Source organism: Trichomycterus rosablanca, chromosome 15 (genome assembly GCF_030014385.1).
Source record: "Trichomycterus rosablanca isolate fTriRos1 chromosome 15, fTriRos1.hap1, whole genome shotgun sequence".
Classification (NCBI taxonomy): Eukaryota; Metazoa; Chordata; class Actinopteri; order Siluriformes; family Trichomycteridae; genus Trichomycterus; species Trichomycterus rosablanca.
This window is the reverse complement of record NC_086002.1, coordinates 14,890,081-15,034,259: the sequence shown is the minus strand read 5'-3', so window position 1 is coordinate 15,034,259 and position 144,179 is coordinate 14,890,081. Positions and strand designations below refer to the sequence as shown.

At 41.3% G+C, this 144,179-nt stretch overlaps 1 protein-coding gene across 1 annotated transcript; it reads right to left on the bottom strand.

Annotated features, from left to right (window-relative positions):
• Positions 1 to 57,494: 57,494 nt before the first annotated feature.
• Positions 57,495 to 143,510, bottom strand: mad1l1 (mitotic arrest deficient 1 like 1). Its single transcript, XM_063009818.1, has 18 exons — positions 143,478 to 143,510; positions 141,639 to 141,811; positions 139,946 to 140,086; positions 137,295 to 137,474; positions 136,504 to 136,628; positions 136,332 to 136,413; positions 132,443 to 132,573; positions 129,603 to 129,717; positions 128,131 to 128,192; positions 121,315 to 121,401; positions 117,257 to 117,401; positions 107,422 to 107,562; positions 104,947 to 105,003; positions 103,886 to 103,980; positions 93,458 to 93,548; positions 90,855 to 91,059; positions 87,023 to 87,213; positions 57,495 to 58,020 (listed from the first exon to the last, which is right to left on the bottom strand). The coding sequence occupies exons 2-18, from the start codon at positions 141,783 to 141,785 to the stop codon at positions 57,859 to 57,861; spliced, it is 2,157 nt and encodes a 718-aa protein (XP_062865888.1). The 5' UTR covers positions 141,786 to 141,811; positions 143,478 to 143,510; the 3' UTR covers positions 57,495 to 57,858.
• Positions 143,511 to 144,179: the final 669 nt, after the last annotated feature.

Sequence of the window (144,179 nt, the reverse complement as noted above, 5' to 3'; positions counted from 1 at the left end):
GGTGGGTCATTCTCAGCACTGCAGTGACACTTACATGGTGGTGGTGTTTTAGTGTGTGTTGTGCTGGTATGAGTGGATAAGACACAGCAATGCTGCTGGAGTTTTTAAACACCTCACTGTCCCTGCTGGACTGAGAATAGTCAACCAACCAAAAATATATTCATCCAACAGCTCCCCGTGGGGAGTGTCCTGTGACCATCGATGAAGGTCTAGAAGATGACCAACTCAAACAGCACCAATACGAGGTGGACCAACTAGGTAGGAGTGTCTAATAGAGTGGACAGTGAGTGGGCATGGTATTTAAAAACTCCAGGAGCGCTGCTGTGTCTGATCCACTCATACCAGCACAACACACACTAACACACCACCACCATGTCAGTGTCACTGCAGTGCTGAGAATGATCCACCACCTAAATAATACCTGTTCTGTGGTGGTCCTGTGGGGCTCCTGACCATTGAAGAACAGGGTGAAAGCAAGTTAAAAAAGTATGTAGAAAAACAGATGGACTACAGTCAGTAATTGTAGAACTACAAAGTGCTTCTATATGGTAAGTGGAGCTGATAAAATGGATAGTGAGTGTACATTTTTAAGTTTTGAGCTATTAGCTATGTAAATGCATTTTTTAGCAAAATAACATTGATCAGTATCATATTAAGAACCAAACTAGGTTTGCAAACAAACAGCTATATTAGCAGCATAGGCAGGTAATAGATTAACAGCTATTAGCCATCTAGCCAGCAGCATTAGCTACAAATTTGCCAACAGAGTAAAGTTAGTTTCCTCATTTTAAGTCCCTTTAAATTCCGGAGCATAATCACCTCTGATGCTCCAAGCCGGTTTTTATTTTTGCATATCTTTCTGTCTTTTTGGCCTTTTACCTCCTTATGCCAAGGTGGATTAATGTGCTAGTGCTTTGTGCTTTTTATCACTTTTAACCTCCTCTTATAATGTTTCCGAGTTAGCAATGGCTTCTCAAATGCCATTAGCTGTAGCTTGCTGTGCAGATCCATTAAGAATTAATAAAAAATAAAAAAACTGAGCCAAAGTTGTGCTAAAATTTGACAACACAACATAACCTTTTATTTTCTTACTGAGTATGGTGGAATAGTTACATACTGCAGCTTTAGATAAAAGTCATTTCAGAATTAGCTTAGATATATTTCTCATATCTAGCTATGAACTAGCTATTTTTGCTACTTGACGATAAAAGATGATATATCAAACCTTGCAGTGAGGTACGTGCCAAACATTATTAGGTCACTTTTAACAGTATTAACCTCAAATGAAGACACTTTTATATAGTATAAAAGTAATAATAGAACATGATTGTCGACTTCACATTATTATTATTATTATCATTATTGTTTCTTACCAGTATTGATTATTATTACTGATAACTATAATTAATCTTTGGTTATCGCATGGCCGTGTCCTGTGACAGTATATTGACTGTTGTGCACTTGGAGCAAAGAACTTGCTCGAAACATCTGCCGAATACTGTTCTCCACAATTCAAACAAACTGTTACTTTGGAAACCTTGGGGGGTTTTGTTGGTTTTTTTTCTCAGAAAAGGACTACTGCAGAGTTTCTATTCATCCAGAGGGATCTGTATATGTTCCTAATGTTCTTCAAGGCAGAAGACAATGACTCTTGGAACAAAAATCTGGTATCTGTGATCTGATGAATGTCCCAAGACTTTGGATTGCACTGTTTAATTGCACAAATTACCTTCAAAGGAAAACCTAAACTTTGACTTCTTGTCCACATCAGGTTTGAAAAGAGATTTCAAACTTGTAGCCGTGACACAGAGGAAAAAGACTTCCCAAGCAGAAGCAGATCCTCAGAAGAATGTATAATCATTTTTTTCCAACTCAGTACTATATTATTTTTGTATCCGCCATCTTTTTGTCCAGTTTTTTTTTCTAAACCCCAAGAGTAATGGAGCCAAAAGTGCCCGTGCTGTGCTAGGCTGTATCTTCCACACTAACACTCTAAACCATTATGACCTCCAGACAAAGTTCATGTCCGATCAGATCCGAAAGATTAAAACCATGTTTCTTTTGCTTCAGCTGCTGAGCCGTGCTTCAGCTGCTGAGCCGGTTCTGAACTGCTGACCACGCTGGGTCTAACAGAGTCATCTTTCTTGTAGACACTTACGCTGATAGAACATTTAGATCCCAGCTCTGGCAGTGTGCTTTCAATTGTGGATCACTACTTGGTACAAAAAGGCAAATGTAGACTGAAGTTCATACAAGGTATTGGTTAATGAAAAAAGGGCTCTAGTTTCAGGACTGAAAGTGATACAATGACAACAGAAATTATTCCAATTATTTAAATACAATGACATATTCTTAGCACTAAGTTAAACAAAAGATATTTGATGTTTTTTTTTTTCTATTTTTCTCTGATTTTCCCCCCCAATTTTCTCCCCTAATCTAGTCATATCCATTTACCCTGGTTGCATTATGCTTCACCTCTATCGATACAACCCTCCCTTCACAACTGACACACACCCCCTCCGACACATGCTTAGTACTGACTGCCTCTTTTCACTTGCATGAGGCGAATTCATATGCAGATCAGCCTTGTGCATGGAGAGTTGTTCATGTGGCCACCCAGCCCAGGCGGATGGCAGAGCTGAGATTCGATACGATTTATTCGAAATCCTAGCTCTGGTGTGCTAGCGTATTTTACCGCTGTGCCACCAGAACTGCCTAACATATTTGATGTTTAATAAAGCCATCAACAACAACCATCTACAAAAAAAAGGCCATCTAGTACATCAAAACCAGAAAAGATTTGCATTGGACATCTTGCTGGACATCCCATTCCAAAACTATGACCACTGCTATGGAGTTGCCCCCTTTCCATTTTTGCAAATTTCTGCCCAGAGGTCTAATGTTATTGCTGTTTGTAGGCCAATATGGTCTATTTACAGCAAACTCTTCAAACCACATCCCTATAGACCTTATTTACCTTTAGAGCCCTGGGTGTTTATGCATACAGGTCTGTGTAATGACCCTGATTGGCAAAAGAAATGCCCGTGCAGGAAGCGCGGACTAGAAGAGGAGGGTTGTACACGTGTAAAGAAGGCGTGGGCAGCGGCGTGCTCTCCTTGGATGCAAATCTGGAGTCTGTCAGCAGCAGAAAACAAATTGGATGTGTTAAATCGGGAGAAAAAATGGGGAGAAAAATGTATAAAAAAACCATAACATACAGTATATTACACGTCCATCATTAAACTAGAGCCCTACCTAATTGAAACTGTTGTAATAGAATTTTTATGACAAAGTTGATACATGATACTGTAAATAATGTTTGGTGTGTCTGTAGGTTCATGATGGTTTAGTGCAGTGGTTCTCAAACTGATACCTAAACCTTCTTCAGGCGGTACTTCAGGCGATGTGTGCACTGATATACAGATCATTGTTTTACATTTTCAACTGACATTTACACATTTACAACCTCAATTTCACAAACATTAGGACGGAATGATTTTAAAAGTCAGTTTACTAAAGTTTACTCGTTGAATTAATATATAAATATCTTGTTGTTGTAATGCTCTACTGAATAGCAAATCGTTGCTGCCTGTTATCTTTTGGATTTTTCTGTCCCACCCTTTTTAAAATGGGTTTTTAAAAAATTGCACTAATCTTCTGCATTAATCATAATTTTATTTAAATCTTGGGGGATTGGCGCCCAGGTGGCACACCAGCGCCAAGATTCTGAACTCCTCCATGTGTATTTTAAAAATCAAGACCTGAAATCTCTCATTCACAAAAATATCCAGAGAATAAAATCCTTTTTGGCTGTAATTAGAGAAGAAAATACGGCTCTCCATGCTTGTTTTCATGGCACGCCTCTTTTTTTACTGACCAACCACAGATCCGTGGTTGTTCACTTTCTCCGCAATTACGTCACATTGGTCACCGAAGCCAGGAGAACGTCGTCTCCGCATGAAGTATGCTGAGGCCTTAATGGTAAATCCACAACACAAAGTGTGCAAGGAGTCAAGAGGTCTGAATACTTTTTAAATCATCTGTGCAGACATAAACATCACTCTTAGTGGTAGAAAAATTTTAACATTTGAGATTTACCCATCCAGGAAATGAAGGGAGGACTAAAAACAAAATGAGAAAATAGGTGGCACATGGTCCAAAAAGTTTGGGAACCACTGGTTTAGAGCATTTAGATAAAGACTCAAATGTAAACTGAATGCCATTGTTCAATTTCTCTCCACCACATGCTATCTGCAGCTCGTTACTCTTAACATAACATTTCTGATTGTGAACGATGACGAGTGCTGGCAGGTCAATCAGGTTCATTTCTCCTCGAGCATTTCTCTGAAAATGTTGTACTATGTTGAATGGCAAGCCTTATAACTGTGATGCTTTTTTATCTATAGTTCTGCAATTCCAAGTAATTTCTATATTGTTCAGGCCTTGGTTTCTGTTTCATGGGCCTTAATATTACTACAGTACAAATGTTTTTTAACTTTAGAGCTACACTTTGGTTATTAAAACATGCTAACCTTTCCACTGCATCATGAAATGAGGTCTCGAGGGAAAGACTACAGCATGAAGGAACATACGTTTCCACTTTTGTGGATGATGTTTGCACGTGGAATCCAAGATTTTCTTCCTACAGCCTTAAAAATGTAACCTTTCCATTTTTCTTCATTTGATTATTAATGTAAACTTATTATGGTAAACTTTGTACCTGGAAACCAGTGTCTTCTAATGTTGCCTCATCTTCACACTTCTTGTGTAAAAAAAAGTAGTTGTTAATGTCATGCTTTGTAACTCTCTAACTGCAAACTGTAGCACTAATGAGTTTTAATGGACATTTAAAGGATGTTAAGATGTTTTGCCCTGGATGTGGATTTCATAAAGCCTGTGAAGACTGTGGAGAAAATCAGAGGATCCCAAAGGGCTTTTTGGTCTGATGATACATTTAAATGAGCACAATAAAAACTTTAGTTAATAAAAGCTATTTTTTATGTAAACAGTACCAACTTTAGTAGTCCCATGAACTTAAACATGGTGTAATATGGATCCTAGAAGTGTTTCTTAGTATTAAACGAAGTGGTTGTCTTTGAAAGCTTCAATGGATATTTTGGGCTATTAGAAGAACTAGATTCTTTTTTTAGCCTTGTGTTTTGCTGACATTGTCTTTATTAGATGTGGCATCCGACATCTAGAAGAACATCCAGAAGAATATTTATTTAAACTGTTTATCACAGGGGTGTCTAAACTTTTCTTGTTGGGGGCCAGATGGAGTAAAAAATGCAAACACATAACATTAAAACCACCTCCTTACCATATAGAAGCACTTTGTAGTTCTACAATTACTGACAGTAGTCCATTTGTTTCTCTGCATGCTTTGTTAGCCCCCTTTCTTGCTGTTCTTCAATGGTCAGGACTCTTCCAGGACCACTACAGAGCAGGTATTATTTGGGTGGTGGATCATTCTCAGCACTTCAGTGACACTGACATGGTGGTGGTGTTTTAGTGTGTGTTGTGCTGGTATGAGTGGATAAGACATTGCAATGCTGCTGGAGTTTTTAAACACCTCACTGTCACTGCTAGACTGAGAATAGTCCACCAACCAAAAGTATCCAGCCAACAGCACCCCATGGGTAGCGTCCTGTGACAACTGATAAAGGTCTAGCAGCAATAGATGAGCGATCGTCTCTGACTTTACATCTACAAGGTGGACCAACTAGGTAGGAGTGTCTAATAGAGTGGACAGTGAGTGGACACGGTATTTAAAAACTCCAGCAGCGCTGCTGTGTCTGATCCACTCATACCAGCACAACACACACTAACACACCACCACCATGTCAGTGTCACTGCAGTGCTAAGAATGATCCACCACCTAAATAAAACCTGCTTTGTGGTGGTTCTGTGGGGGTCCTGACCATTGAAGAACAGGGTGAAAGCAGGCTAAAAAAACATGCAGAGAAACAGATGGACTACATTCAGTAATTGTAGAACTACAAAGTGCTCCTATATGGTAGGTGGAGCTGATAAAATGGACAGTGAGGGTAGAAACAAGGAGGTGGTTTTAATGTTATGGCTGATCAGTGTATATAATCCTAATAGAAAGATTATTATACTTGTTTAAATTAAACGTACACACTTCCCTTTAAACTTAGTGATTGATATTGGTGTAACGTTAATGTTTTGAGTTGGGGAAAGAAGATAGGGAGCGTTTTACATTTGTTTTATGCAACAACACCCAGAGTTCAAACAGGTTAAGCAGTTTTGTTTAAAACCTGCTTAATAGTCAAGTCAAATTTAATTGTACAGGGCTGCTCAGGTCTGAGCGACCACATGAACAATGATTGGCCTGTTGTTCAGAATAGGGGTGGGATATTAAGCCGGATAGGGTCTGTCTCATAACTAATGCAATTACGACCTCTGCTGGCTGATTGGTGGTGCCTGCACAGAGATGGGAAAAGTGTGCTGTCAGGGTGTGTCTCTCCGTACACAGTGCTGATCCGCCTTGCACTTGTCAAATAGTAGATGACAAAATGCATACAGCTGCTGCCCATGTGTCAGAGGGGACGTGTGTTAGCTTCGTTCTCCTCAATTAGAGCGGGGATCGGCATTGGTGGAGAGGAAGCATGACGCAACCAGGCAATTGGACACGCTAAAAAGGGAGAAAAAGAGAAGAAAATGCATAAAGAAAATATATATTTTTAATTATTTGTATAGTGCTTTCTACAATGGACATTGTCTCAAATCAACTTTACAGAATTCAGGACCGACAGACCAAAACCCCTGTTGAGCAAGCCGAGGGCGACAATGGCAAGGAAAAACTCCCTTAAAAATACAGGAAGAAACCTTGAGAGGAACCAGACTCAACAGGGACCTCATCCTTCTTGGGTGGCCTGGAGGATCATTTGAATAAATAGGATTTACACAAATCATACAAATACAAAATTAATTAAAATAAAGTTATAACTAGCAAAAAATAATAATGTAACGAATTGGAGTTCATTATTCAATCCAGTCTGTGATAAAGTTCTTGACATTCTTGGTGCAAACACACCAGGTTCCCATCACATCTAGCAGGAACAGCATTGTCGGCACAACAGTCTCGACTTGCAAGATTCAACCTTGGGTAGGTAAACAGGTTTCCGTCAGAACCACCTTAGTGTAAACAACAGAATGGCAGGTTAACTTTAATTTTATTTCTAAAATACTTCGTTTCAAAAGTGGTAACAGGTCACAAATGGCCCGCTGGCCGTAGTTTGGACATCTCCGATTTATATAATATATATTTTTTACCATTTTCTTGCAACTGGGGTTGGAACTACAATTATATAAATACACATTGACTCAATACTCAGAAGAAGTGTCCACATATTTATAGCCATACGCTTGTGTTATTTGAGAACAAACTGGCGTTTAGGTGATTTAAAAAAAAAATCTCTATAATATTTTATTATATATTTGTTAAGACTTATTCTTGTATAAGTCATGATTTGTTTATCCAAGTACAGGTGTACAATTTAAAGATCAAGCAACTATTTTACGGGTTCAGTTGTTTGCCTTATAACTTTAATATCTTTGGAAGTATATGCTTATTCTAAAATAAATGCCTGCCAAACTTTACAACCCCAAATCAGAAAAAGTTGGGACAGTATGGAAAATGCAAATAAAATAGAAATGCAGTGTTCCTTACATTTACTTTGACTTATTTAATTGCAGACAGTTTGAACCCAAGATATTTCATGATTTGTCTGCTCAACTTCATTTCATTTCTTAATATACTTCCATTACTGTATTTCAGGCCTGCATATAAGAAACTGTATTTTTGCATTATTTGCATTTTCTGATTTGGGGTTGTACAAAAATGTTGGGATGAGTGGGACTATTTTAGACTAAACGAGTTCTATCTATTATCTATCTACGTATCTATATCTATCTATCTATCTATCTATCTATCTATCTACCTACCCACCTATCTATCTACCTACCTACCTACCTACACACCTACCTATCTATCTATCTACCTACCTACCTACCTACCTAGAAGAGTAATGAGCAAGAACAGGTTTTAATATCATCAGCTAATTCAAGAAATACAGAAAAATCTCTGTGTGCAAAATTTGTGGAGCTCTATGAGGCCAACATACAAAAATAAAGGCTGTGCAGTTTTACAGCTAAAGACTTGTTTACTGAAAAAAATAACAATTAACTTTTAAAACTTCAGTCTTCAGTCCCCAAGCAACCAAAAGGTGCTGTTAAAAGGGAGAAGTAATGTGGTAGACATGTCTCTGTTCCAACGTTTTCAGAATGTGCTGTGGACAGCAAGTATGGAATAAATAAGCTGATATTGACAAAAAGTTAAAAGAATATCATGTTTTTGTACTGTTTTCAGTTTCACACATTAAACAGAACCTATCACTTTGTTTTTATTAGGAACTGGGAAGTATCTGACCTCAGACTGGGACAAATCAATTTCAGCTTGTTTTATCACTCAACTTTTCAAGGGTACAACATCATAACACAAGCTTTTTAAGACATGATTTTCCATGACGAGAGGACACATTCCCATAATCCTAGGGTGACCATATGTCATCTTTTTCCTGAACAGGTCCTCTTTTTGGGACATAAAAATGCATCGTCAGGATTAGGTTTTTGTAGTCTGCACTCGCTAGTCTTTTTGTGTGTTTTTGCATTGATTTCACCTTTCTTTCACCGATTAGGCATAACATTATCCTTGTTCCTACACTCACTGTCCATTTTATCAGCTCCACTTACCATATAGAAGCACTTTGCTGTTCTACAATTACTGACTGGAGTCCATCTGTTTCTCTACAATGATCAGGACCACTACATAGTAGGTATTATTTGGGTGGTGGATCATTTTCAGCACTGCAGTGACACTGACATGGTGGTGGTGTGTTAGTGTGTGTTGTGCTGGTATGAGTGGATCAGACACAGCAATGCTGATGGAGTTTTTGAACACCTTACTGTCCCTGCTGGACTGAGAATAGTTCACCAATCAAAAGTATCCAGCCAACAGCACCCCGTGGGCAGCGTCCTGTGACCACTGATGAAGGTCTTGAAGATGACCAACTCAAACAGCAGCAATAAATGAGCGACCGTCTCTGACTTTACATCTACAAGGTGGACCAACTGGGTAGGAGAGTCTAATAGAGTGGACAGTGAGTGGACATGGTATTTAAAAACTCCGGGAGCGCTTACGTGTCTGGTCCACTCATACCAGCACAACACACACTAACACACCACCACCATGTCAGTGTCACTGTTGTGCTAGGAATTACCCACCACCCAAATAATACCTGCTCTGTGGGGGTCCTGACCATTGAAGAACAGGGTGAAAGTAGGTCAAAAAATATGCAGAGAAACAGATGGACTACATTCAGTAATTGTAGAACTACAAAGTGCTTCTATATGGTAAGTGGAGCTGATAAAATGGACAGTGTGTGTTGAAACAAGGAGGTGGTTTTAATGTTATGGCTGATCTGTGTACGTGTCAGTGTTAAATAAAGGTGCTAGTTCAACAAAACACAAAACTGCAGCTAAAAGAAAGAGTTTGTGCATTAAGCGAATGCACTTTTTATGTGTTTTTGGGCTTGAATGTGCATTGTGTAAAACCTGATAGCAAGCTGTTTGTGCTAACACAGTTGCCAAAGCTAACAGAGCAGCCAAAGCCAATACAGAAGTGTTAAGCACACTGTGAGCTAGTAGTTTATCCTGCTTAAACTTGCTCTAAAACAAAAAGTAGTTCTGTTTTGTCATAAATTCAACATCCGTGTTAGCTTGGTAGAAAGTCAGCTAATTTCTCATCTTTTGATTTTAAGCAACTAGACAACTTCTAATTACATATTTACCATATATATTCTACATTATTATTCATGTCAACAACGCTGTAGCTAATAAGTGGATCTAATGCTAGATGTGCAGTTGTACTAAGACAGCTGGCTAGCGCTGCATGCTAAGTTGTCATTGATTAATGTGTGATTCCAGTATCTGATTTTAGTGCTGTGAAAAAGAGTATTTAAAACATTATTAAGGACTCAAAAGAGCCACATCAAAACAAACAGAAACTTAAAGCAGTGTTGAATCTACCCAGCAGTGGTTGACATGCTAAAATTCCACCACAACCATGTGAAAGATATATAAGTCGCATTACACTTTTAAATCTGACCATGTTAACGCTCTAAGCTAATAACTTACACCTATCAGCCATAACATTAAAACCACCTCCTTGTTTCTACACTCACTGTCCATTTTATCAGCTCCACTTACCATATAGAAGCACTTTGTAGTTCTACAATTACTGACTGTCGTCCATCTGTTTCTCTGCATGCTTTGTTAGCCTCCTTTCATGCTGTTCTTCAATAGTCGAGACTCTCCCAGGACCACTACAGAGCAGGTATTATTTAGGTGGTGGATCATTCTTAGCACTGCAGTGACACTGACATGGTGGTGGTGTGTTAGTGTGTGTTGTGCTGGTATGAGTGGATAAGACACAGCAGTGCTGATGAAGTTTTTAAACACCTCACTGTCACTGCTGTCCACCACCCAAAAATATCCAGCCAACAGTGCTCCGTGGGCAGCGTCCTGTGTCCACTGATGAAGGTCTAGAAGATGACCAACTCAAACAGCAGCAATAGATGAGCGACCGTCTCTGATTTTACATCTACAAGGAGTGTCTAATAGAGTGGACAGTGAGTGGACATGGTATTTAAAAACTCCATCAGCGCTGCTGTGTCTGATCCACTCATACCAGCACAACACACACTAACACACCACCACCATGTCAGTGTCGCTGCAGTGCTGACAATGATCCACCACATAAATAATACCTGGTCCTGTGGGGGTCCTGACCATTTAAGAACAGGGTGAAAGCAGGCTAAAAAAAAAGTATGTAGAGAAACAGATGGACTACAGTCAGTAATTGTAGAACTACAAAGTGCTTCTATATGGTAAGTGGAGCTGATAAAATGGACAGTGAGTGTAGAAACAAAGAGGTGGTTTTAATGTTATGGCTGATCAGTGTATATGCAGCAATATACTGAAGCTCTATAAAGACATTAAGAACAGTTGCTTTAAAGAAAATCCAGTGTCCTGCACAGAGCCCTGACCTCAGTCCTACTGAACAGCTTTGGAACATCAATTGAGACTTTTTTGACCAACATCAATGCCCAGTTATACAAATGCTCTTTTGACTGAATAGGCACAAATTCCTACATACATACATTAAAGCTTTGTGAAAAGCCTTACCAGAAGAATGATTGTTGTTATAGCTGAAGGGATCACATAAAGGTCACTCTATTTTTAATATAGTTTGTTTTTGAAACAGGATGTCCAACCAGCTCATGGTCAGATGTCCAAATACTTTTGGCCTTATAGTGTGTTTGTAATTGAGTGTTGTTCAAACACTGTTTGTCCATATAGTGTCCCTTCAGCCATAAACCTTCAAGTAATATTGATTCCTCCTATAGCTTCAGGATATGAAAAAGCAGGACAGGCAGACAAGGACAAAAAACCTGAGGTAGAACCAAACCTCCAGGAATCAAACCACAAAAAAACAAAGAAATACCTTCTGACATCTATGATCTTTAATATTTCCTTACTATTTTTGATCAATGAGTGTGCTGTAGGAGTTCTTTGGCAAGTCTCTCTTTTACTACTGCAGTTCATTACCTGGTACATTGCAGCTCTCAAAAGGTTTAGAGCAGCAGGTCAGCAGTAGAGCTAAACACAGGCCAGCGGTTTATTCAAACAGATTGTCTCAGCAGGAACTAGAACCACGCTCCTCTCACTGTATTCTCTGGCTGCTTGTACCAGCACTTGACCAGACGTTCTGCATAAAGAAGGCCATACATCATCCGGCCTTCGGATGTACAAAGTGCATGAAACAGTGGCCTTTTGGCCAAGGTTGAAATAAAAAGCCGAACTGTCACTCTATGCTCAATAAAATGTGTACAGATAGTCAGCAATAATCCAAGAACCACGGAAAAAACTGCTGCACTCAATTAAAACACACGTCAGTGTTTACGCACAAGCTAGTTTCACATTGCTATGGGCTAAGATGCTCCGAAAATAGCATCCTAATGTGGGACTACAATTTGCTGCTGATCACACAGACCCAGAAAGGAGTTTTGTGGTTAAATAAAACCAATTTCAGCTTATTTGGCTTATTTCTAGTGACCAAGAGTATGGTAGGAAGAGTAAGAGTGGGGCACTCAAACCCAACAACACTGCACATCAACTACTGTTGACCATGATGAGCACTTTTATGTTCTGGGGCTGTTTTGCTACCAGTGGAACAGTGCACTGTAGAAAGTGTATTAGTAAAATAATGGAAGATTACTTCAAAGTTCTTTGATTCTGGATGCAATTTGATGTTCCAAGGACAATAACCCCTAAAAAACACAATAATGTCAAAACTGCAGTTGGAATTGCTAAATGTGGCTAAAATTAAGTCTTTGAAATGGCCTTCCTACAGTCCTGACCTCTATCTTCTTAAGAATATGTGTATTGTACCAAAAGGTCAAGTCTATGGCCGTGTCCGAAATCGCATACTTAAACAGTACATACTAAATTGGAGGCAGTGCACACTGTTTGGCCGGTAAAGCTGTAAGCTCTTTCAGTACGCAAACGTGCAGTATTCACGCAACTTCAGACGTACTATGTTCACCATCCTACCAACGTCACGTGATGCATGACATCACGGTTCAAAGGTTCAAGGTTCAAAGCTTTATTGTCATATGTACAGTAGGAAACGTGTTTCCCTGTACAATGAAATTCTTATTTTGCTGTCCACACATGATGTAACAAGGTACAAATAGGTAATAATAATATAAAGTCAAATTAAGAAATAAAAGTTATGTACATTGTGCAAGAAAGAGCAGATATATTGCAATCGGTTATGAATAAAAGTATGTACATTGTGCAAAAAAAAGAGCAGATATATTGCAATCAGACAGTATAGTTACATGTGCAAAATGTAAGACAGTAGTGTAAACATACATGTGCAGATGTATGTGGACCTGTAAACAGTCATATGTAAGACAGTAGTGTAAACATAAATGTATGTAGACCTGTAAACAGTCATATGTGTTATAGTGCAAGTATTGTGTGCAAGTGTGATAGTGTCAATGAATAATCAGCTCAGCTGTTTAAGAGTCTGATTGCTGTGGGAAAGAAAGAGATCTTTAGTCTTGTTGTCCTGCATTTCACACTTCTGTATCTCCGGCCTGAGGGTAGAAGTGTGAATAGTCCATGTTGGGGGTGGGTGGGGTCTTTGATGATGGACGCAGTTCTCCTGTGGACTCTGTGATGGTAGATGCTCTGGAGAGAGGGTTGTACCGTCCTGGTGATTTTCGTTGCAGTCTTTATCACTCTCTCCAGGCATTTGCGATCCTTCACAGTAGAACTGCCGTACCACACGGTGATGCAATTGGTCAGGATGGACTCGATGATGCAGCGGTAGAAGTTGCTGAGTATTTTGGGTGACATGCCAAATTTCCTCAGCCTCCTCAAGAAATACAGCCGCTGCTGAGCCCTCTTTAACACCTGTGTGGTGTTTAGTGTCCAAGTGAGGTCATCACTGATGTGGACCCCTAGGTATTTAAAACTGTTCACCCTCTCCACCTCAAGGTCCCGGATAAACAGTGGCTGATGAGGTCTCCTCTCCCTCCTCATGTCCACTATCATCTCCTTGGTCTTGTCTATGTTGAGTGTAAGGTTATTGTCCACACACCAGGTAACCAGACTGTTCACCTCACTCCTGTAGGCTGCCTCCTCTCCTCCAGTGATACGACCTATCACAGCAGTGTCGTCAGCAAACTTCAGGATGATGTTGTCGGAGTGGGAGGCGACACAGTCGTGGGTAAACAGGGTGTAGAGGATAGGGCTGAGGACACAGCCCTGCGGGGTACCAATATTGGTGATTATGCTGGTTGATGTCCTGTTTCCAATCCTAATCACATCGCCACAGTTACACCCATCAGCCATAACATTAAAACCGCCTCCTTTGTTTCTACACTTACTGTCCATTTTATCAGCTACACTTATTATATAGAAGCACGTTGTAGTTCTACAATTACTGACTGTAGTCCATCTGTTTCTATGCATGCTTTGTTAGCACCCTTTCATGCTGTTCTTCAATGGTCAAGACTCTCCAAGGACCACTACAGAAGAGGTATTATTTAGGTGGTGGATGATTCTCAGCACTGCAGTGACACTGACATGGTAGTGGTGTGTTAGTGTGTGTTGTGCTGGTATGAGTGGATAAGACACAGCAGCATTGATGGAGTTTTTAAACACCTCACTGACTGCTGGACTAAGAATAGTCCACCAACCAAAAATATATCCAGCGACCACTAATGAAGGTCTAGAAGATGACCAGCTCAAACAGTAGCAATAGATGAGCGATCGTCTCTGACTTTACATCTACAAGGTTGATCAACTAGGTAGGAGTGTCTAATAGAGTGGACAGTGAGTTGACATGGTATTTAGAAACTCCAGCAGCACTGCTGTGTCTGATCCACTCACACCAGCACAACACACACTAATAATACCTGCTCTGTGGGGGTCCTGATCATTATAGAACAGCATGAAAGGGGGCTAACAAAGTATGTAGAGAAACAGATGGACTACAGTCAGTAATTGTAGAACTACAAAGTGCTTCTATGGTAAGTGGAGCTGATAAAATGGACAGTGAGTGTAGAAACAAGGAGGTGGTTTTAATGTTATGGCTGATCAGTGTATATATGACAAATAAAGGCATTCTTCTTTTGTATTGAACAAACAACCAATCATAGTTGCAAAAATCATTGAAATCCCAAGAAAGCACATGCACAACTCCCATTTCTAAAAAAGCTGGTATATTCTGTAAAATGCAATAAAAACAAGTAACTGGCAGTATAAAGAAAAGGTTTCCAGTATTTTCACTAACCAACTTATTTTATTTTGAATATATAAACAAACTGAATGCCTGCAACACACACAAAAAAAGTTGGGACTTAGGCATGTTTGCTACTGTGTTACATCACCTTTCCTGTTAATGAGACTTTTTAATGGTTTGGGAACTGAGGACACTAATTGTTGCCCATTCTTGCTGTATAAAAATCTGTGATCATCGTTCTTACTCTCCTATCCATAATGCTCCATACATGTTTAATAGGAGACAGATCTGCACTGCAGGCAGGCCAGTGAAGTACATGCACACTGTTTCTACAATGCCTCACTGTTGCAGTATGTACAGAATATGACATAAGACAAGGCATCATCAGAAAATGAAGTCTCCCTGATGGCAGCATGTGTCCCAATATAAACTTCCACGTCAATGGTACCTGCACACATACACCTATCAGCTATAACATTAAAACCACCTCCTTGTTTTTACACTCTTCAGCTCCACTTAACATATAGAAGCACTTTGTAGTTCTACAATTACTGACTGTAGTCTATGTGTTTCTCTGCATGCTTTGTTAGCCCCTTTACATGCTGTTCTTCAATGGTCAGGACTCTCCCAGGACCACCACAAAGCAGGTATTATTTGGGTGGTGGATTATTCTCAGCACTGCAGTGACACTGACATGGTGGTGTGTTTGTGTGTGTTGTGCTGGTGCTTTTTAAACACCTCACTGTCACTGCTGGACTGAGAATAGTCCACCACCCAAAAATATCCAGCCAACAGCGCCCCTTGGGCAGCGTCTTGTGACCGCTGATGAAGGTCTAGAAAATGACCAACTCAAACAACAGCAATAGATGAGCGATCGTGTCTGACTTTACATTTACTAGGTGGACCAACTAGGTAGGAGTGTCTAATAGAGTGGACAGTGAGTGAAAAACTCCAGCAGCACTGCTGTGTCTGATCCACTCATACCAGCACAACACACACTAACACACCACCACCATGTCAGTGTCACTGCAGTGCTGAGAATGATCCACCACCTAAATAATACCTGCTCTGTGGTGGTCCTGTGGGGGCTCCTGACTATTAAAGAACAGGGTAAAAGCAGGCTAAAAAGGTATGTAGAGAAACAGATGGACTACAGTTAGTAATTGTGGAACTACAAAGTGCTTCTATATGGTAAGTTGAGCTGATAAAATGGACAGTGAATGTAGGAACAAGGAGGTGGTTTTAATGTTATGGCTGATCAGTGTATGTAAGACACTCATGTTGTGGACCGTGACACACCCCCATACCATTACAGATGTTGGCTTTTGGATGGTCATTTTTGTTTAAATCTGTTTGTGATCATCTGTGGTCGTCTACAGCACTCATTTCCACTGTTTTTTGGTCTAAATGGGGTCCAAAGAATTCACAGTGTTTCTGCATGAAATGGATGTTCAGCTTCCTCTTTGCACAATAAAGTTTCAGGTCACATTGTCTTGCGTATAATGTTTCAAGGCACGTCTTGATGCCGTAGTGGACTGTGCAGGTATGTACTCCAAGACACAGCTGGTTATGTTTATAACATTAGCATGACAAAGGTGCAAAGGTTATGCACTTTCAACAGTGGTTTCCAGCCTGGCCCTACACAGACTGAGATTTCTCTGTATGTCCGGAATGTTTTTACAATATTAAGTATGATAAATGCTGTAACACCTACATTATTTAAAACCTGATATTGGGTAACGTTCTTTTTAACTAACTGACCATTTTTACAACCCATCATTGCTTGTAAAGACTGAACCTCCTCCTTTTATACCCAATCATGATTATCTCACCTGTTACCAATTCAGCTGCTTATTAAGAAATAAAAAAACGAAATAACTTTTGAATTTTCTATTTTTCCTACTCCCCCCCCCACCCCCCCACCCCCAATCTTGTCTTGTCCAATTATCCTGATTGCATCCTCCATACTGATTCGACCCCTTCACCGCTGACTGAGGACGCCTCTCAACTGACATACACCCCCTCCGGCACATACAATCAGTACAGACTGCATTTTTCACCTACACGAGTCAAGTTCATACACTGAGGGGCACTGTGTATGGAGGGCCACACCCCCATCAGCATTATTCCTCAGCCCTGTGCAGGCGCCATCAGTCAGCCAGCAGGGGCCGCAGTTGCACCAGTTATGAGGACCTATGATCCGACTTTTTACCCCTTTGAACAACAGCCAATCGTTGTTCATGCAGCCGCCCAGTCCACTCGGAAGGCAGAGCTGAGATTCGATATGATGTATTCGAAACCCCAACTCCGGTGTGCTAGCGTACTTTTTACAGCCTCAAAACTGAATAACTTGAATATTCTTAAAACCTTTTACTATAAGTTTGCCCTGTCCCAATATTTTTTGAGTGTGTTGCAGCCATCAAATTAAAATGTGTTTATATTTGCAAAATACAGTCAAACTGGTCAGTGAAATCTTTGTGTTTTTGTCTGTAAAATAAATCTTAAAGAGAATTAATAAATCACATATTCAACATGTCCTAACATTGGAAATGAGATTTGTACAGTACAAATGTATGCAAACTTTTGACTTAAGTGTATTAGATCTTATAAATCATTGTAACCAGTCCAGACCTACAAACCCCATAGCTAAGCTAACTTAGCAAATGAATGCAAATTTCACACTACATTACTGTTAAGGTGTTCAGATCACCGTACAGTTCACACTACACAACTTGATCTCTTGTAATCGAGGGTCTTTAGGTCGTTGTGGTTTTTACACTACATGATTAATCGAGGCGGCACGGTGGCTCAGTGGGTAGCACTGTCACCTCACAGCAAGAAGGTCCTGGGTTCAATCCCCAGGTGGGGCGGTCCGGGTCCTTTCTGTGTGGAGTTTGCATGTTCTCCCCGTGTCTGTGTGGGTTTCCTCCGGGTGCTCCGGTTTCCTCCCACAGTCCAAAGACATGCAAGTGAGGTGAATTGGAGATACTAAATTGTCCAAGACTGTGTTCGATATGACCTTGTGAACTGATGAACCTTGTGTGATGAGTGACTACTGTTCCTGTCATGAATGTAACCAAAGTGTAAAACATGACGATAAAACCCCAAAAAACAAACATACAAACATCATTAATTGGCAACAGGGGGTCACACACTACATGATCTATCACCAGGAGGAATCTCAGATGAGTCTGTCTGGTCTCCCAAACTACATTTTATTATGAAAACACACACGAGAAGTGACCAGGTGGATGACAAGAGACAGGGGGTTTTATTTCCTTTGAAAAAATGATCCAAGTTGTTTTTGCGCTTGTACATCGCAAAAAACAAGGAGAAAAAAGAAAAGAATCTGGGTGAAGGAGTGGATTGGGATACACGACGAGCAGGAATCATCTGTTCTGCAGGGAGAGTTGGAGGTAAATAAATATTTTTTGCAGTGAAAGCATAGGCATTATGGTTTGGCATGGACGATAAGGTTACAAACACAGTAAAGCTTGTGTGTATGCCAATGTATTCTTATAGAAACTCATTTTTGCCATGCTTGTTGACATTTATTTGCACCTCCTCCGGGTTTCCCTTATTTTGTATCTTGCGCTTTCATTGGCTGTAGCTCCACATGACAATTGCTGACAGGTCCAGATATTTAGCATGCTAGATATTTTCTTAAGTCTGCAAGCGATTGGCGAGCCTCTCAGATTGTGTCTTTAAACAATTCGCACATAGCAATCAAGAGTCAGTTTTTGAGCCCCGAGCGAATGCACCCTTGTGGAAAAAAAAAGTATACTTAAGTATACAAATCTTCAATATGCTAAAGTGCACTAAAGTGTATTATTGTCACACTAATGATCAATACACTTAGAGTGCTAAAATGGAACAACTATTTTTGTACTTAATATACTTTAGTTGTACAAAAATAATACAAAAGCTCGACTTTAGTTGTATTAAGTGTACTAAACTGTACTAAATTGAGATTTGAAGTATATTTAATTCAACTTAAGTATACTACTGCATGTGTACTTAACTCCATGTTTCACATACACTTAAAGTGAAATTGAAGCACACTTAATCAGTATTTCAAGTGCACTTGGAGTACATGAAAAATATATTAAAATAGACTTCAAATATATTTTCTTTAGAGTAAAAATATACTTCCACTTGAAATGTATATTTTAACTCATTCATTCAAGTACACTGAATGAATGTTTATGTAGTGTTTTCTTTGCAAGTATAATTACAGCATCATGTGAAATCCATTAATTACATGCAAAGTAAAAATACATATTCATATTTTTCATATTAGAATTAAAGAATACTGCAATGTATTTAAAATTTTTATATTTTAATATATAAATAGTAAAAACGTTTTACTAGTGTACCAATAAGTAACTTCATGTTAAGTTGTTTAACATTCTTTGGAAAAATAAACCAAACTTCTATTATGAAAACAACTTTTTGAGAAGTATATTAAATTTAATGAAACTTAATTTGAACTAAAAGTATACCTCATGGTAATGTATTTATTAAAATTATTATAATAAGTATACCTTTATAAGGTTGCTATTACTACATATGTGATTACAGTGCTCATTAATAAATATATTGCACAGATAAATATATTTCTATGCACTACAAAGAATCAGGTCTAGAAAGACAAAAAGTGGAAGCATATTTTTACTCTAAAGTAAAAAAAAAAAATCTAATGTACTTCAAGTGCACTTGGAATACTGATTAAATGTGCTTTAATTTCACTTTAAGTGTATGTGAAACATGGAGTTAAATACACATGCAGTAGTATACTTAAGTTAAATTAAATATACTTAAAATAGTCCCAATTTAGTACAGTTTAGTACGCTTAATACAATTAAAGTTTAGCTTTTGTATTATTTTTGTACAATTACAGTATAATTAGCACTCTTTAAGTGTACTGATCATTAGTGTGACAATAATACACTTTAGTGCACTGTAGCCTACTGAAGATTAGTATACTTAAGTATACTTATATTCACCATGGAAGTAGCTTAATGAAAAAATACACTTAAGTAAACCTTTGTATAATGTATTAAAAGTGTGCTTTAAGTGAATTTCTACATCAGTTGTTTCTTTAAATGAAACTTAAGATTAACTAAAAGTATACTTCATGGTAATGTATTTATTAAAAGTACACTTTTTGATGATTTTTGTATCATGTATGATAAAAGTTTACTTGATCAAAGTATGACTTTAATATATTTTTTACATGCAAGCTGGCACATTTGTCAGCAACCCCAAAACCTGTCGGCGTGTGAAAAATCAAAGCTAAAATTGTGTGTAGTCAGCTAGACATACGTTTGGTGGTTATACTCCATTTTATCAGGTTTGGCTCCCAAAGGAAACCCACACAGACACGGGGAGAACATGCAAACTCCACACAGAAGGGACCCCGACTGCCCCACCTGGGGATTGATTTCAGGACCTTCTTTCTGTGAGGCGACAGCGCTACCCACTGAGCCACCGTGCCGCCCAGTTTGGCTGTTAAACACTAAAATCCCACTTCTGTCTACCAGTGACGAATACAAGCAGTTATCAGTCGACTCACTCAGTGCTACGGAACTGTTCATTTATTCTAATCTGTCAAAAATTCTTCATGCTGAACATATACACTATATGGACACCCCTACTAATACAGTGGTACCTTGTAACTCAACATCCCCTAAACTCCAAATCTTCAAAAATCAACGGACTTCATCAAGAAATTTGTACCCTTAAACTCAATATTTTCCTTAAACTCAACATGTTCACCTTTAAAAAAAAAATGTATTTGTTTAATTTCAAATGAACACTGAACAGCCGCTTTGTTCAGCACTTTGCTTGAGCGGTGCAGTAAAACGTCATCAAAGTGCACATATAAAACGAATCTGCATTTGTGTTAAATAACAGTCAAATCCACTCTGAAAGCATCCACATGTATCTGTGTTTAGCTGGATTTTCCTCCTGTTTCACTTTTAAACTTGTGTTATAGCTCAAGGTGCTGAGAAATTGTAAGAATCAGCTTTTTTTGAGAGTCTAAAATGTTTATCGTTAAAAAAAGCTTAACGTGACAATGTATTAAGCTCGTTTTAGTACAATAAGTCACATTAAGCTTTGTGCAACAGCTATTTATTTTTAACTGTTTTCAATTGTATTTCAGTGTTCTTTATATTATATTTGTGTTATTTTCAGTGTATAAGTGTCAAAAACAACCCCATTATTTTACATTAGGCTAAAATATATGCAGTTCCATGGGACCATGGAACGCATCAGCAGGTTTACCATACATTCTTATGGAAAACATTCACTCAGTGCCTTTAAAACTCAACGCCACTCCCAGAACCAATTGATGTTGAGTTTTAAGGTACCACTGTACTAAGTTCAGTACAATGTCAGTAAGTAAATAATGGATTTTCACGGAATCAAAAATGTCTCCTGGAGCCACTTCAAATAGGTTCAGTTTTCAAGATCATCGGCAAAAACAACAGTCTGTGAGTACAAAGTAAATAAAACAGTAGTATTTCTGTCAAGGTCAGAACAGAAAACCTAATCTGTCAATCTTCTGCTAAGAAGAAATTCTCCCAGATGGTCAGAAGCAATTCAAGAAACACCAAAAACAAGTCTGCAATGAATACAGAGCTGCTGGATCACAGGTGTACCGCTATGAGCTTAGAGGCTGATGTCCAAAATGAGTCCCTCACTTCACTAATAGGTGTATGAAATCAATTATATAACATAAATCATATGCCCTCAAGGCACTTTCCTCGTCTAGCATGACTGTGCCCTCGGGCGGAAAGCAAGGTCCAAAAAATATGGATAATTTTTAAGAAATTATGAGGGAATTATTAGATCATTTGTGAGCACATCACTGTTAGTGAACACAGCGGGGTGTTTTGCTAATCAGAACCACCAGCTGTTTGAAATTATAAACTTATTTTGGGATTAAAATGTTATGTAAAATAACTGAGGTGTAAAATAAGAATACTAATGGATTTTTTAAATATATTTAAAAAATTAAGGGAACGCTTAAACTGCACATCGAAACTCGAAGAGCGAAAGAATCAAGTTGACAATCTTTATTGATATTAATTTGTGTAATTTGTTAAGAACAAAATGATACAACAACGGCCAGTAATCAACAGATTGATCAAATCAAAACCAAAAATCAAAGTGAATCACAGTCAAAATTTCATCACAGGACTTCATAACGTGACTCAGTAGTGTGTATGGCCCACATGTGCCTGTATGCACTCCCAATAACATCTGGGCATGCTCCTGATGAGATGGCGGATGGTGTCCTGGGGGATCTCCTTCCAGACCTGGATCAGGGCATGAGTAAGTTCTTGGACAGTCTGTGGTTCTACTTGGCATCATCGGGCGCACTGATACATGACGTTCCAGAGGTTTTCAATTAGATGCAAGTCTGCCTTTATCATGGAACTCACATACTCACTCACATACTCTGGTCACATGGGGCCGGATATTGTGCTGCACCCAGGAGGAACCCAGGGCCAACTGAACTCTTGTAAGCATGTGCGCAAGCTCTGAAAAAAAGCTCTGAGAATTTTAACCCAGTACCTAACAGCTCAGAATTATTAGAAACAGACTCCCAAGGGTGGTCATATATATAGTTTAAGAACCAAAAGACAGCAAAATTCAGCTAACAGAGAGGAATAAGTGGTCATAAAGAATTTCTTGCTGACTCACATGCATCCAACTTTTTGGAAGACATGGATCTTCTTACATCTGACTAACACTGCATTGTACATTAAGAACATCATACCACCAGTCATACATGTTGGTGGTATGGATGGTGTGAGAATATTAACATGCTTTGTTGCAGGGCCTGGATGACTTCTGGATGAATTCTGCTCTCTATCAGAAAATCCTAAATGTAAATGTCTGGTCATCAGTCCATTCACTAAGCTCAAGCGCAATTAGGTTATGCAACAGGGCAATGATCTAAGAACTAACATGAGTTTTGGAGTGGCCTAGTACCAATTTAACAAAGCAATTGGTCTTCTGCTACTGGGGACCCAAGAAGGGTATATTCGCCTGAAACACCCTCCCTCTGACATATGTGCAATCCACCGACCCCTTCTTATTAGCCCATTATTCAGTGGATTCGTGTGTGAGGCCAGTCTTGCACACAGAGAGTCACGCACTAATTCTCACTTCTGTACAGGCGTCTTGGGTTACTAACCACGGCTTCACAGCATTCAAGACCACAGCCTCTTATTAGTTCGGCCTTTTCCCACCCAGCAGACTTAGTGGCCAATTTTGTCTGATACGGGCACTGCCAATTTTGCCTGCTAGAGGACACCAAGTAGGGGAAGGACCAATATGTTTAAAACAAAGACAGATTTTCCTTTAATGTTTATTGTTATTGAGTTGTCGCTGCATTAGGGGTGGGTTATAGGTGTGGCATAATATTTTCTATTCAATAAATCATTTTTTTCACTGGGCACAGTGCAGTAACATACCCCCAGATAGGATGCCAATCTATCGCAAGGCCACAGCCCAGCATAGCTAGTCATTTCTGTATGTAGACATCCAACCTGCCAATAGCACCACTGGAAATTCAAGCCCTGGATCTTAGTGGAAATCGGATAGTGGAAATTACCACTGCAACACTCGAGCTTATAAATTAAATATACATCGATCAGCCACAACATTATGACCACCTTCCTAATATTGTGTTGGTCCCCCTTTTGCTGCCAAAACAGCCCTGACCCATCGAGGCATGGACTCCACTAGACCTCTGAAGGTGTGCTGTGGTATCTGGCACCAAGATGTTAGCAGCAGATCCTTTAACTCTTGTAAGTTGTGAGGTGGGGCCTCCATGGATGACAGCCATCAGGGAATACCATTTCCATGAAAGGGTGTACATGGTCTGCAACAATGCTTAGGTAGGTGGTACGTGTCAAAGTAATATCCACATGGATGGCAGGACCCAAGGTTTCCCAGCAGAACATTACCCAAAGCATCATACTTCCTCCGCCGGCTTGCCTTCTTCCCATAATGCATCCTGGTGTTGTTCCCCAGGTAAGCGACGCACATGCACTCGACCATCCACGTGATGTAAAAGAAAACGTGATTCATAAGACCAGGTTCCCTTCTTCCATTGCTCCGTGGTCTAGTTCCGATGCTCACGATATTCACTTCACCTGTCAGTGTTCATAATGTTATGCCTGGTCAGTGTACATGTGACAACTATTTTTGTCTAAATTACAGTACATAAGGATTTTAAACAATTTAGTATGATAACATGCAAAAAAAAAAAACAATAACATTGAGAGGGGGCACATACTTTTTCATGCCACTGCATTTTTCATGATGATGCATGTATGTCTCTCAAGTACAAGACTGGTATGAAGTAGAGAGAGTGAATGTTTATCTTTACTCTCTGTGGGAAATGAAGCCATTAATAATCCTCTTAACCTCTCTCTCTACAGCATTATGAAGTGCATATAAGATGAGTTGGGGTATCACATGCCTAATAGGTTTTACAGTCTTCTAAAAGGCAACTGTGATCTTATTATGATGATGCCTGAGGAGCCTTTTTCCAAACGTTTGGTGCTAGATAACAGTGAAGATGCTCATGTGCTTCACCCACTGACTTTCCTCCAAATCCTGCCACTGTAATCCATACACTTTCAACATCCAAAGGAGCAAAATTTATAACACAAGCAAAATAATAGTTCAAATTTTAGCAAACAGCTAAACATCATCCAAATGTTTCTGAAATAGACCTGCATTCAATATACACTGATCAGCCATAACATTAAAACCACCTTCTTGTTTCTACACTCACTGTCCATTTTATCAGCTCCACTTACCATATAGGTCAGGACTCTCACAGGACCACCACAGAGTAGGTATTATTTGGGTGGTGGATCATTCTCAGCACTGCAGTGACAATGACATGGTGGTGGTGTGTTAGTGTGTGTTGTGCTGGTATGAGTGGATAAGACGCAGCAATGCTAATGGAGTTTTTAAACACCTCACTGTCACTGCTGGACTGAGAATAGTCCACCAACCAAAAATATCCAGCCAACAGTGCCCCGTGAGCAGCGACTTGTGGCCACTGATGAAGGTCTAGAAGATGACCAACTCATCAACCAACTAGGTAGGAGTATCTAATAGAGTGGACAGTGAGTGGACACGGTATTGGACAACTCCAGTGTCTGATCCACTCATACCAGCACAACACACACTAACACACCACCACCATGTCATTGTCACTGCAGTGCTGAGAATCATCCACCACCTAAATAATACCTGCTCTGTAGTGGGCCTGTGGGGGTCCTGACCATTGAAGATCAGGGTGAAAGCAGGCTAAAAAAAAAGTATGTAGAGAAACAGATGGACTACAGTCAGTAATTGTAGAACTACAAAGTGCAGGCAGCAAGGCAGCTTACTAAGTTTTCAGGCAAACCAACTGTGTCCATAAAAACAGAAGAACTAATGTTTTATACACTGTTTTAAATCCCAATTTCATTCCTTTGGCAATTCTGTGACGATTGCATTGCTTTTGACCAATCAACCGTCTTCATTTTTTATGCCCCTCCCATCTGGCCCACTCTGGTGTGCCTGGTATCTGGCCAAGAAGAGTAACTAAATTCAGCACAGGCATTTAGGTCACATGGGAATGAAAAAACTACTTAAGTGGGATCCCAGATTTAAATGCAAACGTATCATGGGGCACCGTGTATGCCCAATGTAAATGCCACATTAATCCGAAAGAAAGAAAGAAGAGGAAAAGGAAGAGAGGAGTGAGAGAGAGAGCAAAAACAACTTTTATAATCCCTTGGTCTCGTGAGAGCCTGAGGATCTGGAGCTGCAATTCAGATCAATTTGAACTTGGCATTTGCAGAAGCAGCTGAGAAAACCAGAAGCCCAGGGTTCTTATTTGATTTATAGGTTTGATCTTATAAGAACCCCCTTTGGCAAACAACCTTCTCACAAAAGCAAAAAGCAATCCACTAACAAATTTACATCTACAGTCCAGTGAGGAAGTATTTGCCCCCTCCCTGGTTTCTGCTAAGTTGTTTTAAATATATCTTTATTGCAGAAATAATTTAATGAGTACACTTAAGGGCCATAAAGTATATAAACACCCCTCTAATATGGTGAATTCTAGCGTAACACTTCTGCCAATAATTTGGGGAAGGCACATTTCTGTTTTATCATAACTGTAAGGGGCTATTAAGACATGTTCACATGACTTTAGTATGGACCTCCAGTGGCCTGCACAGAGCCCTACACATTAAACACTTTTAGGATGCATTAGGACTTGGATTGTAAGCCAGGACTCACACACTTACATTTTGACTCAATTGGCACAAATCTCACAGACACCCTCCAAAATCTTGTGAAAGCTCAGAGCCTTGTCAGCTCTGCCAGGTTGTTATAGACGCAAAGAGGGAGCCAACTTCATATTAATGCCCATGGTTTGGAAATGAGATGTGCAACGATTTCATGATCAGGGCAGAGGTAATTCAGTGGTTACGGTGCTGGCCTAGTAATCATAAGGTTGCTGGTTCAAGCCTTATCATCACCGAGTTGCCACTGTCAGCTCCACTTACCATATAGGAGCACTTTGTTGTTCTACAATTACTGACTGTAGTCCATCTGTTTCTCTGCATGCTTTGTTAGCCCCATTTCATGCTGTCCTTCAATGGTCAGGACTCTCCCAGGACCACTACATAGTAGGTATTATTTAGGTGGTGGATCATTCTCAGCACTGCAGTGACACTGACATGGTGGTGGTGTGTTAGTGTGTGTTGTGCTGCTATGAGTGGATCAGACACAGCAGCGCTGATGGGGTTTTTAAACACCTCACTGTCACTGCTGAACTGAGAATAATCCACCAACCAAAAATATCCAGCCAACAGCGCCCCGTGGGCAGCGTCCTGTGACCACTGATGAAGGTCTTGAAGATGACCAACTCAAACAGCAGCAATAGATGAGCGATCGTCTCTGACTTTACATCTACAAGGTGGACCAACTAGGTAGGAGTGTCTGATAGAGTGGACAGTGAGTGGACACGGTATTTAAAAACTCCAGCAGCGCTGCTGTGTCTGATCCACTCATACCAGCACAACACACACTAACACACCACCACCATGTCAGTGTCACTGCAGTACTGAGAATGATCCACTACCTAAATAATACCTGCTCTGTGGGGGTCCTGTGGGGGTCCTGACCATTAAAGAACAGGGTGAAAGCAGGTTAAAAAGGTATGTAGAGAAACAGATGGACTACAGTCAGTAATTGTAGAATTATAAAGTGCTTCTATATGGTAAGTGAAGCTGACAAAATGGACAGTGAGTGTAGAAACAAGGAGGTGGTTTTGATGTTATGGCTGATCAGTGAATGAGTCTGGAAATGGTAGCATTGTCATTTCAAAGATCTGAAGGCTCCAGCGAACCACAGTGAGATACTTGTATGTATCTGAAACCAGGTGTATTAAAGTGTTTTATATATGCAAATAATTATATATGCAACAAGTACTTTTCCCAGCACTGATTTACATCATATGACAATATGGGCAACATTGTCTGGAAACCCCTTCCAATCATGGAATTTAGGTAGATAGGTAGGTTTAATTTTAGGTTTGCTCCTGTATTTTTGGGAATGCCACATTTGTTCATTCTTATCTGCATATATGATTTTACACCAGATGCCATTCCAGATGCGACCCTCCTTATTTTATCCAGACTGAAAGCACACTGCCAAGTGCACCTCTGAGTGGCTAGGCTATTCCACTATCCCCTCAGCCACCCCACTACCCAATAGTGTGATTTACTGCTGCGCCACCTGAGCGTCAGTTCAGATGTTTCAACTTGTCTCTCCCTATATGGTCTGTGAAAACACAGCACTCAAATACACCAATAACATTATGACCACCTTCCAAATATTGTGTTGGTCCCTCTCTTGCTGCCAAAACAGCCCTGACTTGTCAAGGCATGGACTCCAGCAGACCCCTGAAGGTGTGCTGTGGTATCTGGCACCAAGATGTTAGCAGCAGATCCTTTAACCCCTGTAAGTTGCAAAGTGGGGCCTCCATGAATCGGACTTGTTTGTCCAGCACATCCCACAGATGCTCGATTGGATTGAGATCTGGGGAATTTGGAGGCCAAGTCAACACCTCAAACTGGTTGTTGTGCTCCTCAAACCATTCCTGAACCATTTTAGGGTGCTCAGGTGGCGCAGCGGTAAAACACACTAGCACACCAGAGCTGACATTTTAAACTCGTCGTTTTGAATCTCAGCTCTGCTATCCAGCAGGCTGGGCGCCTACATGAAAAACGATTGACTGTTGTTCATACAGGGTGGGAGCCGGATGAGGATTCCTCATAACTGACGCAGTTACGACCTCTGCTGGCTGATTGATGACGTCTGCAAAGAGTTGAGGGATAATGCGTTGATCAGGGTGTGTCTCTCCATGCACAGAACTGATCTGTATGTGAACTCGCCCTGTGCAGGTAAAAAGATGCAGTCGACTACTGCACACGTGTCGGAGGGGGCATGTGTTAGTCATGACTGTCCTTAACCAGGGTGGAGATCAACATCAGTAGAGAGGAAGCGTAATGCAATTGCGTAATTTGGAAGAAAAAGGGGAGAAAATGCATAAACAAAATTTTAGAGATCGTTCAAATCTAAAGTCTCCTTTACAAGTGTATGTAAACTTTTGGCCTACGCTGAATACTTTGGCTAAAACTTTGAACAGTAAAGAGCTGACTCAAGCTGTAAGAGCTGCAGTCACATCAGGTGGCTTCATGATCTATCAGGTCTGCTGTCTGTTTGTCCTTTGTTGGGGTGATTTTATGCAAAATGACCCCTTCTGGTGAAGTGACAGTGATGGCCAGGCTGCAGTCATGACCAAACCGCCTGTGTGTAGCGGTGAGGTCAAGAGTTTTGAAAAGTGCACTGATGAGCCAGCTGTCAAGTTATAAATGCAACACGCATCCTCAAATCCCTCATCAGGGATTTTATACCAGAGCAAACAAATCAAGTATACAGCCAAGCTACACTATATAAACAGATCAATTTTATAAAGGAAACTATACAGGAAACTTTAGGAAAGGTCCTTTCCTGTTTCACCATGACTCTTCCCTTGTGCAAGATCTATAAAGACATGAAGAACATTCAGTGGCCTGCACAAAGCCCTGACCTCAGCCCTACTGAACAGCTTTGGAATGAACTGGAACTTCTGGTGAGGTTTTTCTGACCAGCATCAGTGGCCAGCCATACAAATGCGCTTTAGACTGAATGGGCACAAATTCCCACATACATATTTTAAAGTCTTGTGAGAAGCCTTCACAGAGAAGTAGCTGTTATAACTGAAAAGATTACACAGAGTTCACTATTTTAATACTATTTATTTTTGAAATAGGATTTCCAAAAAGCTCACAGTCAGGTGTCCAAATACTTGGCCATAAAGTGCATTTCCATAGACAAACAAACATTAGCAGTAGAGTGGAACTATCACAGGATGCCATCCCTCCAATGGTCGCTCCATCAAGTGTCACCTCAGCGAGATCTGGATTAAAAATACTCAGGAGCACAACAACAACATAATGATAGGGACAAATGGTGCAGTGGTCTGCTGGCAATGCTCTGTCCTTGATGATGATGATCCATCTATATGGATACTATCCATTTATATATCTATCTCTCTGTCTATCTGTCTATCTGTCTATCTATCTGTCTGTCTGTCCGTCCGTCCGTCCGTCCGTCCGTCCGTCCGTCCGTCCGTCCGTCCGTCCATCCATCCATCTATCTATCTATCTATCTATCTATCTATCTATCTATCTTCTATCTATCTATCTATCTATCTATCTATCTATCTATCTATCTATCTTCTATCTATCTATCTATCTATCTATCAACCTATCTATCTATCTATCTATCTATCTATCTATCTATCTATCTATCTATCTATCTATCTATCTATCTATCTATCTATCCATCTATCCATCCATCCATCCATCCATCCATCCATCCATCCATCCATCCATCCAGCCATCCATCCATCCATTCTTCCATCCATCCATCCATCCATCCTTCCATCCATCCTTCCATCCATCCATCCATCCTTCCATCCATCCTTCCATCCATCCATCCATCTGACCACTGTACCTGTACAGGTTGCTACCATAAAGCCAGATTTAAAGACTGGTGAAGGATGTTTGTTGAATGTATCCACAAAGAAATAGTTTGTCATCATTTTTCTGTCCAAAGCCCATATAACAACCCTGATAAATGGCTACAACAAGCTAAAAAACTAAAGGCAGAAAATTCCCTTCAGACATGAGACCACAATAATTACAGAGATAATTATTACCACTCTTTTATAAAACTTTTCTTCTCTAGACAGCTCTTCAGATGATGAAGTACGGTGCTTGGAGGGGATTTTGAGACAAACTGACGTGGGTGATTTGTCCAAACATTGAGAATTCACAGAAGAGAAATGTTTGAAATTAGATAAGTCACTTAACAGTGGCCTACACAATGATTTCAAATGAAACTGTCAAAATGCTGAATTTATTGCAGGGCTCATACCCAACACCCTACAGGAAGAATAAATCCTGGATTCAGGAAAAAGATAAAAATGAAGATTCGTGTTCAGATTTTGTACAATACTCCATTTATGCTGAAAGAAATTTAAATGACAGTTTCAGGCCACTGCTAACATGGTATTGAACCCATTACATGCAGTCATGATGTTGAAGTCATTAGGTGATTGTTCTGCACCAATGTATGAAGAACCGAGATGTCCAGGCCATATTGTGTTACTGTATAATACTTTTATATCCTACACTTAGATATTAGTTAGATATTTTAGGTCTCCATATACTTACAGTGTTGAACTTTTTGACCATTAAGCTAAGCGTACCATTTTGCAACGTATACACTTCTGCTTCTGCAGATAACGCTAACCACATAGCCGTTATCTCTGGTTCTGTTCCTGTTTTAAATGTCCTTTTCTGTCCTACTTCCTTTAACTAAACGTTAAGCATATTTTAGAGATATATGTGTCTATATAAGCACTTGTAGTACTCAGAATGAACAACGGCATCTTAAACTCTAACTTTGTCTCTCATCTGAGTGATTTCCCTGTACAGGATTCACATAGTTCATGTCTATAGAAGGGACATATGTGTAGGCCTGAAACATTATTTACCCAGTTTAGATTTGTCACGATCATGGTCATGCATGGCTCAGCGTTTGTGTTTGTTGTCATGACACACTCCTCTAGTCTCTGCCCCTTCATTGTGATACGCCCCAGCATCAATCAGCCCAGCTGATCCCTGTGTGCTCATATATACCCTTGTGTTTGCAACCTCCCTTGTCGGTCATTTCCTATACATACTTTTATATACAACCCCAAATCAGAAAATGCAAATAAAATAAAAATGCAGTGTTCCTTACATTTACTTTGACTTTTATTTGATTGCAGACAGTTTGAACCCAAGATATATCATGTTTTGCCAGAAGCGGCGTCGACGTCTCGGGGCTCAGAGGCATCTAGGATGGACCATCACACAGTGGAAACATGTATTGTGGTCAGCAATCAGCATTCCAGGTGACGAACAGGACCATCCAGACTGTTATCAGGATCAAGTTCAAAAGCCAGGTTCTGTCATGGTATGGGGCTGTGTCAGTGCCCTTGGCAAAGTTGATTTACACTTCTGTGATGGCAGCATTACTGCAGAAAAGTACATTGACATCTTAGAGCAACATGTGCTGCCTTCAAGACGTCATCTTTTCCAGGGACGTTCATGCATTTTTCAACAAGACAATGCAAAACCACATGCTGCACATATTACAAAGGCATGGCTGTGGACGAAGAGGGTACGGGTACTGGACTGGCCTGCCTGCAGTCCTCGTTACTTCAAAAATGACGGCAAGAAATTTGGTGCGTAAATGATGTAGGATGTGAGATAGACTGCACTTGTAAGTTAGATTGATGGTTAAGCACATTTATGCACAATTGGAGTGAAGGTTTATTCGTATCGGATAAAGTGCCTCTTATGTTTATCCTAGTTAGCATCTCTGTTCTACTTCCTAGTGTGTATGGCTTAGTCTAATGATTCTTGCTTTACCTGATGTTAGTTTAACATTAAGAAATTAACATTATTGTAGCATAGCACAGAGATGCACACACAGCGACTTCAGACTCGACTTAGACTCATTTGAAATGACTCGACTCGTGACTCGCAAAAATTGACTTCTGGACAACAAAAGTCAGCAACATTAGTTACGTGTGACAATTTTATATATATATACAGTGGTGTTCAAAAAAATAGCAGTCCAACACCATTGACCTGATAACCTGTTTTTAGTAGAAATGCTATTTCTACATAGCAAAAATTTTACTTGAAAGTGTAGTAGAGTAATGAAAACAAAACAAACCCAACAATTAGGACATGCATGCACAGAGATTCTGAGTAATCGAAGCATTGATTGAAAGGGGGTTGTTCAAAATAATAGCAGTGAGGAGTTCAGTTGGTGAAGCCATTCATTCTGCAGAAGAACGGGTGTCAATTTTGGCCCTTATTTAAGGTAGGAGGATGGCAAATGTTGCACAGGTTGGTCATAGCACATTTCCTTTTAAAATACTGGGTAAAATGGGTTGTTCCAGACATTGTTCTGATGAACAGCGAACATTGATTAAAAAGTTGATAGTAGAGGGAAAAAACATACAGAAAAGTGCAGCAAATTATTGGCTGCTCAGCTAAAAAGATCTCCAATGTCTTGAAGTGACAACTAAAACCTGAAAGATGCGGAAGGAAGCGTGGAACTACTGTTCGATTGGATCGAAGAATAGCCAAAATGGCAAAAATTCAGCCAATGATCACCTCCAGAAAGATCAAGGAACATCTGAAGTTACCAGTGAGTACAGAAGATGATTAAGTGAAGCCAATTTACCAGCAAGAACTCCTGCAAAGTCCCGTTGTTAAGAAAAAGACACGTCCTGAATGGGTTCAAATTTGCCAAGGAACACATTAACTGGTCCAAAGAGAAATGGCTCAACATTTGTGGACTGGTGAAAGAAAAATTGTTCTTTTTGGGTCTAGTGGACGTAGACAGTATGTCTGACGCCCCTTGAGCACTGAATTCAAGCCACAGTACACTGTGAAGACAGTAAAGCATGGTGGTACAAAATGATGATATGGGGATGTTTCTCATACCATGGTGTTACGCCTATTTATCACATACGAGGGATCATGGATCAGTTTAAATATATCAGAATACTTGAGGAGATCATGTTGCCCTATGTCGAAGAAGAAATGTCCTTAAAATGGGTGTTTCAACATGACAATGACCCAAAACATCTTGGTTACAGACAAACAAGATTGAGGTAATAGAGTGACCAGCCCAATCCCCTGACCTCAATCCCATAGATAACTTGTGGGCTGATATCTGAAATGCGTTCTTTTGAGGCAAAACTCAAAATTGCAGAAGAACTGTGGAATGTAGTCTAATCATCCTGGACTGGAATACCTGTTCAGAGGTGCCAGAAGTTGATCGACTCCATGCAACACAGATCTCAGAAACAATTGTTATGCCACTAAATATTAGTTCAGTAATTTAAAGTGATAGCCAGTGATAGCTCAGTGGTTAAGGTACTGGACTAGTAAACAGAAGGTTGCCGGTTCAAGCCCCGCCACCACCAAGTTGCCACTGTTGGGTCCCTGAGCAAGGCCCTTAACCCTCAATTGCTCATTGTGTTCTGCTCACTGTGTAAGTCGCTTTGGATAAAAGCGTCTGCTAAATGCTGAAAATGTAAATGTAAAGTAAAGTAAAACCTCAAACATTTTTAGCTTATAGATACATTTTTTGAGAAAAATGCTGGCACTGCTATTTTTTTGAACAGCCTAATATTCATTTTTCTTAATTTTCTGTAAATGATGAACACAAACTGGCTAAATTTTGTTAATGTTTTGATTTAGAATTGAAAGTGTAGTATTTTCAGTGCATTTTCATTCATGGAAATAAAAGTTATTAGAATGATTTTGTGCTTTATTCACTTTTTAAAAATCACTGCTATTTTTTTGAACACTATTGTATATACTGTATATATGCTCTCTAATAACGCTCCGGCCGTCTTAACCTGCAACGCACGCAATGGGTAAATGTTCCAGCCAGCTTCCGGCATAGTGATAAAGCGTCGCTTCCTACTTAAAATGGTGGAATACCCTACGTAGTGCACTTCACAGTAACAGATAATGTGAATGGAACACGCCTACAGAATTGGCGCTAATGATTGTAAGAACCGCTTTCTGAACCAATCAGACCTTCTGATTTTAATTGTTAGTAAGAAATGCTGTTATTTGTATGTATTTAGTTTGCAGCATCACACAAATGATTGTCAACGAAACGCTTGATTGGCTTTCTAACGAGGTTTTTAATAATATGCACATTTACAAAATAACGGATTATATTCCTAATGGGACACATGGTTATAAATTTAATAGCATCTGGAACAACATAAGCTAAGGTAAGCAGTATAATGGATTTTTTTTTTGCTGTTTGGGATTTTGGCCGCTGTGCCGTAATTTATCGCGCTTTTGTTTTGCAATGAAAACAGAACGTATCAGTTTAAGCTTTTAACTAGTACCTAGGAAAGTAAAGGCACCTAGTAAAACGGCAAAATACAGCTGCTAATCTGTTGTTGTTTTTTATCTGAACTTACATATTATTTGTTTATTTCTACGCTACATTTCAAAAATATGTTTTGTGTAGATTATATTGACTCCTGACTTGACTCGGACTCTAGCCTAAAGCCCCGTGACTTGACTCAGACTCTAGCCTAAAGACCTGTAATTCCATGTGCTTGTGTATTACTTTTGTGTTTCTGTTTTGATTTGTCTAGTTTCTTGTACCTGTAAATAAACCATGTATAGAACGTCTATGTGTGTGTATCCGCCTCTTAGCTTCCTCCTAGTGAGCCCAACGTTGAAAGATTTTAATCTGTTGCTACTTTGTTACAGAAGAATGTAATAACTTTTCCTTTCTTAATTGAAAATTCTGGAAGAGAATGTAATATCATCTGTCCGTGACCTAAAGCTAAGGCATGATGTAGCTAATCAGCAGGACTTTTATCCAAAACAGGTTCACATACAAATTACTGAAAATAAGAATAAAAGGTTTCACAGTGACCTAAAACCTGATAAAGTAATAAAAGCTAATGTCTAGCCTGTTAGGGGTGTTGCTCTTTTTCCACATGTGTTAATAAAATTTGCAAACAGACATCAGAATGAGACATGAACTGGTCAGGTCTTTATAAAGGGTAAGGCTGCTGTGTGTTAGCAGACTGTGGGATGAATAATAAACGCCTTTCGCCAGTCTGACAGATAAGGGCTACAGATAGCTTCTATAATACCAACCATAAAGTCTGGTGAAGAATAATAATACTAGTATGTTACTGTTCCTGACAGAATTCAAAGTGAATACAACAACATACATTAAAACCTCCTACTTGTTTCTACACTCACTGTCCATTTTATCAGCTCCACTTACCATATAGAAGCACTTTGTAGTTCTACAATTACTGACTGTAGTCCATTTGTTTCTCTGTATACTTTGTTAGCCCCTTTCATGCTATTCTTCAATGGTCAGGACTCTCCCAGGATCACTACAGAGCAGGTATTATTTGGGTGGTGGGTCATTCTCAGCACTGCAGTGACACTGACATGGTGATGGTGTGTTAGTGTGTCTTTTGCTGGTATGAGTGGATCAGACACAGCAGCGCTGATGGAGTTGACAGCTAAGAATAGCCCACCAACCAAAAATATGCAGCCAACAGTACCCCGTGGGCAGCGTCCTGTGACCACTGATGAAGATATCAAAGATGACCAACTCAAACAGCAGCAATAGATGAGCGATCGTCTCTGACTTTACATCTACAAAATGGACCAACTAGGAAGGAGTGTCTAATAGAGTGGACAGTGAGTGGACACAGTATTTAAAAACTCCAGCAGCGCTGCTGTGTCTGATCCACTCATACCAGCACAACACACACTAACACACCACCACCATGTCAGTGTCACTGCAGTGCTGAGAATGATCCACCACCTAAATAATACCTACTCTGTGGTGGTCCTGTGGGGGTCCTGACCATTGAAGAACAGCATGAAAGGGGGCTAACAAAGCATGCAGAGAAACAGATGTACTACGGTCAGTAATTGTAGGACTACAAAGTGCTACTATATGGTAAGTGGAGCTGATAAAATGAGCAGTGAGTGTCGAAACAAGGAGGTGGTTTTAATGTTATGGCTGATCGGTGTACAATACATTTCAACAGTTTGGGGAATTACCTTACTTGTTTTAGCAGGATAATACCTCTATGGGGAAAGCCAATTTCAAGAAGGAATGGGTTCTTGCACTCAGAGCATGGACCACTACCCCGTTATACAGCTTTAGGAAGCTGAGGAGACAGTAAACGACACGATACTTGTTTTTAGAACACTGTCCATCAAAATGATGAAAGTGATTTATAGGAAAGGGGCATTAAAAAAACACAGAAATAACCTTACTTAGGGCTAGACAAGTAAGGTCATTTGAATTCATTGCAAAGCTGTCATTTGGAAACCTTTAATATTAAATATTTACAACACTATATACAACTTAAAATATTAATGTTGCACCTACATTAATGTTTCCAAGTTTTTGGATAAATGTGGCGGCTCCAAAGAAATGAAAACTCGACAGTAAATGCAGAAGTTTTCAGGTGCGCTTTTATCTACACTGCTGATTGAGGAGAGCGAGACTGACACATGCCCCCTCCAACACGTGTGCAGCAACCGAGTGCATCTTTTTACCTGCATGAGGTGAGTTCATATGCAGATCAGCTTTGTGTACGGAGAGCCACACCCTGATCACATTATTCCTTGTCTCTGAGCAGGCACCATCAACCAGCCAGCAGAGGTTGTAGTTGCAGCTGCCCAGCCCAGCCGGATGGCAGAGCTGAGTATCGAACCGACGAGCGTGCTAGCGTGTTTTACCGCTGCGCCACCTGAGTGGCTGAAATATTTTTTAATCTATCTGGCCTCCAACAAGAAAAGTTTGGACACCCCTGCTGTAAAAGAACGATTGTAATCCAAGCGTTCACAATAAGTTAACAAAGCAAAGTCAGGTAAATGTGTTAATAATATTTCACAGCCAACGTTGGATAGTTAAGCTCTCTACTTTAGAAAAGCTAAGACATTTTGTAAAATAGAATAAAAACAAGAATGTGTGATTTGAACATTGTGATCTTTTGCACATTGATTTCACTGATATAAAGATATAAAGAAAAGACTTTTAATGTCGGTGTACCAATGACCTTTAAAAACACATTTTTAGATATAAGAGAGATAACACCCTTGACTTTATATCCTGTTTTTTAACTGTGGTTAATTAGACTATTTTTATTCTTTTTTAAAGGATAGCTTTAAAATAGGGATGTCCCGATCACGTTTTTTTGTTCCCGATACCGATCCCGATTATTAATTTTGATCCCGATCCGATATCGATTCTCAAACCGATACTTGTATTTTCTAGATATTGTCTAGATAAGAACTAGATAATACTGTTCACACAGTGCACACTTCAAGTACATTACAATTATTCAAATTAATCCAATGTATATGTTTAACAACTAAATAGCTCTGCAGTGCTGAAGGGAAAAATGCTGCATCCAAGCTATTGCTTAATGTTTTTGCATTTTTACAAAATCAATCAAAAATGAGTGAGATAATTAGTTTTACTTTAAACTTTACATTCAAAGAAAAAAAATGTTTAATGCAGTGATACACTAAAAATTAACAGAAATCTGTGTAGCAGCTTAACTTGAATATAAGAAAAAAAGTTACTTAAAAGCATTACAGTAAAACCTGAATACCAAAATAAAATGGAAAGGCTCTTTTGTTATGAAGGAAAGCCAGTTCTTAAAGTGCTTGTATTGTGACAATGGTTTGATGGACGTTTGTACACGAAGTGAGTGTGTTTTGACGCTTTAGGCCTTCCATAGAACATGAAATAGCGTGCTTGACTCGACTGTCGGCAATTCGGTACCGTAACAGAAGAAGTTAATAAAGTATTCTGCTCCTGACAATATGTGAATATACTGTGCATTTATTTCTTTATTAAACAAGTGCATCACTACGTTGTTTTGTAAACCGGTGTGATCCTTAACTCACACACTCTCACACATGAACGCAGCTCTGCTCCTACCGCCTCGTGAAACGCTCACACTGCAGACGTTACACTTCACTGTTGGACTTGTTTTACTTTTCAGTTTAAACTATTTCCACACAGCGGACATGCTGACGTAACACAAAAGATCAGGATTAAGATCGGGTTTAGTAAAGCCGATTCCGATCAATTAAAAAATGCTTTGATCGGCCCCGATCCCGATCTTTGAGATCGGATCGGGACATCCCTACTTTAAAACATATTAAGCCCACAGCAATATAAAACATTTTGCTATTGGTTATTGGAAAAAAATCATGTTATTGTGACTTAAAACACCTAGTAGCAATAACAACTCAGCAGCAAAATACTAGACCACGCAAGTAGGATTGTAAAATTGTCTGTTTTCAGTTGCAGAGCATTTTCCCACAAGGAAAATAACTGTGTATCAGAAGCTTCATAAATTAGTTGCCATGGCCAAGCAGCTCCACACAAGCCTAAGACCACAATGTGCACTGCTATACATCCGCTGGAGTGTTGTAAGGCAGTGGATCTCAACTGGGGGGGCCTCAGTGCGCTTAGAGGGGTCCTGATCAATAGGCTATTGGCATACGAAAGATCTCTTGTGATTTCATAACTCTATTTTAAAGTACCTACAGTCTACATTGGATCTTTGCAAATTGACAACTATTTGATAGGCCAACCTCAAGTGCAAAGGTTAATAGAATTCTGATTCAGTTGTTGATGCAGTTATAGCTGAAGCATGTCCAGGTGAGGAAGCTCCAACCTACAGTTTACCATAAATAAACCCACTACATCCATCAAAATCAGAAAATAGAGATTTATACTTTTATCATGAATTCATCAAATTTCCCATGAGCAAGAACACAAAACCCTTTGTCATTCTTGCTGAAAGCATAAGAATAATATCACAATGTCAAGGAACCCTTGGGGGCTCTAAAGGAGGAAAAAAGGATGAGAACCGCTGTTGTAAGGGACATCACGTGACAGTCTTAACAGATACATTTAAGTGTAGTGGATCCAGGAGGAAGGCTACCTTTCTACATATACAATGCCAACTCTGGACATTAAAGCAACATTGGAAGGAAGGTCCATTACTGTTCCAGTGATTTAGGTTCAGGGTGTGAATGATTTGGCATGATTGTATAGTAATAATAATATGCCTTAAGACACCTACATTGTATTTTAATCCTTTTTAGTTTTAAGTGGAGAAAAATGGATGCAGGAGGTAGTTGCTGTGGGACTGAAATAAAGAAGTGCTTCACAGGTGCCCAGGTGGTGCAGTGGGATATTCTGTTAGCACACCAGTGCCGAGATTCTGAACTTCTCGGTTCGAAACTCGGCGTTGCCACCAGTCAGCTGGGTGCCATCTAGTGGGCATAATTGGCAGTGCCTGCAGGGAGGGATGACCAGAATATGTGAGTGGGGTCTTCAAAAGCTGTGTAAGGACCATGATTGGCAGATAGAGGCGCCTGTCCAGAGTGCATGGGTGGAAAAGGGTTCCGTTAAGCGCTGCCGGAGAAAATGGGAGAAAAACACATATAATATATATTTAAAAAAAGAAGTGCTTCACTTGCCACTAGCACTGGGTTCGAATCCTCAGAGGTGCTATTGTCTGTTGGGCATCTACTGTACATATGAACATGATTGGCTATGTCTGGTAAGGGGGGAGATAGGACCAAAGCCCAGCGATGGATTGGCATCCTGTCTGAAGATGCATTACTGCATTACGCCCAGATAGTCCAGAACAGCCAAACACATGAAGGCCCCTGACCGGGATAAATAGGTGGTAAAACATGATGAATAAATTAAAGTGCTAAAACAACACTGTCATAGCCACATAAATACCACAAGGAAATCTGAAACATTCAGCAAACCACTATCAAACACAATAGCTGCAAAAATATTTATATATTTATATACAATTGATACATTGATCTAATAAATTAACAATACAGCTTTATTATTAGGAACAGATAGTGTGTACCATCACTATAAGCAGTGCACACTAGTCAGTACATTGCAGTGCAGGTTTATCACAACCCTGAGAAAATAATATCTGTAAAACACAAAACTTGTTTACATTCCTCATACCGGTCATATTACATTCAGACTTGTAAGAGCCTTTTACTACAAAAAAACATGGTAAACCCCTTTGCCAAATGGTTTTCCATTAGGATATTACAGTTACCGGGAAAACATATTAGGCTGCTGTAGTTCATGTTACTGCTACAGCCAAAATGCAGCCATTATAGCCTTAAGTAATTTGCTCTTCCAAAATCAATGATCTTAACTGGTACTACTAAGAAAGGGGGCATTTTCTTTTATTTCTTTAGACTTTCAGTCAACAAGACATTTTGTTTCCTACTTTAATATGCATGTGATGACAGTTCAAATCTCAGCTGTCAGATTCTGACATGGTTTTACAAAACACTATGTAACTACAAAGAATTAAATAATACATTTAATCATTTCTGTGTGATGTGATGCGTCTTGTTGATATAAGCTTTTCCTTTCAAGCAAATAAGGAATAAAGACCAAAGAACATTATTTAACCCCTTAAGCTTGTAGACTGTAGAGTTAGTTTTTCAACATCCACAGTGCATAATAGTATGAAAGGATTTAGGAAGTTTGGATAAATCTATTTTTTAAAAAATAACAAAGCTGAAAATTACTAAATAAACAGCACGACACAAAAGATTAGCATGACTCTATGGTGGATAGCACCCTATGGGCTCAGGAATATTACAACTAACTGATGTCAACAAATGTTAAGATCGCACTGTGCATAGCAAATGCCATTTATCAACGATGACCAGTAGTACTGCCAACCTCTCTGGGCTCAAGATTACCAGAAGTGGACTAATGTGCATTAAAAAATGTGTGCTGCGATCTGATCTGGTATTTTCATTTTTACGTTTTAACTTTTAAAACAATTTCGAGATCTACAACATTATAAAAATATCCAAAAGAATTGGACAGGTTTATAAAATTAGTCCTATTTCCGTGTGCAGAAAAACGTCAATGTTGTCAATCAATCACCAGCTTTGAATTAAGAGATGCCATGAAAGTAACTCCCCTAAACATGACCATAGGAATAATCCTTCCTATATGTATATTTCTGACCCACATTTTTTTTAAAGCAATACGTTTTAGAAAAACTCTAGCTCTAGCCAAAATGTTCTAAAATTAAAGAGAAACTGTCACAATTGGCCATGTGTTTTCAGTAACGAACAGGCTAATGTGACAAAAGAGGGACGGACACACACGCAGAGATGTTTACACTGTTTAATAATACCAAAAGACACAAGAAAGGTGTACACAAGACAAGACCAGACACAAACACATGAACTAAGCTAAATGCTAAGCTAACCGCTAACACTAATCTAAGCGCACATGAACAATGCTAACGCTAAACATGAAGTGACTACCACAAGACATTAACAAGACTAAACAAGACTTCTTAGCAAAAGCAAGAGCATGAGCCAAAATCATAAACATGACAAGCTAAGATTCCATCCAAATGCATGACAAAGTCAAAACCAAACCAGTACATGAGCATGAAAACCGAAATAGTCTCCGCTAAAGGATCCACAGCTGATCCCTTAAATGCCCTGAGCATTACACCTGAAACAAGGAGCAGCTTTGGGTCATTAGCTTCACTGGCCAATCAGAATGAGGAGGCATAGACATAAACAAGAGCCTCCTCAACCATGTGCTCCCAGAGACCAGGGAGTGGAAGCTAAATCAACTCTGGGAGCACAAAGAGGCTGGATTCGTGACATAGCTTCCGTCCCCCCCCCCCAACCCCCCCCCCTCCCCACAGGCACAAATCCTGGTGTGTCTTAACCAAAGAAGGTCCTGGACCCTGAGGGGCAAACTTGAAGTCCTTCAACAAGTTCTGAGGCAGACATGACATTCATGCAAAAGCCGGCTGTGACAGGCCAAAGATTGTCAAACAACATTGTCCAATCTTCATTGACCAATCAAAATGAGGAGACGTAGACATAAACAAAAGTCTCCTCAACCATGTGCTTTCAGAGACCGGGGTGTGGAACCTAAACGAACTCTGGGAGCACAAAGAAGCTGGATTCGTGACAAGGAAAAGCAAAACATATTTTAATAGAACTATTAATGAGACAGACCAATGATGTCACTTTGTATAAAACAGGAGAACATAACTATATTCCCAAGAGTTTCTTTTAAATAATTATTGAATGAGACTGCATGAACAGACTCATTAGGAGGAAATAAAAAGATGTTTTGTTGTCTGTAAGCAAATCTATATATTTGAAAGGTGGAACTTAAAGTTCTGATGGCATTGTAAGCGGATGTGTCCCAAATCGCACAATTCTCTGATAACCAGTATGTCCAATTAGTGCACTACAGATGGCGCAGTTCACCCAAAGTGGCACACAGCATGTGGTTCGGGACGCCGCCAGAAATTCACTTGGGAAAAGCATTTAGTGCATTAAAACAAACAGAACAGACTGCTTTATCCTGGTAATGGGTCACAGTGGGTCCAGTCTTCATGGAGTCACTGGGTGCAATGCAGTAACATACCCTGGGCAGGATGTCTATCCATCAACGGGCCTTGGCTATCTTCCCCTCAGACATAACCAATGATGTCTTTATGTAAGTGTCCGAATGGACTATAGCACCGCCAGGGATTCCAACCCAGGATCCCAGCGAAAGTGGGCTAGTGTACTGCTGCACCATCCGAGTGCTCATTTTTAAAACATTTACTTACCAAACGAGGCTTGTTTACTAGAGTTTGATATGGTTTGTGTGTGTTGTGAGGTAAACTCTAAACAAAACTGTGGACGTGTTCAATTTGCACCAATAATAGCCACCTTAAAAATTTGTCCCATTGTCCCAGTTTAAATTCACCCAATTTCCCTGTATTTTGCAGGTGGATTTAAAGGTGGAAACCAGAAAAATAACCCCCAAACACTTTCAATTCAATTATTTGTCAGCCCCACTCATGGGACCACGCACAGTAACGCCTTGGTTGAAACTAAAAATTAAATTTTGTTTAGAAAAGCTCACATTTCTTCGAAAGAAACCTAAGCTAAGCATGATTCGATACAGCGAGGCTATAAAGCCTCCAGCAGGAGGGATGATGGGAAGGAAGAAAACGGATCAAAGCAAACGATAGGACAGAGGTGAAGAGAGAGGGATGAACAACAGGCCTTCTGGGCACCTAATCTTGTTAGGGCGCCTCTAACTCGGCTAGCCAACTCCTCCTGCAAGCTTCCGAGCGATCATCACAGGTCGGCTAATGAAAACTAATGTGGTAACACACGCGCAGACACATGCAAGCGCGCATTCTGCCGAGCAGCGATACTTACACCCCCGTGATTTTCAATGCGCTGGGCCGGGAGGGACACATGAGGGAAAGAAGAAAGTGGCAAGAAGAGCAAACGTAGGGGGAAAAGTGAAGAGAAGCGACGGGGGTGGCTGGGTTTGGTAGAGCTAATGCAATCAGAGAGGTTGTTATCTAGTTGGAAAACATTTGGAGAATTACTCAAAAGGATCATATAGCAGAACTTCTTAAATGTGGTCAAAGCACCATTGCTCAGTTCAGTCGGAGGATGTTCGACCAGGGAAACCACTAAACCCTGGGTAAATTCCACTCCAGGGCTGGATTTCTAAAATGTAGTTTTGAAAGTATTTCAGAGGAGAAAATTTGATTTAGAATCAAATCTAGGCCCTTCTTGCTGTAAGGTGACAGTGCTATCCACTGAGCCATCGTGTCACCCCAACTGCTAGAACATGTAGAACTAACTAAGTTCAGCAGTTAAACATCACAAACTCACAGATCACAGGAACACCAAGTGCTCACACATATATGGTCCAAAGTATGTGGACACCTGACCATGAGCTTGTTGGACAACCAATTCCAAAAATCATGGCAATTTACATGGCCTTCACAGTCTTGACATCAACAAGATCTTAGAATGTGTGAACCTTTGAGTAAAAACAGAATTTGTGAGGTCACGACCGCTGGAGGTTGAAATACCCAGACTTAATATTTAGGTGTGTCCACACCATAAAAGGTGGCTAAATTACAACCCCAAATCAGAAAAAGTTGGGACAGCATGAGAAATGCAAATTATAAAAAAAAACACAGTTTCTTACATCTACTTTGACTTTTATTTGATTGCAGACAGGATGAACCTGAGATATTTCATGTTTTATCTGCTCAACTTCATATCATTTATTACTAAACATCCATTCCTGCATTTCAGGCCTGTAACACATTCCAAAAAAAGTTGGGACAGTAAAGCATTTACCGCTTTGTAATGTTGCCATTCCTTTTCACCAGACTTAAAAGACGTTTTGGCACCAAGGAAACCAAGTGATTTAGTGTTTCAGCTTTTATTTTGTCTTGTTCTTCCTGCAAACATGTCTTAAGATGTGCAACAGTACGGGGTCGTCGTTGTCGTATTTTTCCTTTTAAAATTCTCCACACATTCTCTATTGGGGACAGGTCAGGACTACAGGCAGGCCAGTCCAGTACCCGTACCCTCTTCTTCCACAGCCATGCCTTTGTAATGTCTGCAGCATGTGGTTTTGCATTGTCTTGTTGAAAAATGCATGGACGTCCCTGGAAAAGATGACGTCTTGAAGGCAGCATGTGTTGCTCTAAGATCTCAATGTACTTTTCTGCATTAATGCTGCCACACACAACCCCATACCATGACAGAACCTGGGTTTTGGACTTGTTGCTGATAACAGTCTGAATGATCATGGGTGTTCAGCTTAAGTTTGCACCCTTGGCCTTATGCACTGAAATTCCTCCTGATTCCTTGAATTGTTTAATAATATTATGCACTGTAGAGGGAGAAATATGCAAATCTTTTCCAATCTTTCTTTGAGGTACATTGTTTTTAAACATTTCAAAAATGTTCTCACACATTTGTTGACAAACTGGAGATCCTCTGATCATCTTTGCTTATCAAAGACTCAGCCTTTCCTGGATGTTGCTGTTTTACCAAACCATGATTACAATCACCTGTTTACATCATTTGTTTGGAATCACACCATTATTTAGTTTTTTTAACCTCATTACTAGCCCTAAATTGCCCTCGTCCCAACTTTTTTTGGAATGTGTTGCAGGCCTGAAATGCAGGAATGGAGGTATATTAACAAATTAAATGAAATTGAGTAGATAAAACATGAAATATCTCAGGTTCAGACTGTCTGCAAAAAGTCACAGTAAATAAGGAACACTGCTTTTTTATTTTATTTGCATTTTCCATACTGTCCCAACTTTTTCTCATTTGGGGTTGTAGCTTAATGTGGTGCCATGGTTTGGAATGTGATGTCTAGCCAACTGGTGTTTCAGTATGTTTGTCTATAAAGAGTAACTGGAAATTACTGTGCAATGTTTACACCCACATACAAAGACTCAGTTCTTAACAACACGTCAATCATTTCACTCTCTCTCCTAATGTACACCCAGCTGTCTGTGTGATCAAGGGTGCAGAGCTTAACATGTATTTGGGACACTAAAGAGCAGACTCAGAAGTGGATCAGGATCTGTGGAAAAAATAAATGGCCTAGTAAAAGAACAATGCCTCAAAATAAGTGCTTGAAATGATAAAAATGTTTAGAACTTTTGTTGTTGCACCCCTCCCAGAGTCCTGAATTTGATGCCTATCTGCTTTTCCATTGTAAACCTGTTGTTATCTTTTAGCTTAGAGATTCCCTCTATATTCATCCCAGATCACATATTTCAATTATTATTAAAATGGACTGCCTGATACGGACACGATAGGTGATTTTGCCTTGACAGTGGCATTATAGTTGGATGTGTCCCAAATTGCATACTACTGTGATGAACAGTATGTCTAATTAGCGGTGTTAGCGTCACTGAACTCGCTAAGGAATACGGTATTCCAAGATCAACCATCTTCACGATTAAAAATCAAAAGAAAACAGTTAACTATTTTTTCAATTGTATATTTTATTAGCTCTACTTACCATATAAAAGCACTTTGTAGTTCTACAATTACTGACTGTAGTCTATCTGTTTCTCTGCATACTTTTTAGCCATGGTCATTCTCAGTACTGCAGTGACACTAACATGGTGGTGGTGTGTTAGTGTGTGATGTGCTGGTATGAGTGGATCAGACACAGCAGTGCTGCAGCAGCAATAGATGGGCGATCGTCTCTGACTTTACATCTACAAGGTGGACCAACTAGGTAGGAGTGTCTAATAGAGTGGACAGTGAGTGGACACGGTATTTAAAAACTCCAGCAGTGCTTCTGTGTCTGATCCACTCATACCAGCACAACACACACTAACACACCACCACCATGTCATTGTCACTGCAGTGCTGAGAATGATCCACCACCTAAATAATACCTGCTATGTGGTGGTTCTGTGGGGGTCCTGACCATTAAAGAACAGGGTGAAAGCAGGTTTAAAAAGTATGTAGAGAAACAGATGGACTACAATCAGTAATTGTAGAACTACAAAGTGCTTTTATATGGTAAGTGGAGCTGATAAAATGGACAGTGAGTGTAGAAACAAGGAGGTGGTTTTAATGTTATGCCTGATCGGTGTATGTGTCAAAAACAACCCCATTATTTTATATCAGCCTAAAATATATGCAGTTCCACGGAACCGCGGAACGCATTAACAGATTTCCCATACATCCTTATGGAAAAAAAATACCTTGAAACTCAACGTCTTTTAAACTCGAGTTTTAAGGTACTACTTTTAAAAGAACTGTTGGCATGTTTCAATCACTGAACTTAATGATTGGTCCACATGCTTTTGACCTGAACAGATCTCTCTCTTGGTGACTATTGGTTAGAAAGTGCAGACTTCCATGACGAGGATGGGGTTGCTGGGCAGTGCTCACTAATTATTATTATTTTTTTTTTTCATGCATTTTTTCCCAATTTAGCATAGTCAATTTGTCTTCTGCTGCTGGGGGATCCCTGATTGCAGTCGAGGAGGGTATATTGCTGCTCACACTGCCCTTAGTGGAACCCTTTTTCACCTGCACAGGCGCCTCTCTATCTGCTAATCAGGGTCTTTACACAGCGTTTGAAGACCCCATTCACATAGTCTGGTCATCACACCCTAGAGTGTCTGCTGCTAATTATGCCCACTAGATGGCACCCAGTCGACCGGTGGCAACGCAGAGTTTCGAACCGAGGAGCTCAGAATTTTGGCACTGGTGTATATCCTGCTGCCCCACCTGGCCTACAGTGCTTACTACTTGAAGGTTTGTCTGGTCAAGCACTGAGTTAATTCACTGAATAAGGGAAAACTTGGGCACCTCATTATTAGAACATCAAGAGACCTTAAAGAAATTTTGCTATTCAGATCTTCTACTCCAGTGTTATTTGCTGAGTATGAGAGGAGAAGTCCTGTATAACCTTGAGTCCACACGGGAAGAAACTCTAAGAGCGAGTTTATATAGCAATTTGTACATTAGAATGTGAGCCCATGTCCAGGCTTAGTTGAATTTTAATGGTAGAGCACAAAGACCATAGTCTAGAACCAAGTTAATGGTTAATGGTGTTGGGGATTTTAGGATTCAAAGGGGACATAAAACCTGTTTAAACAGGTGCTATGGGCTGCTCAGGTGGCGCAGTGGTAAAACACGCTAGCACACCAAAGCTGAGATTTCAAACACATCGTTTCGAGCAGGGACCTCATAACTAATGCAGCTACAACCTGGCTGGCTGATGATGCAGTCGGTACTGTACTGTGTCGGAGGGGGCGTATGTCAGTTGCGGCACTCCTCAGTCAGCAGTGTAGGGTTGTATCGGTACAGAGGAAGCGCAAGGCATTTAGGGTAATTGGATACAATTAAATTAGGAAAAAGGTGCTATGGTTAGCCGATGCTGAAATGAGTACCTCTGTTGCAACACTGAGGCCAAAGGAAAAGGACAAGTCACCAAAAGTTTATGGACACCTTAATATTTTACCTAACACTCCTCAAAATGATACATTAGCGAAATAGAAATGGAGTCAGTGCAAATATGTTCCAAAGAGCAAATAGGGATAGAGTCTATTTAATCGCTCATTGCTTTTAAACTTCTAGCGATAATGCGTATCAGGTTTTCACATCAAGTTCCGAGCGCTCACGTCGACACACTCAGCCTTTTGTACATCATCAGCTCCCTACCACTTCCACTCCGGGTTTGACTGACAGGGGTCACGCAGCTTTGGCTGACCCCTGTCACGATCATTTTTGCTATCCCTCACATCGATACCCTCTGGAACGGCGATGTCTCGCTTCATCTCTGCTTTAAAATGCCAAACTGTGCGAGAAGCAGATAACATGCACAATGGAACCATATCTGCAGTCTTATCTTCAGTGCGGTCACGCCGACTCTCTGGAGAAAAGCGTTCGTGCATCGACACAATGTCTGCAATGTGCCGTCACTGGGTGATAAGCCGGAAAACTTTTCCTGGTCATACCAGTCTCAGTGGTATAAAAAAAAGGTCTCCATTCTAGACGTCATTAGCCCTTGGAGTGCAACACAATTTGGCTTTGAATTGGTCCACGGAGCGTTCAGACAAGGCTCGACTTTGACAAGTATACGCTTTTTGACCTTTAGATTTCTTAGCAGCAGGCAGCTTTTATAAAACCTCAGTTCCATTTATATTCCATTCGTATCTGACTGTTCGGGTAAATTGGGCGCTTTCGCCATTGGTATGTGGAGCTGGAATGGCCGTGAGACTTCATAAACTTAGTGAAGGTGGGCTAGGCCCAAATACGTTAAATATTTAAACTATTTATTGCCTATATTTTTATTGCCAGCTTGAAAATCATAAATTATATATCATCCGTTAAAAATGCTTAATTATTATTCATGAATTGTCACTACATGAATAAATAAATCATGAGGTCAGCAGAGAAGTCTAAAACGCTAGCACATCACTTCCTGACCTTTCACAGTAAACAATTAGCCATGTCTGAGAAATGGAAGGCTGGATAGGGCATAACGGACCTGCTGAAACACCAGCGACTCTTCCTGTCAGATCAAGGCACTAGCACAATAGTGGAGGAATACAGATATAGTCATAGCCTAATGGGTTAAGGCGCTTGACTAGTAATCAAAAGGTTGCTGGTTTAAGCCCCACCACTGCCAGGTTGCCACTGTTGGATGCCTAAGCAAGGCCTTTAACAGTCAATTGCTTAGACAATATACTGTTACAGTACTGCTTTGAATAAAAGCGTTTGCGATGGAGTTCCGGTGACCTCATCAGTCAAATGGTGGCATAAGACTGAAGAAAACGCCCCTGAACTTTGAAGTTATTATCATAAATAGAAAAACTTTTTCACATGGAAGAAGGGGCAGGTATGGTGACTAGGTTTAAGGGTAAAAAGACGACCCAACACCCAGAAAAATGTGACGACGAACCTGAATCGAGTGGCAGCAATTCTCCAGCTAATGATGCGGACCAAGATGGTGAGCGGGTGGAAAAAACAATAGAAGCAGCGAATTTGGAGTTGATTTTAAGAGAAATAAAGGATTTTCAGCAGGACTGCAAAAACCAGCTCCAAGCAATTAAAGGAGAGATCTTGAAAATGAACTCAAGGCTAGACGTTGCTGAAACACGAATTATACAGAGTGAAGAAAGAATATAGGGCACAGAAGATGTTCTGGCTGAGTTGTTAAAACTTTAAATACAGCTTCAGGGTAAGCTAATGGACCAAGAGAGCCATTCAAGACGGGAGAATGTGAGGATATATGGGGTTTCTGAAAGATCTGAAGGGAAGGTAGGATCCATGATTGCTTTTGTCGAAAAGTTGCTAAGAGAAAACCTAAAAAATACCAGCCACCAGGGACATTATAATAGAGCAAGCTCACCGCGCCGTGAGCCTGTAGCCCCCCTCGAGAGCATCTCCGAGATCGGTGGTCGTCAGATTTTTTTGGCTACAAAACGAAGGAAGAAGTTTTGAAACTGGCATGGCAAGATGGAGGTTTTGTGTGGAAGAATGGCTTCAACAGAAGAAGATTAAAGGTTTGGAATGGCAAAGCCATACCTGAGTTCATAACTGAATCCAACTGAATTTAAATCTATGGGGTGACCTGAAGAAGGCTGTGCACAGGAGATGCCCTCACAATCTGACAGATTTGAAGTGATTTTGCAAGGAAGAGTGGGCAAAGATTGGCAGGTCAAGGTGTACCATGCTGATAGACTCCTACCCAAAACGACTGAATAAAATGAAAAGGTGATTTAACAAAATATAGTTTAAGGGTGTGAATATTTATGCAACCACATAAGTCTTTATAGAATAGAATAGAATGCCTTTATTTGTCACATATACATATACAGGTGTACAGTACAATGAAATTCTTTCTTCACGTATCCCAGCTTGTTTGGAAGCTGGGGTCAGAGCGCAGAGTCAGCCATTGTACGGTGCCCCTGGAGCAGAGAGGGCTAAGGGCTTTGCTCAAGGACCCAACAGTGGCTGCATGGCAGAGCCTTTCAATTGATAGCCCAAAGATCTACTCACTAGGCTACCACTGGTTATGCAACCAATGTACGTCTTTTAGTTTGTTTTTCAATTGTATTGTACAGATTATAGGTCACATTAGGTAGAAAACGTTCTGAATTGATTCCTCTTGGTCTCATTTTTTCCATCACAGCAACCTGGCACTGTAGCAGGAGTGTGTAGACTCTTTATTACCACTGTATAGTCTCTCATGCCTGCACTGAGAACTGAGAAAGGTTTCCAAACCACCAGTCTGAGAGCAACTGCCAGCTAACATTACAGGAATGGCAACCTGCCAGCTTAAAATAATGTGGAAAGAGATAAGAGCACAGATACTGTGTCCGGTTTGACTGCACTCAGAAATGTTTCAAAACACACTTGACGAATCTCACATGATTTCCTGTTTACTGCACCTATACTTTACTTCTTAGAGTGGCATTACAATTTTGTGATGTAAACCCACCAAAGGGACAAAATAACTGAGTAGTTATACCCGGGCAGCACACAAATTCATCGTGGTTCTCAACCAAGGGGTCGAGGCTCCCTAGAGGGCCTCAGTGAGCCTAGAGAGGAGTCATGTTGCATTTGATTGAGAAGAGTAAAAAATAATCACACTGGAATCACACTGGAATGGGAAAATCAATAGGCTGTTGGCATATGGGAGATTTCTTCTAATGTCATATAGATCTATTTTAAGCTGCCTATAGCCTATGTTGGGTATTTAGAATAGACACATATTTGATTTGCCCACCACAGTGCAAAGGACTGAAAGATTCAGACTCAGTTGTAGATGAAGATCCTACTAAAGCCGACCCAGATGAGGATGATCCCACCACCAGTTCACCAGAAGTAAACCCACTACATCAACCAAAATCAGAAAATGTGTGGATATATCAAATTCCCATGATCAAGAACACAATACCTTTTGTACAACCCCAAATCAGAAAAAGTTTGCAGCATGGAAAGTTTCCTACATTTACTTTGACTTTTATTTAATTGCAGACAGGATAAACCTGAGATATTTCATGTTTTGTCTGGTCAACTTTATTTCATTTGTTAATAAACCATTCCTGCATTTCAGGCCTGCAACACCTTCCAAAAAAAGTTGGGACAGTAAAGCATTTACCACTTTGTAATGTTGCCTTTCCTTTTCACCACACTTAAAATACGTTTAGGTACAGAGGAGACCAAGTGATGAACCATGTGAGAACGTTCACTCACTTATTGGTCAGGTGTGTCTGAGGTGGGAGCAAGAAAATAAATACAGCATAAAGGTCCGGTGTTCTGGACTAGTGAATATTTCTGGCCTATTCTGCCGAATCGTTGCCATTTCCATCCCCAGGACATAGTATGTATAAATGTATATGAAAATTAACTTTAAAATGCATTTTGTAATTGAGCAAAGTGTCCTGCACATTGATCTAATTGCTAATTTAGGATATATAATTAAACATGTTAATAAAAACTCCCTATAACACTAAAAAATTGTATTTTTTATGTCCCCACTCTAACTCTAAATTCTTTTTTTCCTGCATTATTTGATGACTCCATATCCCATCTATGTTTTTAATATTTATTTTTCATAAGAAATGTATTATTATGTGGTTAAAATACGTTTTAATCATGTCCCCAGGTTTTCACTCAGTCCTGTTACTCTAACATATTCATCAAATTGGAGAAAGTCTACAAGTCACATTTTCAACAGAAATGTACATTGTATCTACTGAAGGCCACAGGAAGATCAAAAGTCTGCAACACCTTCCAAAAAAAGTTGGGACAGTACAGCATTTACCACTTTCTAATGTTGCCTTTCCTTTCCACCACACTTAAAATACGTTTAGGCACCGAGGAGACCAAGTGATTTAGTGTTTCAGCTTTTATTTTGTCTTAAGATGTGCAACAGTACGGGGTCGTTGTTGTCTAATTTTTTGTTTCTCCACACATTCTCTATTGGGGACAGGTCAGGAATGCAGGCAGGCCAGTCCAGTACCCGTACCCTCTTCTTCCGCAGCCATGACTTTGTAATGTGTGCAGCATGTGGTTTTGCATTGTCTTGTTGAAAAATGCATGGACGTCCCTGGAAAAGATGACGTCTTGAAGGTAGCATGTGTTGCTCTAAGATCTCAATGTACTTTTCTGCATTAATGCTGCCATCACAGAGGTGTAAATGACCTTTGCCAAGGGCACTGACAAAGCCTCATACCATGACAGACCCTGACTTTTGGACTTGATGCTGATAACAGTCTGGATGGTCCTGTTTGTCTTTGGTCCGGAGCACACGGCGTCCATTTTTTCCAAAAAAGACCTGGAATGCTGAATCATCCATCCTAGATGCCTCCGAGCCTAGAGAAGTCGACGCAACTTCTGGACATGGTTAACATAAGGCTTCTTTTTTGCACAGTAAAGTTTTAAGTGGCATTTGTGCATGTAACTCTGTATTGTAGTGCTTGACAAAGGTTTGCCAAAGTAATCTCTCACCCATGTGGTTATATTAAAGTATATAAAGTCAAAGTAAATGTAAGGAACACTGCATTTTTATTTTATTTGCATTTTCCATACTGTCCCAACTTTTTCTGATTTGGGGTTGTACAGCCTCGCTTTGAACTTGGTGGTCTAAAAGAAAAAAAGGTTGAGAACCTCTGACCTAAAGACCAACAGCCAGTCATATCTGTGAGGAGACACTTGACCGTTCAGTAGCACCGCTGAGGATTTGAACCTTGTGTAACAGCAGGAGTGGACCGCTGTGCCTCCTTTCGTTATGCTTTTGCTCTTGTAATGTGTGAACTTGTGAATAAGGGAACACAGCATGTTAGTTCTCTCTCAGTATAACCTGAATAATGCACCTACAGCACTTACATTTATTTTAGCCACTGAAAGGAAATGATGCAGAAGGAATATGACCGTAAAAGTAAAAGTGTTGAAAGACAAACAACTCTAAGTAACAAAAATGATTCTAATAAAACCATTTTTTATTTTATTACATTTATTACTGTAGGCTGTTTTCACACCTATAGTTTGTTTGCTCTGGTCCAAATCAGTTGACGACTATGTTAACTTGGAGCACGAAAACCCATCACAACAGTGTAAACCATGTGAGAACGTTCACTCACTTATTGGTCAGGTGTGTCTGAGGTAGGAGCAAGAAAATAAATACAGCATAAAGGTCCGGTGTTCTGGACTAGTGAATATTTCTGGGCCATTCTGCCGAATCGTTGCCATTTCCATCCCCAGGACATAGTATGTATAAATGTATATGAAAATTAACTTTAAAATGCATTTTGTAATTGAGCAAAGTGTCCTGCACATTGATCTAATTGCTAATTTAGGATATATAATTAAACATGTTAATAAAAACTCCCTATAACACTAAAAAATAGTATTTTTTATGTCCCCACTCTAACTCTAAATCCGTTTTTTCCTGCATTATTTGATGACTCCCTATCCCATCTATGTTTTTAATATTTATTTTTCATAAGAAATGTATTATTATGTGGTTAAAATACATGTTTTAATCATGTCCCCCAGGTTTTCACTCAGTCCTGTTACTCTAACATATTCATCAAATTGGAAAAAGTCTACAAGTCACATTTTCAACAGAAATCTACTGCAGGCCACAGGAAGATCAAAAGTCACCTCAAATTCATTTATATAGCGCTTTTTACAATAGACATTGTCTCAAAGCAACCTTACAGAATCCAGAACAAACAGACAAAAAACTCCTATTGAGCAAGCTGAGGGCAACAGTGGCAAGGAAAACCTTCCTTAAAATTACTGGAAGAAACCTTGAGAGGAACCAGACTCAGCAGGGTTCTCCCTGTTCTCCCTTTTCCCCCTGTATGTTTGATAATATTGTAGCGCTTTTCCAACAAAAGCGCTTTTTCCTGGTGCGTGAAGGCTGAATGTACTAAAAGTACCACACAGAAACACTAAACTTCTCTCTGTTATTACTGGTTACAAGTGCTCTGTACTGCCCAAATTCATCAGTCGTTGTTTTAGTAAAACAAGCCACGTTAAGCTTTATTTTTCACGTTAAGCGTTTTTCGTACTGTCCACAGATGACGTCACGGTTCACGCTGAAAAACCAAGTATTCTGTGGTGCCAGACTAGAATGCAAGTTTGCTGTCTGGAACCTCTTTTTTTTGGTAAAAACACGCTGAACCGGTTCAAAATCAAGTTTGAGAACCGGAACGGAGCCAAATCGGTGGAAAAGGGGTATTAGAAGATTCATTCATCCTGAGTACATTCCTGTTACCTAAATCACTAGACTGTGTCCAGTGCTCTCATGCTTTTAGCATGAACTTCATGCTGCTATATTTCATGTATTTACTAATTCTATGTTAAAAACTCAGTCCTGTTACTCACATACAGTCATCTTCCACTCAGAAACCTTGTAAAATTTAAAGTTGCCTGAGATTGACCAGTACACATTCTGAGTAGTTAAGTATGTGTGTTACTAGATGTAGTGTTGAACAAAGATAAAAAGTGAAGTTTAATTTAATCGAGTTACTACAGATGAAAGTCCATTTGGTGCAGTTGTTTTGGTCAGCACCTAAGTGGGAACTTAGTGTGTTCACATCTACCCAAGCTAATCACATTTTGTCACACTAAAATTACAGTTCAAACATAACTGTATGTTGTATGTGGACACCTGACCAACAGCTTGTTGGACATCCTATTCCAAAACAACTTCTTAGCCTTCACGCCATTGAAGATGTCTTTGCCATCTGTGGAAATTTGCCTATTCAGTCAAATATCATTCCACGATTCAATTCATCCCAAAAATGTTCAGCAGGTTTAAGGTCAGGGTTCTGTACAGACTGCTGGAGTTCCATCATACCATACTCGTCAGAACATGGCATTTTGGACCTTGCTGGAACAAAATAGGGCTCTCCCCAAAGTTGTTTTATATTTGCACATATATTTTGTCATATAATTGACTTTAATCGCTCAAGTGATTGAAAAGCAATGGGTGTGGCTGAAACAGCTTAACTCAGTATAAATAAAGAGGTGTCTGAATACTTTTGGCCATAATACTGGAGGACTTAAAGCTAATTTGTGTCCTAGCTGGTGTAAAAATGTAGTTGAAGTCATTCAAACTGGCTCGAGTGCAACAGTGGCCCAAGTTTAATGCTCCATTAGTACTGCCATCCACCATTACTGAACTGGCACAATGCCAGCTTGAAGTGATTCGGGAAGAGCTAAGAGCACAGACAGGATGATGATGATGATCACTCAAATGCACTGACCCGACCCCTCGGCTCGAACCTGTAGGGCAGGACTGAAACCAAAGCAGGCACAGAAGCATCAAAGTCACAACCCTTGGAGAATGTGAACCATCGGCCAGGAGGGCGTGAGCCAGCAGGTTGGTAGGCTGGACCCTACAGAGAGCTTTAACATGTACAGGGGAGTACACTTTGTTCCCTGTATTCATCGACCGCAAATCAAAAGTTGGCACTAGTACAGGATGGCACCTTTCCAGCAAGTAATGTAGTTCAATTTCTGTCCTTAGGTCAACTGCTCAGCCACAAAGCAATAATCCAAAGAGCAGGCAAGACTTAAAATGCTCACTAATGAGTTCCAAACTACCTCTGTATTAAACATCTGGGCATTACAAGCTTCATGGTTTGGCTTCTTTTCCAGACCAGAGGCTTTATAAAACCATGTAAAATTCTATGCAATCACTGAAGGGTTTAAAGCACACCATCGTTGGACAGAAGTTGATGCTTTTCTCAAATGGGTTTGCCGGGTGCCAGAAGAATTCCACCAGCCTTCTACCTGAATTCTATCAACACACAGGGCCAAGTGTCTATATATACAGTGCTGTAGCATTTTATTGAGACAAAGGCAACGTGAGTAAACGTAGGATACAGTTTCCAAAAGGTTATTTTATTTATTAAAGGAAAATCATCAAAAACCAACTGGAAAAAGTAACTGGCCACAAACATTTAACTATACTAGACTAGACCTCTTGCATCTCAATATTACCAAGCTATACATTGATCAGCCACTTACCATAAAGAAGCACTTTGTAGTTCTACAATTACTGACTGTAGTCCATCTGTTTCTCTGCATGCTTTGTTAGCCCCCTTTCATGCTGTTCCTCAATGGTCAGGACTCTCCCAGGACCACTACAGAGCAGGTATTATTTGGGTGGTGGGTCATTCTCAGCACTGCAGTGACACTGACATGGTGGTGGTGTGTTAGTGTGTGTTGTGCTGGTATGAGTGGATAAGACACAGCAGCGCTGATGGAGTTTTTAAACACGTCACTGTCACTTCTGGACTGAGAATAGTCCACCAACCAAAAATATCCAGCCAACAGCACCCTGTAGGCAGCGTCTTGTAACCACTTCTGACACGTGCACAGCCCTCCTCTTCTCGCCCCTGCATTCTGCACAGGCGTCTCTTCCGCCAATCAGGGTCCTTATGAAGCATATGAAGATCCCACCAACCCACATGGCCAATTAGTATCTGCTGCAGGCACTGGCAATTATGCCCGCCAGATGGCGCCCAGCTAACCGGTGGCAACAGCGAGTTTCAAACCGAGGAGTTCAGAATCTCGGCACTGGTGTGCTAGCGAAATATCCCGCTGTGCCACCTGGGCGCCCAGTAAGAAGGCTTCCAATTTGTAGTATACTGGTTGGAAAGAAATCTGATTTGTTGTTTCTATACATTATGCATCAAGTTCCTTTTTAGGCTTGTTACTGTTATAGATGTGGCCAGTCTTAATCTTGCCCTGTCCAGAACATTCTCCTGTCACACCAACCACCTGCATGTCCTCCCTCACTGCATCCAGAAACCTCCTAAAGGTATTTTTTATTTCAATTATTTATTTATTTATTTGAAAGTCTGAAATGTGGAAGAGCTATACATGTGAGATACGAATAAACACACAGTCACACAAAAAGCTATAAGAATTCTTTATTTTCAGTAAAGTCAGAAGACATGCAGCTTTTGTGGGAACATCCTTGAAGTAAGTAATTTAAAATCACTTTTTATTTATTTATTTTTTTCAATTCCTAAAGCAGATGGTGTTAAAATGGGATGTCCAACAAGTTCATAATCAGGTGTCCACATACTTTCAACCATAAAAGTATTTAAAGGGAAACACAAAAGAAAATATTCACTGTCACTACATGGTCATTCTGATTAAATGATGGCACATGTTCCTTGCTCAAAGTTCTAATTTGGCTATGTACATTTGGACCCCACTTTTAGTACATCCATCCACTTTTTTAAACTCAGTGTACGCTGGGGTTCAGACAGGAGGTTAGACGACAGTTTGGCGGCTGAACAGGTCAAGCGTCACGGCACTGAGGAAGACCGGAATGCTCTTCTGGTGGAATAGATGCAGCTCCACCAGCTCGGTCAACGTACGAGAGAAATCGGTCTCCAGAAGCTGCATACTTCCACTTCCTACTGGACCACTGGCCTGCAGAGACAGAAACGATGTTTTTTTTTGTTATTTTTGTGATTGTATTTATTACAAGAACATATGCACAACCAACACATTCACTCATTTCGCTATAGGTAGAGGTTAGGCATAAGTACCAGAGAATTAAATACTATTTTTCCCTTTTCCTCCCAATTCAGCATAGCCAATTGGTTTTTTACTGCTGGGGAGGGTCCGAGGAGGGTATATTTGCCTGACACCTTCACAGTCCACCGATCCCTTCTTATTCGCCCATACTGTAGTGCAGTGGTTCCCAAACTTTTTCTGTCGCGCCCCCCTTTGGAAGGTGAAAACCTTATTCTGATGATTTGCTCTAAATGGTATCAGTCAGGTTTATCGGGACAGGAGCTGCTGATACTGATGCTCAAGCAGTTTTTCAGGTGTTCATCAGTAAGGATGGACCCATATTTAGACTTCATTATTTTCATGTGGAAAAAGGCAGTTCCAAATTGTCCAGCAGATGCCCTCGACTTCATATAAATGTCAGATTGTAGGTTAAAATTTCTCCCTCAGAAAACTTTATAAATTAGCGCTGCTTTTTGTGGGATTAGGCGTAGTCATGGGAACAAACCGCAAATTAAACAAACAGTGGCCACATTTCATGTCAGTCACGCTGATCTGTTTAAGTGAGGCGCGATGTACCAGTGTGTACTGTGTGATCGATGTATTGGGCTCCCCTGATCTAGACTCTCTGTCAGAGTGAATCCTGACAGACCTGAAAACACGGTTTGTTTATCGTCCACCGTAAAAAATTCCGACGTTAAAACATTGGTTCCGCGCTTAATTTCAGTCAGATGCGCCCCGCCCCCCCTCCCCCGCCCCCCCCTCCCCCGCCCCGCCCCCCCCTCCCCCGCCATGCTTCTGCGCCCCACACTTTGGGAACCGCTGCTGTAGTGGATTCGCCTGTGAGGCCAGTCCCACACATGAAGAGTCACACACTCATCTGTGTTCTTCCACTTCTGTACAGGCGTCTCTAGCTACTAACCAGAGTCTGTACACAGCGTCGAAGACCCAACCCCTTTTATTAGTCCAGTCTTTTCCCACACAGCAGACCAATTTTGTCTGCTGCAGTCAATTGTGTCTGCCTGGGGGTGCCCCAGCTGACCGGTAGCAGAGCTGAGATTCAAACTTGGAATCCCAGCGCTGGTGCGCTAGTGTAATATCCCTCTGCACTGCCTGGCCACGAAGCCACTCATTTTTAAATACATGTTAATGATGTGCCAGGTACAACATGCTAACACCTACTCATATAGTTGATTTGAAACACTAGCAAAGAAACGAAAAAGGCTACAAATCGGAATGATTCAGAAACTAATTTCTGACCAAGGTCTGCAGAAGAATAAACAAATTTAGTCATCAATGTATTAAACTCTTAATGAAAGTGAATGCAGCATAAGCACAGTCCATAGTGCAGCTAGTTCACTCTGAATGTGGAAACCTGTTCATGAGTTTTCACAGACATACCACTTCTGTAGGTATTTGTATATCTTTAGTTTAAAAAGCCTTCGGAAGGTCTGGCACTGATGTTGGACGTGAAGGCTTTCAGTCAACGTTCCATTTCACTGGAAAGGTGTTCACTAATAAAAAAAAACTTCTGCACATGTTCTGTCAGTCTGTGGTTGCCAGTGTTCTCTTTTATGCTGTGCTGTGCGGGGAGGCGGCATTAAGAAGAGAGATGAAGCCTGACTGGACAAACTGATTAGGTAAGCTGGGGCAGTGGTCTGCATTAAGCTGGAATCACTAGTAACAGTGGCGGAAAGAAGCACTCTGAGTAAACTCCACTCCATCATGAACAATGACAGTCACCCATTGCATACAGACATTAGGAGACAGGAGTATGTTCAGTGACAGGCTGCTGTAACAGAGCTGCTCCACAGACAGACAAAGTAGGTCCTTTGTCCCCAGAGCCATACGGATCTAAAACTCCACCTGGCAGGAGCGGCAGGCGGTAGCTAAAGACTGAGGGTCCTATAGATTGAATGCCTTGCTTTGTCATATATACATAAACACCGACCAGGCATAACATTATGACCACTGACAGGTGAAGTGAATAACACTGATTATCTCTTCATCACAGCACCTGGTAGTGGGTAGGCAGCAAGTGAACATTTTATCCTTAAAGTTGATGTGTGAGAAGCATAAGGACGTGAGTTTGACAAGGGCCAATTTGTAATGGCTAGACAACTAGGTCAGAGCATCTCCAGAACTGCAGCTCTTGTGGTGTGTTCCCAGTCTGCAGTGGTCAGTATTTATCTTAAGTGGTCCAGGAAAGGAACAGTGGTAAACCGGCTACAGGTGGTCAAGGCTCATTGATGCACATGGTGAGCGAAGTCTGGCCCGTGTGGTCCGATCCAACAGACGAGCTACTGTAGCTCAAATTGCTGAAGAAGTTAATGCTGGTTCTGATAGAAAGGCTCAAGAATACACCGTGCATCACAGTTTGTTGTGTATGGGGCAGCAAAAGGGGGACCAACACAATATTAGGAAGGTGGTCGTAATGTTATGCCTGATCGGTGTACGTGTACAGTACAATGGTTTTTTTTTCGCATATCCCATCTTGTTTGGAAGCTGGGGTCAGAGCGCAGGGTCAGACATTGTGCAGCACACCCCTGGAGCTGAGAGGGTTATGGGTCAAGTCAAGTCAAATTTATTTATATAGTGCTTTTTACAATAGACATTGTCTCAAAGCAACTTTACAGAATCCAGGACCAACAGACCAAAACCCCTGTTAAGCAAGCTGAGGGCGACAGTGGCAAAGAAAAACTCCCTTAAAATTACAGGAAGAAACCTTGAGAGGAACCAGACTCAGCAGGGACCCCCAACCTTCTTGGGTGGCCTGGAGAATAATTTGAATAAATAGAATTAGGGCCTTGCTCAAGGGCCTAACAGTGGCAGCATGGCAGAGCTAAGATTCAAACACTCAATCTTTCAATTGAGCCAAGGCTCTACCCACTAGGGTACCATAGGTGTATGTGGATGTATAGGCATGTGTGTACGTATATTTATGCACATCGGTGGCTACCTTGGCCCAACTCATTGTGCAACACTTGTCACTTCACTATTTAATAATTTAATTACTATTTAATTCTTACTTTATATTAAACTACTATTCCTTATTAGTGTATATAACTACACTGTTTGCTGCTACAGTTATCCATTAAATGTAAAGTACATGGACCATTCAGTTTAAGTTGTTGTGTATGTTTTTGCTTCTGTATTTGTACTTTTTACAGTATGTACTTTTATTGTTGCAACATGCTACTGTGGCTTTAATTCTTCTAGATCAATAAAGTATCTACATAACTACAAAGTAACTACAAAGTCAAGCTATGCCTCCTTGTCCACATGGCCAATTTTCCAAATACTGTTTTCATTAATCTCTATAATGTGCTAAAAATTGTTTGGCCCAACATATATGGACACCCCACTTTAATAACTGAGTTCAACAGTTGTAGCCACACCCATTGCTAACAGGTCAGTCATGACAAGGCAAGGTCTGATATGAAGATGGCTCGGTGTAAACTTTGGGATGAATTGGAACATCATTTGCAAGCTCATGGAAGAGTGGAAGCTGTTAAAGCTGCAAAGGGAAGTCAATTCCATATGAATGCCCATGTTTGGGAATGGAATGTTCAATCAGCTCATGGTGGTATGATAGATCGAGTCTCAGCGGTCTCCACCAGCCTGGTTGGATGCCCAATGACATTTTGGCCATGTCTAAGGGAGGGAACCTAGATGGGATCTCTTTGCTAGTTAAACAGCACCACCTACTGTCTTCAGTACTGCTGAAGTGCTAGCAGGAGCAGCAGAGCATAGCATGATCCTCTGTAAGTGTTAGGGTTCTCTCTAGGAATGCGGGTTCTTAAAAGCTACAATTCAACCCTTCTCGAACAGCAAGGGTGTTGTGAGAGAGGCAGAGGTGCCAAAGTATGAAAGAATTAGATATATCCACATTTGGACAATACAAAAGCAGAAACAAATGAGACTCATGGTGGTGTCTACATACTTCTGGAAAAAAAAGTGTATCTGTATGCAGCAGGCTGATGCAGTTTCCCAGCGTCAGCCTAGCTCATCCAATCAATACAGATTTGTGTCTGTTTTTACTTTCGGCGGGGATTATTGATAAAGCCGATCATCATTGCTTCGGCTCAATTAGTCTGTGCTCTGGCGCGTAACTGGCTGTTGTTTATTCCCGTAGTGTCGCTAGAACTTGATTAATCTGCATGCTAATAGATGTGCAAATAGGCATGAAAAGTTCTGGACTTGCAATATGCTAAGAATGCAGTGAATTAATCACAAACGTGTACAACCACAAATCCAAAAAAGTTAGGACATAAAGAAAAATGTCTTTTTTATTTATTTAAGTATTTATTTATAAAGCACATTTAAACCCACAGCTGAAAACAATCCTACCCACTGCAGTTACTGGTTACACAAGATTAATCAGTTCACAAGTTTAACGTCAAACAGTCATGGACAATTTAGTATCTTCAATTCACCTCACTTGCATGTCTTTGGACTGTTGGAGGAAACCGGAGCTTCCGGCGGAAACCCACACAGACACGGGGAGAACATGCAATCTCCAAACAGAAAGGACCCAGACCTCTCCACTTAGGGATCGAACCCAGGACCTTCTTGCTGTGAGGTGACAGTGCTACCCACTCTGCTGCCCCACTTCATCCAATGTCCTGTTTATCCTGTATAATAAATGTTGATCCTGATTGTCCCTTGACAAAGTCCCGGTTTTTTATTTTGGCCCTCTCTGAGCCACAGGGAGCAAACATTTCCACAGACGTCATTGGTATGTGCTGGATTAATATGTAGGGAGTGCCTCACTTGCTGCAGACAGGCCAGTCAAGCACATGTACTTTTTCAAAATACAGTTTGGCCTATTCTTGCTGACATAAGCACAGACGTATTTGACGAAGCTAATGCTACTCTCTGCAAAACTGACATTTTATTCCTAATGAGTTCACATTTTAACTACATTTTCTGTTTTGTACCCCAAGGTGGTTCTGACAGAAACCTGTTTATCCACCTGAGGTTAAAGACTGCAAGTCGAGACTGCTGTGCCAACAATGCTGCTCCTGCTAGATGTGACGGACTCCTGGTTTGTTTGCACCAAAAAACGGACTTTATAACAGACTGGGCTGAATAATGAAGAACTCCAATTGTTTACATTATTATTATTACTTTTGGTTGAAATTATTTGTGTGTTTGTATGATTTGTGTAAATCCCATTTATTCAAATGATCCTCCAGGCCACCCAAGGGTCCCTGCTGAGTCTGGTTCCTCTCAAGGTTTCTTTTATTTTTAAGGGAGTTTAGCCTTGCCACTGCCACACCTCAGCTTGCTCAACAGGGGTTTTTGGTATGTTGGTCCTAGATTCTGTAAAGTTGCTTTGAGACAATGTTTATTGTTAAAAGTGCTATACAAATAAATTTGACTTGACTTGACAAAGATATTGTTTAGATCAGGGTTGTTCAATACAAAAAAAAAGTATAATAAATAATAATAATAAATAAATACATTTTAACAGGCACAGAGACACAAAACACGAACACCCCATGTGGAGGCTTAATGTTATATCTTGTAAACCACAGTGGGACCAGATTGCCACTATTTTTATTAATGAAGTATATTTTGTTTTGTTTCATTTTAATGCTTGTGTCTGGGTCAGGGTACAAATCATGGACAAATTGTGGGTCAGTTGTTTGTTTATTAGAATTTTAACGTCATGTTTTACACTTTGGTTACATTTATGACAGAAACAGTAGTTACTCATTACACAAGGTTCTTCAGTTCACAAGTTAATGTCAAACACAGTCATGGACAATTTAGTATCTCCAATTCACCTCACTTGCATGTCTTTGTGCTGATGGAGGAAACCGGAGCTTCAGGTGTAAACCCACGCAGACACAGGGCGAACATGCAAACTCCACACATAAAGGATCCAGACCACTCCACTTAGGAATCAAAACCAGGACCTTCTTGCTGTGAGGCAACAGTGCTATCCACTAAAGACTGCAAGCCCCATGAGTCAATTGAAAAAAAGTTTAAAAAACCTTGGTCTACATGAACATTTTCTTAATCTTTTAATAATGTTCTGGACTGTAAATGGTGAACTGAAGCGGCAATTATGAGCCAGGCCTTCATGCTCAACATCATTACCTGACCTTACAAGTGTTCTTTTAACTTAACAGGCACACAATTCCCACAGACAAACTCTCTCTTAAGAAGAAATTCTTCTTTAAAGAGTAGAGGCAACATCATATTAAAACCCTTGGTTTTGGAATGGGAAGCCCAACAAGCTCACTGTGAGGTGTCCACATACTTTTGGCCATATAGTGTAATTATACGCCAGCATGATGGCTGACAGGTTTGGATGAAGTGAGAGAGGAAGTAAAAGAGTATTATACTCTGCTTTCTGGTTGAGTTCTCCTGAAGCCTATGATAAAGCTGGAGTGTCAGGCGGATCATGTCTCACTCCGAGGCGTTTTGGTTTTGGTAGATTGCTTCTGATGACAACAGTGTCAGTTTCTTTCGGTCTCTGGGGATTACGTACAAAGTCTACTAGTCAACCAAATGTCCCGTCAAGCGAACGACATGCAGGAGCCCGATTGCAGTCTCTGAGTTTCCCTCCATACTGTCTTCTACTTTTGGAAGAGGCTCAAATTTTTGGCTGTCAAGAGCTTTAGGGCCAGCTAACGTTCTCCTAATGAGATCTGACCTTTGGGGTAAGTCTATAAAAATTCTGGCTTCAAACAACACCACCAGAATCTAGTCATACCCAATTCCTTTGTTTATGTCCTCTACTGCTGCAGACCACTACTTTGACTGAAGACGGCTGTGTATAGTTGCTAAACGCTTCTTTTTACCTGCCCGAGGTGGGTTCACACAGGGATCAGTATCGTGTACAAAGAGTCACGCACTGCTCTCCATTATTCATCATCTCTGTACAGGCATCATCGACTAGCCAGCTGAGGTTGCAACTGCAGCAGCAATGAGGACTCCCTTCGGCCTGCTCTCCCACAGACATAGCCAATCATGTCTGTGTAAGCTCCGGCAGGCTGGTAGTAGAGCTTTCATTGGAACTTGAGACTTAGAGATGTCAGCAGTGGTGGGCTAAGTGTTTTATCACACCTAGAAATAAACTTACCATTTGATTCAGTTCTCCTGGAGATGTTTAATGAATATTGGAACAGGATTTTACTTTAAGCGCAGTCTGCCGTTCATATCTTACAAAACACTGGATTTATTCTATGCGCTTCGTAGTGTGTATCTATACCACTTGAAGTGCACTAATTAGACATACTATTTAGTACAGCCGTGTGCGATTTGAGACAGTTGCTTTGACCGCTGCTTTGATTACTTAAGGAGGCATAGTTTAGCTAAGGCGATTCAATCGCTTGTTCCCAATGACCCCTGCCAAAACTACACATTTTGTATGCCCTACCTCGTTGGCAAGTGCCAAAAAACACCACAGTAACAGCTTGTCAAGACTCCAGATATTCGGGCGCCCAGATGGTGCAGCAGGATATTCCACTAGTGCACCAGTGTTGGGATTCTGAACTCTCCATGTTTGAACTTCAGCTCTGCTACTGATTAGCCCCCTAGCAGGCACAATTGGCAGTGCCTGCAGCAGAAAAAAAGGCCACTGGTTTGCTGGGTGGAAAAAAAACGGATGTTTTTGATGGTGTGTAAGAACCCTGGTTAGTAGCCTGAGGTGTCTATATAATTGTGGAGGGACGCTGAGATCAGTGTGTGACTCATGTGTCAGGCAAATAAACCCTCCTTGAACGCGATCAGGGTCTCCAGCTGTGGAAGACTATTGGCTATGCTAAAAATGCTAAATACAATAGTATAAAAATAGACTCCAGATTTCCATGACATGCCACGTTAAAGTCGATGACAGACAGTAGCACACAGTGGGATTCGTTCCCCATTATACGCTGTCAACAAGCAACGTCTCCTTCTTTAGCCTCTGCTTCTTGCAGGCCTCCAGTCATCAGCATATAAAAAAATACTTCCACATGTTTAGGACAGCTGTTCCGTTTTAACCCTGTTTGACTCCAGAACATTGTTGCAAACTACAGTTCCATAAAAAAAAGATTCTTTAAGATTTCATTTTCCAGTAACGTAACATATGGCAAAAGGTAAAAAAAAATAACAGAGTTATTAGGATCTATTTGTCTGGATAGGGGTTCCAAAGCCATTTTTAAAGCTCTTGGTAAGGCCCTAACTAATTCACAGCCATAAAATGAGCTGTTTTCAGGTCTGTGTTTAGCAATTTAACATTTTTCATTCGCATAGTCTATCAAGTATGTACAAAATGCAATATGAGGTGGTCCTAGCAATCATACATGAATTAAATTAGTGTAACAGACTTTTCTGTGGTGTAGTGTGCTGACAATGTTTAATGTATGTGTTTACGTAGAGTGCATTTTGTTCCTTTGGGGATTCCATAATCAATAGAAAAGTGTGCTTCTCTACACACGTGATCATCTCTCTGTAGTCTGTTCTGCACCTCAAAAGAACAAGCCAGTAAAGTGTTATGCTCCCGATAGTTTGTCTATGTGCAGTTTATTTCTTTCTTTATAAACTCAGAAAACTCTAGAAAGATGCTTGTTAGCAATTGATTTGACAAAACACAACTAAAATTGTGTGAATTTTTAATTTTTTTTAATGCATTTTCTCCCCATTTTCCTCCCGATTCAGCGTACCCAATTTTGTCTTCCGCTGCTGAGAGATACCAGATTGCATCCAAGGAGAGCACGTCGCTGTTCACGCCTCTTCCGACACGTGTACAGCCCTGCTCTTCTCGCCCCTGCATTCTGCACAGGCGTCTCTTCCGCCAATCAGGGTCCTTACACAGCGTATGAAGACCCACCCACACATAGTCTGGCCCCCACCCTGCAGATACTGTGGCCAATTAGTATCTGCTGCAGGCACTGCCAATTATGCCCGCTAGATGGCGCCCTGCCGCCCGGTGGCAACACCGAGGAGTTCAGAAACTCTGTGCTGGTGTGCTAGCGGAATATCCAGCTGCTCCACCTTGGCGGCAAAATCTGTTATTTTTAAAAAACGAATTAAGTAGAGCGCTAGCTTTGGGACTCCAAACCACAGTGAGAGCCATTATCCTCAAATTGGGACAAAAACTCTACACTTCAAGCAAAGGTAAATACATTTTTTATTGGTTGGCCTGCTAAAAGCCCTTTGTGAGCAGGTCAATGACTTTTGTCAGCTTCTTTTAAATTATGAAATCTTTAATTATTAAACTGTGAAGGTCAGCATTTATAACTGCTTCTGGTATTGACTACACAGTAAGCTCAAAACTACAAAAGAACACCTTCTAAATATTGAGCTAAGGTGTTTTAACCACATCCGTTGCTTAGAGGTAAGTAAAAATTATATGTTTCTAACATGGATAACAGTTTATGGCCCTTTATTTTCCAGCATGACCAGGCCCCTGTGCACAAAGTCAGTTCCATAAAGACTAGGGATGTAACGATGCAAGACAGTTAAAAATCGATTCACATGTGTAACGATTCAAATCGGTTTACATGTATAATGAATCCATAGTCACTTTAAACAGCAGAGGGCACTGGCGCTATTCACCTTGCCTGGTTGACGTCACTACAGGGTTGCCAGGTTCTGAATTTTCCAGTCAAATTTATTTGTGAGGATGCTTTATTTGTATTATTTATTTATTTATTTAATGTGGGATTTGTTTTAATATTTCATTTCAGTTTTTTTTTACACAAAAAGGGAAATGTGCAGCATTGTTTTGCATAGTTTGTACCTACCTCAGAAATAAAAAGGCATTCATTATTTAGATAAATAAAAGATAAGCACGAATACAGTATTTTATTTAATAAAAGGAAACTTTGTCATAATTTGTCTTTAATTTGATTTTGTTTAAACAAATCTGGAAAAAATTGTGAATTGCATGGCATCGTGGGTAGACTGTATTGTTCCATCCCTAATAAAGACATAATTTGACCAGCTTGGTGTGGATGTTTGTTTGTTTGCTTGTTTATTAGGATTTTAACGTCATGTTTTACACTTTGGTTACATTCATAACAGGAACGGTAGTTACTCATTACAGATTCATCACTTCCCAGTGTTATATTGAACACAGTCATGGACAGTTCAGTATCTCCAATTTACCTCACTTGCATGTCTTTGGACTGTGGGAGGAAACCGGAGCACCCGGATAAAACCCATGCGGACATGGGGAGAACATGCAAACTCCACACAGAAAGGACCCGGACCGCCCCACTTGGGGATTGAACCCAGGACCTTTTTGCTGTGAGGTGACAGTGCTACCCACTTAGCCACCGTGCCGCCCTGGTGTGGATGAACTCCAGTGGCCTGCACAGAGCCCTGACCTTAACCTTCTAGAATTTTTATGGGATGATTTGGAACAATCCAATTTATTCCTAAAATGTGGTAAAACTAAAGGTAAGTTGGTGTTTTTGGATAAATTGTATACTTTTTTATATTTAAATTTGGAAAAAAAGAACTGAAACAGTTATAAAAAGAAAAGATGGGATAATTCACCATGGCTGTGTATGTCTAGGTGTCACATTTCAGTCTCAGCCTTTCAAGGGTGGTCGATTTTCAATGCAGATTCCAAACTTTGGTTTCACTGACTTTTGAAAAATGAGATGCACTACATTCAGCATAATTTCATCATCTGCTCTTGCTCTCGCTGCATGATGCACAGTTAATTTCAGGATTTAATCAGTGACTGATGCACTAATCATCTCCGGATTGGGCAGCGACAAATGCCAAACCCAAACAACTTATGCTAGTGGAATAGAAAATCAAATCAGGGTCGCATGACAGTTGTTCAGACAAGTTATGACTGACATTTAAGTTTCCATCTACTTCAAAAATGAACCTGGTCATGAGTCGAGTCGGGCCATTTTAGCTACACACACACATTCTCCATTAGTGGTAGAATGGGTCATTAGGAAAACGCAACAAGACCTTGTTTAAGGATACAATCAAATTTTTACACTCCTATTCTGTTGTTTACTTCTAAAAGCCTTAAAGAGATGAGACTCAAAACCTCGAAGAAGAAGCAAAGCACTGAAGCATAAAGCTGGTTCCAATCCGTTCCTCTGAAAGATGCGACTCCATCTGTGCTTTCCGCATCAGGAGTTTTATGGATTCAATTGTCATGGCTAAGCAGTCAGACACAACCCTAAGATTACCACGTGCAATGCCCAACTCTGAGAATGAGGAAATGAATTTGTTGAAGTGACGTTGGCCATATGGTAGATCTAGTTTAGGAAATGCAAGTAAATAATAGTCTGGGGTTGTTATTAATGTTTTGGACTGTAGGCCTGGCTTAAGAGTTCCAGTGAAGGAAACTCTATATGTAGGGCCCTCTAAATTCATGGGAAAAATCACAGATTTCATGGATTTTTAAAGAAAAGTACAGCAGTCATTAAATGACATATATAAATAAAATGAATAAAATAGAAGCTACAATACACAGCACAGCCTACCTCAATGGTTGACTGTAAATCCAGCAACGGTCTTAAAAATTAAAATACTCTCTGTGTTTTGCCACCCCCACAGAATTGGTTGGGAGTTTTCCAAGTTTTCTCACTTACCTGAGTCGTGTTTTTAGCTGTGTTACACTTCAACATCTTGGACATTTTAACTAAACGATTACTAAATCAATTGCCGTAGGATTGCTAGAACCACCTCAGATTGCAAATTAACCAGTAAACATGAGGCACTTGAATAGTACACAAATTAAAAACATTAAATCGCTAAACACAAACCGTAAATTTTGAATTTCATAGCAAATTGCGTATTACACGGAAAAAGGCTCATTTTACGGCCTGTGACACAATTTTTACAGCCTTGAATAAGATAGGGCCTTATATATATATATATATATACGCCGTATCAGTCTGGCTTCAAGGCAGCGCATTCTACAGAAACAGCTCTTGTGGCGGTTACTGAGATGCTTCATGCAGCCAAAGGAGCCAAACTGTCAGCTGTCCTCATTCTTCTTGACCTCTCTGCAGCCTTTGACACAGTGAATCACAACATTCTCCTGTCTACTCTCTCCAACCTTGTAGTAACTGGTTCGGCATGGCAATGGATGGCCTCCTACCTGGAAGGGCGCTCCTATCAAGTGTCATGGAGGGGATCTATATCCCATCCATGCACTCTCTCAACCGGTGTTCCTCAGGGCTCTGTACTTGGACCACTTTTATTCTCTATCTACACCTGCTCTCTGGGTAAGGTCATAGCCTCCCATGGCCCTCTTACCACTCCTATGCAGATGATACTCGGCTCATTCTGTCATTTCCTCCTTCAGACACACACGTCTCAGCTCGCATCTCAGCATGTCTGCAAAATTTCACACAATGGATGACGGCTCATCATCTAAAACTCGATCCCAGCAAGACAGAGATGTTGCTCATTCCTGGAGATCAATCTCCAACCCAGGACCTAGTCATCTCTATTGATGACTCCCAGATCAGACCATCTGATAATGAAAGAAACCTTGGTGTTGACCTGGATAACCAGCTGACCTTCTCTTCTCAAGTAGCCAACATGACAAGATCATGTTGGTTCCTCCTCTACAACATCAGGAAGATTCGTCCATTTCTCTCCATGATAGCCACTCAGATTCTGGTCTAGTCACTTGTAATCTCTCAAGGACTCAAGGAAGACAAGCATCAAAGCTCTTCTCTTTACTTGCACCCAAGTGGTGGAACGAGCTTCCCTTGTCTGTCCGAACTCCCTTGTCTGTCCGTCACGCTGTCTTCAAAAGACGATTAAAAACCCACCTCTTTACTAAGCACTTAAGCTGGCATGTACGTACTTACTCACTTACTTACTAATGCTCTCATTGTCATTCATTTCTTGCAAAAAAAAAAGGTTGGTTCTAACAGGTATTCTTGAACTGCTGTCTACTTAAACTAGAGTAAGGTCATGTTCACTATGGAAGCATTTCTATAAGTCGCTCTGGATAAAAGCGTCTGCTAAATGCAGAAAATGTAAATGTATGCCATAGCAACCAATGACATTCTTCAAAAGTTGGTGCTTTAAATTTAGGGGCAAAAAACTGGTCAGGAAACATTCTTGTAGCATCTGAAAAGGCATGAAGGTGACTCCCTCAGACACAGCAAATTGTGTCAGGAGAGAACCCGACCAGTGGCAACACAGACTCAAACTTGGCTCTTTATGACGTGGTCTAGCCCATTAGGGCACACCTGGGCATTGTACTGCCCTGCGGGGCACATCCGGCCCTTTGGTTGTCCCCAACCGGCCCGCATTAGGTCAGTGATCAGTCTTTAATGAAAGGACCACAACTTTTTTATTTACATAAGTTTTAATTCATGTGTGTGTGAAAGTGTATCCAGCTTCACCGTAATGTGTTGGCGAACAGAACTGAGTGCGACTGACAGAGACGGTTTTGAGAGTTTTAACAAGACATGGACTTCTAAGTATTTATTTACTGAAGTCAGATGTAAAGCTTTTTAAGGATCACAATTTAAATCTAGGGTTTAAATCGCCATTGGAAAATTTAATTGCCCACCTCTGCATGAGGGCAAGCTTAGCATTAAAGAACTCGACCAGCCAGTTGGAATTGCTGTTTCAGTGGCACAGATTCAGTCCAATTCAGATGTCCCTCCCTTAGCCAAGGTCAATTCTGTGTAACTTGACCAGCACCCAGACACTCCAACAATGGCAAGACGGTTCATTAAACCACAGTTCCATCCAAGTGCTCAGAATTAAAATACATTTAAATGCCCATAACAACCCCTAGTAGGTTATGTAGATCAGTAATATCAGATCTGGTCTGTCTGCATTCTTTTTTATGTTCGTTCCTGCAACTGTCTGAATATTAATGATGCTATTTATTCAAACATGCTAAACAAGCTAGTGTGATCAAAAGCATCCCATGCTAATTCATACAGAGTGGACTGGGGGGACAAAAGGGAATCTGTTTCCCATGTACTACGAATACGAATACCTTTATTGTAATAAAATTGACAAATATTTTAAAACACAAATATATACATATACACACACCAATCAGCCATAAGATTAAAACCACCTCCTTGTTTCTACACTCACTGTCCATTTTATCAGCTCCACTTACCATATAGAAGCACTTTGTAGTTCTACAATTACTGACTAGTCCATCTGTTTCTCTACATACTTTTTTAACCTGCTTTCACCCTGCTCTTCAATGGTCAGGACCCCCACAGGACCACCACAGAGCATTTGAGGTATTATTTAGGTAGTATTTAGGTATTATTTAGGTAGTGGATCATTCTCAGCACTGCAGTGACAATGACATGGTGGTGGTGTGTTAGTGTGTGTTGTGCTGGTATGAGTGGATCAGACACAGCAGCGCTGCTGGAGTTTTTAAATACCGTGTCCACTCACTGTCCACACCTAGTTGGTCCACCTTGTAGATGTAAAGTCAGAGACGATCTTTCATCTATTGCTGCTGTTTGAGTTGGTCATAGACTCTGCCCATAGAGCGCTGTTGGCTGGAAGTTTTTTGGTTGGTGGACTATTTTCAGTCCAGCAGTGACAGTGAGGTGTTTAAAAACTCCATCAGCGCTGCTGTGTCTTATCCACTCATACCAGCACAACACACACTAACACACCACCATCATGTCAGTGTCACTGCAGAGCTGAGAATTATCCACCACCTAAATAATAGCTACTCTGTAGTGGTCCTGGGAGAGTCCTGACCATTGAAGAACAGCATGAAAGGGGGCTAACAAAGCATGCAGAGAAACAGATGGACTACAGTCAGTAATTGTAGAACTACAAAGTGCTTCTATATGGTAAGTGGAGCTGATAAAATGGACAGTGAGTGTAGAAACAAGGAGGTGGTTTTAATGTTATGGCTGATCAGTGTATATATATACAGTATATATACTGTATATATATATATACATATATTTGTTAACAAAGGGGGGGTCTAAGAGAAAAAAAGAGAATCACTTGAATATAGCATAGCTGATCAGAGGTCCATTTGGATGTAAATGTGAACGACTTATCTTATGATGACATTGCAAAAATCCCATCGAAATAAAGTTTGCGTGCTTTATCAAATCCTTTGGTCTTCGATTTTTAAAGATTATAGACCTACTGTAAATACACGTAGCTCATTCAGTCTTATTTATTATTCCCAAGGCCATATTTAACCGCGTTGTGATCCGCTGCTGTTCTACAAACCCTATTCAGCTAGCAAGGGCCATGAAAATAAATAGTTTTTCCTCATCATCTCCTCTTACTTAGTTCATCACAAGCCATATGGTGCCTGGAACCCCTGAGCCTCGCAGACGCAATCATCTCGCTTCCCCTGCTGAGCTCATTCCTGCTGGGCGCCGAGCTGAGCGAAATAATCAATAGTTCTAATTAAAAGAGGAATAATCGTGAAAGAAACGGTAATGACGAGCATTATTGTACCACCCCCCTTTGCATCCCGGTTTTGGATCCGCTCAATATCCCTGTGCTCCTCGTGGTTCTTGGCAAATCATTACAAAGAACCACATCCTCTTCCTGTTTTCTTTAGCCACCTTTGCTGGCGCCTTGACCAGACAGTAACGGAGGTTATACCCTATCCGCCACTGCACTAAATGCATCGTACATGGAACAGTGGACTCTTGCCTGGGTATAGAAGGTGTTAAGGGACATTTGTCCATATCGTCAAATGTAATCCAAGGACCATTAAAATACAAGACTGCTATGAGTTGAAGGCTGCTGAAACATGCATGATCCTGTACACAGTTGAGCAAGCTTTACATCGCTATAGGATTAGAGGCTATGTATAAAGGTAGTAAAAGTGCTATGAGTCCTACAAGTTTAAAAATGCTCATGTATGTGACTTCTCTGTGCCCATATTAATAAGGTTAATTTAACAGCAATCATTACAAAGCACATGGAACAGTGGTCTCTTGCCAAGGTTGAGAAGACAACACAAACTGTCCACCTTTTGCTTAGGGAAAGTTTGTCTGTATGGTTAGATGTAATTTAAAAAAGCACCAAAAACACCCCAAGTTGGTGCAGCAGGATAATCCACTAGCACACCAGCACAGAGATTCTGAGCTCCATGGGTCGCATCTCAGCTCTGCTACCGGTCAGCTGGGCGCCCTCTAGCAGGCACTATTGGCTAATGCTTGCAGCAGACAAAATTGGCCTCAAGTCTGCTGGGTGGGAAAGACCAGACTAAGGTTATCAGCACTGTGTAAGGACCCTGGTTGCCCAGGGCGCCTGTACAGAAAGTGGAGGAGTGCAGGGAATAAGGCGTAGCTCTCCGTACGCAAAGCCAACCACATGCGCAAATGAGGGATTATGGGAGAGTAAGGAGAGATTATACACCCTCCTTGGATGTCGTTGGGGTCCCCAGCAGCAGATTGGCTATGCTAAATTGGGAGAAAAAGGGGGTAAAATGCATAAAGACTGCTGGAGACACTGCCGACAGTCGAGCAGGCTTTACATTGCTATGTGCTTAAATGTTGCTTTGTGAAAAATAAGTACATTTATTCATTCAGACAATAGCGTGCGCGCACACACATGGAAACTGAATCACTGAGTCAACGAGTCAGAAACGACTCTTTTCAAACAAATTATTCATTGGAATCGAATCAGGGAGCTGTGCTCTTATCAAAGGAAAAGATTCATTCATTTTGTGTAAACAACTCCATGAATCAGTTCATTTGTTAAAGAGATTCAGATGTATAAACCAATCAGAGCTTTCGAATTAAGATTTTGGGCGGAATTTCAATCTCTCTCTTCATTGGTTGTTGTAAAATAGACAGCTTAGTTAACAAATGACCAGTTTCAGCTTTTTACCGCAAAAGCCGAGAGATTAAATTATCTAAGACGGTTTTCATTAGTTTGGTGGATAAACACAGTTGGAAACGGATTTATATAGTCTAGAAATATTCTGGAAACATACAAGATGGCCTCCAAGAAGAAAAACAAGTAGATTATATACCTAATGAAACAACACACAGATATAGATTTGGTCTCAATTTGAAGAAGAGAAGCTCAGGTAAGCAGCGGTTATGATTTTATGCTGCTGTGTTGTTGATCTAGGTCACGGTTCAGCTGTTTACCATGCTCTTTCACTTTGCAATGATAGCAAAGCATTATCAAATATTGAACTTTTTCAGGGGTTTTTTTTATGCTCCTTTGTTCGAAGTAAATAAGACATTAATATTAATATTGTCAATATTAATACAAATACAGCCCTGTAGTAATACAAAATATAAACACTGTAATTCTGTCAGAATGTATCAGAACTACAGTATTTTGTGTTTTTAAGAACTTATAAACAAAATAAGCTAAAATACAGGCAGTGGCCTGCCATTGTACTTTAAGTTTACATGATATCATATTAGGGCTGAAACGATTCCTCTAGAAACTGGAGTAATTCGATTACTAAAAATCATCGATTCAAATTTTTCGCATCGAGGCATCGCTTAATCCATACATTTATATACAGCTCACGGTGTTTCGCACTGTTGCACAACGCGTTCACGCTGTGGTCAGGTGGCGTGAAGAAGCAGAGAGCTGCATCCGAAATCTCACACTTAAACAGAACTCAACAGGACTTAATCCGGGTACTTTTCACGTACAGTTCAATGAATACTACGTTTTTTGGACACGCTCGCCGCTCCTGCGTACTGTTCAGTATAGAAGTGCGATTTAGGACGCAGCCGAGATTTGATAGTGTGGACTGCAGATTGGAGAGAGAGAGAGAAAAAAGCGAGGGGCAAACAGAGGAGACCGGACAGAGAAAACCACAGAAAGTTTGAGATCATTTTAAGCTGGAAAAAATTAATTAAAAAATATTAAAGCTTTATGTTACGCGTGAGCTGTAGCTGAAACCTTTAGTTCTAAAAGTTGCACAAATTAGAGGCTTATGTTTATGTATTATTGTTTATTATTATTTATGCCTGTGTACATTTTAAAAGAATTTGATTTACTTTTGATGTATTTGTTTTTGCATATCAAAATGTTCTCTTTAAACTGTACTGTACACAAGGAATAAAAATGCACAGTTTATTTTGAGAGACACGTCTTATTTAATCTTATATGTATTTATTTTTGCTCTTTATTAAAGCAAAAGTATTTCTTATCCGATTACTCGATTAATCGCTAAAACAATCAATAGAATACTCTTTAACAAAGTTAATCGATAGTGACAGCCCTATATCATATTGTATCATATATCTGCCACTTCTCAAAAGCATATCGAAATACGAGTTTTTTAGTCGTATCGCACAGCCCTATGGGGCATTGAGGGATTTTTTAAGCATTTTTTTGTTTCTAAAAGACAGAAAAATAATAGCTGCAATTTGAATCTATCATTTGACCACTGAGCAAGTAGCTGATGTCTGAGAAAGCATGTGTTAGTCTGCAGCCCTCCTACAACAGCAAGGGTACAGCAGTGCAACCAGTAGGGGTTACCAGTGTGCACAAGGACATGGGTATAACCAAACTGAATCGAGGACAAGCAGAACAAGAAGAAGGGGAAAAAAAATATCCCCCCACGCATAAAAAATTTGCATACCAGGATCATTTCTAGTCACGAATACCATTAAAACAAATGCTTTTCTGGCACGGTTCTAAATGTAATTTTCAAACACAAGGTCACATCACTCACTCTTTTAATAACTGACAATGAAATCAAAAAGAAACACCTGCAGAGAAAATGAAAAGCGCCCATGTTGGTATAAGAGCGGATTTAAAAAAATGAGCGTGAGCCCGTGGATAATTTACTGTTAATAAATATTGACAGCAAATTCTCTGCAGCAGGAGGGTCGCAGGTGGTCCCAACAGGCCCGATTCGCCACACTCCCAAAATCTAAATCTCTAATACAGACGAATACCTGATGCGAAGCAGCAAGTCTGACCTAATGCTAATGCAGCGACATGTAAACCAACAGACAGATTGAATAAAATGTCTTAAAACACAAAGTCAAAGAAGTTGAGTGTCAAATGAGATTACACTTTTTATTCTTTGCAGTTATGGGCCGTATACAGGACATACAGTGTGCTGTAGATTGTGTTTCCTAAAGCAATAGCATTCAAATGGGGGCCTTAGTAAGTAAAGAGTATTGCCATATAGGAGATTTTTTGTGATGTTATATACACCGATCAGGCATAACATCATGACCACCTTCCTAATATTGTGTCGTCCCCGATTTGCTGCCAAAACAGCCCTGACCTGTCGAGGCATGGACTCCACTAAACCTCTGAAAATGTGCTGTGGTATCTGGCACCAAGATGTCAGGGTGTACATGGTCTGCAACAATCCTTAGGTAGGTGGTACTTGTCAAAGTAACATCCACATGGATGGCAGGACCCAAGGTTTCCCAGCATCACACTGCCTCCGCTGGCTTGCGTTCTTCCCATAGTGCATCCTGGTGCCATGCACTCCCCACGTGCATCGATGAGCCTTGGCCACCCATGACCCTGGCGCCAGTTTATCACTGTACCTTCCTTGGACCACTTTTGATAGATAGATAGTGACCACTGCAGACTGGGAACACCCCACAAGAGCTGCAGTTTTGGAGATGCTCTGACCCAGTGGTCTAGCCATCACAATTTGGCCCTTGTCAAACTCGCTCAAATCCTTACGCTTGCCCATTTTTCCTGAGCGGCCTACATTGGATCTTTAAGAATGGACACATTTTTGATTTGCCCACCACAAGGTGCAAAGGTCAACAAACGCCTGAAGTAGACCAAAGGTGGGGAAGCTCCCGCCACCAGTTCACCAGAGGTAGTAAACCCATGAACCCACTACATCAACCCATGAGCAAAACGACAATACCTTGTTATCCTTCCTGAAAGTGTAAGAATAATATTATAACCTGTGTCAAGGGAGTCCTAGAATGTTTTTGCACATGGGGGGGTCTAAGAGGAAAAAAAGGTCGTGAACCCCTGTCCTACAGTACAGTTATGGTCAACATTATTGGCACCCTATGTGAAAAATCTCCTGAAATAAAGTGTTCAAAAGACACCAGACACAAAAATAACAAAATAAAAACTTGGCAGGAAAAGGAGACAAAATTAAAAATGTCAGGTCCTAATTCTCCTGGATCTTACTGCAGCATTCGTCTGCCATGATACGCTGCTGCATAGGTTGAAGACCTGGACTGGTATAACAGATATGGCAATAGCTTGGCTTCGATCCTATCTCACCAGTAGGCAACAGTTTGTCTCTATAGGCAGTTTTAGGTCAGATGTCCTATCTCTCCCTTTTGGTGTCCCCCAGGGCTCGGTTCTTGGTCCTCTTCTTTTTATAATTTATCTGCTTCCACTTGGTGACATCGTCCGACAGCATGGCCTGCAGTTTCACTGCTATGCGGATGATACCCAAATTTATATCTGCACCAAGCCCTCTGACACACTGCCTCCTGACTGTCTGATCAGTTGCCTGGTTGATATAAACAACTATATGGCTAAAAGTTTCCTTAAACTAAACAGGAATAAATCTGAAGCCAATGGCATTATGGTGGACCCATCCCAGAGCTTCAAAAAACCTTACTTACTTACTTACTGGCTGAACTATTGTTGCCCCTAAATGTTCAGTACAACTTCATCCTACTGCCAGGGCTGGTCAATGAACCTGAACCTAAATTTAGTTCAGTTTATGCATCACCTATAAATCAATCAACGTTCAAAATAACACTGTCCAATTAAATGTGATCTAATTTAGTCCAGGTTGGCAGCACATCCAGCAGATTCTGTCCACCTGCTAAAATAATTTGATGCATTTTAGGAGTGAATACTCCAGGGCCTTATTTAAACATCCTTGAAAAAGTGTTTTCCCTATAAATAATTGGACACAGAACTTCAGTACAAAGTAAGTAGCTGTTCTGCTCCTTTGGCAGTTACACCATATGGCACTGTATGAAGGTATGTGGACGCTATTTCTAAATACAATCTCTCGAACCATTATTTAACTGACCAAAATACTTTAAATGTATCAGCTGACAACAGCATTTTGTAAATACAGTCAAGCCGGAAAGTCTGCACACCCCTTACACCTTCTCCACGTCATTACATTACAGGATCATTCTCCCGTATAATAGATTGGATTCATTTTTTGTCACAAAATTCTACACAAAATAGCCACAATGACAAAGTGAAAGCAGGTTTTCAGACATTTGTGCTCATTTATTAAAAATCAAAATGTAAAATATCATATGTACACAAGTGTGCACACCCTTTGATATGACACCCAAAAGTGAGCTGAGGTGCATTTTGTTTTCACTGATACTGCTTGAGATGTTTCTACAATTTAATCGGAGTCCACCTGTGGTAAATTCTATTGATTGGACATGATTGGGGAATGCCAACACCTGCCTATATAAGATTCCACAGTTGACAGTGCATATCAGAGCAAACTCCAAGCCATGGGGTCTGCAGACCTCAGAAACAGGATTATGTCAAGGCACAGATCTGGAGAAGGGTATAGAAAAATGCTGCAGCTTTACAGGTCCCAAAGAGCACAGTGGTCTCCATCATTCGTAAATGGAAGAAGTTTGGAACCACCAAAAATCTTCCTAGAACTGGCTGTCCGGTCAAACTGAGTCATTGGGGAAGACAGGCTTTGGCCAGGGAGGTGAGCAGGAACCCGAGAGTCACTCCGACAGAGCTCCAGCGTATCCTTGTGGAGATGGAAAAACCTATCAGAAGATCAACCATCTAGGCAGCACTCCACAAATCACGCCTTTATGGTCGAGTGGCCAGACGGAAGCCACTCCTTATGCCTAGTTCACACTACACGATTTTTGCCCTGATTTTCGCTCTGCGCTCGATTTTCCGGCTCGGGAGCAACTCAGCGTTCAATCGGCGATCAAAACTCGGCTCTCAGTCGCTAAGTGTGAACTATCCAACAACTCGACCCGACCGGCTCGCCGAGCGCTCGGCGACTGGATTGACATTTCTAGCACGTCAGATATCTGATCTCAGATGTGCAACTGGGAATGAGTGACATGTCGAACAGCCAATGAGAACACAGGATACGGTGTGAGGGGAAACGCAGGAGGGAAGGGGCTTAATTAATATAGTTTATATCAGAATACACAACAGCATTTTATATCAGAATTTATATCAGAATACACACACACGTTTTACAGTATTTCTGATTTGCTCGTCCTCTACAAAACATAATACCCACGCTGCATTGCAAAATTATTAATTAACCTCAAACGTACTATAGAACAATCTATACTGTTCGTGTTGCCAAATCCACTCAGATTCATTTATTTTTCCTCTTTGATTTTACGCTGCACATCAGACCAAAAACACTTTGATCACTCGCTACTTGTTGACGTGCATTTTTGGACGTGGTATCATTAAACCCCTCGTCACTTCTCACGTGTGTTTTTGTAAAGAAGAAAAAAAAAGGAGACCAGAATCGTCTGCGATTCCAGTTGGTGATAGATCGTGTAGTGTGAAACCCCCTGTCGCCGATCAGTCGTGTAGTGTGAAATATACACCAACTGAAAGACTCCCGAGTGCAAGAGATTCAGTTGTGTAGTGTGAACTCTACAGCGACCTGACGACTTGGAAAGTCGTGTAGTGTGAACTTGGCATTAGTAAAATGCACATGACAGCCCGCTTGGAGTTTGCCAAAAGGCACCTAGAGGACTCTCAAACCATGAGAAACAAGATTCTCTGGTCTGATAAAACCAAAATTGAACTTTTTGGCCTGAATACCAAGGACAATGTGTGTTGAGCACCTTCTATCAAGCAAGAACAGGCAAAAAATTCCACTTGCAAAACAGTAACAATTAGGGTCCCTCAGTTCCCAAACCATTAAAAAGTTCCATTAATAGAAAAGGTAATGTATCAGTGGTCTACATATCTCTGTCCCAATTGTTTTGATTGTGTTGCAAGCATGAAATGTAAAATTTGTTTGTACTTACAAAGTTGGTCAGTAAAAACATTAGAAATCTCTTTCTTTTTTTGTTTTTATTGCGTTTATAAAACGTCCCAACTTTTTTTGTAAATAGGGTTTGCATTAAGTTGAGGCGTTTTAGCCACACCCAATGCGAAAAGGTGTAAAAAAAAAAAATCAATTATATGAAGTAAACTACACGCCATAACTTTGTGACAACAAGTTTAGGGAAGACCCCCTTTCCTTTTTCAGAATGATTGTGCCTGTTTGCGTGGAAAGCACATGTATCTGTGTTTAGCTGGTGTTTCACTTTTAAACTTGTGTTATAGCTCGAGTGCTGAGAAATTGTAAGAATCCGGTTTTGCTGCTTCTTATGTGAATTACTGAGCTCGCTAAGGAATACGGTATTCCAAGATAAAGCCTCTCCACAATTAAGAAGCATAAGGAAACAATAAAGAAGTAAAGACTAAGTGCTGGTTTTGTTGTATTTAACTGTTTTAATTGTATTTCAGTGTTTTTTTATATTATATTTGTGTTATTTTTAGTGTATAAGCATCAAAAACAACCCCATTATTTTACATCTCATACATCCTTATGGGAAAAATACAGTGTATCACAAAAGTGAGTACACCCCTCACATTTCTGCAGATATTTAAGTATATCTTTTCATGGGACAACACTGACAAAATGACACTTTGACACAATGAAAAGTAGTCTGTGTGCAGCTTATATAACAGTGTAAATTTATTCTTCCCTCAAAATAACTCAATATACAGCCATTAATGTCTAAACCACCGGCAACAAAAGTGAGTACACCCCTAAGAGACTACACCCCTAAATGTCCAAATTGAGCACTGCTTGTCATTTTCCCTCCAAAATGTCATGTGACTCGTTAGTGTTACTAGGTCTCAGGTGTGCATAGGGAGCAGGTGTGTTCAATTTAGTAGTACAGCTCTCACACTCTCTCATACTGGTCACTGAAAGTTCCAACATGGCACCTCATGGCAAAGAACTCTCTGAGGATCTTAAAAGACGAATTGTTGCGCTACATGAAGATGGCCAAGGCTACAAGAAGATTGCCAACACCCTGAAACTGAGCTGCAGCACAGTGGCCAAGATCATCCAGCGTTTTAAAAGAGCAGGGTCCACTCAGAACAGACCTCGCGTTGGTCGTCCAAAGAAGCTGAGTGCACGTGCTCAGCGTCACATCCAACTGCTGTCTTTGAAAGATAGGCGCAGGAGTGCTGTCAGCATTGCTGCAGAGATTGAAAAGGTGGGGGGTCAGCCTGTCAGTGCTCAGACCATACGCCGCACACTACATCAAATTGGTCTGCATGGCTGTCACCCCAGAAGGAAGCCTCTTCTGAAGTCTCTACACAAGAAAGCCCGCAAACAGTTTGCTGAAGACATGTCAACAAAGGACATGGATTACTGGAACCATGTCCTATGGTCTGATTAGACCAAGATTAATTTGTTTGGTTCAGATGGTCTCAAGCATGTGTGGCGGCAATCAGGTGAGGAGTACAAAGATAAGTGTGTCATGCCTACAGTCAAGCATGGTGGTGGGAATGCCATGGTCTGGGGCTGCATGAGTGCAGCAGGTGTTGGGGAGTTACATTTCATTGAGGGACACATGAACTCCAATATGTACTGTGAAATACTGAAGCAGAGCATGATCCCCTCCCTCCAGAAACTGGGTCGCAGGGCAGTGTTCCAGCATGATGACCCCAAACACACCTCTAAGACGACCACTGCTTTATTGAAGAGGCTGAGGGTAAAGGTGATGGACTGGCCAAGCATGTCTCCAGACCTAAACCCAATAGAACATCTTTGGGGCATCCTTAAGCGGAAGGTGGAGGAGCGCAAAGTCTCGAATATCCGCCAGCTCCGTGATGTCGTCATGGAGGAGTGGAAAAGCATTTCAGTGGCAACCTGTGAAGCTCTGGTAAACTCCATGCCCAGGAGAGTTAAGGCAGTGCTGGGAAATAATGGTGGCCACACAAAATATTGACACTTCAGGAACTTTCACTAAGGGGTGTACTCACTTTTGTTGCCGGTGGTTTAGACATTAATGGCTGTATATTGAATTATTTTGAGGGAAGAATAAATTTACACTGTTATATAAGCTGCACACAGACTACTTTTCATTGTGTCAAAGTGTCATTTTGTCAGTGTTGTCCCATGAAAAGATATACAGTACTTAAATATCTGCAGAAATGTGAGGGGTGTACTCACTTTTGTGATACACTGTACCTTTAAACTCAACACCTTTTAAAGTCAGTGCCAATCCCAGAACCAATTGACGTCAAGTTTCAAGGTACCACTGTATCCAACAAGCTTGTGGTCAGGTGTTCATATACTTTTGACTATAAGGTATATATGGCTACATCACCAGGTTAAAGACAACAGACAATGACAGGATTAGTGGCAACAGGAGGTAGTTTGAAGCATTACTTGGAATGATAGGGTCGAACTGTCAGACCTGAAGAACTACCACCAGGATGAGATTATCACAACAGCAGCAGAGAGGAGACTGCAGCATTAGAAGAACAAAGCAAGAAGAACTATGAGACCTGAGGAGCTGCCAAATCGGATCATTGTGTGTGCTGGAATGATAAAACAAACCAAAGATGAGGGGGAAAGCTGGCAGGGCGGCAGACCGAGGAGTGATAATGATGCTCAAGGCAGAATGAATGGACTCAAGATGGCTTTCTTTGAAGTTCTGCCAACGTCCATTCTGAGATGCATGAAGGAGGTGAATGATGAAAATGTTTACTGGTAATGAAACTGGAGTGGTGTTGTTTTTCCATTCCAATAAATCTGACCAGGCAAACTAGCTCACAGCCCAGTAATGAAATTATTTAACAGTTTCAAGGTTTCTACAATCTACCAGCCTAATATGCTGTCAAATCAGCTCTGACCCATTGAGACATGGACTCCACGAGACATCTGAAAGAGTCTTGTGGTATCTGGTACCAGGACTTTACCAGCAAGTCCTTTATCTTCTGTATGTGGTAATAGCTGGCTGAACTTCCAGTTCAGGCATGTGCAATCCCACTGTACTCGTGGCTTGGCTGATTCCAAGAAAAAGAGCCAAGCCTCGAACCTTGGTCTCCACAGTCATGGGCACCTTGCAGTTTCTTTAATTACATGCCAGTGCAGTATGTGTAGTTAGCAGGAAATACAAGTCTGATCTAGGGTTGGGCGATATCGGCGATTTTCATACCGTCATACCGTCTTCTTAAAATACCGTGGTGTACGGTATTACCGCGGGGGGGGGGGGTGATATGGGTGCGGATGTTTCTATTGAATGGCTCTTTCAAATGAACCGAGTCGCATCTCTGGGAACCGTTATATATATGTTTTATATGTTCTTTTCATTTTTGCGCCGTTCTTATTGGCTGTAATACACCAATTCTGCTTCACATCAGTACAGGGGAATAAAACCTGTTTATTGTCGGAATTCAAATCCGAAATCCGAGTATCGCGAAGAGTGAGCACGACACACACACACATATAAACTTGCACAAGTGTGTTTTTTTGCAAGTTTGGGCTTGTCAGTAAATGTAACCGTATTCGGTACACGCAGATGTTATAGTGACATGCTAGCGCCTTGTGCCACCCCATCCCATGGTTTTGAATGCCAAGATACTAACTGTTAGCTTAGCAAGCAAAACCCGATGGAATCGCTGTCTAAGTAGCATGTTCGAATAACCTGCCTTATAATAAGTCATTGACTTAATAGAATCCTCTCTTCTGAGGCAGCTGCCTATGAAGGCAGTAAGACAGCAAGGCAGCTCACTAGGTGTTTGAACACACCCTATGTAGAGCGCTCCCTAGCTTTTGTTTTATCACCTCAAAAAGTGAGCACCTCCACAACCAATCAGTGAGCTCCAACCGCCTACAACTCCCGCCCCTCCCTTATTGTGGATGCGCGCAGGTCTTAAAGTCTCCGTTTTCAAGGTGGACCTTAAGCAGAAATTTGGCGCTTCACATTTTTAAAATACCGTCACCATTTTTAAATACCGTCACCATTTTTAAATACCGTCAACATTTTTAAATACCGCGGTATACCGTAATACCGTCATACCGCCCAACCCTAGTCTGATCTCAGTTCCACAATGACGTTGCTGATCTCCTAAAGCAATACTGCCCATCCCTTCCATCACTTTGTTCGGCTAGTTTCTAGGATTTCTAGGAGTAATTGTTTGGTGTATTAACTTCACCACCCCACACACACCCAATTTACCAAGTTCCAACTCCCCACTGCCTTTGTACCCTTTGCCACATACACAACCCCTCTGATGGACAACAAGAGTTGCAATGGCATGAAGGTAACTCAGCATTTACCTACCTGGCCTTCCTAAGACACAACCAACTGTATATTTAGAATTGTAGAGTGCCGAACAAACCAGTGACACAACTGAGACTTAAACTCAGTTAAAAAAAAAAGTTTCTCAGTTGTAGTTGGTGCCCCGTGTGAGTGAGTTTCACTTTTTTGCTTTTTTCTATGAAGTCCTCAGTAGAATCAGGAAAATATGCTCTGATTAGAGTCAGCGTATGGCAAGCCTTTTTTGTTTTGTATGTTAAGCATTGTTAAGTAGCATCCAATCACCCCAGCATCCATATTCATGAACCCAACTAAAATGGAAATGTATTTGTCTCATTTGCATGAAAAACAAATATCACTATCAGTGGGGAATCTATGCATCTATGCCAGGGGTGTGAAGATTAGCTTAAATATCACAACTCAGGAGTAGCTTTAAAATGCATAAATGATCATCTCGTACAGTTCAATGTGCCATTCAGGTAAAAGAGTGTTTCTGAGGTCAGCCATTATCATTAGATGGGAATGCTTTGCTCGAAGGACATTCCATGGACATCCCAAAGTTGTTTAAGGGCAAAAACCATATCTTTGTGGACCTCTTCCCAATCTGACTCTATAGACCTATTACTAATGTGTGGCTGAAACACCTAAACTCAAAGATGAGGTAATCAGGAGGTTGCTGGTTTAAGCCCCACCACCACCACTGTCGGGTCCCTGTCGAGTCCTTAACCCTCAATTGCTCGAGTTGTACTTGGTCATAATTTTAAATCACATTGGACTAGTAAGCCTAGTTGGTAGAGCTGTGGGTTACAACTAGAAGGTTGTGGGTTCGAATCCTGGCCCTGCCATGAAGCCACTGTTGGCCCCATGAGCAAGGCTTTTAACCCTCTTGGCTCCAGGACCACCATACAATGAATGACAGCACTCAGAATCAGAATGTTATTGTACTGTACTCATGTACAGTGGTACCTTGTAACTCTGTGTCCCTAAACACGAAATCTTTAAAACTCGATGCCCTAGTCAAGAAATTTGTACCCTTAAACTCAACGTGTGTGCGACAGCTGGTTTGCTCAGCGCTTGGCTTGAGCGATGAGGTAAAATGTCATCAAAGTGCGAATATGAGACGAATCTGCATTTGTGTGGAATAACCATCAAATTTACTCTGAAAGCTCCACATGTATCAGTGTTTACCTGGTTTTTCCTCAACCCTCCACAGCTGACTGAGGACGCTTCTCAACATTTTTCACCTGCACGAGTCGAGTTCATATATACCGATCAGCACTGTGCACGGAGAGCCACACCCTGATCAGCATCAGGGGTCGCCACCGCACCAGCCATGAGAACCCATGATCCGGCTTGCCTCTAACCCTATGAACAACAGCCAATCGTTGTTCATGCAGCCGCACAGCCCAGCCGGGTGGTAGAGCCAAGTTTCAGTACGATGTATTCGAAAACCCAGCTCTGGTGTGCTAGCATATTTTACCGCTGCACCACCTGAGCAGCCTCCTCCTGTTTCACGTTTAAACTTGTGTTATAGCTCGGGGTGCTGAAAAATTGTGAGAATCGATTTTGCCACTTTTGTGAATGTGCCCTTACTGAACTCACTAAGGAATACAGTATTCCAAGATCAAATATCTCCATGATTAAGAACATAAGGTAAGAATAATGAAGTAAAGGTAAACTTGACATACTGTTGGCGTGTTGGTGTGTCAACAGAAGACCTTAAAACTTACCTTGAAGAGCAGGGAGTCCTCCATACGCTCAGCATAAACCGAGGTCAGCCGGTACTGGTTTTCCACGGTGATATCAATCTGGTACCCAGTCAAAACATAGCAGGCCGTTCGGAATTCCTGGATTTTCTTCTGGAAGACCTCCTTCAAACGCTGGTTCTTCAGCTCAGCACTTTCCACCTGCTTGCGCAAATCTGCCAAACATCATCAGAAAGGGCCACTCATTAGAATTTTAAAGAACAGCTGAATGAGAAAACAAACAGCTGTGAAGTCTCTTCTCCCTACACAGAGGTTATGCGGCATAGCTTCATAGTCGTATTTTGAGGGTGGGTTGAGTGGAGGGGGGGTCACTTGTTTAAAATCAGATCAAATCATTGTGACTAATCTTCTATCAAGATCTATAAGTACACTATCATGTACAGAATGTGTATACTGCACGTTCAAGCTTGTATGTCAGCGTCACATTTGGCCTACAACACTGCACACAACATGGCAGAATATTAATACATCTAACCTACAGTTTTATTGATGTGAAGCACACAAAACTACAACAAAGAAAGAAAAATAAAAGAAAGAAAGAAAAACAAAGAAAAACAAAGAAAGAAAAACAAAGAAAGAAAAATAAATCAAAAAAACAAATAAAGAAAAATAAATAAAGAAAGAAAAACAAATAAAGAAAAATAAAGAAATAAAGAAAGAAATAAATAAAGAAAGAAAGAATGATGTGGGAACTGGTAAGGTACTGGAATGGTGATCAGAAGGTCGCTGAAGTGTTTAACTTTTTAACTGTAATATAGCTTTGAATAAAAATATTTTAAATATCATAAAATAAAAATTTATGGAAAAAAAGTCAAAAGAAAAAAAAAATGAAAATGGAATAAAAAGAAAAAAAGAAAAAAAAGCCCAAACCTTAATCCAGTGACCAAAAGTATGTGGACACCTGACTTTTTGAATATTCAATCTCAAACTTAAACTTTTTTTAGGAACTGCACAATAAAAACTGAAGAAGCAGATCATATGAAGGACTGAAGCAGCTGAACTGAATAATGAGGGTATCCGTATACTTTTGGCCATACAGAGTAAACAATAAATAAGTAATTCAGCAGGTATTTTTATTTTCAGCATGATTTATAACACTGTGATAGCCCTGCAAACATTCTGCCACCTGATAATGGTGATTTGAAATGTTGGTATAGTGCGAGTTAAGAATGTAATAGGAAAAACCAATAACTCTCACACACACACATTTATGAGAAATGAATGATTTAGTTTGACACCCTAATTTGTTAGGATTTGTTTTCTCGATGCACATATTGTTTTACCCTGTCCTGCTTTCTTCCAGCTATCAATACAAAAAAAACACCAGAAAATTGAGATGCATAAAAAACCACGTCCATAAAAAACAACGTCGTCAGAACAAATAAAAAACCGGCCTCATGCAGAAAACAGGAACATTGTGAGTGCATTACCTTGAAAATGTACATTTCGGTTATGAAGAAAATCTAGAACTGGATGAATTATGACTGTTGCCATGGAGACGATGGCTGTGTGGCCTATCCATCCAGGCACTGGCGTATTTTGTTAATAGCTTATACAACTCTCAAAGGCAAGAACAGGCGTGTGCGTGTATGTATTCATACCCCTCTGTGAGGTTAGCAGTAAATAAACTTAAAAAGAGCCTTACAGTAAAGATAAACCGGAGCAGCGCGCGCGTGTGTGTGTGTGTTTGTGCCTTTAGAAGAGACGCTTTGTTCACAGTATCGCTATAAGTGATTCATTGATTCATGAGTTGATTCGTTTTTATGTGAAGCGTAAGTTTCTCTTCTCAGTTATCTCTCCGTGTTTACTGTTATTAATTAAATGTCGTGGTTTTAAATAAACACCAGCTACTACAGAACATTCTGTGTGACTCTCTTACATTAAAAAGCTTCATTAAAAAGCTTAATTAAACTGCTATTACCACAGATCTGTAACCGAGTCAGACTCGTTCCGTCTAAGGAGCTAAAAGTTTTCTAAAAGTTCAGCAGATGATCCTGAACTAACGAATTTGGTAATTAATAAACTTTTGCCTCGGATTGGCTCTGTAACGTTTTCTGTTCTCATCTACATCACAAGTAAGAACCGCTTACGATTTACCAAAGTGAACCAGGAGTTTATATAACGTGCTGATAGAATCGACTCAGATGTGACCGGGTTGAATTATCTTTTTAAAGTAAATATTACAATCAGCAAAATTACATCATAAGAGCTTTCACGATAGTTTCTGTACGATTGTTGATGAATGGTGATGTGATGGTTGGTGCTTCGTAGCTCAAAGTCTGGATCAATCCACTGAGCTGTTAACTTAACATGGTCTTTATAGATCACACGATCGGATCGGCTACTTTTAGGAAATATCGCCGATAGCATATTTTGATTAAAAATCGGCCGATACCGATTCGTAGCCGATCGATCGTCCCATCTCTAGTTGAAAGCATGCAATTTATTATATAGAACTGTTAGGATTCTATATAATTGGCAAGTGTGCTAGCCATATAATGACGAGGAAAGTCGCAGACCAGAACCCGCCCCTTTCAGACACAGGCGCAGTCGACTGCCACTTCTTTACACCAACCAGAAATGGATTCACATGAGAAGACGAAAAAAAATGAGAGATGGTGCCCAGGTGGTGCAGCAGGATATTCCGCTGGCGCACCAGGGCTGAGATTCTTAACTCCCCGAGTTCAAATCTCAACCCTTCTACCGGTCGGCTGGGCGCCCCTTAGCGGGCAATTGGCAGAGCCGGCAGCAGACAAGATTGGCCATCAATCTGCTGGGTGGGAAAGACTGGACTAAACAAAGAAAAACAAAGAAAGCAAGAAAGAAAGAAAAACAAATAAATAAAGAAAAACAGAGAAAAAAAAATTAAGAAAGAAATAAAAACAAAGAAAGAAAAATAAACAAAGAAAGAAAAACAAACAAAGAAAAATAAACAAAGAAAGAAAAACAAACAAAGAAAAATAAAAGAAAGAAAGATAAAAATACTAAAAGAATAAAAAGAAAAAGAAAGAAAAAAAGAATTGGCAGAGCCTGCAGCAGACAAGATTGGCCATCAATCTGCTGGGTGGAAAAGACTTGACTAAAAAGTGGGTGGGGTCTTCAAACGCTGTGCAAGGACCCTGACTGGCAGCCCAAGGCACCTGTTCAGAAGTGGAGAAGCATGAAGATCGATGCGTGGCTCTCTGTGTGTGATATCCAACCTTAGGGGTCAAGAGACTGGGCACGCGTTGGAGGGAGCTTGGGGCAGGCAAATATACACTCCTCGGACGCGATCAAGATCCCTAGCAGTGGAGGACCAACTGGCTACACTAAAATCAGGAGAAAAAAGGAGAAAATGATGGGAAAATAATTAAAGATAAATAAATGCCGCTCAAGTGACGCAGTGGTAAAAACACACGCTAGCACACCAGAGCTGGGATCTCGAATATATTGTATCGCGTCTCAGCTCTGCCATCCGGCTGGCTCTGAATCCAAGGCTGATTCACATATATGCACTCGCCTAGTGTGGGTGACAAAATGCATACGGCTGCTGCCCACGTGTCGGAGAGGGCGTGGGTTAGCTTCATTCTCCTCAAATCAGATTGGGGGTCGGCATTAGTGGAGAGGAAGCATAATGCAATAAATAAATAAAAACATGAAGCACTGCCCCTTAAAAAGTCACCATGGCAAAGCAGTTGTCCTTTCAGTCGTTTAAAAACACAATGACAAAAAAAATTGCCCGAAAAACCAGTCAAAACTTCCTTGTTATTCCACTAAAACCCCAGTGTGACCAGACCTTCATGTCCAGTTTTCATACCTAAGATTTCCTGAGAGGGAGGTATGATGAGCGTGGTATCATCAGACATGATGGCTCCTCCAGCCTCCAGCTTGCGTAGGCGCTCTCTCAGACGTTCACACTCCACCTTCAGCTGCTCCATTTCCTCAGCTCGCTGCTGCTTTGCCACGCTGGTGGGGTTCATTCGGAAGTGCATCACCTTGGTTTTAACTGGGTCGTAATCTCCCTGATGAAAACAAAGAATTAGGTCACAATAGTGTATCCAAAATCTACCTGGTTAAGACTAATACCAGGTTTCTGTGTAGTTACCGGGATGGTTCAAGCATGAAGTTTATTTATTTATTTGGGTTTTAACGCCATGTTTAACACATATGTGTCATTTAATAATAAGATACAGTCAAGCCGGAAATTCTGCACACCCCTTTCACCTTTTCCACGTTTTATTACATTACAGACTCATTCTATAATATATTGAGCTTATTTTTGTCACAAAATTCTACACAAAATAACCACAATGACAAAGTGAAAGCAGGTTTTTAGACATTTGTGCTCATTTATTAAAAATCAAAATGTAAAATATCATATATACACAAGTGTTCACACCCTTTGATATGGCACCCAAAAGTGAGCTGAGGTGCATTTTGTTTGATACTGATACTGCTTGAGATGTTTCTACAATTTAATTGGAGTCCACCTGTGGTAAATTTAATTGATTGGACATGATTGGGGATTGCCAACACCTGCCTATATAAGGTCCCACAGTTGACAGTGCATATCAGAGCAAACTCCAAGACATGGGGTCGAAAGGAATTATCTGCAGACCTCAGAAACAGGATTATGTCAAGGCACAGATCTGGAAAAGGGTACAGAAAAATTGCTGCAGATTTACAGGTCCCAAAGAGCACAGTGGCCTCCATCATTCATAAATGGAAGAAGTTTGGAAACACCAAAAATCTTCCTAGACCTGGCCGCCCGGCCAAACTGAGCCATCGGAGAAGACGGGCCTTGGCCAGGGAGGTGAGCAGAAACCTGAGGGTCACTCTGACAGAGCTCCAGTGTATCCTTGTGGAGATGGGAGAACCTATCAGAAGATCAACCATCCAGGCAGCACTCCACAAATCCCACCTTTATGGTAGAGTGGCCAGACCCGCTTGGAGTCTGCCAAAAGGCACCTAGAGGACTCTCAAACCATAAGAAACAAGATTCTCTGGTCTGATATAACCAAAATTGAATATTTTGGCCTGAATACCAAGCGTCACGTCTGGAAGTAACCAGGCATCGCTCATCACCTGGCTACAGCCTACTGTGAAGCATGGTGGTGGCAGCATCATGATGTGGGGATGTTCTTTAGCAGCTGGACCGGGGCGACTAGTCCTAATAGAGGGAAAGATGAATGCAGCTAAGTACACCGAGATCCTTGAAGAAAACCTGCTCCAGAGCGCTCTGGACCCCAAACTGGGGCGAAGATTTACCTTCCAACATGACAATGACCCAAAGCACACAGCCAAGAGAACAAAGGAGTGGTTTTGGAGAAAGTCTGTGAATGTCCTTGAGTGGCCCAGCCAGAGCCCAGACCTGAATCCAATCGAACATCTGTGGAAGGAGCTGAAAATGGCTGTGTACCGATGCTCCCCATCCAACCTGACGGAGCTGAAAGGAAATGCCAAGAGGAATGGGCAAAAATGTCCAGAAACTGGTCTAAACCAGCCAGAACTGGATGTTGGACGGCATACAATGCGATTGATGCAGTTCTTATCACGTACACCATGTACACATCCAGTAGCATTCTATTGTAGCAGTATTCTGGGAATATTGGGTAATATATGACTACTGGCCCTAACCATGTCCTAAGCATATCTTCATTTTTAAGTAGTTATTGATAATACACTAATCCGCCATAACATTAAAACCACCTCCATGTTTCTACACTCACTGTCCATTTTAAACAGCAGCAATAGATGAGCAATCATCTCTGACTTTACATCTACAAGGTGGACCAACTAGGTAGGAGTGTCTAATAGAGTGGACAGTGTGTGGACACAGTATTTAAAAACTCCAGCAGCGCTGCTGTGTCTGATCCACTCATACCAGCACAACACACACTAACACACCACCACCATGTCAGTGTCACTGCAGTGCTGAGAATGATCCACCACCTAAATAATACATGCTCTGTGGTGGTCCTGTAGGGGTCCTGACCATTGAAGAACAGAGTGAAAGCAGGCTGAAAAGTATGTAGAGAAACAGATGTACTACAGGTCAGTAATTGTAGAACTACAAAGTGTTTCTATATGGTAAGTGGAGCTGATAAAAATGGACAGTGGGTGTAGAAACAAGGAGGTGGTTTTATGGCTAACATTTTTGTCTCACATTATTTTTATGGCTGCAAGGTAAGTTACGACTGTTCTTGTGTTGTCTTGTGTAAGAGTTTCTTTTATGGTTCCAGGCATGTGTGCTTGGTGTATTTCCTTGGTGTATTTGAGGTATTCTATAAGTATGTGTTTTATTGTAACAGGTTTTTAGGAGATTCCACAGGTTGGGACAAACAACCTTTTGACTGAATGGGAACAAATTCCTACACACACGCCCTCCTAGAAGAGCAACAAACGTGAACAATTCCATACCTGCAGATTGTGTCTTTCCAGTCTCATCTCCAGAATGTTATTTTGCTCCTCCAGCCTCTGGCGCTCGGTCTCCAGTTCCTCAATTTTCTGCCTGTATAAACACAACTTATTACACATCAATCATTAAAACTTGGATATAGGCCTTTTTAACTAGCAAATACAAAACCAGCTCCCAGTGAGGATGTGGGAGTTTATACACAGTACATTGCATTGAAAAGATTTATTGACATCACACCAAGAGCAGCTTTATACACATTAACATCTTCAATGCTGCATATAAAAAATCTTCGAGTATGAAATTACAGCTTATTAACAAACCTCTACAGTATGGAGTATGCGGTAATGGACATACATCGATAAGGCATAACATTGTGACCACCTTCCTAATATTGTGTTGGTCCCTCTTTTGCTGCCAAAACAGCCCTAACTCGTCGAGGCATGGACTCCACTAGAGACCTGAAGGTGTGCTGTGGTATCTGGCACCAAGATGTTAGCAGCAGATCCTTTAACTCCTGTAAGTTGAGAAGTGGGGTCTCCATGGATCAGACTTGTTTGTCCAGCACATCCATTGAGATCTGGGGAATTTGGAGGCCAAGTCAACACCTCAAACTCATTGTTGTGCTCAAATCCTTACGCTTGCCAATTTTTCCTGCTTCTAACACATCAACTTTAAATGATATAAGTCACTGTGTGGTGGTTTTACTTTTAAACTTGTCTTGCAGCTCGGGGTTTTGAAAATCAGCTTCTCGGGAGAATCGAAAACATAAAAAAAGCTAACTGTGGCTTAATGTACTAAAAGACGACATAGAAACACTAAATTTCTCTCTGTTATAACTGGTTATAAGTGCTCTGTACTGCCAAAAGACAAGCCACAATAAGCTTTTTTTTCACGTTAAGTGTTGTTAGTACTGTCTGGGTTGCTTTTACCACATCATATCAAACAGTTCATCTCATTAAGGGCGCTTTGAAAATATCAGTGACAAACTGGCTCAAAATTCAATCAGGTGAACTTGGAAGTACAGTGTCAAGCTACATAGGAAACAACGGCACAGCAGTGCAAAGCGGTTTTGCAGCTTCTCATGTGAAAGCACTAGGGCTGAAACGATTCCTCGAGAAACTCGAGTAAATCGATTACTAAAAATCATCTATTCAAATTTTTTGCATCGAGGCATCGTTTAATCCATACAACTATATACAGCTCACAGTGTTTCGCATGTACGACTTTCACTTTTGCACAACCTGTTTACGCTGTGGGCAGGTGACGTGAAAAAGCCGAGGGCTGCGTCCGAAATCTCATACTTAAACAGTACTTAACAGGACTTAAACCAGGTGCTTTTTGAGTACAGTTTAATGAATACCATGTATTTGGACACGCTCGCCGCTCCTGCGTACTGTTTAGTGTGAACGTAGCGATTTAGGACGCAGCCGAGATTTGATAGCGTGGACTGCAAAATATAGAAAGAGAGAAAATAGCAAACAGAAGACTGGACAGAGAAAACCACGGAAAGTTTGAGATCATTTCAAGCTGAAAAAACAAAAACTCGGTATAACATCCACACCATTAGAGCGTCGTGTTGATACACTGACTTTTCTTCATTGCAACCACCACACGATTTTTTGAAGACTTAGGCAAACACATACGTACACGCACAAAAACACCAAATCTACCTCATCTGACAGATACAATCCTGACAGAACCTCCTACAAATACCACAAAACCTTCCAAAAAAATATTAAAGCTTTATGTTCTGTGTGAGCTGTATCTGAAACCTTTAGCTCTGAAAGTTGCACAAATTCGAGGCAATGTTCATGTATTATTGTTTATTATTATTTATGCCTAAAGGTAATTTGATTTATTTTTGATGTATTTGTTTTTGCATTTCAAAAGTGTTCTCTTTAAACTGTACTGTATGCAAGGAATAAAAATGTGCAGTTTTTTAAGAGACACGTCTTATTTAATCTTATATGTATTTATTTTTCTCTTTATTAAAGCAAAAGTATTTCTTATCCGATTTAATCGCTGGAATAATCGATAGAATACTCGATTACAAAAATAATTGATAGTTGCAGCCCTAGAAAGCACCCAAACCTCTACAACTTGACATGCCCACAGATGCCATTACAGTTCACGCTGAAAAACCTAGTATTCTGTGGTGCCAGTTTTGAACTGTTTTGAGTTTGCAGTCTGAAACCTTTGTTGGAAACATGTGGCACCAGTTCAAAATCAAGTTCGTGAACCGGAACGGAGCCCATTCTGCGTCAGTGGAAAAAGGGTAAAAGAGATTCTTCAACCCAGTCATCTGGTCAGAACTGGCCGGGTCACACAGGTTGCAACAAATGACCAAAAAAAATTAAAAACAATTTTGTAAGTCTGAGTTAAAAGAAAAAAACACTAAAGGAACATCTTGTTCACACTTAAATGTATCTGCTCACTTTCTAATCCAACCTGATCACAGATCAGATTTTTTTTTTTCATTCTGTCCTACTTTCCACTGAGCAGAACATGAGCTTTGGGCTCCAGAACTCACAAACAAATCTAATCAATCCCATGCTGAGAAAAAATTTACACTGTTACTCGAAAAAATTTATTCAATTCAGGTAACACCAAGAGCAACTTTACGCACATCAACATCTTCAGGATTGCACATAAAAATCTATGTGTATGAAATTATTGCTTATTAACAAACCTCTACAATATAGAGTACGTGGTAGTTGACATACACCGATCAGCCATAACATTAAAACCACCTCCTTGTTTCTACACTCACTGTCCATTTTACCAGCTCCACTTACCATATAGAAGCACTTTGTAGTTCTACAATTACTGACTGTAGTCCATCTGTTTCTCTACATACTTTTTAACCTGCTTTCACTCTGTTCTTCAATGGTCAGGACCCCCACAGGACCACTACAGAGCAGGTATTATTTAGGAGGTGGATCATTCTCAGCACTGCAGTGACACTGACATGGTGGTGGTGTGTTAGTGTGTGTTGTGCTGGTATGAGTGGATCAGACACAGCAGCGCTGCTGGAGTTTTTAAATATCGTGTCCACTCACTGTCCACTCTACTAGACACGTATACCTAGTTGGTCCACTGGTACACCAGATGTAAAGTCAGAGACAATCGCTCATCTATTGCTGCTGTTTAAGTTGGTCAACTTTGAGATCTTCATCAGTGGTCACAGGATGTTTCCCATGGGGCACTGTTGGCTGGATATTTTTGGTTGGTGGACTTTTCTCAGTCCAGCAGGGACAGTGAGGTGTTTAAAAACTCCAGCAGCGCTGCTATGTCTGATCCACTCATACCAGCACAGCACACACCACCACCATGTCAGTGTCACTGCAGTGCTAATAATAACACTTGCTCTGTAGTGGTCCTGGGAGAGTCAAAGCATGCAGAGAAACAGATGGACTACAGTCAGTAATTGTAGAACTATAAAGTGCTTATATATGGTAAGTGGAGCTGATAAAATGGACAGTGAGTGTAGAAACAAGAAGGTGGTTTTAATGTTATGGCTGATCAGTGTATGTAGACACTTATGATCTCAGCTGAGCTTTCGACCAGCCACATGACTGGCTGTGTTTAAAGGTGAGAACGGTCTTCATGACTGCATGAGAAATGATTAAACGACAGGTACTGTCCATACGTGGTACTGCTCTCCATGTGACTCTGTCTCAGGCAGGTCCTGGTGCGAGATTGTTACAGTTGAGGAATTAAACATAACTAAATGTATGCAAAAATATTTATGAAGTGCGCAGACGCCTGACCAGGTAATTTTTGGACCATTTTAAAACCATAGCATTAATATGGTGTTGGCATTTGAAGATTTTGGACAGTGTCAGTTCAGCCTATTTAGTCAAACTAGTGATTGTGGAATTAGGCACTGAATGTTTTTTGATGATATTTTGTTTTTCTTTGATGACACATTGTTGATCGGTAAGCGATTGTTAGTTGATCGTCTATAAACACATCAGCAAGACAATGCCAGGCCTCGTTTTGTACGCTACAACAAAGTGGCTCTGTAGACACACAGTGCTTGTGCTCGACTGGCCTGCCTGCAGTCCAGATTTGTCTCTTATTGAAAATGTATGGCGCACCTTAAATAGGAAAATCAGACAACAGTGACTAAAAATGTTGAGCAGATAAAGTCCTGTATCAAACAAGAATGTACAGCTTCAAATCAGAAAAAAGTTGGGACAGCATGGAAAATGCAAATAATAAAAAACAGAGTTTCTTACATTTACTTTGACTTTTATTGGATTGCAGACAGGATGAACCTGAGCTATGTCATGTTGTATCTGCTCAACTTCATTTCATTTATTAATAAACATTCATTCCTGCATTTCAGACCTGCTACCCATTCCAAAAAAAGTTGGGACAGTAAAGCATTTACCACTTTGTAATGTTGCCAATCCTGTTCACCACACTTGAGGACACAGAGGATACCAAGCAATTTAGTGTTTCAGGTTTTATTTTGTCCCATTATTTTCGACTTTTTGCTGATAACAGTCTGGCTGGTCCTGTTCGTCTTTGGTCCAGAGCACATGGCATCCATTTTTTCCCCAAAAAAAAAAAAAGACCTGGAATGCTGATTCATCTGACCACAATCCACGTTTCCACTGTGTGACGGTCCATCCTAGATGCCTCCGAGCCCAGAGAAGTCAACTTCGCTTCTAGACATGGTTAACATAAGGCTCCTTTTTTGCACAGTAAAGTTTTAAGTATCATCTGTGCATGTAACTCTGTATTGTAGTGCTTGACAAAGGTTTGCCAAAATAATCCCTCACCCATGTGGTTATATCAAATATTGTTGAGTGGCGGTTCTTGATGCAGTGCCGTCTGAGGGATCGAAGATCACGAGCGTTCAAGCTTAAGCTTGCGCCCTGGGCCTTTATGAACTAAAATTCCTACTGATTCCTTGAATGGTTTCATGATATGTACTGTAGAGGGAGAAATGTGCAAATCCCTTCCAATCTTTCTTTGAGGTTCATTGTTTTTAAACATTTCAATCATTTTGTCACACATTTGTTGACAAACTGGAGATTCTCTGATCATCTTTGCTCATCAAAGACTTTCCTGGATGCTGCTTTTGTACCAAACCATGATTACAATCACCTGTTGACATCACCTGTTTGGAATCACATCATTATTTAGGTTTTTCACCTCATTACTAGCCCTAAATTGCCCCCGTCCCAACTTTTTTTGGAATGTGTTGCAGGCCTGAAATGCAGGAATGAAGGTATATTAAGAAATGAAATTAAGTTGAGCAGATAAAACATGAATTCTGCAATCAAATAAAAGTCAGAGTAAATGTAAGGAACACTGCATTTTTATTTTATTTGCATTTCACATACAGTCCCAAAAGTCTTACTAATAGTAAATGTGATGTAACACAGTGGCAATTGTGTTACATGTGTAAACATTTTTTGGGAAACATAAATGCGTTTATAATTACAAAATACAATGAGGTTGGTCAGTAAAAACATTGAAAATGTTTTATTTGTATTTTTATACATTTAATAAATGATCAAAAGAGTGAAAATGTAAGATCCAATAAATGTTGGGCTGATTGTAAGTAATTGTAGTTCTTGTGCAGGAATACTTTCATAAGAACCAAGTCGTCATCTGGGTTGAAAAATCTTAGAAACAGCATTATTGGTAGATGTGTGAAGTACCCACAGACAGTGGCCCGAGGAATAACAAGCCAAAAACCGGACAGGTTGTTGGGCAGCCAAGACTCATTATTGTTCTAGAAAAGTGGACCAACAGAAGAGCTACTGTGACTCAAACTACAGAACAGTTTACTTATTTATTAGGATTTTAATGTTATGTTTTACACACTTTGGTTACATTCATGACAGGACAGGACAGATAATAACTGGTTACACAACATTTATCAGTTCACAAGTTCAATATCAAACACAGTCATGGACAATTTTGTATCTCCAATTAACCTGACTGCATGTCTTTGTACTGTGGGAGGAAACTGGAGCTCCCAGAGGAAACCCACACATACAGGGAGAGAAAATGCAACTGCACACGGAAATAATCCAGACCGCTCAACCTGGGAATCAAACCCAGGATCTTCCTGCAGTGAGGCGACAGTGCTACCCACTTAGCCAACGTGTCGCCCACAGAACATTTTAAAGCTGGTGTTGAACGGAATGTGTCACAACACACAGTGCATCAAACACTTCTGTGTATGGTGCTGCGTGGTGACAGGCCTGTCAAAGTGCCCATGCTAACTTCTGTCCACCGTTAACTGGACATCAGAGCAATGTTTTCTCTCGTTCGAAGTCGAGATGACACCAGAATGTACTGTAGGACAATCCACCTGACGACAGACAGAAGCTGAAGGACCTGCTGGTTATATCCTGGTACCCGATACCACAGGAGTCTTGTACTAAATTCCCTTAGATGTTTTGTCTTGTGTCTCTCGTAACTGTTCTGACAGCATATTAGACAACTGGTCCTAATCTGTTGATGCATGCTCAATAATCCAGGTACACAAACCGACAAAGTTGAATCAGTTCATCTGGAACAAGTTTGTTGTCGAGATACGTTTCGCCACTCAATCCGAGTGACTTCTTCAGTCTGAGCTGGTGGTGGATACCCCAACCTTATATGCAGCCGATTTGCATAACGACCGATCACCGCCCATTGACAATGGAACCGGTGAGCAGGTCCATATGCAAATCACAATGACCATTAATTACAATGGCCATGTGTGCCTTTCACATATGGTTGGGGTATAGCTCCTATTACGGTATTGTAAGATGTACTCTCAGGCCCCCTTCCCGGTTCAGAGATGGTCGTTCCCTCTTCACATAAATGGCCTCTTTGACTCCACGTTCAAACCAGTGTTCCTCCTTGTCAAGGATCTGCACATCTTCATCATTAAATGAGTGGCCGCTGGCTTGCAGGTGGGTGTAAATCGCGGAGTCCTGGCCAGAAGAGGTTGATCTTCTATGTTGGGCCATCTGTTTCGCCAGTGGCTGGTCATTGTGATTTGCATATGGACCTGATCACCGGTTTCATTGTCATGCAATGAGCGATGAACGGTCGTTATGCAAATCGGCTGCATATAAGGTTGGGGTATCTACAACCAGCTCAGACCGAAGAAGTCAATCGGACTGAGTGGCGAAACGTATCTCTACAACAAACTTGTGTCCAGATGAACTGATTCAACTTTGTGGAACTGGTCCTAATGTTTTGGTTTATCTGTGTATATTACCGAGCTGTACAACATTTTCTGTTTGTGTTTGACACTGATATACATAATGAATGAATGAATTCATTATGCACTAATTAGTTTGGTTAAAGAAACTAAATAATTAATGTTTGGATGTTTGACAGATTTTTTTTTATTTATTTCTCTTCTTCTCACCAAACTTAATTACTAAAATGTGAAGTGACAACAGCAAGTGTTGGTTTCTCTAATTAATTCCAAGCTCAGCGGAGACAAAAGTTCAAGAGGGTCTAAAGCACAATTTACACCGAGACCAGACTTGCATATTCAAAGCGGAGAGAAGAAATCAAGGCTAATGTGGGCTAATCTCATTTTCACAGCAGTTACGTGAAGCATCTGGTCACAGAAATATTCACCTAACTTAAGAGACTTCCGCCGCCATTAATTTTCATAAGATGTATAAAAGTATATGGATACTTACTTCCCTTTTTCAATTTATTCATGCATTATCTCCCTTTTTCTACCGATTTATCGTAGTCAATTTGTCCTCCGCTGCTGTGGATCCCTGACTGCATTTGAGGTCGAGGAGGGTATATTGCTGTTCATGTGCCCTTCGACAGGTGCGCAGTCCTAGCGGACCCCTTCTTTACGCCCGAGCATCTGCATATGCGCCTCTATCCGCTAACCACAGTGTTTAAAGACCCCACCCACTTATGCCTAGTTCACACTACACAATCTTGCCAGCTCTGTGGCCCCGAGGTAACTCAGCGTTTGCTTGGTGATTGAGACTTGGCTCTCATTCGCTATGTGTGAACTGTTCACTCTATCCAAGCGACTCGCTGAGCACTCGACTGAGGACAGATATCTAGCATGTTAAATATCTGGATTAGTTGGCTGACTGGCATCGAGTGTGCTATCGAACTACAGCCAGTGAAAACGCAGGTCACGGGGTGAGGGAAAGCCGCAGCCTAGTGGTAAGGGTACTGGACTAGTAAGCAGAAGGTCGCTGGTTCAAGCCCCACCACTGCCAGGTTGCTGCTGTTGGGCCCTTGAGAAAGGCTGTAATAGGACTGTAAGTCGCTTTGGATAAAGGCGTCTACTAAATGCTGAAAATGTAAATGTAAATGTAAAAGGAGAAATGCGGGGGAGGAGATGTAAATACGTGGGACAGGGGCATAAAATAGTTTACATTAAAATACATCGGCACATACGCTCAAGTTTTACAGTATTTGTAACCTTATCGTCCACGCCAAACCATAATACCAACGTTGCATTGCAAAAAATATTTATTAACTTCCAACTCACTATAGCAGACAATCCCTGCAGGTCGTGTACCCAAATCCACTTAGATTCATTTATTTACCCTCTTTGATTTTACGCTGCACATCAGCGCATGAACAGCTTTGATTGCTTGCTTATTGTTGACGTGCATTTTTGAACATGGCATCATTAAATCCCTCATCACTTCTGTTTGTTTTCATGACAAAACGTTGCTTGCGAGACCAGACCGACTCATCCTGGTGATAGATGGTGTAGTGTGAAACCCCCTATCGCCTATCAGTCGTGTAGTGTGAAAGCCACACCAACTTAAAAGACTCCCGATTACAAGAGATCCAGTTGTGTAGTGTAAACTGTACAGCGACCCGGCAACTCCAAAAGTCGTGTAGTGTGAACTTGGCATTAGTTCGGTCATTTCCCCACCCAGCAGACATGGTGGCCAATTTGTGTCTGCCAGCTAGATGGCACCCAGTTGACCGGTAGCAGAGCCGAGATTCGAACCAAGGTGTTCAGAATCTCGGCGCTGGTGTGCTAGCAGAATATCCCGCTGTGCGATACTTACTTTTGTAAGCAGAAGCATGAGCTGCAATAATGAGTTGCTCTGTCCAGTCTATACGTTTCTGAAAAGACTTTTTAAAAGTTTTTGAGATGTATGTAGGAATTTGTGCCCCATTGAGAGCACAAAGCATTTATGATGAAAGGCAAGAACAGACCTGGCCTGCAAAAATGATGTTCGAATTCAGCCCAAAGCTGTTCAGCCATCAGGGAATACCGCTTTCATGAAAGCGTGTACATGGTCTGCAACAATGCTTAGGTAGGTGGTACGTGTCAAAGTAACATCCACATGGATGGCAGGACCCGAGGTTTCCCAGCAGAACATTATCCAAAGCATCACACTGCCTCCGCCGGCTTGCCTTCTTCCCATAGCGCATCCTGCTGCCATGTGTTCCCCAGGTAAGCGACGCACACGCACCCGGCCATCCACGTGATGTAAAAGAAAACATGATTCATCAGACCAGGTTCCCTTCTTCTATTGCTTCGTGGTCCAGTTCCAATGCTCACGTGCCCATTGTTGGTGCTTTCGGCGGTGGACAGGGGTCAGCATGGGTACCCTGACTGAGTACCCACTAACAGGTGCCGTGATGAAGAGATAATCAGTGTTATTCACTTCACCTGTCAGTGGTCATAATGTTATGCCTCGTCGGTGTATGTTTGATAGAAATAGGTATTTAGCAAATATCACAGAGGGGGTAGCTTCCCCCCCTTACAAGATACAAATATGTAAAATGTGTGTCCAATGCGGCATCTGTTTACAAACTGGTCAATTGTTTTTTTATGAACCTCGCTTTGTGCCAAGTCATGCTGGAACAGCAAAGGGCCTTCCCTAAATTGCTGGCACAAAGCTGGCAGCATTCCGTTCATTAATTATGATTGATTATAGACCTGGTAGCAATTAGTATGTCTGAAAGACCTACTTTTTTTCTTATTTCAGATAAGTGTTTACTTACTACTAATGGATATATTATATTTTATATATTATATTATAAGTTTAGGGAAGGCCCTATAATGTTTCAGCATAAATGTGTGCAAGTTCTATAAAGACATACAGTAGCTTTACAAACTTGGTAAAAAGAAACCCTTTGTGGCCTGCACAGACCCCTGACCTGAATACCATTAATCAAATTTTGGGTGAATTTGAACATTGACTGCGAGCCAGGCAGTCAGTCTTTTACTTAAACAAAATGCTCAGTCTTATGGAAAGCCCTCACTGGAGAGTAAAAGCTCTCACTGCACCAACTCTATATTAAATCCCATGCTTTTGGAAGGGGTTTGGCTCATGGTTAGGTGTCCACATACATTCAGCTGCAAAGTGTATCTATATCTATTGTATCAGTCAAGCTCCACCAGTAATATTGTACATCCTTCACCATTCATCAGACACCGAAAAAAAAACTCTTACCTTAGGAACATAATTTCCTCCTCTGTTGCTACTGAAGTGGCTTCAGACATTGAAGATTTGTGTTGCTCTTTCAGAGCTTCCAGTTCCAATGCAACCTGGGAAATCAAACACATGCACAAGTATTAAAAGAGAAACCTTGACGTATTCGCAACCAACAAGTTCTTTTATTTTCTATTATTATTATTATTTACTGAATAAAGCCTGACTAAAGCTGTGCCTATAAAGTCACATGGAAGAGCGACACAGACATAATGATGTGAGACCTTGCATTGATCCAATGGACCAATTAAATGTCGTAAGAATCCAGCGTTGTGCGCTCAAAGCCCTGGTTTCTAGCTAAGATTTGTTACCGTCTAGGCTTGTGCTACACAAGAACATGAATGAATCTGAATTTTAAAAAACACCACAAGTAACACAGCGAGATGTCAGTATTATTCAGTGAACCTCAGACTTTTTGGCCCATCCCTAAACAAAACTAGCATCGGCTTTCTACACACCAAAATCATAAGAAAGGCTAACCCGCCCCACCCATTCTCCCCACAATCTACACCATTAGGGTGTATGGACAATCTATGGTGTTTTGGGGCTGGTATTTCTCTAAAGGTGCTTGGAAGCTTTATAGGCTTCATGGCATCATGGATTCCATGAAGTACCTGGAGATTTTCAATAAGGTTTTTATTGTTTTGGCCAAGAGGCTACATGGGGTCAAAACTGGTGCTGTCAACAGGATCCAAATCCATGAAAAATGGTTAGATGGGACACAATTACACTTTTGAAATGAACATCCCAGTTCTTCTAAGCTAAAATTACTGGAAAGAGTCCCTGCTCTGGATTCTCCAACGTCATCAAGCACGCTGTTGTAGTGGTGAGTAGTTCCACAAAGTACTAATTGCAGTAATAATAAATGACACGTTTCCAAAATCGCATTAATGCCCTTATGAATCGATTGGATGAAAGTGACCACAAACACATCTAGTCTTTGCTACCACCGTTTACATTCTAAAAGGTTAGAACGAAAAACAAGTTGGTAAAATGAGTGGTGTACAAAGTGTGTAACATACCGATTGAGCTTGCAGTTTGAAGATGCCAGCTTCCTCCTGGGCTTGTGTAAGTTGAGCCTAAAGGGGTGAGGGAGGGTGAGGGTACAGTCGATCATACACAAATAATCTGCATATGCTTTATATTTAATACAATTAAAAATGGGTAATTGCTAAGTCTTTGAACTGTCACTGTTAAGACACTCAACAACCATGGGCTCCTTTAAGCGTCTGACTGAGAATCTGAAACGTTATGATTACCGGCTTGACTGGGCTCTTGACATACACAACTGGCCATGTCTGAGAGAAGGAAGGTCAGATAGGTTTTCCTTACACAGAACATGCAACAGTGACTACTGCTGGCTTGGAGAACCACTGTCATGAGTAGTGAGGTACATTGTGTGACACTGCATATGCAGTATTGCTCTCTCTTAGGATCCAGCGCTGGGTGGAGTTAAGAAGCGGCCATCAACTAGCAATGAAGCACAGGTCTACAGAAAGTGGACGGGATACTGATATCGTGTGGTTAGGATTTTAGAAGAGAAAGGATGGAGCTGAGAACATTACTTCTGTGCATTGCACTGTGTGTGATTCATGCATCTAGTAAACCAATGGATCGTGTCCATCAGGCGGTTCCTCTCAGCATCAAGGAGCATGAGGATAAGGAGGATTTTGACCATAATTGATTATGACCATGAGGCCATTTTACCAGCTAATTCCAGAGGAGAGCAAAAAAAGACCATTGGTATAATTGTTCATAAGATAGACGGGGAGTCTATGCTGAGGTGTGTAGTTTAGAGCATCTGTAGACTCCATGTGATTGAGCATTTTGTTGAGTTATTTACTTATATTTCTTTAAATCTGGGTTTATTGATTATTGCTTATTGATTATTGAATAGTGTCAACTTTTTTCTGGACCAAGTGTGGCTAATAAAGGAAGGTGAGCCTCATCTGTGACATCCTGACTAAAGCAGTCTCCTTTAACATCACCACACGACCATTCGTCTCACAGTTGGTCAAAGGGGGTGAGTGTTAATCTGTGGCCCTCCCCATGTAGTGGGAGTGGTGCAAGTGGCATAGAAGTTGTAGCAGTGGATTAAAACACGGATCTAGCTCAGTCAAGTAGAGCTGTGGAATTCAATGTATTTTTTATAATACTGCCTGTATGCCTGCATGAAAGGCAAAGCATACGACCTATATAACAGCAAGGGAATTGCAGGAAGGTTTAGCTGTCAAAGAAGTGATAGTGCATAAGATACAGTCCCGAAATGCTTGGACAAACCAGGTTCTTACAGAACGGGAGTCTTACCTGTGACATCACACAAGTCAACGCCTGAGGTATGCAAAACAATATTTTTGCAAAAGCTTAATTTAGGGAAGAAATGCTGTTATGGCAGAAAAATTTTACTCTGTCTCTCATTTTGTCTTCAAATTTGGTTTTGCTGATTGAAACCATTTAAAGAAAATAGAGAACATGACACATTGGCAGCTATTATGTTATGGGGTTGTGTGGCAGCCAATGGAACTGGAAACAATTTATTAGTGGATGAAAGAATAGATTCCAGATCCAAGTATCAACTGTGCCACTGTCCTGGCAGGAAGGGTCTTTATAACGCTATTTTGTCTTATACACTAATCAGCCATAAAATTAAAACCAACTCTTTGTTTCTACACTCACTGTTCATTTTATCAGCTCCACTTACCATATAGAAGCACTTTGTAGTTCTACAATTACTGACTGTAGTCAATCTGTTTCTCTACATACTTTTTAGCCTGCTTTCACCCTGTTCTTCAATGGTCAGGGCCACCAAAGAGCAGGTATTATTTAGGTGGTGGATCTTTCTCAGCACTGCAGTGACACTGGCATGGTGGTGGTGTGTTAGTGTGTGTTGTGCTGGTATGAGTGGATCAGACACAGCAGCGCTGCTGGAGTTTTTAAATATCCACTCACTGTCCACTCTATTAGACACTCCTACCTAGTTGGTCCACCTTGTAGATGTAAAGTCAGAGACGATCGCTCATCTATTGCTGCTGTTTGAGTAGGTCATCTGCTAGACCTTCATCAGTGGTCACAGGACGCTGCCTATGGGGCGCTGTTGGCTGGATATTTTTGGCTGGTGGACTATTCTCAGTCCAGCAGTGACAGTGAGGTGCTCCATCAGCGCTGCTGTGTCTGATCCACTCATACCAGCACAACACACACTAACACACCACCACCATGTCAGTGTCACTGCAGTGCTGAGAATGATCCACCACCTAAATAATACCTGCTCTGTGGTGGTCCTGGGAGAGTCCTGACCATTGAAGAACAGCATGAAAGGGGGCTAACAACGCATGCAACGAAAGAGATGGACTACAGTCAGTGGTCAATGGCTTCGGCTGTCTCTTTGAAGCGCCAGCACGAGTATCAATGGAAGACATGGCTTCATATATGTCAGAGGGGGCAGGACAGCCTAAAGGATATTAATAACTAAAATCATTAGTTATTTCAAACATTACCTCCATCTCAATGTTGTGAGTCTGAACTTTCTGCAGCATCTCCTCAGCTTCTTTAGCTCTGCGGGTGAGCTGAGGCGAGTACTCGCTGGCCGCCAGTTCACTGTCATAGGACTCCAGAATTGCCCTCATGCCATCACGCTCCTGAAACTCACAAATTTCAGCATTTAGAGAAGCACGTAAACAAACAAATTCCAAAACATTACAAAGGTGTTGAGATGGGCTCTGTTGGAAGCATAGAGTTAAAATCTATACACCTGTTAGACCCACCAGACATCCCAAGTCTCCCTGGAGTTCTGGGAGTCTCCCGCATATACATAGCGGCTCCCTGATGCCCGCAAATCAGATAAAATCTCCCGGAATCTAGAACGAGCGGCCAAGAGCGCACACACACACACGCGCGTGCGCGCAGGCGACACAGACTTTTTTCCCTGATTGCGTATTAAATCTGATATACAATCTAGCGCACTGTGTATGGAACATAAATCAATTGTCTAATATACTGTCTAGTGCATTATGTAGGGGACATAATTAATTATGTAATACACTATTCATATTCATACTTCCACAATTTCCCTTCGGGGATTAATAAAGTAATCAATCAATCACTATCTAGTGCACTATGTAAGGAACACAAATCATCATCTAGTTATACTTTCTAGTGCACTATGTAGGGAACATAAATCCGTTATCTGATGTACAATTTAGTGCACTATGTAGGGAACCTAAATCCGTTAACTAATACGCTACCTAAAGCATTATGTAAGAAACATAAGTCTATTATCTAGTACACTATCTAGTGCAGTAAGTAAGAACATAAATTATTTTCTAATACACAATCTAGTGCACTATGTAGGGAACATAAATCTATTATCTTGCACACCATCTAGTGCACTATGTAGTACCCATTAATGTGTTTGTGACGCGAACAGTTAGCAGCTCCTAAAAGTTCTTTTATCACCCATATCCTTTGGTGTGTGCGAGAGGTTATTTAGCTTTTTTTTTTTTTTTTGGGCTTGGGGGGTTGGGGTCGGGGTTGAGGTCCGGGGGTACCTCCCTGAAATGAGTTTTTGCAACTTGGGATGTCTGCGTTAGCAAAAAGGTGTGGCTGAACTTAATAGTTTAAAGGGGTGTCCACATGGGACATGCAAAAAATGTCAGTGATAATTGCTGACATATGACTCAACCAGATGAATACCAATGAATCTCAGTTTTTCAGTCAAAACAGCAAACAAAAGGCTGAAAGAAACCCATTAAGCGAATACACACCCCGTGGGTGAGCGTGAGGAGTGAAAATCTCATTTCAGAAATTATTAAACGGAAAACATCGCCTAAACACAAAGGCCTAAAAGATCAACACCGCCTCTCAATTTCTCATCCAAAGAATCTTCTATAATCACACAAAATTTGCACCAGAACAAACAAAAATACATTTTTCAAATTTTCTTTATACATTTTCTCCCCTTTTTCTCCCTTTTTAGTGCGTCCAATTGCCCGATTGCGTCATGCTTCCTCTCCACCAATGCCAATCTGATTGAGGAGAACGAAGCTAACCCATGCCCCCTCCGACACGTGGGCAGCATGCCGTATGCATTTTATCACCTGCACCTTGACCAGTGCAGCTCAGCGTTGTGTACGGAGAGACACACCCTGAGAGCACTCTTTTCTCATCTCAGTGCAGGCGCCATCAATCAGCCAGCAGAGGTCGTAATTGCACCAGTCATGGGAGAGAGACCCCATCCGGCTTAGTCCCGCCCATATCTGAACAACAGGCCAATCGTTGTTCATGTGGCCGCTCAGCCTTAGCCGGTAGGCAGAGCTGAGATTCGATACGATGTATTCGAGATCCAGCTGTGGTTCCAGCGTGTGGTTCCTGCGTGTGTTTTTACCTGAGCGTCTAAACGAATATACATTTAAATTTATTATTTATTCCTCCATTTTTTTATATATCCAACTCCAAACTGTATTAGGATTTCTCCACATCCACAAGCTTTCTGATAAGTCACACTTTTAAATAGAAGAATACTATGCTTACTGTAAAACAAGAAAGAGACTCAATGATGTTTTGGGGTTGCTTTGCCGCCTAAGACACTTGGTGTACAGAGCACACACAAAAACTCAGGTGGAGGTAACGGTTCACCTCTTAACTTAAGGACACATAAGGAAACTGCCTAAATGCAGGTGTACAAAGCTAAGAATCAAAATACTTTTGTATGATTTCAGTTATTTTAATTAATCAAAAAAACTTCTAAAAGGTTTTTGCTTAATCCTTATGTGTGATTACGTGTGAATCAGTGGATAAAAACTGCAATTAAATATATTCCAAATCAAATCCACAACACAACAAAGTGTGCAGAAAGTCAAGGGGTCTGCATATTTTCTTAGACCGCATAACATTATGACCACTGAGAGGTGATGTGAATATCACTGATTATCTCTTCATCATGGCACCTGTTAGTGGGTGGGCTATATTAGGCAGCAAGTGAACATTTTATCCTCAAACTTGATGTGTTAGAAGCAGGAAAAATTTGATGGCTGGACGACTGTGTCAGAGCATCTCCAAAACTGCAGCTATTGTGGGGTGTTCCCAGTCTGCAGTGGTCAGAATCTATCAAAGGTGGTCCAAGGAAGGAACAGTGGTAAACCGGCGACAGGGTCATGGGCGGCCAAGGCTCATTGATGCACGTGGGGAGAGAAGGCTGGCCCGTGTGGTCCGATCCAGCAGATGAGCTACTGTAGCTCAAATAGCTGAAGAAGTTAATGCTGATTCTGATAGAAAGGTGTCAGAATACACAGTGCATCACAGTTGCAGGGCTGTTTTGGCAGCAAAAGGGGGACCAACACAATATTAGGAAGATGGTCATAATGTTATGCCTCATCGTTGTATATATTGCACACCAAAGAAAAGTAAATTATGCAAATGTGCATAGCAGTTTTGTGGCAATTTCCCTTTTGTTCCCCAATTTCATCATATCTAATTCCCCACTGCAATCACAACCCCCGCAGAATACCATCCACAACATCAATGATGACAAAAAAAGGGTTACAGGCCAGAGCACACCACCTTCTCTTTTTTACAAAAGAGCGTCTGCCTTACACAGCAGGTTAAATTTATTCTGCCGGCCCTCATTTCGGCAGTGAGTCTCATGCAGCAGCGACGCCCATTATCCCCACAGGAGAGGAAAAGACGTTATATAGATTAGGGTGTTATTTATCTTTTGGAATGTGTTTAACAGAGGTTCTTGCTCCACATAGGGGACCTGCTCTTCATTTCAGCAGGTAGTTATGGGTGAGTTTAGCGTGTCCAATACGGCATCTTGTGTAATTGTGTAATTGATTTGTTCCCGTTGTTTTTGGGGGACTGAATTCGGTCTGTTTTTATAGTAGGATGGATCCCATAGAGTTTGTTACTGAGAGGTAATGAGAGCCATGCTGCAGGCCAATTAACAAATCAATCTTGAATTCCTAGATTATTATTATTATATGGTCAAAAAGAATGTAGACACCTGACCATGAGCTTATATGTCAGTCTTAGGCCTAGCTCATAGTCTGCATTCCAATTCATCTCAGAGCTATTCAGGAGGCTTGAGGCCAGGGGTCTGTGCAGACTCAACAAACCACATCTACAGTCAAGCCGAAAAGTCTGGACACCCCTTTCACCTTCTCCACATTCTATTACATTACAGACTCATTCTATAATATAGAAAATATGCAATTTTATTTCACCCTTAGCATAATACTTGGTTGATGCACCTTTGGCAGCAATTTCAGCTTCAAGGCGTCTTGGGAAAGAATCTACGAGCTTGGCACACATGTTTCTGGACATTTTTGCCTGTTCCTCTTGGCATATCCTTGCAAACTCCGTCAGGTTGGATGGGGAGAGTCGGTACACAGCCATTTTCAGCTCCTTCCACAGATGTTCGATTATATTCAGGTCTGGGCTCTGACTGGGCCACTCAAGGACTCTTTGTTCTCTTGGCTGTGTGCTTCGGATTGTTGTCATGTTGGAAGGTAAATCTTCACCCCAGTCGGAGGTCCAGAGCGCTCTGGAGCAGGTTTTCTTCAAGGATCTCGGTGTACTTGATTGCATTAATCTTTCCCTACATCAGGACTAGTCGCCCCGGCCACGCTGCTGAAAAACATCCCCACATCATGATGCTGCCACCGCCATGCTTCACTGTAGGGATCGCATTAGGCAGGTGATAAACGGTACCTGGTTTCCTCCAGATTTGACGCTTGTTATTCAGGCCAAAAAGTTCAATTTTGGTTTAATCAGACTAGAGAATCTTGTTTCTCATGGTTTGAGAGTTTGAGAGTGGTTTGAGAGGTGCCTTTTGGCAAAATCCAAGCAGGCTGTCATGTGCCTTTTACTAAGGAGTGGCTTCTGTCTGGCCACTCTACCATAAAGGTGTGATTTGTGGAGTGCTGCCTGGATGGTTGATCTTCTGATAGATTCTCCCATCTCCACAAGGATACGCTGGAGCTCTGTCAGAGTGACCCTCGGGTTTCTGCTCACCTCCCTGGCCAAGGCCCGTCTTCCCCAATCGCTCAGTTTGGTCGGGCGGTCAGGTCTAGTAAGATTTTTGATGGTGGCCACCGTGCTCTTGGGACCTGTAAAGCTGCAGCAATTTTTCTGTACCCTTCTCCAGGTCTATGCCTTGACACAATCCTGTTTCTGAGGTCTGCAGTTAATTCCTTTGACCCCATGGCTTGGAGTTTGTTCTGATATGCACTGTCAACTGTGGGACCTTATATAGGCAGGTGTTCCCAATCTCCAATCATGTCCAATCAATTAAATTTACCACAGGTGGACTCCAGTTAAATTGTAGAAACATCTCCAGCAGTTTCAGTTAAAACAAAATTCACCTAAGCTCACTTTTGGGTGTCATATAAAAGACGATATTTTACATTTTGATTTTTAATAAATGAGCACAGCTGTCTAAAAACCTGCTTTCACTTTGTCATTGTGGCTATTTTGTGTAGAATTTTGTGACAAAAAATAAATTCAATCTATTATAGAATGAGTCTGTAATGTAATAAAACGTGGAGAAGGTGAACGGGGTGTGCAGACTTTTCCGGCTTGACTGTACTCCATCATTAGAAGGGGTGTCCACATACTTTTGGCCCAGTGACGTAGCATATAAAATGTTTCCGAGCTCTACCGGTGCAGAAAGCCGGCAGCAGATGTAACCCACCGCTGCTAAACGAAGGGAACTGCTCGCTCAGATTGAATGACGGAAACTTTATGGTCCATTTCGACGAGTGGGCTCTTTTCTCAGAGCTTTCAGCTGAGCGGTGTCTTGCTGCGAGTGTCGTCATAGAAATTTAATTAAGAAAAAAAGTTAATGTTGCGATGGGAAGAGGATCCCTCAGGGGGGAGCGCTAATTTGTAACAGAGATTTCTTTTTGTTCCGTAGAAGTGGATTTGTGATGCTTAATTCCAGCAATAAAGCACAGCAAGATAATAAAGAAAAGCTTCAGGAAAAAAAATTAAAAATAAAATTAGCAGAGGCTCTTAACATAGTGCCTGAAAAATGCATTACTTGCTAAATTTACTTGCTAGCTACAAATAAGAAAAAAATAACACTACATGAGACAAAAAGTCTTTGTGGAAACAATGCAAATATATAAAATGACCTACATGCCACCAACTTTGCGGCAACAGGGCAACAATTTGGGGAAGGCCCTCTCCACTCCTTGCACAAACAGCTAGGTCTGTAAAGATTTTGTTTAACAAGTTTGGTGAAGAGGAAGTTGGGCGACCTGCACAAGGCCCCACCTTACAGTGTATCACAAAAGTGAGTACACCCCTCACATTTCTGCAAATATTTCATTATATCTTTTCATGGGACAACACTATAGACATGAAACTTGGATATAACTTAGAGTAGTCAGTGTACAGCTTGTATAGCAGTGTAGATTTACTGTCTTCTGAAAATAACTCAACACACAGCCATTAATGTATAAATAGCTGGCAACATAAGTGAGTACACCCCACAGTGAACATGTCCAAATTGTGCCCAAATGTGTCGTTGTCCCTCCCTGGTGTCATGTGTCAAGGTCCCAGGTGTAAATGGGGAGCAGGGCTGTTAAATTTGGTGTTTTGGGTACAATTCTCGTATACTGGCCACTGGATGTTCAACATGGCACCTCATGGCAAAGAACTCTCTGAGGATGTGAGAAATAGAATTGTTGCTCTCCACAAAGATGGCCTGGGCTATAAGAAGATTGCTAACACCCTGAAACTGAGCTACAGCATGGTGGCCAAGGTCATACAGCGGTTTTCCAGGACAGGTTCCACTCGGAACAGGCTTCGCCAGGGTCGACCAAAGAAGTTGAGTCCACGTGTTCGGCGTCATATCCAGAGGTTGGCTTTAAAAAATAGACACATGAGTGCTGCCAGCATTGCTGCAGAGGTTGAAGACGTGGGAGGTCAGCCTGTCAGTGCTCAGACCATACGCCGCACACTGCATCGACTCGGTCTGCATGGTCGTCATCCCAGAAGCAAGCTGACGCACAAGAAAGCCAGCAAACAGTTTGCTGAAGACAAGCAGTCCAAGAACATGGATTACTGGAATGCCCTCTGGTCTGACGAGACCAAGATAAACTTGTTTGGCTCAGATGGTGTCCAGCATGTGTGGCGGCGCCCTGGTGAGAAGTACCAAGACAACTGTATCTTGCCTACAGTCAAGCATTGTGGTGTTAGCATCATGGTCTTGGGCTGCATGAGTGTTGCTGGCACTGGGGAGCTGCAGTTCATTGAGGGAAACATGAATTTCAACATGTACTGTGACATTCTGAAACAGAGCATGATCCCCTCCCTTCGAAAACTGGGCCTCATGGCAGTTTTCCAACAGGATAACGACCCCAAACACAACCTCCAAGATGACAACTGCCTTGCCGAGGAAGCTGAAGGTAAAGGTGATGGACTAAACCCAATTGAGCACCTGTGGCGCATCCTCAAGTGGAAGGTGGAGGAGTTCAAGGTGTCTAACATCCACCAGCTCCGTGATGTCATCATGGAGGAGTGGAAGAGGATTCCAGTAGCAACCTGTGCAGCTCTGGTGAATTCCATGCCCAGGAGGGTTAAGGCAGTGCTGGATAATAATGGTGGTCACACAAAATATTGACACTTTGGGCACAATTTGGACATGTTCACTGTGGGGTGTACTCACTTATGTTGCCAGCCATTTAGACATTAATGGCTGTGTGTTGAGTTATTTTCAGAAGACAGTAAATCTACACTGCTATACAAGCTGTACACTGACTACTCTAAGTTATATCCAAGTTTTATTTCTATAGTGTTGTCCCATGAAAAGATATAATGAAATATTTGCAGAAATGTGAGGGGTGTACTCACTTTTGTGATACACTGTATCTCTACTAAACACCACTAGGATGAATTGGAATGCTGACTGTGAGCCAGGCCTTCTCTTTCAATATCAACTCCCACAGAAAGCCTTTCCAACAGTGAAGGCTGCTGCTCAGTTAATTACACATTCATGTCTATGGTTTTGGAAAGAAATGTCCAAGCTTGTGAACAGGTGTCTACATACTTTTGGCTATACAGTGTATACATGTAACGGTCAGACATGTTCCAGACATTAATGGTGATTTTAACAGGTAGTTACTGGTTACACAAGATTCATCCGTTCAAGTTTAATGTCAAACACAGTCATGGACAATTTAAAGTCTCCAATTCACCTCACTTGCATGTCTTTGGACTGTGGGAGGAAACCGGAGCACCCGGAGGAAACCCACGTGGACACGGGGAGAACATGCAAACTCCACACAGAAAAGACCAGGACCGCCCCACCTGGGGATCGAACCCAGAACCTTGTGTCCATGGGAATCCTTGAGCAAAGCCCTTAACCCTGTCTGCTCCAGGGGCACCGTACAATGACTGACCCTGCGCTCTGACCCCAGTTTGTTTGGATATGCAAAGAAAGATTGTCATTCTACTGCACACATGTATATGTATATATGACAAATAAAGGCCTTTTCTATTCTAAAGGATATTGCCAGTTGCTTAGGTGGAGCAGAGGTTATGATAGCCCACCATTGTCAAGACTGGTGTACTGAGACTCGCGTCTCGATGGTGCTATGGCCCGACCAGGCACTTAACAGGTGACCAGTTGAGGTCTCAACTAGAGATGCATGAGAACTGATAGTGGTATCGGGTATTTGCCCGATACGGCGCTCATTAACTTGTACTCGTACTCGCAAACGAGGCTCCGATGCTAAACATCCGATACCGTGTGCCTAGTGCACGTTGCTGCGTTATGCCTGGTTCACACTACACGATTTTTGCCCTGATTTCCGCTCGGCGACTGGTCGACGCTAGATTTGCCGGCTCGGGAGCAACTCGGCGTTCGCTCGGCGATCAAAACTCAGCTCTCGATCGCTAAGTGTGAACTATCCAACAACTCGATCCGACCGGCTCACCGAGCGCTCGGCGACCGGATCGAGTTTTCTAGCACGGCAGATATCTGATCTGAGATGTGCGACTGGGAATGAGTGACATGTCGAACAGCCAATGAGAACGCAGGATACGGTGTGAGGGGAAACGCAGGAGAGGAGTGTAAACAGGTGGGACAGGGGGATAATATAGTTTATATCAGAATACACCGGCACACACACACACGTTTTACAGTATTTCTGACCTGATCGTTCTCTACAAAACATAACAACAAAACACCAACATTGCAAAAATATTTATTAACCTCCAACTCATTAACTCATTAACTCATTAAGTCCATCATTCTAAATAGGTATTGGTATCGGTATCGGCAAGTACAAAAATACAGTACATGTACTTGTACTTGTACTCGGTTGGAAAAAAAAGGTATTGATGCATCCCTAGTCTCAACTCTTTGCTGCTCCGACAGCGACTCCTAGTGTCTGGTTGAGGTGCTAGCACAAGCATCAGAGGAGGCGTGTACTAGACTGCAGCACTACTCGGCTAACAAGGGTGTCGTGAGACTGGCAGACATCTCCTGAGTGCACATGGGCAGATTGAATGGCGCATATCCAAGGGGCATGGGAAACTTGGGAAATGAAAGACAATTTGCCAAAAGGAATAGATTTTTTTCCTCCCTCATTTTAATCATTGCCATTTCCCCTGTTGCAATTTTCTTGCCATTTGTAGTATTGCCACTAGCTGTGCTGGCCAAGAAGAGCTGAGACTGTCAGGTGCCCCCCTAAGACACATGTAGTTGCCAGTCGCATCTCTTTTACTGGTGATGTGGTGAATGATCCCCCACCCAAATAATACCTGCTCTGTAGTGGTCCTGAGAGAGTCCTGACCATTGAACAACAGCATGAAAGAAGACTAACAAAGCATGCAGAGAAACAGATGGACTACAGTCAGTAATTGTAGTACTATAAAGTGCTTCTATATGGTAAGTGGAGCTGATAAAATGGACAAAGTGTGTAGAAACAAGGCGGTGGTTTTAATGTTATAACTGATCGTGTATATGTTAAGGGGCAAATATTAGGAAAGTTGGCCTCCAATAGGTCACAGTGTTGTGTGAACCACACATAAATCTACAAAAAAATGTTGCCAGTCGCATGTCTTTTACTGGTGAGTGACAGAGTCTCACAGATAACCATACTGCATATAGACATGCTATGAACTCTGTGAATACTCCACTGTTAGGTGCCTCGACTGGACAGAAGAGGTTGATACTACCACTACCAGCCAGGCTGATACTACCACAAAGCTTGAAACATCAACGCTGGTGACATTTCAAAGCTGCAATTTGCCCCAATAGCTTCAAGACAAAAGTGGGCACATGTGAGGGGCCCGATTGGTATACAGTCTCTATTGCAAACACACCTTGGTAAGTAGTAAGACTCTCTTCTGAAGACGTCGGACGAGGCCATCCTGGTTTTCTCGCTTCTTCTGCTCCTCCTGAACTTTGGTGCGATGCTCTACCATCTCAGCCTGCAGCTTCGTGTGCGACTTCTCCACCGAGCGGATACTGAAGACGAGAGAGAACGCATTTTAAGGACAATGTGCCAAGCACGAAAGCCAAGCACACAGTGTGGTAAGAAAACTGGCTACATGCATAACTACACTGATCAGCCATAACATTAAAACCACCTCCTTGTTTCTACACTCACTGTCCATTTTATCAGCTCCACTTACAATATAGAAGCACTTTGTAGTTCTATTATAGTTTCTCTACAAACATTTTTAGCCTCCTTTCACTCTGTTCTTCAATGGTCAGGACCCCCACAGGACCACTACAGAGCAGGTATTATTTAGGTGGTGGATCTTTCTCAGCACTGCAGTGACACTGACATGGTGGTGGTGTGTTAGTGTGTGTTGTGCTGGTATGAGTGGATCAGACACAGCAGCGCTACTGGAGTTTTTAAATACCATGTCCACTCACTGTCCATTTTATTAGACACTCCTACCTAGTTGGTCCACCTTGTAGATGTAAAATCAGAGACGATCGCTCATCTATTACTGCCGTTTGAGTTGGTCATCTTCTAGACCTTCATCAGTGGTCACAGGACGCTACCCATGGGGCACTGTTGGCTGGATGTTTTAGGTTGGTGGACTATTCTCAGTCCAGCAGTGACAGTGAGGTGTTTAAAAACTCCAGCAGCGCTGCTGTGTCTGATCCACTCATACCAGCACAACACACACTAACACACCACCACCATGTCAGTGTCACTGCAGTGCTGAGAATCATCAACCACCCAAATAATACCTACTCTGTGGGGGTCCTGGGAGAGTCCTGACCATTAAAGAACAGCATGAAAGGGGACTAACAAAGCATGCAGAGAAACAGATGGACTACAGTCAGTAATTGTAGTACTATAAAGTGCTTCTATATGGTAAGTGGAGCTGATAAAACGGACAAAGTGTGTAGAATTAAGGAGGTGGTTTTATTGTTATGGCTGATCAGTGTATATGTTAAGGGGCAAAATATTAGGAAATTTGGCCTCCAATAGGTCACAGTGTTGTGTGAACCAAACATAAATCTACAAAAAAATGCAGCACGAAAAAAAGAGGCAATACACAACAACTTGTTACCCAAAAAGTTTCCAAAAGTATGTGGACCGTAAGCCTGTGGTTTTAAAACATTGTATTCCAAAACCATGGGGTTCAATATGAAGTCACCCTCCTCGTTAGCGCCTGGCGTGCAACTGACTTTCCAATTAATTCCAAAGGATTTGGTTGGGGTTGTGGTCAGAGCTATGTGCCACAATTTAGATTTAGTCACGCTGGAACAAAAATGGTCCTTATCCATGAGTAAAAAGTACCAAATGTACTTTTTAGAATTTATTTTAAAAGTTTATGAAACCACATAATCCTCAGTCAGGCGCACCATGCACGATTTCAACTGCGGGATGGACCTAAAAGCAGCAGGAACAACAGTTAAACAGTGACTCATTTCTCCTGATTCCTTTCCAACCAGTCAGACATATTCCTAATAATTCCTAAAGGGAAATCACTCGTCTATAAATTTCATCCCTGCGTAGTCCATCACTGTCTGTGCAGTCGACATGACAAGAAAACTGTTTGTTCTTTGCGATCGCTGGTGTCGGTTTGCGAAGGATTTACACAAAAACGTGTTTCTCTTCCATCTCTAATAGGATCTATTATCTAGGAGCCAAAAACGAAGCGTACCATTTCACGGTTGTGGAGATAATGCACATACCGGTCTGCTCAATGCTCAGTTTCTATTAGCAATCACAACATCGCTTCACTTCTAATTTGCATGTAGTTAAACTTCGCTCAACCTATTCACGTCGCCAATGTTTGCTTCACCGCTTGTCTCAGCAAATCACTAGCTCTGACTGAAAGTGAATGCCAACCAAACACTTTGTCATTTAGCATTGCTGCCGGCCTGAACGTCGGGTTAGTGGTTCGCTCATCAGACACAGTTGGCTATATTGTCAAGTGTCTGTTTAATCAATGCTGCAGCGACTCCTGCTGTTTGGTTGAGGCCCTGGCATGAGTAGTGGCATAGCTTTAAGGCGCACTCACATGAGAAGCGGCAAATGAATTGGAACATCAGCAGCGAGCAAGGACTTTTGCTCAACATCAGCGACTGATCTCCAAAAGGCTGCTTTGACCGAATGGGCCCAAATTCCATCAGACATGCTTCAAAGCTGTGTTAAAAAAAAATCCATACAGCTCATGTGTTCACAATTGGACATCCAACAAGCTCATAGTCGGGTGTCTACATACTTTCGAATGCACAGTGTTTCACGTAGCTGCTCTTTTTGACCACATGCCTAGACTCAACAAGCAGCTCTTGAAAGGATAGTGTTCCATATAACATGTTGAAAACGATGAGAGGAGGATTTGATGCTGATGGATTCTGACTGGAAGAAGACCCCTCCACTTGACCCCTCGTGAGTGAGTGGAATCAATCAGAGCGGTTTCACTTCCATCAAAGCATGAGTGTTTGGAACTTGGCAACCTGGCTTTGTGCGACTGTCAGCATGACCAGACTGATGACCGCTCTCACCTCATCTGCATGCTGCTCGTTCTCTCTCAGCTGAGCAGAGTGATGACGGCGAGGTGTTCTTCAGAAAACTCGAAGCTTAAGCTGCGTTCACATGGACGTTCTTGGCAATGTTCAAAAATAATAATATGTATATTTTTCATTGTGATGTATGTCACCACTCAGTTGTAGAAGAAGTAAATTATGCTAGAACACCACCGCATCGACCTGGGTTCGAGTTTCAGCTCTACAGACACTACTGACCGTGTCTGAGGAAGGTATGTCCAGATGGGATTCACCTTGTTGTGGCTGCAACAGCGACTCCTACTGTCTGGTTGAGGTGCCTTGAGAATGGCCTCTATTAATTTATTATACACTACTGTAGTTGCCTTCTTAATTTATTAACGTTCAGGCACCAGTTTGTCCCGTCCCAACTTTTTTTTTCTCCTTTTCTCCAATTTTTCCACACAATTTTCTCCCCTAATCTAGTCGTATCCAGTTACCCTGATTGCATTACGTTGCATGCACCTCTACTTGTACAACCCTCCACTGCTGACTGAGGAGCTTCGCAACTGACACACGCCCCCTCCGACACGTGTGCAGTACCGACTGCATCTTTTCACCTGCACGAGGCGAGTTCATATGCGGATCAGCTTTGTGTACGAAGAGCCACACCCTGATCGACGCATTATTCCTCGACTCTGTGCAGATGCCATCAACCAGCCAGCAGAGGTCGTCATTCACTCAGTTATGGCTCATCCTACCCTATTAACAACAGCCAATCGTTGTTCATGTAGCCACTCAGCCCAGCCGGATGTATTCAAAATCCCAGCTCTGGTGTTCTAGCGTGTTTTACCGCTGCGCCACCTGAGCAGCCTAAATAAAATTTTTAAGAGAATTAAAAAAGCTTTATTTCAATGTGCCATGTGGCACCATTTTTTACTTGCCGAGGAGAGCCAAAAGCTAGCATATGCCTTCTCCAACATGTAAAGACGTTTACATTAGCCAACAATGGATTTTCATAGAGCGCCTCAACACCTATAGTGGACAGTGGACCAAACTACACTCTCTACACCAGTGTTTCCCAATCTTTTTGACCCGTGGCACATATTTCACATTAGAAAAATCACAAGGCACACCTCCAAACAAAAATGTCACAAAAAGTACTGTTGTACTGCCCTCTAGTGGAAGAGAATGTAATTGTTCTGCCTGTCACTACACGCCGCTCGCTTAGAGTACCAAATTGGATAATCTTCCACGGCACACCTGATGACTTCTCACGGCACACTTATGTGCCGTGGCACAGTGGTTGGGAAACACTGCTCTACACTCTCCGGAATTGCAGCAAAGAGGTTATACCTCACTTATTCTGTTTTACTTGTATAGCACATTAGCATCCTTTGCCCAGACTTGTGCTGTAGTTCCTTACTTGCTTGTGAGTGTGTAGTTCTGCTCCTTCAGACTGAGTTCTCTCTGCTGAATCTGCATCACCTCCCGGGACAAGTCTTCTGGTTTTCTATAAAGAAAAGATAAACCACTTTATGTAAAATTTAAAGAAACTAGCATTCATCAACACAGTGGTCCCTAACCACTGGGCAGGTCATTTATTACCGGGCCGCACAGAAAGAATAAATAATTAGAGCTCGCTACAAAAGCAATAAAAACACTGCAGAAAATTTGGCTTCACATAGATAGGATGTTGAAATAAAAGCAGTCACAGCAACCAAAACAAAGTTACAAAGTAGACATAAGAAACACACATCGGGTGTTATTGTCTCCCTTCACCCCTAGGTGGGAGTGTTTCATTGCAGCGAAAAAAGCTCAGGGTTCCCATTGATTTTCCATCATTGGTGAGTAGTATGGTCTAATTTTATTTCAAATCCTCCCACCCCCACCAGTCTGTGAAATTATATCTTATATAAAATCGGTCTGTGGTGCAAAAAAGGTTGGGGACTGCTGATCTAACGTACCCTATACGACCAAAACTACGCAGACACCTGACCACGAGCTGGTTGGATATCTCATTTTAAAACAACGAGCATTAATATGGACTTGGCTTCCTCTTTGCAGCTTACAGAGCCTCAACTCTTCTAAAAAGCAGGGTGCACAGGTGGTGCAACCATCTAATGTGCTAGCATAACACTGCTGAGATCTGAGATCAAATCTACGTGCCACCGACTTGGCCAAGCGTCCGACAGACAAGACTGGCAGTGTCTGTTGGTGGGTGGTCAAACGAAGGGTTCCCCCAGACTGAGGTACCAACTGAGTGGTGGGGAGACTCATTTATGGACCTCGCTGAAAATGTTTGGATGCACAAAATGCATTAATTAGAATTGATTTTAGGCACTGAGGTGGTGCAGCGGTAAAACACGCTAGCACACCAGAGCTGACATTTCGAACAGCCGGCTGGGCTGGGCGCCTACATGAACAACAATTGGCTGTTGTTCATACAGGGTGGGAGCCGGATAGGGACTCACTCATAACTGAGGTAATAACAACCTTGAGTTGAGGAATAATGCGTTGATCAGGGTGTGGCCCTCCGTACATGCTGATCCGTATATGAACTCGCCTTGTGCAGGTGGAAAGATGCAGTCGGCTACTGCACGTGTCGGAGGGGGCGTGTGTCAAATTTGGCAACCAGGCATATAGAGCCAGTGACGTCAACCAGGCGAGGTGTATAGCGCCAGTGCTCTCTGCTGTTTAAAGTGAATATTGATTCATTTTACATGTCAAATCGATTTGAATCGTGGAATTTTTGAATCGGTTATTAACTGTATTGTGGTGCATCGTTACATCTGTAGTGGAGAATATTATGTAGTCAACCGAGAAACTGAAACTTTGACGTTTTCAAAGACAACAACATTGAATGTGAAGCCTGACTTGAACCTCATTGCATCCATCCATGAGTTTATCAGGGTGAACCATGAAAATTTGGGGAATTAAAGACAACTTGCCCAAAAGACTAAGTCAGAGTTGAACCACAATGCTGCAAAGACCGATATCTTTTTTAGCGTTGTTCCCAAACTGTAACCACTTTAAAACAACATAGCAATGTTGTTCATTTGTGGTGTCAGTACTCCACGACCCCCCCATCAACATGTAAAAACTTGAAAAGTTAGCCATAAGTTTAAAGTCATCACCGCGAAGCAATTTCCTCATTAATGCTAGTCCTTTTTTTAAACTACATTGCATGATTATTTCCTTTAATCATCAAGTGTAATTATAGCAAATTAGCCTCTAGCATGCACCAGACACCATGAAATTAGCTCCTGACTTGCATGCTCAAATAGTTCGCTTCTCCATCTCCGTTTAAAAAAAAAAAAATTTTTTTGATCTACACTATCTGGCCAAAAACTGTAAATAAGCCTTATATTAATTATCACACACACACACACACACACACACACACACACACACACACACACACACACACACACACACACACACACACACACATATATATATACATATACACAGACGAGGCATGACATTATGACCACTGACAGGTGAAGTGAATAACACTGATTATCTCTTTATCACAGCAACTGTTAGTGGGCTATATTAGGCAGCAAGTGAACATTTTATCCTCAAACTTGATGTGTTAGAAGCAGGAAAAATGGGCGAGCGTGAGGATTTGAGCGAGTTTGACGAGGGCCAGATTGTGATGGCTAGACGACTGGGTCAGAGCATCTCCAAAACTGCAGCTCTTGTGGGGTGTTCCCGGTCTGCAGTGGTCAGTATTTATCAAAAGTGGTCCAAGGAAGGAACACTGGTAAACCGGCGACAGGGTCATGGGTGGCCAAGGCTCACTGATGCAAGTGGGAAACGAAGGCTGGCCCATGTGGTCCGATCCAACAGACGAGCTACTGAAGCTCAAATTGCTGAAGAAGTTAATGCTGATTCTGATAGAAAGGTGTCAGGATACACAGTGCATCACAGTTTGTTGCGATTGGGGCTGCATAGCCGCAGACCAGTCAGCGTGCCCATGCTGACCCCTGTCCACCGCCGAAAGCGCCAACAATGGGCACGTGAGCATCGGAACTGGACCACAGAGCAATGGAAGAAGGTGGCCTGGTCTGATGAATCATGTTTTCTTTTACATCACACCTGACACCAGGATGCACTATGGGAAGAAAGCAAGCCGGCAGAGGCAGAGTGATGCTTTGGGTAATGTTCTGCTGGGAAGCCTTGGGTCCTGCATCCATGTGGATGTTACTTTGACACGTACCACCTACCTAAGCATTGTTGCAGACCATGTACACGCTTTCATGGAAACGGTATTCCCTGATGCCTGTGGCCACTTTCAGCAGGATAATGTGCCCTGCCACAAAGCAAAAATGCTTCAGGAATGGTTTGAGGAGCACAACAACGAGTTTGAGGTAAATTCCCCAGATCTCAATCCAATTGAGCATCTGTGGGATGTGCTGGACAAACAAGTCAGATCCATGGAGGCCCCACCTCACAACTTACAGGAGTTAAAGGATCTGCTGCTAACATCTTGGTGCCAGATACCACAGCACACCTTCAGGGGTCTAGTGGAGTCCATGCCTAGATGGGTCAGGACTGTGTTGGCAGCAAAAGAGGGACCAACACACTATAAGGAAGGTGGTCATAATGTTATGCCTTATCGGTTATGCCCTTGTAGAAGACTGGCATTGGCTCCATATTAATGCTTATAACTTTGGAATAATGTGTACCAGCATGCTCATGGATTGATGTCCATATACTTTTGGCCAATAGTGTATATCTACGTAGAATATAAGAAAGCTGTTTAGACAGAATCAAGAGTTCAAACAAATTAAATCCAAACTGTATCATTCATGGAACAGTTATTTTATTTATCAAATTAAAGTGGACACGCACTACAGGGGTAGATAAACAGTCTTATAATGAGAAAAAGGACAAATTATTGCTGGTTTTAATTAGATTTAGTAATGAGCCATGAGCAAAAGATGAAATCGAATTATTATATTAAAATATGAAAGAACTTAATTGCACATTTCTTTAATTAAGCAAAACCACTATGTCACTTTAAAGTGCTAGCAGAAGCCACTCAGGTGGCTGCATGAACAACGATTGGCTGTTGTTCAGGGTTAGGGGTAAAAAGTGGGATCATAGGTCCTCATAACTGGTGCAACTGTGGCCCCTGCTGGCTGACTGATGGCGCCTGCACAGGGCTGAGGGGGTGTGGCCCTCCATACACAGTGCCCGGTGTATGAACTCGACTTGTGCAGGTGAAAAATGCAGTCTGTACTGACTGTACGTGCCGGAGGGGGCTTATGTCAGTTGAGAGGCGTCCTCAGTCAGCGGTGAAGGGTCGAATCAGTATAGAGGACACAATCAGGGTAGTTGGACACGACTAGATTAGGGGAGAAAATTGGGGGAAAATGGGAAAATGTTTTTTTTTTTTAATTAAAAATTTAAGCGTTAGCAGACAAGCACAGCTCAATTCGCCAAACTAAAACTTTTAACATGGTGTCCTTTTGGGCCGGTGTCCCAATTAAATATTTGCAGACTCAACAACAACCCCACTTCAAACTCCTGCACACTATGAAGTGATAAACTAAAAACAAAAACATTTGCAGCAATGGTGTACGTGATGTTCAGGGATCTATTAAATGTTGGGCTAATGAATGTTCCTTGCAGTTCACATGCTGAATGCAGCAGATATAAAGACCTGAGTGACTTTAATAAGAGCCAAATCATTACAGACAGAAAACTGGCTTGAACAGCAAGGGGTGAGTACCTCACTAACAATTAGGTACCAGCGCCAGGTTGTTGGGAAGCCAAAGGATCAATCAAATAGATCAAATTGCAGATCTTTTTAATCCTGGTGATGAGGTGAATGTGTCCCAACACTAAATGCACTGAACCCTTCTGTCAAAATGCCCACGTTAACTCCTGCCCACTGTTAAAGCATATACAATGGACACGTATTATGCATCAGAACTAGACTTCGGAGCAACTGAAGAAGGTTGAGAGGTCAGACAAATCGTGTCTTCTTGGCCAGACACAAATATGCACTGTAGTCCCATCCTCCTTATGACATAGAGAACCTGAAAGACCACCAAACTCCTTCTGATGTCTGAGTGATTTTGGGACAGATCTCAGAAACAGCTTGGGACAGTAAGGGGGCGCAATGACCAAAAGAAGGTACAAAGACAAGTTTGGTTTACTTGTCTAAGAGAACTTGACTGGCCTGCACAACCCTATTTACCACCTGAGATGACCTGGAACATTGAATGCAAGTACACTGATCAGCCATAACATTAAAACCACCTCCTTGTTTCTACACTCACTGTCCATTTTATCAGCTCCACTTACCATATAGAAGCACTTTGTAATTCTACAATTACTGACTGTAGTCCATCTGTTTCTTTACATACCTTTTTAACCTGCTTTTACCCTGTTCTTCAATGGTCAGGACCCCCACAGGACCACCACAGAGCAGGTATTATTTAGGTGGTGGATGATTCTCAGCACTGCAGTGACACTGACATGGTGGTGGTGTGTTAGTGTGTGTTGTGCTGGTATGAGTGGATCAGACACAGCAGCATTGCTGGAGTTTTTAAATACCGTGTCCACTCACTGCCCACTCTATTATACACTCCTACCTAATTTGTCCACTTTGTAGATGTAAAGTCAGAGACGATCGCTCATCTATTGCTGCTGTTTGAGTTGGTCATCTTCTAGACCTTCATCAGTGGTCACAGGACGCTGCCCACGGGGCACTGTTGGCTGAATATATTTGGTTGGTGGACTATTCTCAGTCCAGCAGAGACAGTGAAGTGTTTAAAAACTCCATCAGCGCTGCTGTGTCATATCCACTCATACCAGCACAACACACACTAACACACTACCACCATGTCAGTGTCACTGCAGTGCTGAGAATGATCCACCACCCAAATAATACCTGCTCTGTAGTGGTCCTGGGAGAGTCCTGACCACTGAAAAAGAGGGTGAAAAGGGGGCTAACAAAGCATGCAGAGAAACAGATTACAGTCAGTAATTGTAGAACTACAAAGTGCTTCTATATGTGGAGCTGGTATATAAGTGGAGCTGGTAATAACCTAAAAGCATAGTGAGACAACAGAAAAGGGTGCAATCACTTTTTTTTTTTACAACACTGGACATCAAATGCTTCTCATTAAATTCAACACTTTTTAATGCCACACAGGCACATGTTGGCAAGACCAACAGTTAGTCGATGGGCACAAAGTGGAGGTTATTTCTATGACAAGGTCTCCCTCTAGTGGACAAGACTTTTTTTTTTACATCCAGACTACAATTCTAAAATTTTAGGATTCTGTAGCTGTAATTAAGTCTTGTCGACTTTCCCCCTGTCAACCAACAGCAAGAAAAAAGTGATTCTTTGTAAGTTCCTTGTAGTTCTCATGTGTTAAATGCAGCAGAATTGAGTAAGGACCAGATCATCATGGTCAGTTGCCTGGCCATGATCCTTAAAGTATCTTAGAAACAGCAAGAGGGGCTCGAGTAGTGCAGCGGTCTATTATGCTAGCCCACGACCTCTGAGATTCAAGCCCGGAGTGCTACTAACCGACCAGGTGTCTACACAGACGTAACTGGCCATGTCTGAGGGCACTGGCTTAAATCCTGTGATGGACTGGAATCTCTACCGTGGCCCAAACTGCAAATAATTGTAATGTGTCACAACAAACAGTGCATTGTTTTCCACATTGAAATTCAGTGTAAATTCCAGAAATCAGTGTTTCTGAAGAGTTCATTAAATGGGAGAGCAAAGCCACCAGACAGTGGTCAAAAGTGGCCAGTACGAGCCCATGTAAAGCACAAGAAAATTAATAAGTAGAACTATTATTTGAACGCCAGCAGAACATCAGGGAAATTGCATTTCTTATTCTGATTAAAAAACCTCCCCCACCAACTCTACCTCACGCAAGTGGCCACTCATCTAAATTATACCCTCTTTAGTCATGATAAGTGGCTGAGGGTGATGTGACTGGAAGACTTAAAATACAAAAGGAAAATACACAAAATATGTAAAGACATGTGACATCAAGCCCTGGGATGAAATGGAATCCTGTCCAGGCTTTATACTTGCTTTGTTCCCAGTTTATTTTCTGTAGCGCAGGATACACTGCAACCCTGACTAAAAAACAGTTAGGGCTGGGCGAAATGGAGGCTGTGACGCACCAGCATGTGTGTACAGAATCTGAGCTGTGACTCATGTGTATACAGAGGCTGAAGAATAATATCAGTTTTGTACCTTATGTTGAGTCCAGTCATCTGGCCGATGTTCTCCCACGCCTGCAGCTGCTGCTCTACTTTCTGTCGAAAAAGGTTAAGTCCAGAGATTTACTTTTTAGGAAAGTTCCTGTAGTTTAGTAGGAGAAGTTCCTCTCCTACTAAACACTCTTCTGTTACTCAATACTAACTGTAGACAGAAAAATTAACCCCTTAGACTTTTGTGCCACCCAGGTGCCAATTATAACGCTCACCTGCTGTGACCCTGTAGTGTAGTGTGAACCAGGCATAACGCAGCAACGTGCACTAGGCACACGGTATCGGATGTTTAGTATTGGAGCCTCGTTTGCGAGTACGAGTACAAGTTAATGAGCGCGGTATCGGGCAAATATCCGATACCAGTATCGGTACTCATGCATCTCTAGTTATAATGTGTAAGATGTGGCTTGCAATTGTGTGAATATCGTCATCCAGATGATATAATGTTGCGCCAATATATGAAAATATTGTTTAGCAGTAATGCTGCCCCCACAGATGTAACGTTTGGCCATGCCATGGGTAATTATTTAACCCTGTACCATAAAAGACCTTGTCTTAGACTTTTGTGCCACCCAGGTGCCAATTATAACGCTCACCTGCTGTGACCCTGACCAGGTTAAAGTGGTTGATGAAAATGCAATGAAAGAACCAGGATTGATTGCTGCAACAAAACAAAACCATTTCTAAGGCTCTGGGACTACAGCAAACCACAGTGAGAGACATTATCACTGAATGAAGACACCTAGGTGTGGTGCATAGACAAATCATCCTGTGTCAGAGCCTCAACCCCTCATTAATGAACGGCTAATCGTGCCTGTTGAGCGCTCGGACAGATCTATGAAGGTATGGTGTGCATAGGATTTTCGTTCTGTAATATATATATATATAACAAATTATATTATTTATAAATGTTATTAACGTAATATGATTAATATAATAATAAGAATAAGAATAACAGGCCGCTCAGGTGGCGCAGCGGTAAAAGTACGCTAGCACACCAGAGTTGGGGTTTCGAATACATCGTATCGAATCTCAGCTCTGCCTTCCGACTGGGCTGGGTGACTGCATGAACAACGATTGGCTGTTGTTCATAGGGCTAGGGGTAAAAAAAGTCGGATCATAGGTCCTCATAACTGGTGCAGCTGCGACCCCTGCTGGCTGACTGGTGCCGCCTGCACAGGGCTGAGGAATAACGCTGATGGGGGTGTGGCCCTCCGTACACAGTGCCCGTCGGTGTATGAACTCGACTTGTGCAGGTGAAAAATGCAGTCTGTACTGACTGTACGTGCCGGAGGGGGCGTAAGTCAGTTGAGTGGCGTTCTCGGTCAGTGGTGAAGGGTCGAATCAGTATAGAGGGTAAAAGACTAATAACAAGGAGTTAATTACTTGTTCCACTAGTGTGTCTCCTATGTAAACTAAACAATTATGAAATGCTTTGTGTTTGATGTTAATTACCTCCTTCTCCAGTTCCAGTTTCAGCTTCTCTTCCAGCACCTTCTCCATTCTCTCCAGCTTCCTCCTCAGACCTTCTGCCTCCTCTTTTAGAAGACTGTTGTTCTCTTTCATCTCCCTGGACAAGATGAAACCAATGGCAAAGATCAAGGTGGGAAAAACTTAAAAAATGACACAGAGAGAACACTACTGTACTTATATTATAGTACCAAAAGTATGTGGACACCTGACTATGAGCATGTTGAACCCTTTTCGATACCATAAGGTTTTACCTGGACTTGCCTCCTCAGCCTGACATTGTTATTGGAAAGCCTAGTGCAAGACGTTGTGCACATTTTGGCAAAAGAGCATTTTTATGTTGGACGTAAAGGCCTGACTCGCAATCAGTGTTCTAATTTATTCCAAAGGTGTTCAGGTATGTGTAGGCCTATTAAACTCCTCAACACTGACTCAGCAAACAAGCCTACATTTCAGCCAAAGACAGATCTGGACTGCAGGCAGGCCAGACTAGTTCCTGCACTCTCTGTTTACACAACCATGCTGTTATAATTAGGGATGCATCGATACCATTTCTTCCCAACGGAGTACAAGTACATGTATTTTTGTACTTGCCGATACCGATACCTATTTAGAATACCGTTTTTTTTTTTTTTAAACAAAAACACACGTGAGAAGTGACAAGAAGTTTAATGATACCACGTCCAAAAATGCACGTCAACAAGTAGCAAGTGATCAAAGTGTTTGTGCGCTGACATGATGAAATCAAGGAGGAAAAATAAATGAATCTGAGTGGATTTGGCAACACGAATAGCATGGATTGTTCTGTAGTGAGTGGGAGGTTAATAAATATTTTTGCAATGTTGGTGTTTTGTTGTTATGTTTTGTAGAGAACGATCAGGTCAGAAATACTGTAAAACGTGTGTGTGTGCCGGTGTATTCTGATATAAACTATATTATCCCCCTGTCCCACCTGTTTACACTCCTCTCCTGCGTTTCCCCTCACACCGTATCCTGCGTTCTCATTGGCTCATTGGTTCGACATGTCACTCATTCCCAGTCGCACATCTGAGATCAGATATCTGCCGTGCTAGAAAACTCGAGCGCTCGGTGAGCCGGTCGGATCGAGTTGTTGGATAGTTCACACTTAGCGATCGAGAGCCGAGGTTTGATCGCCGAGCGAACGCCGAGTTGCTCCCGAGCCGGCAAATCTAGCGCCGACCAGTCGCCGAGCGAAAATCAGGGCAAAAATTGTGTAGTGTGAACCAGGCATAACGCAGCAACGTGCACTAGGCACACGGTATCGGATGTTTAGTATCGGAGCCTCGTTTGCGAGTACAAGTTAATGAGCGCGGTATCGGGCAAATATCCGATACCAGTATCGGTACTCATGCATCTCTAGTTATAATGTGTAAGATGTGGCTTGCAATTGTGTGAATATTGTCATCCAGATGATATAATGTTGCGCCAATATATGAAAATATTGTTTAGCAGTAATGCTGCCCCCACAGATGTAACGTTTGGCCATGCCATGGGTAATTATTTAACCCTGTACCATAAAAGACCTTGTCTTTTGAACTTAATCACAATGTGTAGTATTTTCATGTCAATATCATTGACATATGGCTTTCGCTTTGAGGCAAACAGTGTTTCTTAGTGGCAACCAGTGCATACTGTATTCCCAAGCCAGTGGTAATAGCCATCACAGACACATGCTGGTTTTAATGCAGTGGACGCTAAAAAAAGACATTTAGTATCAGGGCCTTGTCCTTTGTGCACATAGAATTCAGCAGATTGCCTAAATATTTTAAAATCTGTTGATAATATTATGCACTGTAGTGGGTAAAATATCTAAAATTTTTGCAATTGCTTGTTGATGAACTTTGTTTTGTTGTAGCAAGCCTTATATCTCATACATTAACTAGACCTCCTAAATTGCCCCATCCGTAGATTTTTAATGACTTGCAGGCATCAATTTTAGAGTAAATGCATATTTCAACATTGATAGCATAAAGCATTAAATAGATTTGGGATTTTTTTTGTTAAATGTTAAATCCAGGTCAAATGTTTGTTTTTATTTGCTTACAGATAGGGTGTGTTTGAAAACCTAGGGAGCTACCTTGCTCTCTTAATGCCTACATAGGCAGCTGCCTCAGTAAAGAGGATTATAATAAGTCATGGACTTATAAGTCAGGTTATTCAAACGCACGACTTAGACAGCGATAACATCGGGTTTCGCTTACTAAGCTAACACAGTTAGCATCATGCCATTCAAAGCAATGGGATGAGGTGGCACAACGCGCTAGCATGTCAAATAACATATTCCACCGTGTACCAAAAACGGTTAAACTGTCCCTGACAAGTTATAATAAATACACTTGTACACGTTTACACAAATTAAACATCAATGATAATTTATGTTTGTTGCCCAGCATCGTCCACCATATTTGTTGTGAGAAAAGTCGTGCCGCATTGAATGCTGGGATTGCCTTTGCCACTAAGGCAGCATCAGATGCTCACTCGTTCTACAGGCAAAATACCATTGAAATTTTAAGATACCTTAGTAGTGAGCATATTAAGGCATCTAGGATTTCGAACAACCTACTTCTCAGGAGCGCGCACATGATGATGTAAAATGCTGTCTATGTAGAGAGCTCACTAGGTTTTCGAACACACCCATACTGTCCCAACTTTAATGAAAGTGAGGTTTGTCAATAATAATAATTTTCTTTATTATATATTACAAATTATATTTTTTATAGATTATATTAATGTAATATGATTAATATAATAATAACATCGTAAATGTGAGGCCTGTTGTATCTTTCAGGATGACGTTTGTGTACCTAAGGTATGTATTTTCCTCCTGTAGTCGTTTATTTTCCTTCTCCAGCTCAGGCAGTCTGGCTACTTCTGTCTTCATATTCTTCACAATGACAGAGTCCTGCTCCTGTAGTGCCAAACGCCGCTTCAGTTCCTGCACAAAGAGAATAAAATACATCACAAAATGAATTGCTTCCAGCTCATGGCAACTGCTTGGGATGGGCCCTTTTCTGGTCACAAGAGGTCCATGAAGACATGGTTTGATTAGTTTGGTGTGGAGGACGTCCAGTGGCCTGCTCAGAACCCTGACCTTAACCCCAATAAACAGGTTAACAGGTTTGAGATGCATACAAATGTCGAACTCACAAATCCTCTAGTGAGTGAACTGGCACAAATTCCCACATCATCTAAAAAGACTTCCCAGAAGAATAAAGGCTGTTAAACACACACTCATGCCTGCTGCCTCGCACCCTTACCCTAAAATTCATTTAGCAAGTTGTGAGCTTACAGGATGGTTCCATGTTGGGTTGTGTGGGTGACCCAGTCAACAAGTGAGCTCCAGTAACCCTATCCCAGCAAAAGTACAGTTAATCTTATCCATACCCTCCATGCAGGTCTACTCTTTAAAATTTTTCTTCAGACCTGTTCTGCTAGGGTGTTGCTACTAGAAACATTAAGCTTCTGGTGACAACCTGAGGTTTGGACATCACACAAAGATGAACCCTGAAACTGTTGATGAAGACCAAGGGGCAGACCCTGAAACCACTGGCAGGACTATATGTTAAAGTTGGCATACAGAGAGCTAAGGATTATTAAGGGAAGCTAAAACTATGGACCAGAATTAGAAAAGTATGATTTGGCTCTCACTTGGAGTACCTGAATAAAGAACCAGAACCATCTTGGATGCATCCATATACAGCGGGGAAAATAAGTATTGAACACTAACATTTTTCTCAGTAAATATATTTCTGATGGGGCTATTGACATGAAATTTTCACAATATGTTAGTAACAACCCAAGTAATCCACACATACAAAGAAATCTAAACAAATAAGTCCATAAATTAAGTTATGTGTAATAAAATGGAATGACACAGGGAAAAAGTATTAAACACATGAAGAAAAGGAGGTGCAAAAAGGCATGGAAAGCTAAAACACCTGCTGAAATCTGTCAGTATTTAGAAAGCAATCCTGCCCCTATCAGTGCAAATTAATATCAGCTGGTTTAGTCCTAATTGTTGGCCTACAAAAAGGTTTCTTATTACCAAGGTGTCACACAAGAAGCATCTCGTGATGGGTAAAAGCAAAGAGCTCTCTCAAGACCTTTACAACCTTATTGTTGCAAAACATACTGATGGTATTGGTTACAGACGTATTTCTAAACTTCTGAATGTTCCAGTGAGCATCGTTGGGGCCATTATCCGGAAGTGGAAAGAACATAATTTCACCATAAACCGGCCACAGCCAGGTGCTCCTCGCAAGATTTCTGACAGGGGAGTCAAAAGAAAAATCAGAAGAGTTGTCCAAGAGCCAAGGACCACCCACGGAGAGCTTCAGAAAGACCTGGAATTAGCAAGTGCAGTTGTTTCGAAGAAAACAATAAGTACAATGCACTCAACCGCCATGGCCTCTATGCACGCTCACCGCGCAAGACTCCATTACTGAAGAAAAAGCATGTTGAAGCTCGTTTAAAGTTCACTGCACAACATTTGGACAAGCCTATAAAATACTGGGAGAATATATTCTGAATTTCATAGTCATAAATTTCATGACAAAAGCCCCATCAGAAATATATTTACTGAGAAAAATGTTGATGCGTTCAATACTTATTTTCCCCACTGTAGGTGTTTTAGCCACACCCACAGCTAACAGGTGATAATCAGTAATATAACCTCCATGTTTCCAAATTGTGGCCATCTTTAGGAAAGGCTCTTTATCTGTTTTAACATTATGTTATAGCATTAGCACAGAGTGAGATTCATAAAGACATCTGTGTTTTATTATTATTATTTTTAATAATCTGGATATGTTTAAGTCCCTGACTGCACTCCCCTGAGGGCCACAGATTAGCACATGCCATCCCAACATATCTGAAGCCATCAAGCCCTTGTTTTCACCAGCCAGAAGCATTCTAACATGCACAGAGGATCCCGCTGTACTCCAAGCATTCCTCCACTGCTTACGCCAGAGCCTCAACTGGACAGTAGGAAGCCACCTAGCCCTCACTCTTCCAAACATGGCCAATCGTGTCTGCAGAGCACCCGGCCAGGTCAGGACGCACTGCTGAAACTGAAACCTGTAGGATTCATAAAAACATGGGCTTCCTCCAAAATCGCATATTTAAACAGTACACACTAAATTCAAGGCAGTGCGCACTGCTCAGCTGATAAAGCAGTAAGCTCTTTCAGTACGCAAATGTGGACGTACTACGTCCGCCATCTTACCAACATCACGTGATGCATGATGTCACATCGCCACAGTTATAACAATTTTAAAATCAGACAAAATGAATTGTCTGTCGATCTCCACAAAGCTACTCAATGTTATTAAGGGGTGAAACGCCTTTAAAGCTTTAGTTAGCTAGAGAGATATAGATAGATGATCGGACCGCAGTGTGCTGTATTTGCATACTCAAAAATGGCTGCCCATGCAGTAGGTCATCCGTGTACTATCTGCGTACTGTTTAATGAATACTACGTATTCGGACACACTACACACTCTCGAGTACTGCTTTCACGTACTGTTCAGTATGAAAGTATGCGATTTCGGACGCAGCTATGGTTTGACGATCTCCAGTGGCCTGCACAGAGCCCTGATGTCATCCCCATTGAGCACCTTTGGGAAAATACAGTAGGATGCACATCTGAAGCAACAAGCCTATTTTACCAGCCAGCAGACTTCAGTGTTCTAACATGCACCGAGGATCATGCCAAAACCTTGACTGGACGGTAGGAGAAAAAAGCTGAACTGCCACCTTTGCCCTCACTCTTCCCAACATGGCTAATTGTGTCAGATTCTTATAGACATGGTTTGATGATCTCCAGTGGCCTGTAAAGAGCCCTGATGTCATTCTTACTGAGCACCTTTGGGGAAATATTGGGGCTCTAAAGCCTAAGAGCGCATTCACATGAAAAGCATCAAAACCGTGAGCCTTGGCAAAGATCACTGTTTTGCTCAGCGCTTGAGTGGTGCAGTAAAAAAAGTTTTGTTCATGTTAAGCATTTTCTCCCCTTTTTCTCCCCCAATTGCATCGTGCTTCCTCTCTGCCTATGCCGATCCCTGCTCTGACCAAGGGGATCAAAGCTAACCCACGCTCCCTTCGACACATGGGCAGCAAGCTGCATGCCTCTTATCACCCACACATTGACGAGTGTTGTGCCACCTAGCGTTGTGTACGGAGAGAGACACCCTAAGAGCACTCCTTCCCCATCTCTGTGCAGGCGCCTCTAATCAGCCAGCAGAGGTCGTAATTGCACCAGTCTGACAGAGAGAGACCCATATCCGGCTTAGTCCCGCCCACCTAAACAACCGGCCAATCGTTGTTCATGTGGCCGCATGTGGCCGCTCAGCCTACGATGTATTCGAGATCCCAGTCTGGTTGCAGCATGTGTTTTTACAGCTGCGCCACCTGAGCGGCCCTGTATGATCACTTTTACTACGTCATACCAAACAGTTCGTCTCATTGGAAGACCTTAAAAAGGTCAGCGGCCCAGCGTGGCAAAAGTGTGCACTCAAGCTAAGCGGCAAGCTAAAAAGCACAGCCACACTTTATAGAAAACAATGGCACAGCCAGCGCAAAAGCGGTTTTGTTGCTTCTCATGTGTATGCGCCCTTAATGATCATGGTGTTGGTATGGGGTGACCAACAGGCTTATGATCAGGAGAACCATGAACCCAAAAGATGTTCTACATACCTTTATCTTAAGCTCACTCTCAGAATTGGACATTTGAGACGACAGTAGATTCTGATACTTCTGGTTGATCTCTTGATGCTTCCTGAAAACGGAATACAAGAAGATTTAAAAAACATGGCAATGGGAGCAGAAATAAATATGCTCACGCACAACCAGTGCAACAGATTCATACTTGCGCTGCATCTCCAACTGTTCCTCTAAGGCCTGCTTCTCCAAATTCTGGGTGGAAAATTTGGACTCCTGGATCTGCAGTTGCTGATTAAGAGTTCTTAACTCGTCCTTTAGTTCACTGTTCATCTTTGGAAGAGGGGCAACACACACAATTAACACACAAGACAAACACGAACACAGACTTTACAGCCAAAAATATGTGGACTCCTATTCCAAAACCATGGGGATTAATATGGAGTCAGCTCTGATGAGAAGATCAGGCTTGCTATCGACGTTCCAATTCATCCCAATGATGTTCAGCATGGTGGGATGGATGTGGGCTTTGTGCAGGCAGCTGGAGTTCATCAATACCCAACTGGCTAAAGCATGTTTTAATAGGCTTGGAACAGCAAAAAGTGATAATACTAGGGACAGTGGTAGCCTAGTGGGTAAAGCTTTGGGCTATGGACTGAAAGGTTGAGAGTTCGAATCCCAGCTCTGCCCTGCAGCTACTGCCCTTGCAAGCAACCCTCTTCAGGGGTGCCATACAATGGCACAAGCTGGGCTGTGGAAAAAAAGAATTGTATTGTACTGTACATGTATATCTGTATATATGACAAATAAGGGCATTCTAAACATATCCTCCCAAACTGTTGCCAAAAAGCTGACAGGAAATAATACATAATAAGGAGTGATGTCCACATATTTTTGTCCATGTGGTGTAAAATAAATAGCAAACACATGCAGAAAGAATTTCCAAGGAAGAGTATTGCTCATGAAGAACGTCATGATGTTCCTTCTTGGTTCGCGTACCTGGTTAGACTCTGAAAGTTTGGTGTCCTTCTCGCTTGCTTGCTTGTGGAGTTCCTCAAGGCTTCGTTTTAGGGTCTTGTTGGTTTCCATCTGTTCAGCCAGCGCTTGGTTGGCTCGCTCCTCTTTTTCTTCTAGACGCCTGAACTTCGCCAGCAAGTCCTGCTTTTGGTTGATTTGTCTCTGCGACAACAAGAGCTCATCAGGTGCAGTTTACAATGCTTATAAATTGCTCAAAAGTTTACATACACTGCTCATACATAGTTTGCTACTGTTCTAGTGACAGTGATTAAAACAAGTACTTCTTCGTCCAAAACTTTTAAAGGTTTACTTGAAAATAGGTCAAAATCTGCACACATTTTATTATTGGTAATTATGACTAACCCAATCCCGTGACTTCTTTGTGCCTATATAAATAGGGCTGTTTTGACTACACCTACAACCCCAAATCAGAAAAAAGTTGGGACAGCATGGAAAATGCAAATAATAAAAAATGCAGTGTTCCTTACATTTACTTTGACTTTTATTTGATTGCAGACAGGATGAACCTGAGATATTTCATGTTTTATCTGCTCAACTTTATTTAATTTATTAATAAACATCCATTCCTGCATTTTAGACCTGCAACACATTCCAAAAAAAGTTGCGACAGTAAAGCATTTACCACTTTGTAATGTTGCCATTCCTTTTCACCACACTTAAAAGACGTTTTTGGCACCGAGGAGACCAAGTGATTTAGTGTTTCAACTTTTATTTTGTCCCATTCTTCCTGCAAACACGTCTTAAGACGTCCTAACAGTACGGGGTCATCGTTGTTGCATTTTTCCTTTCAATATTGTCTATTGCGGACAGGTCAGGACTGCAGGCAGGCCAGTCCAGTGCCCATACACTCTTCTTCCACAGCCATGTAATGTGTGCAGCATGTGGTTTTGCACCGTCATTGCATTGAAAAATGCATGGACGTCCCTGGAAAAGATGACGTCTTGAAGGTAGCATATGTTGCTCTAAGATCTCAATGTACTTTTCTGCCTTGTCTTGCCTCGCCATCCTAGATGCCCGAGAGTCCAGAGAAGTCGACGCCGCTTCTGGACATGGTTAACATAAGGCTTCTTTTTTGCACAGTAAAGTTTTAAGTGGCATTTGTGCATGTAACTCTGTATTGTAGTGCTTGACAAAGGTTTGCCAGAGTAATCCCTCACCCATGTGGTTATATCAGCTATTGTTGAGTGGCGGTTCTTGATGCAGTGCTGCCGGAGGGATCGACGATCACGAAGATCAGCTTAAGCTTGCACCCTTGGCCTTTACGCACTGAGATTCCTCCCGATTCCTTGAATCGTTTAATGATATTATGCACTGTAGAGGGAGAAATAGCAAATCCCTTCCAATCTTTCAATAATTTTCTCACACATTTGTTGATAAATTTGTTGATCCTCTGATCATCTTTGCTCATCAAAGACTCAGCCTTTCCTGGATGCTGCTTTTGTACCAAACCATGATTACAATCACCTGTTTAGAATCACATCATTATTTAGTTTTTTCACCTCATTACTAGCCCTAAATTGTCCCCGTCCCAACTTATTTGGAATGTGTTGCAGACCTGAAATGCAGGTAATAAATTAAATGAAGTTGAGCAGATAAAACATGAAATATCTTGGGTTCAAACAGTCTGCAATCAAATAAAAATCAAAGTAAATGTAAGGAACACTGCATTTTTATTTTATTTGCATTTTCCATACTGTCCCAACTTTTTCTGATTTAGGGTTGTATTAAGATCCCTCACTGATCTAAGTAAGCAAATCATAGATTTTTACAATGTCACTTAAAGGCATATCTGAGAAGCTTTGGCATACAAAACCATCTGTACAAAGAACTGTCTGTAAACACAAATGGGACAGTGACAGAGGTCGCTAGATTGATCGAGATCGAGAGACAGCACAAAGAACAAAGCCGTGAGGGGCGATTTCCTGGGTCCAAACACAAATTAGCCCAATGTGGCCCAATATGCGAGTATGGGATTATTCCTGGGGGAGGATAGGACACAGAAGCACAAAGCTAAAAATGATGTTAATCAAACAAGCTTTGTTTGCGTAACACATCTTGCAGTTACACCACATGTGTGCTTTATGGTTGGCTTGCTCCACATACTTTTTGATTGCCACCTGGCAATGACCCTGTATACAAACTCGAGCATTTTTTAATAAATATTAACGTTTTTGATAGTGCTTGAGTTTTTTTTTATTCCAAATTTGTGTACCTGGGGAGAAAAGTGGGCGGAGCTATAAGATTGTTAAGGTATTTTGTAGGGTGTGAGACAAGTAATCAATCAGCAGTCATACAGGGTAGAAGATATACAGTAGATCTCGAAGTTTGACGCTGTGCTAGAGCGCCACCATCAGGCCAATCCGGCTGAGTGCCTGAGTAGCAAAAGGGACTTCTATCTGTTGACTGAGTCCTAACAAAAACATTGGGTTCCAGCAGCTTTGGTGCTTTAGACCCCCAAAAAAGTTGTACTGTGCATTAAACACAAGCGGCAACCAGCCAATAAAAGATAAGAGCAGCAAAAAATTGACTATTAAGTCATCAAAACACTGGGACCTCAAGGAATTTCAAAAATGCAAACGCTAACGCATGGAATTTCACCAACTGCCATTCACCTGCAAGTCCCTGGAGCTGCTGTGAGCTTCTTTCTCCAGCTCGATGCGAGCTCTTTTGTGACTGAGTTCCATCTGCTGTTTCTCCTGAGTGAGCTGAAGAAGGCTGGTATGGGAGCGGATCCGCTCGGCTGCCTCCTCCATCTGTGAAGTGAAGACAGGAGTGAACAGTAAGCACTTTCTAATTGTGGCTTCTGACTTTGCATATCCTGATACGGCTCTAGAAATGCACCGAGGTATATTAATCAGGACTAATGAGCTTCAACACGAGTCTATCAGGATCTTTTAAAACCTTTTTGACATAAGGCTGAAGCATACTGTCAGAGTGTGAAAAGAAAAATCCAGAAAAATCTCAATTTATGTAGGACAAGTAAAACCACTGTTGAATGTACGTGACCTTCAAGCCATTAGATGGCATTGCATGACAAAACGTCATATTACTGTGTTAAATATCAGCCATAACATTAAAACCACCTCCTTGTTTCTACACTCACTGTCCATTTTATCAGCTCCACTTACCATATAGAAGCACTTTGAAGTTCTACAATTACTGACTGTAGTTTCTCTACATACTGTTTTAGCCTGCTTTTACTCTGTTCTTCAATGGTCAGGACCCCCACAGGACCACTACAGAGCAGGTATTATTTAGGTGGTGGATCATTCTCAGCACTGCAGTGACACTAACATGGTGGTGGTGTGTTAGTGTGTGTTGTGCTGGTATGAGTGGGTCAGAGACAATCGCTCATCTATTGCTGCTGTTTGAATTGGTCATCTTCTAGACCCGGGGTGAGGAACCTCCGGCCCGTGGGCCGTATACGGCCCCCCCGCTCAATCAAATGTGGCCCGCCATATGTTTCCTAGATTTTATTGTCTGGGCTTTATGCAATTAATTAAACCTCAGACGAGACAACAGACATAACAAATACGAGTTATGTTGCCACATACCAGTTGCGTGTTGCCACGACGTCATTGCCCCCAGATATTCCACAGCTGGTCAAGACCAAACATTCACAATCGTCACATTGAAATTATGATAAGGTAAGTCTGAAATCAAATATAAACACTACATACCATCAGCATCATGTATTTATAAAGCCTATATTATTTGGCTGTATGTTGCGTCATTGTAGTCTGTGGCCCGTGACCAGATATGTAATTACTAATCTGGCCCTCAGTAAGTAAAAGGTTCCCCACCCCTGTTCTAGACCTTCATCATCGGTCACAGGACGCTGCCCATGGGGCGCTGTTGGCTGAATATTTTGGTTGGTGGACTATTCTCAGTCCAGCAGTGACAGTGAGGTGTTTATAAACTCCATTAGCACTGCTGTGTCTGATCAACTCGTACCAGCACAACACATACAAACACACCACCACCATGTCAGTGTCACTGCAGTGCTGAGAATGATCCACCACCCAAATAATACCTAATCTGTGGTGGTCCTGGGAGAGTCCTGACCACTGAAGAACAGCATGAAAGCATGTAAGAGGGCAGCATGAAAGGGGGCACCTTTCAATTCCAATGTATGGCAGTTTGGCTTTTTCCAGAGATGCCAAAGACTTATTTTGGCTTTTAAAAGCAACAAAAGATGGAATCTGTCCAGTTGTGTCCTAACTTATGCATAAGACTGCACTTGTGGTTATGCCAACCTTATATTCCAGGTAAAAGAAAGAGTTGACCAGGGCAAATCAGACTAACCTCCACTCTTTGGGTATAAAGCTTCTGTAGATCACTTCTGCCATACGCAGGCTCAGGTTCCAGCAGGGAACGATCCGGGCCAGCGATTAAACTCTTGAAGGATTTCAGCGTGGAGAAGATGGTGGTGTCGTCCTCTAGATCACTCATGGTGGTAAATTATTGTAATCTTTTTACTGCAAAGAAGAGACCTGCGTTAAACTGTATGTAAAAGAAAATGCAGCAACCAGCTATTGAACTATATGGCCAAAACTATTTGGACCCCCCCTTATAGTCGTTAGGTTAAGGTGTTTTAGCCACACCCTTAGCTAACACATATACAAAAACAATGATATAAAATGAATGATATGCTCCCAACTTTGTGGCGACAGTTCAGGTTAAGAAAGGCCATATTCTATACCATCTTGACTGTGTCCCTTTTCACTATTCGAGGTCTGATATGAAGTAACTCAGTGACTTGTACAGAGCTCTGACTACAACCCCACTGAACACCACTGGGATGAATTCCATGCCTGACCTCGCAAATGCTCTATTGACCAAATGGGCACAAATTCCCATAGACCCACTAAGCTGTCTGACATAACTATTAGGCTTTATACACAGCAGTCGTTATCTGAATATTTACAATAACATTTAAAACAGCAGTCTACAGACTGATACAATTAAGAACCACATACCATATTTGCTAAATGGGCACAAACTCCCACAGACACGCTTCAAAATCTTGTGGAAAGCCTTGTTAGCTTGTTGTTTTTGGGATGGGTTGTCAGTTGTAGCCTAGCAGTTAAGGTGCTGGACTAGTAATTAAAAGGTCACTGGTTCAAACACCACAACTGCCAGGTTGCCACTGTTGGGCCCTTGAGCAAGGCCCTTAACCCTTACTTGCTTAGGCTGTACACTGTGACAGTACTGTAAGTTGCTTTGGATAAAAGCATCTGCTAAGTGTTGAAAATGTAAATGTCAACAAGTGAATGGTCAGGTGTCCAAATACTTTTAGCCATACACTGTGGACCTAATGCTCAATATAATGGTCAGGTGTCCAAATACTTTTAGCCATACACTGTGGACCTAATGCTCAATATAATGGTCAGGTGTCCAAATACTTTTAGCCATACACTGTGGACCTAATGCTCAATATAATGGTCAGGTGTCCAAATACTTTTAGCCATAAACTGTGGGCCTAATGCTCAATATAATGGTCAGGTGTCCAAATACTTTTAGCCATACACTGTGGGCCTAATGCTCAATATAATGGTCAGGTGTCCAAATACTTTTAGCCATACACTGTGAGCGTGATGTTCAATATAATTCAAATGCATCACACATAGGTGCACGGAACACCGCGACCCTGTTTTTTTCAAGCTGGCACTCAGACATTTCAGAAGTCCTGCAACCTTAAATACAACTCCTGTTTGACGTGTTTTAAAGCGGTTTATGGCAATAAAAGGAATACATCATAACTATTTATCATATTTACATCCATAATTCAGTATAACTAATTATTAAAAATAATGTAGTTATCTTGCTTGCTAACAAACAAAGACAAACGTAAACAACTATAGTACTACTGATAAAAGGCTGCGTCCCAAACCGCATACTACCTAGTATGTAAGAATAGTAACAAAACCCTTCGCAGTGTGCCGTTCTTACATACTACTTAATACGTTAGTATCTGGTTTACAGCGCAGCATGAAGCTAGCTAGCTTGCTATTATTTGTTGTTTCATCCGTTAAAATGTTAAATTTTCATTAGTTAAGATTGTAGCCTTACAAAGCCTCTAATAACCCCCAAATTAATATTTCATAAAGCTTTTAAAACAACAAATCAGCTCTTGCAGCTCACCAGCATAAAACAACTCGGCTGAATCTCCCTCCATTCACTTTCTTCTTCCACTGTGGATTTAACAAAGTCAAACATGGTTTCCGCCATCTAGCGGGTGTTAAAACTGACTGATGGACAAAAGTACAATGTCGTGCCAAATGTATGTGGACACCCGAGTATTAGGTTTTTGACATCCCGTTCCCAAACCACTGGCGTCCCACTACACACACAGACACATACATTATTTATATCACAACAAATCCTCCTATTAATATTTACACTGGTGAGCCATAACATTAAAACCACCTCCTTGTTTCTACACTCACTGTCCATTTTATCAGCTCCACTTACCATATAAAAGCACTTTGTAGTTCTACAATTATTGACTGTTTCTTTGCATACTTTTTTAGCCTGCTTTTACCCTGTTCCTCAATAGGCAGGGTAATATTTGTGTGGTGGATCATTCTCAGCACTGCAGTGACACTGACATGGTGGTGGTGTGTTAGTGTGTGTTGTGCTGGTATGGGTGGATCAGACACAGCAGTGCTGCTGGAGTTTTTAAATACCGTGTCCACTCACTGTCCACTCTATTAGACACTCCTACCTAGCGGGTCCACCTTGAAGATGTAAAGTCATAGACAATCGCTCATCTATTGCTGCTGTTTGAGTTGGTCATCTTCTAGACCTTCATCAGTGGTCACAGGCTGCTGCCCACGGGGCGCT

Bases quoted from the DNA above. Each gene is read 5' to 3' on its own strand.
- mad1l1 (XM_063009818.1), bottom strand. From the start codon at position 141,785: ATGAGTGATCTAGAGGACGACACCACCATCTTCTCCACGCTGAAATCC. The intron at 128,193-129,602 runs GTAATTAACATC...CTTTTTCGACAG, and splicing joins AACTGGAACTGGAGAAGGAG to AAAGTAGAGCAGCAGCTGCA. The intron at 107,563-117,256 runs GTGTGTTTGCAA...TGTGAGTTTCAG, and splicing joins GAGTCTTACTACTTACCAAG to GAGCGTGATGGCATGAGGGC.